Source organism: Xyrauchen texanus, chromosome 30, assembly GCF_025860055.1.
Source record: "Xyrauchen texanus isolate HMW12.3.18 chromosome 30, RBS_HiC_50CHRs, whole genome shotgun sequence".
Classification (NCBI taxonomy): domain Eukaryota; kingdom Metazoa; phylum Chordata; class Actinopteri; order Cypriniformes; family Catostomidae; genus Xyrauchen; species Xyrauchen texanus.
This window is the reverse complement of record NC_068305.1, coordinates 11187125-11331303: the sequence shown is the minus strand read 5'-3', so window position 1 is coordinate 11331303 and position 144179 is coordinate 11187125. Positions and strand designations below refer to the sequence as shown.

The 144179-nt window shown below is 40.0% G+C and overlaps 5 protein-coding genes across 5 annotated transcripts; 3 read left to right on the top strand and 2 right to left on the bottom strand.

Annotated features, from left to right (window-relative positions):
- Nucleotides 1–6279: 6279 nt before the first annotated feature.
- LOC127623576 (actin, alpha cardiac muscle 1) lies at nt 6280–11578 on the top strand. The gene is made up of 8 exons (XM_052097962.1): nt 6280–6407; nt 8406–8550; nt 8661–8900; nt 9025–9109; nt 9201–9362; nt 9455–9646; nt 10538–10719; nt 10866–11578. Exons 2-8 carry the CDS (start codon nt 8422–8424, stop codon nt 11007–11009), a joined length of 1134 nt encoding a protein of 377 aa, XP_051953922.1. The 5' UTR covers nt 6280–6407; nt 8406–8421; the 3' UTR covers nt 11010–11578.
- A 1609-nt stretch (nt 11579–13187) lies between these two features.
- LOC127624349 (gap junction delta-2 protein-like) lies at nt 13188–15776 on the top strand. The gene is made up of 2 exons (XM_052099141.1): nt 13188–13454; nt 13862–15776. Exons 1-2 carry the CDS (start codon nt 13384–13386, stop codon nt 14703–14705), a joined length of 915 nt encoding a protein of 304 aa, XP_051955101.1. The 5' UTR covers nt 13188–13383; the 3' UTR covers nt 14706–15776.
- A 48461-nt stretch (nt 15777–64237) lies between these two features.
- LOC127624302 (syntaxin-binding protein 6-like) lies at nt 64238–84194 on the bottom strand. Its single transcript, XM_052099070.1, has 7 exons — nt 83909–84194; nt 76341–76508; nt 76078–76208; nt 75751–76000; nt 73194–73274; nt 67549–67721; nt 64238–65925 (listed from the first exon to the last, which is right to left on the bottom strand). Exons 2-7 carry the CDS (start codon nt 76495–76497, stop codon nt 65905–65907), a joined length of 813 nt encoding a protein of 270 aa, XP_051955030.1. The 5' UTR covers nt 76498–76508; nt 83909–84194; the 3' UTR covers nt 64238–65904.
- Nucleotides 84195–87457: 3263 nt separating this feature from the next.
- On the bottom strand, nt 87458–105847 carry LOC127624313 (phospholipase DDHD1-like). The gene is made up of 13 exons (XM_052099091.1): nt 104846–105847; nt 102159–102335; nt 101743–101871; nt 98498–98645; nt 98289–98398; nt 98072–98178; nt 95847–96100; nt 93853–93928; nt 92801–92950; nt 92513–92577; nt 90356–90534; nt 89778–90050; nt 87458–87964 (listed from the first exon to the last, which is right to left on the bottom strand). The coding sequence occupies exons 1-13, from the start codon at nt 105627–105629 to the stop codon at nt 87783–87785; spliced, it is 2634 nt and encodes an 877-aa protein (XP_051955051.1). The 5' UTR covers nt 105630–105847; the 3' UTR covers nt 87458–87782.
- Nucleotides 105848–112816: 6969 nt separating this feature from the next.
- On the top strand, nt 112817–116348 carry LOC127624257 (cell growth regulator with RING finger domain protein 1-like). The gene is made up of 6 exons (XM_052098993.1): nt 112817–113027; nt 113134–113270; nt 113357–113534; nt 114463–114610; nt 114729–114836; nt 115030–116348. The coding sequence occupies exons 1-6, from the start codon at nt 112924–112926 to the stop codon at nt 115363–115365; spliced, it is 1011 nt and encodes a 336-aa protein (XP_051954953.1). The 5' UTR covers nt 112817–112923; the 3' UTR covers nt 115366–116348.
- Nucleotides 116349–144179: the final 27831 nt, after the last annotated feature.

Here is a 144179-nt window from a genome sequence, read left to right as displayed (position 1 = left end):
GAATGAAAGACTAGGATCTATTTTAGAAGAAACAACTGTCACTGATGGTCAGTTGGGCCCATTTCTCAGTCTCTTCTATAATTGAAGTCATTAGCTAAATGTGGTAAACCTCATACTTCCTTGCACAAGTCTCTATGAAAAAAAGTCCTTTCATTAAACCCAAGTTGTTGTTCAGCTAAAATCTCTAGAGCTCATTTTCAGTGTTTGCCTTGTGCAGACAGGTTCAACTGCTCTCTGGATCTCCTTTCAAATCCCCCTATCTCCTTTCATTCCAACAATGGCAGCTCAGTGCCAATAAGACTGTTCCAAAATAACCCCAGACAGTGAGCGTAAGGGCTGTAAGTTTGTATTATGAGTCTGTCAAAGATGTCACATGAGTAAACCTCTCAGAGGGACTCTGCCACACTTGGTTAAAGAAGCTGTGAAAATGTCAATTTTCCTGCAGGCGACAGGATTGCAGTGCTTCCATTTTCTTTAAGTAAGCTCAGTCATGTAGATCAGAAGCCATTCGTGAAAACAATAAAACTGCAAATTGCTATTAGATCAATGACTGCCTGGCCATTTAAATTTTCTGAAGAATATGTCAGTGGTGCTTGCCCATGCAAAACTCACCACCACCACCACAGGAGGCTTGCAAAGTTGTTTCTTTCATTGTGCCTTGCTATGCCATTGCTAGGGTGTTCTGGGTGTTTTTAGCTCATTGCTCTGCAGTTGCTAGGGTGTTGTGGCCGTTTTTGTGCATTGCTCTCAGTAGCTAGGGTGTTCTGAGTGTTTTTAGCACATTGCTATGCAGTTGTTAGGGTGTTCTGTGTGATTTAGTGCATTGCTAGAGTGTTCTGGGCATTGTAACGCATTGATATATAGTTGCAAAGGTGTTGTGGGTGTTTTTAGCACATTGATATGCAGTTGCTGGCGTGTTCTGCGTGTTTTTATTACATTGCTAGATAATTGGTAAGGTGTTGTGTGTGTTTTTAGCACATTGCTGTGCAGTTGCTGGGGTGTTCAGGGTGTTTATAACACACTGCTATGCAGTTGCTGGGCTGTTCTGCGTGTTTTTAGCACATTGCTGTGCAGTTGCTGGGGTGTTCAGGGTGTTTATAACACATTGCTATGCAGTTGCTGGGCTGTTCTGCGTGTTTTTAGCACATTGCTGTGCAGTTGCTGGGGTGTTCAGGGTGTTTATAGCACATTGCTATGCAGTTGAGGGGTGTTCTGGTGTTTTTAGCACATTGCTATATAGTTGCTCAGGTGTTCTGGGTGTTTTAGCACATTGCTATGTAATTGCTAAGGTGTTGTAGATGTTTTTAGCACATTGCTATATAGTTGCTCAGGTGTTCTGGGTGTTTTAGCACAATGCTATGTAATTGCTAAGGTGTTGTAGATGTTTTTAGCACATTGCTATTCAGTTGCTAGGTTGTTCTGGGTATTTTAGCACATTGCTATGCTGTTGCTAGAGTGCTCTGGGAGTTTTTAGCCTGTTGCTATGCTGCTAGGTTGTTCTGGGCATTGTAGCAAATTGCTATGCAGTTGCAATGGTGTTGTCTATGATTAAGCATATTGCTAGGTGGTTGCTAGGGTGCTCTTCATGGTTAATTGGAACTTGCTGGTTGCTAGGATGTTGTAGATGGTTGTTAGGAGGTTGCTTACTGGACAAAGTCAAAAGAGCCCACACCCCAGTCTCTTTAATGTTCTTGTCCCTTGATACAGCTTAGGTTCCTTCTTCAATGGGATGTTTTCACCAGATAACAATCTCCAATCCGTAGCAACCACTAATGATGAAGTCTTTACATTTAGAGAAAGAATGTTGAAAATTGTTGCATGTTGCAATCGTTTTAAAGTTGGATTTACACATCTTTATTTGTCAATTCCTGATCCAGTCATTATGAAGCCATCATCATGAAATGAGCGACATGATCCCCAGTTATGTTATAATGCCTGCTTTCTGCAGCCAGCCAAAGAAACTTATCTCCCCTCAGGATTGGCACCATATAAAGGTGCTTCTCCCACTACCTTACTCCACATCCATTGTGACCTTGTCCCTATTCTGAAGACTCTAACCCCCAGCCAAGCCTGGGATGAAGTTACACTCGTAGGCATTCCAGTGGTCTGAAGCCACAAAGGTCTTTCTCAGCCAAAGCCACTTGAGTCCATCTGCTGGCCCTAAGCTGTGTTTGTGTTGGGGGTATTAATAGAAGTTTAAGTGTGTGATGACGAGGGAGCCAATCTTTGGGGCAGGGGTGAGAATGAGCGGCATCTGTGATGGGAGGATATTTTGGCAATGCAAGGCCTGGGTCTTTCACTTGTGCTGAGGGTGTTCTGGTTTCAAGGCCGTCTCCTCAAAGCAAAGATACCCTACACCAATATAATTTACATAATATGACTCAGCTCCTTAACATCACTGAAGACCATAGTGGGTCAGGTATTCAAATCTGGGTGGTCATACATTTGTTTGGATCTGTGAGCTTTGTAACTGTCCGCAGATTGGTTGTTTGTATTATTGTTTTATAATTATCTCAATTATAACTGTAATTAATGGATATCAATTATAAAGGATTTTATAATTAGTGGTGCTTGTCAAGGCAAGGATGACTATTTTATTGCTGTATATAGTTAGGTATTTGAACAAACCCCTAACCCTAATATCCCAAATTCTGTCATAATTCATTCCCTTATGTCGTTCCAAACACATATGACTAAATATTTCAGTCCATCTTTTCAAAACAATGGCAGTTGATAGTGACTAGTGTTAAAATTGTTTCAGAGCTCTTGGGGCTATGAAAACTGGGACGGGTAATGGGCAAGATAGCATTGTGTCAGCTCAATAATTTAGCAAAAATTCCCCCTACATTCAAAATGTGGGGCGAAAAAAGTTACATTGATGCAATATTTGATGAAGTTCATAATATTCCATTAAGGTCCTAGTTATTTATATATGCAACAAAGTAGTAACCATCTAGAACAACCTAGCAACATCCTAGTAACCACCCAGAACACAGTAAAATCATGGCAGTTTTGCAAGGGCAAGCACCACGATTTCATCAGAATATGTAAAAATCTTGTGTATGGTTTTATAATCTTCTGTCATGTGTGAAGGTTGAGGGGATTGTGAATTATAAAGGCTTTCTGCAGTAAAAGCCTTTCATGGGACCATTGTGTGTGTGGTCTAGACACTTCATAGGAAACATTGTCACCATTTTGAGGACCTGTAAACAAACAACAAGTTGGGCACCTCTTAAGTCTTGTAGTTTTACGGTGCATGATACTCTGCTCAAGGCAGACAGGTGTGTGTGTGTGTTAAGATGGAGGCTGGAACTTAATATGAAGGATGCCCTCCTGCCTCTGTCACTCTACAAACACCCCAGCTGCTATTCTTTTAAGTGGCCCACCCCCTAAACACACACGCATAAACCTTGTCAAACTGAAAGCTACAGGAAGCACCATGGAGCTGATGTCTATGGAACATTTGTTCCACATTGTTTTAGGTCCTTTACAGATGATAGCAGTTGAATCAACACCTAGAAAAGGATTTTTGAGCCACAGATGTGCTTTAAAAACAAACCCAGGACCAATGCTCTTGGCCAAGCACTTCTGCTGTTAAAAAGAATAAATAAATACAAAAATAAAGATGAAGAAGAAGCTGAGATGCATGGAGTCTCCTACCCTGATAAAACGAGCAGTGTTGTACTTGTGTATGGAAAATTTGACTTAGCTGATTTAAATGTCATGCTTTGTTCATGTCTGGATGTTTTAATAATCTGCAGTGACACATATATTTGCGTACGTAAAGGAAAAGCTTACATGAAGGAAAAGTGTATCTATTTTTTCCAAGTGAGAGAGAGAGACAACAAGCTGTTTTGGTGCTAAAAGGGATTAAAGTTTACTGTAGGTTCAATTCGAGTTTATTGCAGAGGAAAGCAATTTGGGAATATTTAATTTTCTGATGACTCTCCACTGCCAAATTCTCACAGATTTGAAAAATATCTTTGATGATTACAAACTTTTTGAAGCCCTTTTTTTTTTTTCAGGGAAATCAGTCTAAATATACACTTCCAAACTCTGCCATTTTTTTCCTTTGTGTGTATTGAGCAAATATCAAGGTTATTTTTGTAGTGCTAAAATAACTCTTAACGCAGTTCACATAGAGGAAACCTTAAGCCCCTGCCAGCTGACAGATGCTCAGACAGAGTATGTTGGGGATTATGCAAAAATCAGCACGTTACATCACTCAGTTGGGTCACATAAAATTAACATTGTAAGTGGGAACAGTCATTACTGGGAGACTCTGTACTACAAATGAACACTGTACCGCAAGTGAGCATATGTTCCTCTTTCAACAATCTTTTGACCCCTATAAATCCTGGAACGGTGCACAACACTGATTCAGTATAAGGAAGGCGAATTGAGCAGGATGACAATGCCACATCTTAGCAATTTGGGGTTCAATTTTTTAATACAGTGCACACCAGCTATGGTCAGTTTGACTTCCACAATCCCTATTTAAAGGGACAGTTCAACCAAAAATGTGCTCATCCTTTACTCATCCTCATGCCATCCCAGATGTATGACTTTCTTTCTTCTGCTGAACACAAACTAAGATGTTTAGAATCATATTTCAGCTCTGTAGGTCCTCACAATGCAAGTGAATGGGTGCCCAAAAGCACATAAAGGCAGCATAAAAGTAATCCAAATGACTCGACTGGTTAAATCCATGTCTTCAGAAGCGATATGATAGGTGTGGGTGTGAAACAGATCAATATTTAAGTCTTTTTTTTACAATAAATCTCCACTTTCACTCTCACATTCTTCTTCTTTTGTTTTTAGGGATTCACATTCTTTGTGCATATCGCCACCTACTGGGCAGTGTGGAAACTTTATAGTAAAAAGGGCTTAAATATTGATCTGTTTCTCACCCACACCTACCATCACTTCTGAAGACATGGATGACATTTATCCACTCGAGTTGTATGGATTACTTTTATGGATTACCAACCGGGCCAATGGGGCCCCAGGGGCCCTTGATTACCAGGGGGCCCTTGACTGCCCGGGGGTACCCTGTGCTTTAAGGCTGCGCTGTCTAGTTTGGTGATCCCTCCTGCTTGAAAACCCTTTTGGGCATGAACAACGAACCCACCAGTTTTTCAAAATACTTGGTTTTTCAAGGGAGCTAAAATGGCTCCTTTCCAATCACACTGTCCTATCACAAACAGGACAGCTCCCTATATAATAATGTTCATCCAAATCATTGGGTCTAAAAGAGTGATGAGACTCATATGAGGCCAAATAAAAACGCATTAATAATCTTGATATGCAGTGCCAGTCTGGAGCACGTAATCAAGCAGACAGATAACCCTACATCAGTTTTGCACTCTGCCCTTCATCTCGCTAAAGCTCAAATGTTTCAGCTATGATATAAATGGAGACAAATTCCAGGGAAGTGTCAGATGAAAGGGTGGCAGCAAATGGGGGATGGATGGATGTCCTGTCTTGTCTATTGTGTCTTCGTGAGTACACTCAAATTGAATTGCACAAATGTCCATCCACCCTGATAAGTTGATCTTGTCACTTTATTGACTATGAATTTAAATGTAATTGAAGGATAAAAGTCAACTTGATGACCTTGAGTTAGTTTATACTATAGGCACTGTAAAAAAAAAAAATGGTCAGGTAACCTAAAAATTGTGCTTCGTGTGGTAACATTTAAATTAACTGGTTTAATTAAAGTCCAAATTTAATAAATCTGACTAAATCAACCTGTCCTGAAACATGTTACACCAATTAAAGTATATTTTTTATATGTTAGATTAAGTAGAAATAGATCCTTGAGGTAGCCATTGCAGGATATCACTTGTCATATCACTTGTTATCACTAATCATAATTTTCTGTTGCTTTATCATTCTTTAAAAGTTATTGTTTTCAACAAAAAAAGAAAAAAAAAAAAACAGGCACACACATTAAATAAATAAATAAAAAAAATAAAAAAGCCTTACTGTGGAAATAATGTCTAAAACGACACCATTAAGTAGGCCTACAATTAACGATGTGATTTGTTGTTTAAAGAGAAAAATCTCTTATTGTGGTGTATATTGGAATTTGGTGTGTGACTTTGTGTCAAACATGCACATTTTAGGGATAACTTTAATTTGAACATATTTCAAGGTGATAAGTTGTGACGTACTGACGCGGTCTCTTCCCATACATGGTCGTGGGACCAAATGCCTCGCAGGGGTCTCTCTTCTGCGCACCCTTCCATTCATGGCCACTCCACTGTTAATGGCGCTGGGGAAACCAAATAAGGAGAGGGATGTCCAGCAGGCGCCTGGCCACTTGTGGAGTAGGCTATAAATTGGCGTCGGCTCAAGGCTCTCTCTACCACTCTCCAAGGGAACCAGCTCCTGGTGCTGATCTGGTGAGTACATTTAATAGGATGGATATTCTAAACTAGGTCAAATCTGGTGAAAGGTCAGTGGAATTACAATGTAAAATGAATATAATAGCTAATCAAAAAATGTGGAGACTTTGGAGATTCATAAGATAGTTAAGGATGATTTGATGATTTTTACTATGTTTTTGTAAAAAAAAAAAAAAGTTTTAACGTTCTTTCTTTTGATATTTGACATTCGACAATGAAATGAAAAATCTTTAAAAAGCTATAGATTTTAAGAATAGGCCAATATAATATTCATAGTAATCATAGTAATTAATAATTAAATATTGTGACCATGTTTGTTTCATACTGTAATTTTTTAACAATATTATTGTTATAATAATATTTATTTTTATTATGAAAACACGTGAGTGCACACAACTTAGGATAATCATGAATTTTAAAAAAATATCATTGTTTTTAATACATTTAATTTTTAGTTACAAACATCAAGAATTTTCTTAAGGTTACTACATTTCACATTTCCGATTAATTTTTGTATTAATTGTTTTTACATTGATGAGTAGTGATGTGCCCAAAGCCGAATACCCAATTCGTAAAGGCACGAATAATGTCTTCAAAACGAATAACGGATTCATCCGAATAATATAAAAAATATTTATAGGCATATGACTGATTATCCAAAAAGCACAACGATAAAGCGACATTTTAAATAAACATATCCAAAATTACAACGAATTTATGAATCTGTGCAGCCGATATTTCTAATGTGTAAACCTTATAAATGAAAATGCGCATGTTGTGATTTCAGATCGGATGTTTGCGGTCTCTGTTGATTGTGCGCGTCTGGAGCTTGTCAAGTGTGACATTAACTAAGATATGACATCATATATACTTTCTACTTATTGAAACTGTCTATGTTAATGTATCACACGATTCACACGTGATTCTCATGTATTCATTTATAGCCTAAACCTGAGCGCGATGTTACATTTCTGACCTGAAGAGATGATTTCACGTCGGAGTTTGTCTATCCGTCTCTTAAAGTTGACCACAATTATACACACATCAGCAATTAGGCTATATTAATTATCAGGTTAAGACTTTATTCCTACAAAATGTTATAATGCTCCATTAAGGTTTAAATACTCCATAGAGTATTCATCTATTCGGAATATTCCTGCTTCACCGATCAGCCACAACATTAAACCCCCCTACCTAACATTGTGTAGCTCCCCCACATGCAGCCAAAACAGGGCCAACCTGCATCTAAAAATAGCATTCTGAGATTATATTGTTCTTTCCACAATTGTACAGAGCTGTTATCTGAGTTACCATAGACTTTGTCAGTTTGAACCAGTCTGGCCATTCTCTGTTGTCCTCTCTCATCAACCATCATTTCCATCCACAGAAATGCCACTCAATGGATGCTTTTTGTTTTTGGCACCATTATGAGTGAATTCTAGAGACTGTTGTGCGTGAAAATCCCAGAAGATCAGCAGTTACAGAGATACTCAAATCAGCCTGTCTGGCACCAACAATCCTCCATGCGATTATCTAATCAGCCAATCATGTGGCGGCAGTGCAGTGCATAAAATAATGCAGATATGGGTCAGAAGCTTCAGTTAATGTTCACATCAACCATCAGAATGGGGAAAGAAATGAGATCTTAGTTATTTGGACAGTGGCATGATTCTTGGTGCCAGACGGGCAGGTTTGAGTATTTCTGTAACTGCTGATCTGTCTTTGGACGGTTACACCACTTTAGAATCAAAGTATCAAAGTGATTTTGAAGTGAGTGAAATGAGCATCAGGTCATTGACCCAGTCATGAGGATGAGGAAATTCAAATGTAATTTACTAAAGAGTTTGAATGGACATGCCAGCATCTTAAGAGGTTGATCTCTGGATGAGAACTGAAACTGTGTCTTTAGTAAATGGTCTATTGGTCATAGCAGAGTCATTTAGACAAAACAGCTTGTTTGCAATATGCTCAGACATGAGTTTGATCCTCTCTCAGAACCTCAGCTGACACCATGTGTGATGATGATGAGACCACCGCTCTTGTGTGCGACAATGGCTCAGGCCTGGTAAAGGCTGGCTTTGCCGGAGATGATGCACCTCGCGCTGTCTTCCCCTCCATCGTTGGTCGCCCTCGCCACCAGGTACAATGCCTGATTTGCTGATATTCGAATATAGCATTTCCAAAATTGAGGTATTTGCAGAATTCCACCGATCTGATTATTTTCATTATCTTTTTTTCTGATCTTACTAGGGCGTCATGGTAGGCATGGGACAGAAAGACTCTTACGTGGGTGATGAGGCCCAGAGCAAGAGAGGTATCTTGACCTTGAAATACCCAATTGAGCATGGTATTATAACAAACTGGGATGATATGGAGAAGATCTGGCACCACACTTTCTACAATGAGCTGCGTGTGGCCCCGGAGGAACACCCCACCCTCCTTACTGAGGCTCCACTTAACCCTAAAGCCAACAGAGAGAAGATGACACAGGTAAATGCATCTACACAAAACACGAATATTGCACGTTTACCAATGACGTGTCCACATGCTTAAGCCTTGCTGTTGCATATGCTCTGACAAACAGTAAAAATGCCTGGCATTCTTTTATTTGCAGATCATGTTTGAGACCTTCAACGTCCCCGCTATGTACGTAGCTATCCAGGCTGTGCTATCACTCTATGCCTCTGGCCGTACCACTGGTAAGTCTGGTGCTTACCTTTTGTGAATGTATGTATAGGAATAATTTGTGTAGGTTTCTCCTGTACTTAACAAATGTTTTATTGTGTACAGGTATTGTACTGGACTCCGGTGATGGTGTGACCCACAACGTCCCAATATATGAAGGTTATGCTTTGCCCCATGCCATCATGCGTCTGGATCTGGCCGGTCGTGACCTGACTGACTATCTGATGAAGATCCTGACTGAGCGTGGCTACTCTTTCGTGACCACTGGTATGCCTTTGATGTCCCATTTATTATGAGTTCTAGCACTTTGTAGGCCCATATAGTAATGAGTTGTTAATACTGGTGTGATGTCCATACAGCTGAGCGTGAGATCGTGCGTGACATCAAGGAGAAGCTTTGCTACGTCGCGCTGGACTTTGAGAATGAAATGGCCACTGCTGCCTCCTCCTCTTCTCTGGAGAAGTCCTACGAGTTGCCTGATGGCCAGGTCATCACCATTGGAAATGAGCGTTTCCGCTGTCCCGAGACCCTTTTCCAGCCCTCCTTTATTGGTGCGTAGTTGAGTGATATCATCTTTCATTAGGCCAGTGTCCTCATTTCAACCTGATCTCATGAAGATTATGTGACCGTGGCAACATTTTAGCAAAAGGAAATTACGCACCTCATTACCCATTTCGCTGCAGTTTCCTAGTGAAATGTCCAGCGAGGTGCCAAAAACGAGTGAAATAGTGTCGAAATCAGACAAGGTTTTTAAGGAGAAAATTAGATGGATGTTTAATGAGTATACCTAATCCAAATCCCTAACCTAAACCTAACCAATAGTGACATAAAAGCAAATGAGATGTAAATAAATCAGACATCTTTACCCTAAACCAACACCTAAACCTAACCGATTGTGTCGTAAAAGGAAATGCGAGATGAAAAGCTAATTTTCTGAAGCAACCACGTTAATTCGTTTAGTTCATATATCAGCTTGCATGTATGGCTGAGCTCGAAACATGGTCTTTGGAGTCCAAAGTCCAACACACTATCAGATGAGCTACCACACAAGCTAATTGTGTAGGAATGAGTGTGGAAATTTAATTGGGTCTGTATTACAAGCATTAAAATGTGTTGTTTTTCAAATGATGCGTTTTAGTTAAAGTGTTTCAATATCACAACATCAGTGTGTGAGTGCAAGAGCGAAAACCATAATCAGCCCTCCCAGTCCTATTTTAACTTAACGGAATGTCAGTAAATGTAATCTGACATTAGAATTTAAAATGCAATGTTTTACACTACTTTTTTTTACTTAAAAAAATAGATTACAGGAACTAATACAATTGTAATCAGATTAAACTGTTGATTAGTTGCCACACGACATACACTATTCTTTTAACACCACTTCTCTAATTTTTTACTTTTACTACCTATTTAAATTGGTAACTTTTTTCCCACAAAAGGTATGGAGTCTGCTGGTATCCATGAGACCACCTATAACAGCATAATGAAGTGCGACATTGACATTCGTAAGGACTTGTACGCCAACAATGTCCTATCTGGTGGCACCACCATGTATCCAGGAATTGCTGACCGTATGCAAAAGGAAATCACTGCTCTGGCCCCCAGCACCATGAAGATCAAGGTATATAATATTAATTCATTCATTCAGCTTTACTTTAAACAGTGTTATATTCTTTTACTTAACTACTAAAGTTAAAAGATTTAGGTTCAGTAAAGTATTACAATAGATATTAATCTTGTAACCATCCCATGCCTTCCTTCTCACAGATCATCGCCCCTCCAGAGCGCAAGTACTCCGTCTGGATTGGTGGCTCTATCCTGGCTTCTCTGTCCACCTTCCAGCAAATGTGGATCAGCAAGCAGGAATACGATGAGGCTGGCCCATCCATCGTCCACAGGAAGTGCTTCTAAGTGTCGGGATACACATATACTACACTGTTGTCTATGGATGCAAAGAAACTAAATTCTTAACATTACCTTCACCTGTTACTCATGCAGGCAGATTTCTGCATTACTTTTCCTTGTACAGTATTTTTACACCCAAGTGCAATTTATTTGTAGTTATTGACTGGTTCAGAAATAAATTTGTATGTGGATATTTATTGGTTTTTAAATAAACAAGACAGGGAATAATTTTCCCCTCAAAAGCATGACCATTTTCATTTGTCTCTAATTATGGATCTTCTTTATTACTGCAAAGCACGCAAGCAAATAACACTTTCTTTGTTAAAGGAATACTCCGGATTCAATACAAGTGAATCTCAATCAACAGCATTTGTGATATAATGTTGATTACCACAAACATTAATTCCAACTTGTCCATCCTTTTCTTTAAAAACAAGAGCGAACAAGCACTTACATTGGAAGTGAATAGGGTTTAAAGCCAGAAATGTGATGCTTGTTGTTTTATAAATGCATTTGCATTAATTATTCTATTAAAACTCAATCATTTGAACTGTGACGTTGTTTAAATCATCATTTTACAGTCATTTTGTATTTGTTGACATTGCTTCGTCAAGGCAGCGAAGTTACACAATTGTATATTACTTTACACAGAAATGGCTAGTTAGCTAATTTCTCATACTAAAATCATGTAAACAAGCATATTGTTTATGTTTTGTGGCAATACTTTTGAAACAGTGTGTATTTTAACATTTCCAGACTAGCCCCATTCACTTCCATTGTAAGTGCCTCATTGGAACCCAGATTTGCTTTTTTATTTTAAGAAAAGGAGGCACAAGACAAAATAAATGTATCATGCCACCAAGTATGTCAATTGAGCTTAACTTGTATTGAGCCTGGAATATTCATTTAATACATGAAATAGCATTCCACAAAAGCCATCTGTGAAAGATTTATATTTGCAACTTCAATTAGCACCCAGTGTAAAAATAGCTGCTGCTCTCTAGGAGGCGAAGTGAGATCAGAGCAGAAAGGAGCTCACTGTCAAGATGCCCTCTTCATGCTTATGAGAATATGAGATTTGTATTTTTATCTACACCGATCAGCCACAACATTAAAACCACCTGCATAATATTGAGTAGATCCCCATAGTGTATAATCCATGCGATAATCAGCCAATCGTGTGGCAGCAGTCCATAAAATCATGCATATACAGGTCAGGAACTTCAGTTAAAGTTAGAATTTACTCTCAATTGTGCCAAAAACAAAAAACATCCAGTGAGCTGCAGTTATGTGAATGGAAATGCCTTGTTGATAAGAGAAGTCAACAGAGAATGGCCAGACTGGTTTGAACCGACAAAGTCTACGGTAACTCAGATAACCGCTCTGTACAATTGTGGTGAGAAGAATAACATCTGAGATGCGGGTTGGTGCTGTTTTGGCGGCACGAGGGGGACTTCAGTATTAGGCAGGTGGTTTTAATGTTGTGGCTGATCGGTGTAAATAATGACAAGCATTGATTGCCTAGTTTTTACAGCTTGAACTATTGTTTCTAAGAGGGATGTCCCATGTTATTGTTTTTATCTCTGGAATCTTGTGGGTAGCCCTAAAGAGATTACTCACTGTGCTCCCACTTTAAGTTCAACACAGTTATTACCACAAATAGGCCTACCTCGCCAACACACGAAGGAGTGTGCGAGTGAGGGTTAAGGAAACGATGTGTTCAGTTTAAGCCAATTTAGTCAGCTGTTTACAATCTTTATACATGTGGTACATTTTGCAGAATCACTACAGATTTCTAATGTCTTATTAAAACCGCGGGATAGCTGTAATCACTTTCACTTCACTATAATCGAATGCGCGCGCGCGCTCACACACCGACTCTAAACTCTAATCTCCATGCAGTCACGGTCCCGCATGTGTGTCACCGCGGGGCCAGACATCCCCCAGTGATTTGAGTTTATGACCAATGATTTTATTACGGATTAATCAGTGCGTCTCTGGCATATTCGTAGAATAATGAAACGGAGAAATCCTGCTGTACTGATTTCTCTCCAACAACCTGTCTACGCGTGACGCAAGGGAGGGGGGCAGTCTACTTAAAGCAGGATTAGCACGAGCCAAACATTATACTTCCCTCCGTTTAGGCTCCCGGCGCCCTAGCGTCCTGCTCGCGAGACAGAAAATAGGAGAGCTTTGGACTAATCAGCACTTGAGCCTCGCGCGAGCAAGCGTCAGGGTCGACGAGCGCGCGCTCTGGAGGTCCTGGAGCGACTACTCAGTGCATTCGCCCGACACTACAGGGGCGATAGACACGAAACAGTGGCTCACGTTTGATTTTGCACGGTCCTCTCTGTGTAATATCGTCTCCGAATGAACAGCCATGGGGGAATGGACAATTCTCGAGCGTCTCCTGGAGGCGGCTGTCCAACAGCACTCTACTATGATCGGGAGGTGAGTGGAAAAAGTGTCAAATGCTTATTGATTGCTTGGTAGATTCAAACTAAATGTTGATGTCATTATGCAGTGACCCAACTAAATAGGCGCGAGCGACTTGGCCATTGGAGATTAATATATCCATTCCAAAGAACTAGAGATAATACTTTTGTTGTCATTATTATTGGACAACAAAGCAGTTTGTGCGATTGGTGAGACTGTTGTTCCTTGTTACATCTTGTTTGGGCTACTTTCGAAGAAAAGGTGAGCGCGCGTGTGCCTGTGGTGAGAGTTTCAGCACTGGACAGCTCTCCGCTCGGAGCTTCAATTAAACGTCCAAGTGGCTGTTTTCGTTGACTTTCCTAACTGTTCTGAGACTGGAACACACACTGTACACTAAATAATGTTTGTTTGATTACGTTTAGGATCCTACTGACAGTGGTGGTGATCTTTCGGATTCTAATCGTGGCGATTGTAGGGGAGACCGTGTACGACGACGAGCAGTCCATGTTCGTGTGTAACACCTTGCAGCCGGGCTGTAACCAGGCTTGTTACGACAAAGCGTTCCCGATATCTCACATCAGGTACTGGGTCTTCCAGATCATCATGGTGTGCACCCCGAGTCTTTGCTTCATCACCTACTCGGTGCATCAGTCCGCCAAACAGAAGGAGCGGAGATACTCTACAGTCTACCTCTCCCTAGATAACGATCCCGATTCGATGAAACGAGACGACAGCAAAAAGATCAAAAACACCATCGTGAACGGAGTACTTCAGAACACGGAAAACTCCACCAAAGAGTCCGAGCCCGACTGTTTGGAAGTGAAAGAGATCCCCAGTTCAGCCATGAGAACTACCAAATCTAAAATGAGAAGGCAAGAGGGCATCTCACGCTTTTACATCATTCAGGTGGTTTTCAGGAACGCGCTGGAGATCGGCTTCTTGGTGGGTCAGTACTTCTTGTACGGGTTCAATGTGCCCGCGGTGTACGAGTGCGATCGGTACCCTTGCATCAAAGACGTCGAGTGCTACGTTTCGAGACCCACGGAGAAAACCGTGTTCCTCGTCTTCATGTTCGCGGTCAGTGGGATTTGCGTAGTGCTCAACCTAGCGGAACTCAATCACCTGGGATGGAGGAAAATTAAAACGGCGGTGAGAGGGGTGCAAGCCCGGAGGAAGTCCATATATGAGATCAGAAACAAGGACTTGCCACGGATGAGTATGCCGAGTTTCGGACGCACCCAGTCAAGTGATTCTGCCTACGTCTAACGTGCTTCCTTCGTATAGGCTAGTATAGATTCATTAGATTATATAGAAGAAAAGTTACGATATGAACTCTTCATCTCACCTGCATCATGGTGGGGTAGATTGATTTTATGTGTCTATTATGGACAACCAGAACAAACGGACCAAACGTTTGTTTCTTATCAGAAACAGAAATGGCACTGATGCAACTTTTTTGCGTTGTTTATATTTGTATTGGTCCGGACGAAAAACGAACGATATTTATTTCTTTGTTCACATGATCGGCTAAACCTGAATATGTTTTGCACTAAATATGGATATGAAGAAGCCAAACTAACCCGATTTGTGCTGTGAAGTTATTATTATTATTTTTGTCATAAATATATATACTCATGCTTCAAACAATACTCTGGTTTTAGATAGTAGCACATAAGATAGTTTCAATTTACTCACCGCAAAGAATTAGTGCAGTTGATAAATGTTTATCCAAACTAAGTGAATCATATTTCTCTTTTAGGTTAGATCAAATAGATTGACATCTTTAATGATTTGGTTGCCTTTGCTTGCACCACTGACCTTAACGTAAATTATTGTTCTGTTGCATTTAAGCTGACTTCCAGATCAGTAGCCGGTGAACTGAATAATGCTGCATAATGCATAATAACTGTTTGTCTTTTTAATTTGTTTGTCTGTTTGTTTGTTTATTTATTTTGACACCAAAGCACCCATTGCTTTCATCTGTGGGAAACTGATCTCTTGCTTTTACAGTATGTATTCAAGTGCCATATATGTACATAGACATATAAATATTATAGTAAATTGTAATCCTTAACGTGAGGTATGAATTCCATGAACTCTTTGCGTGGACTGCTGTAAAGGACATCCTATATCCCTTTAATGTGAGATGTTGGGAACAGAAGATTGAACAAACATCCATATATATTTTGCATTCATGAAAAGTATGATATTGCATTTAAAGTACATAAAAGCACAGTTGAGTAAATAAGTGAAAAAAAAGGTTGAGATTAATTTCCCCTGGTGCTTCTATTTCTCCAAAAAAAAAAAAGTGATGTTAGTAGATTATGTGAGATACAATGGGGGAAAACATGATCTGAAAATAAATGATGGAATTCATGATAACCACAGCTGTGTGATTTGCATTGCTTTATGGTGCTTTTGAGTTCAGAAAATTCAAAACCAATTCCTCGTGGGATTGCTCTCCCAATATAATCTTCCTCTATGAATCAACTTCCTGTCAGTTGGGTAAAATGCTTGCATGTAGTTTTTTTAGGAGTTCTTAAAGTTGATCCGTGCGCCACAGTTCTACCTGCCCAGTTTCAGTCGTGCACAATGACAGCAGCTTCCTTGTGTACACCCTCCCTATGCAGCCCTTGATATGCAGAGCCCGGGTCCCTGCAGATGCCACGGTGGCCCCTGTGCCAAGGTCACAGAGAAAGTGCTGAACACTGCAGCCGGTGGCCTCAAACCGGGATTTCTCTCTGCTGACAGACTGGGAGAGGCATGAGACTCACAAGAGTGCCAAGATGACTTTTCAGCTTATTGGGGTATAAACCTATGCACCCTGACAGATCAATTTTGAATTAAGCCGGGACCTGAGATACCTCAAACAGCAGAGGTCCAACCTGACAGGACATCAGAGGAAGCTACAGTGCATCCTGAAAGTATTCACAGCGCTTCACTTTTTCCACATTTTGTTATGTTACAGCCTTATTCCAAAATGGATTAAATTCTTTATTTTACTCAAAATTCTACAAACAATACCCCATAATGATAATGTGAAAGAAGTTTGTTTGAAATCTATTATACATCTAGCAAATGTATTAAAAATAAAAACCCAAAAAAATCACATGTACATAAGTATTCACAGCCTTTGCTCAATACTTTGTTGAAGCACCTTTGGCACCAATTACAGCCTCAAGTCTTTTTGTGTATGATGCTACAAGCTTGGCACACCTTTTTCTGGGCAGTTTCTCCCATTCTTCTTTGCAGGACCTCTCAAGCTCCATCAGGTTGGATGGAGAGCGTCGGTGCACAGCCATTTTCAGATCTCTCCAGAGATGTTCAATCAGGTTCAAGTCTGGGCTCTGGCTGGGCCACTCAAGGACATTCACAGAGTTGTCCCGTAGCCACTCCTTTGTTATTTTGGCTGTGTGCTTATGGTTGTGGTCCTGTTGGAATCTGAACCTTCACCCCAGTCTGAGGTCCAGAGTGCTCTGGAGCAGGTTTTCATTAAGGTCTCTGTACAATTCTGCGTTCATCTTTCCCTCGATCCTGACTAGTCTCCCAGTTCCTGCCGCTGAAAAACATCCCCACAGCATGCTTCTCTGTAGAGATGGTATTGGCCTGGTTTCCTTCAGACATGACGCTTGCCGTTCAGGCCAAAGAGTTCCATTTTTGTTTCATCAGACCATAAAATTATGTTCTCATGGTCTGAGAGTCCTTCAAGTGCCTTTTGGCACACTCCAGGCTGGCTGTCATGTGCCTTTTACTGAGGAGTGGCTTCCGTCTGGCCACTCTACCATACAGGCCTGATTGGTGGAGTGCTGCAGAGATGGTTGTTCTTCTGGAAGGTTCTCCTCTCTCCACAGAGAAATGCTGGAGCTCTGTCAGAGTGAACATCGGGTTATTGGTCACCCCCCTGACTAAGGCCCTTCTCCCCCGATCGCTCAGTTTGGCCGGGCAGCCAGGTGTAGGAAGAGTCCTGGTGGTTCCAAACTTCTTTCATTTACGGATGATGGAGGTCACTGTGCTCATTGGAACCTTCAATGCTGCAGAAATGTTTCTGTACCCTTCCCCAGATCTGTGCCTCGATACAATCCTGTCTCGGAGGTCTACAGACAATTCCTTGGACTTCATGGCTTGGTTTGTGCTCTGACATGCACTGTTAACTGTGGGACCTTATATACACAGGTGTCTGCCTTTCCAAATCATGTCCAATCAACTGAATTTTTCCATAGGTGGACTCCAATCAAGTTGTAGAAACATCTCAAGGATGATCAGTGGAAACAGGATGCACTTGAGCTCAATTTTGAGTGTCATGGCAAAGGCTGTGAATACTTATGTACGTGTGATTTTTTTTTCCGGTTTTCATTGTTAATAAATTTGTAAAGATTTCAAACAAACTTCTTTCACATTGTTATTATGGGGTGTTGTTTGTAGTATTTTCAGGAAAATAATGAATTGAATCCATTTTGGAATAAGGCTGTAACAGAACAAAATGTGGAAAAAGTGAAGTGCTGTGAATACTTTCCAGATGCACTGTATTTCTATGCCCATGTGTCTCTCCAAAAGCCATACTTTCATGTACTTTGTTGCATTTTAAGAAAAATCAGTTCAGTTGTTTGGAAGACAGAGTATTAAAGCATCAAACTTTTTTCATAAATAATATATTAGAATCTATTTTCATGTATTGGCCCAGTATCATATGTAAATACAACAGAAACTTCAAGGGCAGTTTTGAACATCTATATAAAGTCCCAATTAGCGCCCATCAACACTCATCCCACCAAAGTGCTGTCCATATAATTTGGCCCTTAGGGAGCCAAGATCCAACATAAACCATTTTATCTTTTCTCATTACAACCCTGCAACAGTAATGAGAAATTAACTTGGAAAGGTTGCTAGTCAATCATTTTCCAAATTTAAATAGAATAAATCATCAGACACGTTTTCAAGTCTTTGAGTTTGTATATATATATATATATATATTGTTTATAATTTTGCATGATGTTCTCAAAACTCTTTACTCTGTTTTATTATTCCGTATATAATTTTCCCTAAGACAAATAAATCAGCTACATATTAACATTTCAAATGTTGAACATTTAAGCAATTCAAAGGATTGTGTGTTGGTTTATTTTTAGCTCTCATCCTGACTTAGTACTCAGCAATGCTTGGAAAGCATTTTGAATCATTCAAACTCAATATCCTGGCACAAGTTGTAATTCTTTAAAGCAGGTTATCTATGAAGCTTAGTAAAAGATTAAGGCAAGAAAGTGCCAAGTCAAACCATGACAGGGGTGTCCTTGTGCACTAATATCTATCTGATGACCCTGAGACTTATAAAAGCCTGTATGTTATGTGGTTATATGACTAATGATTAGAAATATGATTTACAGTTTAGTCAGCTAGAGTAAATACAGGTAAAGGGTGACACTTAAGCTGATTCGTGTAATTTTTTAATGTTATTTTTTATTTATTTGCTTAATATACAGAGTCTGACTTTAAGTATGCAAGTCGATTTAACCTAAAAGTGTAACACAATTACAATTACATGGACACCAGAAAACTGTTTATAGTGAGAAAGTTTTAAGGCTCTAAATCGGTGTATGCAATTACACAAGCTGTGTTATTGGCATTCTCTTTACTCCCAAATAAATGGGTGTGGCAGGGCGGAGGGTGTGGCCGGGTTGTGATTCTGCACACCTGGCCCCTAATCAGGCTAATTAGCCCTCAAGAGAGATAAAGGCCCACCGAAAATGGCAGTGCGACAGAGAGAGAGAGATACGGACAACTGTCCGACACCTGTGTGGGCGTCTGTCTTTTTGGTTGAGTTTTATATTAAACTATTATTTATATTGTCAAGCCAGTTCTCGCCTACTCCTTTCCATTAATCCCTTTACAAAGGGGGTTCGATAAAAGCAGCTTTTTTCACAACCCGTGACACTTTTGTAAATAAAACACATCAGATCCAGACACACCAGATCCAGACTTCAGTTTTGTATACATTTTTTCGCTTTATTTCCAGATATTCCAGAATGGTTGCTATGTTTGTTTCCCTCATCTTCTATCATGATGTGCAGCGAAATTGCACTGCGATAGTGGGGTTTCCCTCTTTTGTGAAACTCCAGAATTCCCCACTTGCACATATACTCAAATGTGAGGGACAGTCAATATTTTAAATTGGTGTGTATCAATGGGAATACTGGGTCTAAACTCCTGTAGAGAAATAGTCAGTTGTCTTGTAGTAGTTCTTAGTGTGCATGCGCCAATCACGTGTGTATGCACGCACAGTCATATGGAGTATACTTTGACTGGCTCGTGTTCGACTGTAAGCAGACACTGAGCTTTCTCCTCAAAATCAAAGTATACCTTGGGCTTAAGCCGTGATCTCCAGGTGAAACCTAGGTGTATTAAATCACGCACTCTTAATCCCTTAAATTACATTAGGAATATGGCGTTCTAGTTTAAATGAAGTTTCAGAATGCCGCTTTCTTCATTTTTGCAATTACGTTTGGTGATGCTTAAAATATAGTAGAGATCTTAAAAATGATATTGTGTGAGGGGCTAAGCCTTTTGGCATCATGTTTGAAAACAAAGAGAAAAAGGATACTCTCTAATAGTAACTCTAACACGGGCAATGTGCCATGTCAATGTTGAAGCTCACAGAATGTCATCAGTGCATTAGGTCCAAATGAAAGGCATATGCACATAAAGTGCTGCTGCCTGGACAATTAGCCCACTACACACACTACTGCCCATCAGGGTTTCATAAGACACGGAGACCTAAGCCCATGCCAGCACATTGGCATTATGATGACCATAAAAATTGACGGCATCAACAATGGAGTTTAAATAGTGTAATCTCAACGCTTAACACAATCCCAAACCATCAGTGTGGTTGGGGGCATCCAAAAGCTTGTCTGGTCTGAGATGCTGTCATCATCCATCAGTCACAGGGATTTCCGGCAAAGTCATCGGAATCACAAAGTCACAGTCAGCAAGAACATCTGTCAGAGCACAACAGTGAGTATAATACAGACAATTTCAGATTTTTTTGTTTGTACCAGACATCTATCAATGTCCTTATCACAAATGAAATTGCACTGTGACTAAATCTAAAATTAGACATGGTTACTTATTTCTTTCCTGTATGTTAAAAACTCTAGTAGGGGAGGGGTGGGGTGGCTTTGTGGTTAAAGAGCTGGACTCGAAACCCAGATGAGATGAGGCAACTCATACTGTAAGGCCATTGTGTCATTAACCACAGACTGCTCCATGTGAACACTCCCCGTAAAAAAAAATTGTAAATTAGAATCTATTGTTTCATTTCAAAACATTAATCATAGCGAGAAATCGTGGTGAATCATGCGTTTGGTGTGAAAAGGTCTTTAAAGGAACGCTACACCCTAGCCCTAGCCCTAACCCCAACCCTAAACCTAACCATCCGTGGAGTAGAGATTTAATCTTTGAGCAAAAATGCAACCTCCAAATCCCACTCATCATTGTTTATGTGAACAAAATTACTCTCTAAAGGCTGCTCTGCCGGAAAAGGTAAAACACATTTGAATTGATCCAAAAGGTGTGATGGGGGATAGTGCTTGTCAGTAACTCAGCAGAATGGGGTTGATGTCAGGGTACAGGAACATTCAGAAACAACATGTCGACTTACCATATGGTCATGTTGGAAGAGTATTAAAAGTATGAGCAAATAATGATGCCCACCTCAGCAAACTCCACTAATAAGATTCTATATGGTAAAGCCAGGCAGAGGCAGATCACAAAAGCTACTCAAAGTGAGGTGTCATTTTATAAGATCTAAGACAAATGGACAGCTTCATTTGCCTCCTATTACTTAATTACTAAAATGCTCACACCATCTGTTTGAGATCACTTTCTCAGATGCCACAGCTCAAGTGAGTTGCCAACTCCTCCTAGTGAAATCTCTTTAGAATCCCACAAATCTCATTGGAACACAATGACTGGGCCCTTAGTCACCTGCCAAAACACTGGTACAAGCCCAAGGAGATTAAAGTGTCTTTCAGAGACATAAGCCTGTGAGTCTTTTCCAACCCACACCATCCTGCAACACCAGAGCCTTTATTCCGAGTATATCCCTTAAAGGCTCTATGTTTTTACAGTGGGGTAACATAATCTTCCTGTGTAAGATGTAGAGATCAAGGCATTAACTCTTTTAGGAAACTTTGAGATGACATTGAAGATTCAGTCAAGTCCTCTGTTGTGTAGTACATGATTGGTTAGCTGTTGCCAAACCAATCAAAAAGGAAATCCTTGATATTGTTAAACATTGCGCTCACTAGCCAATAAGCACCTGAGCCTCTTAGAATGCAGGATTGAAGAGCGCTTGCAAGGATGAATTTGTAGCAAGGACATAAACAGGTTAAAGAGACCTACGGTGCCACAAAATTGCATAATGTTTGCTTTCGGCGGAAAGTTATGGCTAATCCAGCTGCCCCATTCAGTAAATAACAGAAACACGAAGAGAGTATAGCGCTGCAGTTTTTTAAATGGCCTGAATGAAATATAAAAATGTGTAGGCATTTCTGAATACATTTAAAATAGCTCTATCCTTGCATGTGTTATTTTGGAGTAGTGCAAATGTCTACTGTACTGTCACACTTTAAAAAATGTCTACATTATATGTTTGAAAAACACTGTTTCATCCTCTTTAGCACTTTGCCAGGATAACCAATAAGCTACTTACAGTATGTAATTAATCTGGCAGCTAGTTTAGAAAAACCTAAGGCTGAGTTGCTCTGAGTAAACGAATATTTGTAGGCTATCACACTAATATTAATAAGGTATATAATTCACAGCGTTTCTGGTTCAGATTGGGTGAGTCTGGGTCAGAATTTTGATAACTCAGTCAGCCTATATAAAACTTTCCTAATTATATAGTTTTAATTGATAATTGTACCATACTTTCATGCTTCTTAGGACATTAAATATGAACGCATAAACATGAAAGATGTCGAAGTGTGTGTCTTTTAAAATTGGCCTGCAACAGTCACTGGAGAGATAACACATATGGGAGGAGGTAGAATGAAACCAGTCCTGAGCATGACTGCTGTGTCCCTTTTTGATTTGTAACTAGTAGCCCCTAATAAACATGCAAAACAAAAAAAGAAAGAAAGAAAAATAGGAAAAATTAGAGTTTTCCTAAAAAGGTATGTCCTCATATGGGAAATTTTAAATAATATCAAGCTATAGAAAGTCAGATTTCAAATTGTTTATTATGTTTCCAGCAGTGTTGGTTATTGATGTTGTTGAGGTGTTACAGCTGATTTTCTATAAAGCTGCTTTGGAACAATGTGTATTGGGAAAGGCACAAATAAAAACTATACAATGCATATATATGCTTTTTTCTACTTTGGCAACAAAATCCCAATGTTCTTTCTATGCACTGTCAAACAAACAAGATAGCCAGTGCTGAAGTATTTTACCAATAAGAAATTTGCATAATTAATTCTGATTCAAAGTAATGGCCACCATCATCCAATCACTGCTAACCATGTTAAAATAAAATGAAGCATTATAAATTCTGAATCTAAGCACAGATTACCATTGTCCCATGTTTGCCATCCATGTTGAGAGGTGCAAACATCATCTGCGGCCTGAAACTGAACTTTTGTTTGGACGTCTACACCATCACACAAATTTCCTTCAGAAATGTAAAAATCTAGTGTGATTTATTGTTTCATTATATTATTATTTTTTTTTTATTTTTACTTCTTATTTTGAGACTGTAGTCCTATTTTGTCCTATGTTGCTCCATGTATCCATGTCATTTAAAACAAAACAAAAATATATATATATTTTCCACCCAACAAGCATGCCACATTAATGCAACCAGCAGGACTGCAACATAATTACTCCTCTTGAAGAACTAGTGTATTGTGACAGGCGCATTCATTTTCATAAAAGCTGACATATTTAATCCCCTCAAGTTTCTGCAAGCCCCTCTGTGACAACACTTCTCCTTGGAGGCTTCCTGTTTTTGCTGTAATTACACTGCAGTGTATACAGTAGTTGGAATATCATAGTGACTGGGTGTCTGAACAAATGAACAACTGCACAAATGGGAGCATGGCGCAGCGAGAGCTTCCTTTTGCTCTGTATCTCCCAGCAACTCTAAAGGGAAGCCTGGTGGTGCGGTAGTCATTCAGTCACTGTGTGGCTGTCCAAGCCTGTCTGTTTCCTGTCTAATCCCCTACACATGCCATCATAATGCAGCTGGTCACATGACTTGACTATCTCTCTCACTCACTCTGCCTGCTTTATCTACAATAAATAGGGGATTAAAAAGGACTCATCTGCATTGGTACATCTTTCACTCATTAAAAACCCTGTATCTCAGTCCTCATACTATCAGTAGTTTCATAGCAAGTAAAGAATGTCAGCTTTTACAAATGTGTCTCAAGTCCTCTGCTTTTTTTTCCCATTCTTTGGGCTCCATCTATATGTTTATTTTTTATTTTTAGAGGCCATTCACACAGGTCGCATTCTATTGTTCATCCATGCTATATGATTTTCTGCAGTATGTGAATATGCGCGAATGTTGAATGTCTTTGACTGCTATACTGCTTTTGTAGTGTCTTGTGGAATGAGTGCCATGTTTTAACGAGACTATTTGCCTTGTGAACATACACTAGATGAACACTTTTGAATGTTTCACTGTTTTTTTCTGTTTTAACGTCTCATGAAATTAATGTTGCATTTTAAGATGCTAAATACGCTACAAGGCGCTCATCTTAAAAGAAGTTTAAACACGTCTCCAGACCCTTGCGTATGTTTCATTCTGTTGTGCTCTGTCTACCTGTTTTTGAACGCAAGAATGCATCCTGTGTGAACGGCCCTAAAAGTTGTTTATGGACTTGTCCCTGAGCATGGATAGAGATATATGGCAGGGACTCGCAGATAAAGGTCTGCTTTGGTTTCAGGGGCAGCACTGGTGTCTGATAACTGCACCATGTTCCTGTGTGCTATTGTTATCCTACTTGAGCTTTCTGACCTCCATACTTAAAGATACGAGTGAGGGGTTTTAGAAAAAAAATCCTGGCAGACCGGCTAACTGCATACTGCACAGAAAGCCCTTAAAGGGACAGTTAGCCCCAAAATAAAAAATTAAAAACATAAAAAAAATCTATGATCATTCACACCTCACATGCAATGACATTTTATGTATTTATTTTTTGTATGACTTTCTTCCTTCTGTGGACAACATGTTCCCTTGTGTCCCACAGAAAAAAAGAGTTTCATGGGGGTTTGGAAAAACATGAGGGAGCGTGAATGTTAACAGAATTGTCATTTCCATGTTAACTATCCCTTTAAGAGGCCAACAAAGAGACAGACCATAATGACCACAGCATTGTTGCTGTCATGTTACCCAGAGGTGTTTCCAGCATTGAAGGACATCCGGGGCTTAGCCCAGACAATTTTATTTTCACACTAGCAACCACTTCTCTGTAGTCCAAAGCTGGTGAGAGGGTATTCTTTGAGTTTTGCTCTGGCCGGGCCTGTTTCTACAGTTCCTAAATCTTCCACTCTAGTTCTATCCTCAACATCCTCTCTCCTCCCTGAATCATCTGTGATGCAAAAGAACAGATACAGCACATAACTTATTGCAAATCAGCTTCAAACAACTAATTCATCAAGTGCTACATATGTCAAATTGTAGACCAATACCATTGAAGAAAATGTATTGGGAAGAGCAGATCAGTGGGATTGCCCTAAGATCTATCATGATTCTTGAATTGTCATGTACATTACAATAAAGTCATCACAAAAGAGTTATATTATAGTGAGTAAAGTGAAGTAAAAAATTTCTTTTATATAAATATATATATATATTTTTTTTACATAAATAGTCAAAATGATGTATAAGATCCTAAGTTAAAGAAATACATGAATGACTTTAGTCTAAGTTCATTGACACACCATGGCATCGAATTGTATATAATTCTCCATGTTCATCTGTCAAAATCCTTTCACTAGGATCATTGGGATAAGAAATGTTTCACTTTTAACTTTCTCTAAAGTAAAGTGACTGATTAATTGTTACCAGTTTCCATGCCTGATTCTGGCACATCTTTGCTACCCTCAAAGTGTATATTTACTACAAACTAATATCACAAAACAAGTCACACATACATTTTATGCTAATGCTTATTGGTTATCCTTAGAGAAAATAACACCTGATAAACAAGAAAATTATGCTCCAAAATGGACTCAAACCGCGTTCTCCGGCATTAAAGGCAGAAGCGCTAACCACGAGGCTAGAGGTTACAACATGTGATGTCAGTCAGTAGCAGACGTCTTGAGGTTTAGCCTACTGTGGGTGAAAGCCAGCCAGATGATGATCTTTAGACTTTAAGGACAAAAACAAATGCGAATTCTTTCCCACTGACTTCTTTCGGAAATTTTAGAAGCCTCATTTGCTTCATTTTTGCTGTCTTTCCTGCTAACTGCTGTTAACTCGCCACTAAGTAAAGTAAGTTGATGTCAGCTCCTCCCCTACCTGCTGCATATTCAACAGAGAGGAAGAAACGGAGTCGCCCATAGGCTACCGACAGCAAAGAAACATATTCTATAGGCTAGATTATGCCTATGTCTATTTTTACAGGCTGTATGCAGTATGTGCAAAGCCAAAGCACAATGAAATAAGGCAACTTATGATTTCGGAGGTTTACATAGGCTATTGTCCGGTTTCATATTTGTCAGTCAACTTTTCAAAATACATTCGGGGCTACACTCAAAACATTCGGGGCCGAAGCCCCGGCAAAATCGGCTGCCGCCGCCTCTTAATCATACGGGCCCTCAAGCTCTCTTGTTGTCACAGTCTGTCTCCCTCATGTTCTTCAAGGACTCTTATTTTGAAGTTTTCCTACGGACATCATCTCCCACAGTGCACTGCTCTTATAACTTCCATCTGCTCCTCATCACCTGTATTCCATTCCCTCATTTACCTCCTTGTGTAAATAAACCCTCTAGTTTTTATCATTCAATTATCAGTCCTGAAAGTGTTATGTTGTAAGGTTGATGTGTTACATTTAATGGTTATGTTGTGGCGTTAGCATTATAGTTTGTTCCACTCCAGATTTTGTTCCACTCCTGCATGTATTAATAAAAAATTGAAAGTATCTACTCATGTGTCTCCTCTCTTCCACTCCAAGAACACAGCATTACACTCATGCCCAAGTACACTTTATTATCACTGCGCCACCTAGGGATGATGAACAGATAGTTACTATCTCTGCTGTGCCAAGAAAAGTCTATGCATGGGTTAATCCCAAATGAGCCTCACCACTAAATGGATTATTAATTAAGACTTGATACGTCATGATTCACAACCACTCTCTTCCACATGTTTTCCCTTTTCTTTCTTAAAGTTAGACCAGAGGATGTTTAAGATGAATCCAGATTAACTGTCTGTTGTTTGTGTTGGTTTTCAAAATCATCATAACCCAATAAAAAAATAATTTAAAGCATCTCAAAACAATAGAAAATAACACAACTATCATAATACTTTTAAAAACATAATGGCATAGAATCAAATGACTTAAAAATACCTAGGAATTAAAAAAAAATACCGTAAATAGATGTATCTACTAGAAAACTTTGCAAAGACACCTATACCGTTAACTTCTATACCTATACTAAGTGGCTGTTGAATGCTTGATTCTGATTGGTTGACAGACGTTGTAAGGTGTGGCATAAAACAGATGACAATGACAAACAATTTCTATAATAACCAACATTTATTTTAATATCTGTGGAAAGCATCCTTGTGCTCCCTCTCACTTTTATTATTTTTGTACCAAATGCTATCTTAAATACAGTACACTCCCTAAAATGTAAGAGCAACTGACATTGTTGAATGTATCACCAGACATAGTTGTCGGAGCCACTCCATTTCTGAGGATGGATGGTCAGTTAAAGCAGCCAAGGTGAGAATCAATAAGGTGATGCATTTTTTAGCTGTTTGCGTGGTAGTTTTCTGCTCAAACAAGAGGCAAATTATGATAGCATCACAAACTATTCTCTCTCTTTAACCCTTGGATGGTCTTAATAATCAAGTCCCTACTTTGAACCTGCCAGGTCAAACAAAAAAAAATGTATCTTCAATTTCTAAAGCTTGTAATAAAGGCCCTGTTTGCTTTATTTCCTTACTTATTTAATTCCACTATGTACTGTCTTGCCTGAGACAGTAATAGCTTCTCTTCCGCTATTCAACAGACAACACAAATTGCAACACTAGATGATGTTATCTTAGAGATGGAATCCAGCAAACGTCCGGCTCCCAGCACAACACGACTACTTCACAAGCTCAGAGTAAACCCAAAAAAAAAATAATAATTTATCTACTGAGCGGGAACGTGCTCGTAGTCGAGCGAAAACTGGAGTGAACATCGGCAGGGCATTTGATTCCTGGAGGGAACTTCGTTTGGTTTTGGGGATCAAAACTGACCCTGTATTGGCATTCTTCTTATTGGACAGGTAAGCTTACATAACTGTACAGCATGTGAAATATAGTCACATAAGGATTGATCTGTGTAATTTTAGCTATCTTGATCTTGCCTGCTAACGTTGATGAATTGCAACCTTGCTTCGTAACTTTCAAATAATTTCAACGATATTCTCTTTATACTAAAAGTCAGGTATACAGGATAACTTTAAGCAAATACGCTGGTTTCTTGATCGTACTACAACATATGACATAGAAAAACATGTTCAACAGTAAACTGTCTGGTATAGTTCGGTAGTATGTAGCTGTATGCGTATATCAGTATGCTATGTTAGCTGATAAGTAGTTTTAGTTTAGTCTCAAAGTTTGTAGTTAAACAATCATAACTGTGTAATTTTAATGATGCTACCTCATCTGTCAGCATGATGCCAGTGAATCACGTTCTGTCTCTTTGTACGTTACGTCATTGTTTTGGCTGGAGTGTGTGCACGAGCGCAAGCACGAGCAACAGGTAGTTGGCTGCAGTTCACTTAATGGCTACAGGTGTCATTAATAACAAGGGTTTCTGAATCTTACATACTGCACCTTTAACATTAGTGTTAGCAATTCAAACGGGTCAAATTGACCCATGAGTCCATCCAAGGGTTCAAAGCGGAACAAAGGAAAGTATAAAAATAAGTGGGTTCATTAATGACTAATAAATAATTTCAAATGGATGACTTTCATGTGGCTTTCATGCAACACCTGCCATATAGTGAGTCATATAAAACGTATATGTTATAAATGCTTAATAAACATACTTATTCACACTTCAATCAACAAAATAAAGTGCAATACCTTATGATTTATGTCAAGAGTACAGTATGGAAGATGCCTTTTTATACATGTTGCTATAATGCTTTTGTAAATTAATTATTAGTGCTTAATTAATCCCTTTATAAAACCTTAACAATGAGAACAAGTTAAAAAATGAATACAGAAAATGTCCTTGTTGGACTCTGTTGCAGACATCAGCTAACAGCTGACTTTTAGAGGGTGGCAAGACTGTCATTGCTCTGAATTACAACCTTTTATACAAAGATTTATGTTTGTTCTCAGTGACCAAGTCCTAATGAAAATAAGTAATCAATAAGATAATAGCATCCCAACCAACATACAAGGCAAGAGTTATGGAGGCAAAGTAACTCCTGCTGAGAATCAGCATGACAGCTCACTCCAAATAGAAGTGTGTGAGGCAAATTCAAATTATCAGTATGTATCATTTTCAGCATGTATATCATTCATTTTCATGTGTTGACAATAGCCAGGAACAGAGCAGAAGTACTGTAAAAGACAAAAATCCTTGGAGTAGCAATCATATGTTCTGTATATACTATATATATTAAGTCCATAATCAACTTTATTCTGCTGTAGTAACTAATATTAGGTCCAATTTTTACATTGAGGATCAAATGTAAGAAGTGCAAGTGCCGAATGCACATGTAATTAAAATGAAGCTTCTTCCACTTTCAGTTGTGTGCTGTAGTACCATAATAATATCATAGATCATCATCAAATACATCAACAGATGCCACATAACTTACATTGTTTAAATTCACAGTAAAAAAACATGTGGGGGACACATCCCTCACGTCCACCATGTATTCTACACACGTGCTCCAAACCCCTTTGATTTTCTTTCTTTTGGAACACAACAGGATATATACATTGATGAGCCAAAACATTATGACCACTCACAGGTGAAGCAAATAATGTTGATCATCTTCTAACAAGGTACATGTTAAGGTCTGGGTAGATTAGATGGTAAGTGCACAATCAGTTCTCATAGTCAGCACGTTGAATGCTGGAGAAATGGGCAGGTGTAAAGACCTGAGCGACTTTGACAAGGACCAAATAGCTATGGCCAGACGACTGGAAAGGCTTGTGGGGTGCACACAGTCAGCAGTGGTGAGTACCTACTGACAGTTGTCCGAGGAGGGACAAACCACAAACTGTCAACAGGGTGTTGGCCGCCCAAGGCTCTTTGATGTACGAGGGCAACTAAGGCTATCCCGTCTGGTCCGAACCGACACAAGGTCTACTGTGGCACAAGTCACAGAAAATGTTAATGATGTTAAGGGAAGAATGAGTCACAAAAAATGTGCTGCAAATGGGGCTGCATAGTCGCAGACTGGTCAGAGTGCCCATGATGACACCTGTCCACCATTGAAAGCGCTTACAATGGGTAGGCCTATGCGGGTGTCAGAAGAAGTAGAAGAAGGTCGCCTGGTCTGATGAGTCTCCTTTTGTTTTATATTTGATGGCTGTGTACGTGTGTGCCTTACCTGGGCACACGCCTGGATGTCACCAGGATGCACTGTGAGAAGATGACAAGCCGGTGGAGGGAGTGTAATGCTCTGGGCAATGTTCTGTTGGGAAAGCATGGGTCCGGCCATTTTTGTGGACGTCAATTTGGCACGTTCCACCAACATCGTTGTAGACCAGGGTATTCCCCGATGGCAGTGACCTCTTTCGGCAGGATAATGCACCCTGCCACACTGCACACATTGTTGTGGAATGTTTTAAGGAATATGATGCAGTGTTCAAGGTGTTGCACTGGCCTCCAAATTCCTCAGATCTCAATCCGATTGAGCATCTGTTGGAAGTGCTGAACCATGTGAAACATGTCCAACTCACGGCGTATCCACCTCGCAACTTACAGAACTTGAAGGATCTGCTGCTAATATCTTGTTGCCAGATACCACAAGACACCATCAGGGGTCTTGTAGAGTCCATACCTCAATGGGTTGGTGCTGTTTTGGTGGTACGCATAAGACCAACAGCATATTAGGCAGGTGGTCATAATGTTTTCGCTCATCAGTATATGTATATGTATATATATATATATATATATATATACAGTATATTCAACTCACCTCTCATTTATTTAATTTTTTTAAAAGCAACAATCCTCATTACAGTAATGCAATGACAATGGAAGAGAATAAATACAATAAAATACACTACAATACCATTTTATTTTTATAGCACAATTAAAAACAACTTCAGTTGATCAAAGTTCTTTCCAGAATAATACAATTGAAAGAAAGTAAAAAACTTCCTCCTTAGTCCAAAAAGATAATTTAATGGCACCAAACTGCAAAAATGGCTTGTTCTCTATTTCCGCGACTCCCTACGTTACTTAATTAGTGCATGGCTGCATCCACAGTATAAGACCAATGCCTCCTTACATCATCGCCTCTTTGGTCTAAACACTGATGCAGTCAGAGAGAATGATGAGAGAGCTGGGCAGTTCGGCATATTTCTCTAAGGATTCTTTTGAGCACTATCGTTAATTCAGACTTTGCCTAAAAACTTATAATGAAAGATGCCGCAGTGCCAACTGAATCCCAGATAGCACACGTACATCTCCGAGTTGTCCCGTATTAAATGTATTAATGATTACAGCTAGATACAGATTAATTAAACACGCACATTCTCAGCTTGTACTAGTCTGGACTATTTTCACTGTTCTCAGCTTTATAAAGCATTAGTGTATCACAAAATCTTGTATGTCTTGTAATTGTATTGGGGAGCAACAGTTTGGTGATTTTATATAGTTTTTGATTGTTATTTCAGTCAGAACAAATATAGAAGTTAGATTGTGTGCTTCACATACATTGGGACATATTTCAATATCAGTGTTTGAGTGCTTTCAGGTGATTTTGTAAATCACTTGCATGTTTTCATTCTTCTATTCTTGGGAAGAAAAAAAAAGTTCCAAGAGTGTTGGCGGGGGGTTTGTGCACTTCAAAGATGTTGGCCAGTTGTAACACATTGGCTGTTAATAAGTCTTAAAGGGAACAGCATAGAAAAGAAAGCATTTTAGAGGGCTCCAAACAGGGTGCAAAAAGGTCATTTAATACTATATCATGACTATATATGTTTTTTGTGCAAAACAATGTACTAACATAAGTGAACCTAAAGTAAAATAAAAAAAAAAATTAAAAAAAACATGACTCCTTTAAAATACACAATGTTTCAAAAGCAAATCCACAAGATGTAAACAATATGGTTTAACATGACTTTAGTTTGATAAAATTGCTTACTAACCATTTATGTGTAAAGTTATATATCCAATATTACAACTGCATTAACAAGACGACATTACACCAGTAAACCCTGTCATCTGGTAATATATATATATATATATATATATATATATATATATATTATTTTTGAGTGTCAACCATATGGTACTAAAATATAATTTAATGTTCACTAGTTCATGGTTAATCTTGTTTTACACAACTATCTCAACCCTTGTCTAGATGACTGGCCATATTTGATTTGATGTAGACCATGAATTCACCACATGGATTTGATGGTACTCAAACACCCTAAAGCTACACTCACACAAATCAGTGTTAAAGATGTACAACATGTGTGTGTGTGTGTGTGTGTGTGTGTGTGTGTGTGTGTGTGTGTGTGTGAGTGTGTATTTATCACTTTGTGGGGACCAAATGTCCCCATAAGGATAGTAAAACCCGAAATGTTTGACCTTGTGGGGAAATTTTGTCGGTCCCCATGAGGAAAACAGCTTATAAATCATACTAAATTATGTTTTTTGAAAATGTAAAAATGCAGAATGTTTTCTGTGAGGGTTAGGTTTAGGGGTAGAGTTAGGTTTAGGGGATAGAATATAAAGTTTGTACAGTATAAAAACCATTATGTCTATGGAAAGTCCCCATAAAACATGGAAACACAACTGTGTGTGTGTGTGTGTGTGTGTGTGTGTGTGTGTGTGTGTGTGTGTGTGTGTGTGTGTGTGTGTGTGTGTGTGAATGTTTGCCATGTCCATCTGTGGCCATGTCGATCATTTAATTTGGTGCTGTCATGGACAACTGCTGGAAGAGCTGATGGCAGAAGACTGACACAGTGACAAAAGGACGATGATCATTCATCAGCCACCACATACTTTAAACACACATGCTCACACATGGCACAACCTGCCCCTCTTGTCTGATTGATACCCAGCAGACACAGCAGGGTCACAAGGACCAGCCACTAATGCTGTTGCATGTTCACAAACCTATGGGGGTCAAAACCTTGAGATGTAAACGTGTTAAGATGTGAAATGCAGAGTTCCAAAGACACCTAGAGACATAACAGTGTCAGACTGGCTTACCCCACAATAAGAAACATTATAATGCTCTTCAATGGTATATAGAGGTGATGCTTTGATAAAGTGGAGGGAACTGCTATGAAAAATATATATAACAATGTCGAAATTTTTTAAGGGAAAATATTTCCCCCCTCTAGGGGCATTATATATTTTTTTATATTTTTACCTTCAATGGCCATTACACCCCTGATCGGCCCAAAAGTGCGTCGGCCCAATGGAAAAATTCCCGGTATGCCAGATTACCAGTCCAGCCCTGGTTGTTCTGCATGTTTATTGCCTACATACTGTAGTAAATTCTGCCTCACACTGTAGACTTTAAGCCTGACCACAGGGTTTATCATCGCTGTGTGCCCTGAAACATTATGATCCAGGCTTTGTCCCCATCTTCAGACTACACTGGTCATGCGGTGTGACACATCTCATCATGTCCAGCTGACGTTGGCCTATGGAGGTTGCAGTGTGTAGGGACATGCTGTCACGCCATGAAATATTGGCCCTCATGTCTAACTACAGAGATCTGCTGACAATTGAATGTGCCCAAAACTGTTGCCCAGCGTGCACCGGGAGGGCGATGAGCCTGTCACTGATTGCTGATTGCTATCTATTCAGTCTCTCAATTGTTTGCTTAAAGGCATGGATGTTTTATTCTATTGTGAGGTCTAGGCATTGCAATTTTACATAGATTTCTGTTCCAGTAGAAAGGCTACATTATACTATTTAGTTAATAAATTTGTATTTATTTAATAAATATTGAATAAATATGTCTTATTGTTTAACAAAATCACACATATTTTTATTTAACAATATTTATCTTGAAATATTTTATTTATATATTTGCACACTTTAAATCCAACAAGCACTTTATTTAAATATCACATACTGTATGCTTGGCTTTTTGACTATATACCCAGCAAACAAAATGTGGTTCCCAGAACGTTCCGGGAATGTTAGTTTTTGGTTATAAAATAAACCCCCCAAAATTACCATTATCTTATTTTCTCTATAAGTTCTTATTTGCTTGTTTCACCAAAACCTCTCTGCTATGTTCTGGGACTGTTAATTTATGATTATAATAAATTAACCCTAAAACGTTTGTTCCTAACATTAATAATTGATTATCAAAACAAAAGTTAAACAGGAATCATACGTTAACATTGGGGGAACTTTCTGTGTTTTGAAACACTCATTCTTCATTATAATGTTAGTTTAATTATAATTTTAGAATAATAGTAAAGTTATCAAAACTATGACATTCAGCGGTCAAATATTTCTTAAGACCATTGACCTTGGCAATCTGTGTTTTATATTCGGTCTCTCTTATCACTCTGGACTCTTTACAATTAAGCTAATAAAACAATCTCAATTCAAATTAGTATGTCAATTACTTGTTTGGTAAGTAGAAATGTAATAAGTGGAATAATGTACAGTCAGCTGGTCATTATTGCAAAATAAATCCCTTCCGAATGACACAATATCATATCAGGGTTTATGGATATTATCCCTTACATATAGACAGTATAAACTGTGTTTTAACTGAATTCACCCTAAATAAGCCATTCTGCTACTATAATGCACAATAAATGAAGTACTTATTATAATAGCATTTTTACATGTCAGTCATTGTGTTTCTCATATGCCACAGCATATGAAAATAACTAAAGAGATGTTCATAGACAAATCTGCCAGAGTCTGTCCTTCACTATCCACCCTGAGCTGATTTAGCTCTGCCAAAACCCTTGTTTTAATTTAATTTCTTCTCTGTTTTTTTCCGTCTCTCTGGTGAGCCCATTAGGGGTATTTGGGTTATGATTGTGTATTTAAAGCAGAGTGCATTATTCAGGCTTGTATTTTTTAATCATCCCAGGTTCAGGGTCAGGGTGGATTATGAGATTTGTGGCCTCTTCCCTCTCCCCATTGTCTTCAGGTGAAGTAGGCCATCTCTTACAACAGCCCAACACCTCATATGAACTCAGTTTCCCAGAAGGCTCTGTCTAGATGACGAAGAGGGAAAATATAGCAGGAGTCTGCGTGTGTTTTAAACAGAATGAACGGTACAAAAAAAGCATACCCTTTTTGAGCACAAACCTGAAAATGATATACTCAACATACTGTAAATTCATAAACCTTTATGATTACAGGTATTAGTCTGGTCTCTTTTGAAAGTTGACACTTTATACTGTAGAGTTTTAAAACTTCACTAAGTATTTTTTCAGTTTTAAAAAGTTACTCATAATGAAATTAATACCTGAAAAAGAAAAGATATGATTAAAATTATATAAACTTTTATTAGGTGAATATTAGTCAAATTAGTGACCTATAAAAAGCTGTTTTATTAAACAGTACATGAAGCTGGTCTCCTCATGGGGGCCACCATGTTGAGATCACATGACCAGCCAATACTACTTATTTCATGACCTTGATTTTAATAGGAAAATAATTTTTTGTACCATGGAAGAAAGAATATATTGGTCAAGTCATGTCAAATGTATTTGTATATCTCTTTTCACAACAGGCGTTTCAAAGCAGCTGTACATGTGAAGTAAAATCTGGCTGGCACATGCTGCATTTGGTCAACATCACTCAGCGACATAGTGGGAGTCGGACATCAGGCAGGACCAGAAATGGATCTGGCAGGCTCTGGTAATTGAGGGATAAATTAGGTGTATGCCTTGCTGAATAGATAGTCTTTAGTCTAGATTTAAACTGAGAGAATGTTTCTGAGTTCTGAACACTGCAAGGAAGACTATACCATAGTTTAGGAGCCAAATTTGAAAATGATCTCCCGGAGTTTTTTGATCATAGTGAGTGTGATAGATTATAGCATGATAGAAGGTCGCTTAAATAATTTGGAGCTTGACCATTCAAAGCTTTGTAAGTAATTAACAGAATTTTAAAATTGATATGAATCTCAACAGGTAGCCAATTTAACAATGATAAAATGGGGCTGATATGATCATATTTCTTGGTTCTAATTAGCACTCTAGCTGCTGCATTTTGAACCTACTAAAATGTATTTATTAAACCTGCAGGACATCCACATAGTAATTCATTACAATAATCTAGTCTTGAAGTCATGAACGCATTAATTAGTTTTTCGGCATCAGAAAGAGATAGCATGTGTCATAACTTAGTAATATTTCTGAGGTGGAAGAATGCAGTTCTAATTACTGTAATTTTGTTTTTCATAGGTTATATTGCTATCAAATATAATACCTAAATTTTTTTCTGTAGAGGTTGCCATTACAGCACATCCATCAAGAGTCAGAGTATATTTATTTTGATATAATTTATGCACTCTGTTAATTTGGAAACGTGTGAAATACCTTCTGGTTTCAAAGAAATATAAATCTGGGTATCGTCTGCATAACAGGTGAAAACTAATTCCATGGTTTCTGATCATGTCTTGCAGGGAGAGCATATAAAGGGAGAAAAGCAGAAGCCCTAAAACTGATCCCTGTGGCACTCCATACATAATTTTAATTTGATTTGACAGTTCCTCATTTACACAGACAAAGTGGTAGCGGTCAGAGAGATAGAACCTAAACCAAGCTTATGCCTGTCCACAAATGCCAACATAAGGCTCAAGCCTATACAAGAGAATGTCATGATCTATGGTGTCGAAGGCAGTACTAAGAGCACTAGAAGAGAACTGCAGCCACGATCAGATGATAAGAGCAAGTAATTTGTAACTCTGATAAGTGCAGTCTCTATACTATGATGGGGCCTAAGTCCTGACTGAAATTCTTCATATATACCATTTTGCTGTAAAAATGAACATAGTTGGAAGGACACTAAGTTTTCTAGTATTGTCGACATAAATGGATGATTTGAAATTGGTCTGTAATTAGCTCTCTAAATAATATAAATTCTCCTGGATCAAGCTGTGGTTTCTTGATAAGCAGTTTGATAACTGCCAGTTTAAAATTTCTTGGGACATGCCCTAAGGATATTGAGGAGTTAATAATATTAAGAAGTTGTTCTGAGATTACAGGAAACCTCTTTCAGGAGCTTTGTCCGTATTGGGTCTAACATTCATGTTGTTGATTTTTACGTTTTGATCATTTTTGTTGTTTGTAGAGAATACATTTATTCTGGGGTGTTGTGGCAGATGGATTAGTAGTTTATTATGTGTCTGGTTATTTTGATTTTATCAGTAAAGAAATTCACTAAGAAATTACTACCATGTTGCGATAGAATGGCTAGCTCAATTGAAGGTTTATTCCTAACCAATTTAGCCACAGTACTGAATAAACACCTAGGATAGTTGTGGTTATTTTCTATGAGTTTGCTCAAATACACAGACCTGGTAGTTTTTAGAGCCTGTATGTAGTGCACCACATAATACCTCTAATTTTGATTTCTTCCACTTACACACTTTTTTACAAATTGCTCTCTTAAGAGCATGAGGGTGATCATTGTACAATGGTGAAGGATTTTTCTCTTTAACTTTCTTTAATTGAAGGGGGGTGACAATATCTAGAGTGCTGGAGAAGACTGTATCCATATTTTGACAACAGAAGTTTTTCTGAACTTATCTATATGGGTGTTGAAGTCACCGACAATTAAATCTCTGTCCACAGCTACTTGATCTGACAGAATTGAGAATATGGCCCTGGTGGTCTATATACTGTTGCAAGAACAAAAAATGACAATGTTGTATTTATATCTGACTATGCCACATTAAGCATTATCATTTAAAAATAATTCAATTTATATCCTGACCTTCAAGTAACACTAAAAATATCACTGTACATTTTAGGAACACCTCCTACTCGATCTTTCAGAAGTGGCTCATGTATACAACAATACCCTGAGGGAGTAGACTCTTTTAAAATAATATATTCATCTGTTTTAACCCAAGTTTCAGTCAGAGCGAATCCAAAACTAGTGTCTTTAATAATTTCATTTACAATTAGTGATTTGGATGGAAGTGATCAAATTTTTTGTAGCCCTACATTTATATGATGTTTATCTTCAGTTTATATTTATGTATTTATATTTTTTTTTTTTGGAAGTTTGAATCAGTCAAAAAATTTTCAAATGACTTAATGTTTTAGCGTTTGTTGTTTAATGTTTTGTGTTTGGCAGTTCAGGGGACAGACACAGACTCTATATGATATATAGGTGATAATTCTCTATGTGTTGCAATTTATGTGACCTGTGTGACATGTCAAGGCAGCTAACAGACGTTTGGATTAGCCAGTTTGTCTGCTTCCTTACTTGGGCCCCAGTTAGTCAAATAGCATCACTATTAAGACTATGAGCCATATTATTAGAGAGGAGAGCAGTACCATCCCTAGAGGGATGGAGTCTGTTTCTCTTTAGCATGTCAGGTCTTCCAATTGTCTATGAATCCAATGCTATTCTCTGGACACCAATCAGACATCCGGCCATTCAGTGATGCTAATCTATTATAAACCTCATCACCAAGATGAGCAGGGAGGCGGTCAGAGCATATTACAGTGTCTGACATTGTATTTGCAAGTTCACTCACTTCTTTAACATTATCTTAGGTGATCTTTAACTGGCAAAGCCGGACATCGTTAGTGCCGACGTGAATAACAATCTTAGAAAATCTACATTTAGCATTAGTAAATTTTATCTGATGTCAGACGCTCTGGCACCGGAAATGCATTTAACAATTGTGGCTGGAGTCTAGTAAAGCCCATGTAGATCAGCTGGATTCAGTTGTTGGTGTAGGAGAGACAGCGTCGCCTCACCAAGGGCCTATGCCTATACTACTATGCCTCTGGAGAAGGTGAACCAAGCGACCATCCCGGGGAGGTTGGAGAAGCACAATCCTCACATTTGCTGGGCAGGTGGCTCAATGTTTTTCTTGTAGTTCCTCCTGCCTTGTCTGGGTTCAGCACCATCTCCTGTCTTACCGTCTCCTATTTTTCAGGTTTTCTGGAGTCCCAGAGATGTACCAAAAGTGTTCACTGACCCTATGACTGTGCCATAGATCTGTTGAAAGGTACCTCTCCACCATGGGCTGTATTCCATTTTAGATCCTGAGTGGTAGGCTTCAACAAGGATTCTCTGTCAGTGGGGCTCGTCCATCCCTCCTCCTCAGCAGGGGGCACAGGGTTATTCTTCGTGGATAACGATGGTTCGCTGTGTCCCTGCATCGACTATTGGGGCTGAAAGACTTTAACATCAAGAACAGGTATCCTGTCTTCAGCCTTTCATTTCTTACAGGGGGCGACCGTCTTTACAAAGTTGGACCTGCGCAAGCCTTTCACTACACGTGTGAGGGAGGAGAATGAGTCTAAGATAGCTTTTAACACTCCCACAGGGCATTTGAATACTTGGTTATTCCCTTTGGGCTCACCAATGCCTTGGCTTTCTTCCAGGCCCTGGTGAATGATGTGCTGAGGGATATGGTTAATCTTCTAATCTGCTGAGTCCTCCCTAGGCTTTGTAGTCTCTGCAGAGGGGATCCAAGTGGACCCTGGCAAGGTGAGGGCTGCATTCGGTTGGCCTTTCCCTGATTATTGCAAGTCCCTGCAGAGATTCTTTGCATTTTCCAACTTTAACAGCTGTTTCATTAAGAACTACTGCCAAATTGCTGCACCTCTGAAAGTCTCACCTCCACCAAGACCTAGTTTTTTGTGGTTGCCACAATCTCAAGTGGCATTTGACTTATGTTTTTGTTCCCTACGGTGCCCATTCTTATTATTCCAGATTCTATACAGCATTTTGGATATGGATGCATCAGAGGTGGGTTTTGAAGCAGTCTTTTCCAACAATCCCTTTATAATGGTGTAACTTACCCCTGTGCCTTTTTATCCCACTGTCTCTTTCAGGTGGAGAAAAACTACAACATCGTCACCAGGAATTGTTGTTGATCAAGCTGGTCTTGGATGATTGACGTCACTGGTTTGAGGAGAACAAGGATCACGTTTGTGGTCTGAAAAGAGGATTCTACTCCAGGTGAGGAACCACGCAAAGTCTCAAGCCAATTTGCGCTGCTCTGTTCCACTGGTCTACATCTTGGGCCAGAAGGTCTGGCTATTTACTAAAGACCTTCCTCTCAAGACCCCAGCCCTCAAACTCTACCCTCGGTTTGTCGGGCCATTTGTTATTTCCAAGGCCTTGACACCAGTGGTGGTGTAGCTCAAACTTCTTCCCTCCCTGAGTAGAATCCACGCCATCTTTCACATGTCCCATATTAAGCCATTTGTCAGTTCCTCCATCAACCCCTCTTCCTCCTCCCTCTTCTGTCCCTTCCCTTCTGGTCGACAGGGTACCAGTGTACACACTCTGGTGATTGCTGGATGTTAGGTGGAGCAGCTGTGTCTTTCCGTACCTGGTTGACTGGGAGCGTTATGGACAGGAAGAGAGATGATGGGTCCCAGCCCGGGACATTCTGGATCACCAAATTGATGATTTCCACAATCGTCACAGGTCGGTCCGCCTAATGGTAAGCTGGTAATGTTCATGAGACCAGGCTGCAAAAATTCTTCAAGCACAACTTGAGTTTGGGTTTTTCTCAAGAAATAGAATAAACTTACTGTGTGTTTGAAATGCTGGGCCACCGTTGGTTTTTTATATACTTAAATTCCCTCTTATTTACATAGACATTTGAAATAAGAGACATCAAATGAGAATCTCTTTAGATGTCTATCATTGCATATTTTATACTTTGTGATAAAGAGACATGTTTATTACCTGTTCTTTTGGGTGTTATATTTGAGGATCAGTATCCTTTTTGGATATGTTTTTTGTCATATTTTGTCTCTGAAATAGTTGCTGACGTTGCTAAAACCACTGCTGAGAGGGAGACACTGGAAGCAAGTAATCTGTTCTGGGCAGGAGTTCTTTCTCATTGCCTGATGAGAAAGAACTCCTGCCCAGAATCAAGGCTGCAGATTGCTGCTGGTTGCCATGGACATCTCTGTTGAATTGAGTTGAGTTTGAGAAGCAGCGCTACATTTTTCCACATTCATGTGAACATTGACTTTAATTCTGCTTGTGTTTGAGATCCATTTTGTTCACCAAATACAGTCAACAGGATTTTCCTATAACATTTTCAATAAATTGTTAAAACTGCATTATAAAATGTTTTCATTTTCTTTTGCATGAGCACTTATAATATAAGAGTACGATCAAATAATTTGTGTATTTTCAGTTAATGTCCCTCCCTATAACATTCAAACATCTTTTTTTACATAAATCAGTTATGAATATCAAATGATCTTTTCAATGAATAGTTGATACATTATCAAGGCTCATTAACTACAGACTGTAGAAGGACGATAAAGATGACTATTTGTCTTAGTCACTGCATCAAGGAATAATTTAGTGTTATGTAAGAGTGTAAGAGGTTTGTGCATGTTTGTGGGTTGCGCGAGTAGTTGTTTTCATTTATGGATTCAGATAAAGTTAAGCAGGTCAATATAGTAATTTCCAGGAAGAATATTTCTTTATATTTCACAATGCGCTCTGGGTCACTCCTCAATGACCTGTCAAACATGAGCTGTCTAAATTAATGGCAGTGCACACAAAACAACACCCTGAAGTGCCATAGTGCACCTGTGACTTTCAAAAAGTATTTTATCCTTGTGCGATCCTGCTTACTTCTGCATGGACTGTGTGTTTTGGCTTCACTAAACGGCATACATAATTTACTTTAATTTAAACCAAATGATCTCAGTTCAGGACACTCTGTGCTGTCAGTAAAGAGTTAAACTTTTGACGCACTGAGTCATGTGACAAAAAACATGGCGCCGATCTAAGTGGAGAGAAACACCAACAAAACTACATCTGGTACGAAAGTTTTTACATTGAAACTTGTTTGAGTCAAATGAATAGTCTCTAGTTTCATCTGATATGCGATTTATCGCAAAACGTCACGCTGTTAAACGTAATAACCATTGACATGGACTTGTCCCTTAGAATTCCTATATTTACTGTGCATTATCACATTGAGAATCAATGGGTTCATCCAAAAATGGAAAAATATTGCTTTCAGAGGCTTTATTTGGAGTTAGTAAGAAAATAAGGTGCATTTCCAACTGTTTTGAGACCATTGCAGACAGACATTACACTGAAGGTTAAGTCATTCTCTAAATAAGGAGCAAGGGAGCATCCTATAAATTTGTAGCTTAGTGCATTCACTCCTAACATCCGACCAAAAGTGCAGTTTCAGGCTTCTGATGATGTTTGCATCATTCAATGTGGTTGGCAGACATGGGGCAATAGTAATCATACATAGATTCAGAGTTTATAATGCTAAATTTTCTCTTAACTTGATTGGCAGTGATTGGATGATACTGGCCATAAATGTCAATAGGAATTAATAATGCTTATTTTTTATTGGTAAAATGCTTCAGCACTGACTATCACTTGTTTGTTGGACCGTGCAAAGAAAGAACATTGAGATTTTGTTGCCAAAGTAGAAAATAAAACATTGTAACAAAAGTAAAATCAAGTCAAATCATTTTTATTTATATATTATTTTATTTGTGCTTTTCCCAATGCAAATTGTTCCAAAGCAGCTTTAAAAAAAAATCAGCTTCAATGTCTGTAAAATCTCAAAAACGTGAAAAACCAACACTCCTGGAAACATAAATAATTTGATAGAAAGTAATCTGACTTCCTATAGCTTGGTATTATCTAAATTTTCACAATTTTGTCCTGATCTCCCCATATGAAGACAAACATTTTTAGGAAAACAATTTGCTCTTCAAAATTATTATTATTTTCTGTAAAATTGTTTTTTTTTGTGTTTTTTTTTTTTGCATGTTTATTAGGTAAAGTAAAAATTAAGTAAAACATCAAAAAGAGAAATTGTAGAAATCTATATTTTTGTAGCATTTTTTTTTTTGTAGGACTTGTATTGTAAGTCCAGGTTTCTTGCACCAGATATAATTTTGTATTATATGAGCATTTTACAGTCACTCTCTCCGACCATTAGAATTACAAGGGTAGTTTATACCTTTCTGCCATTTCCATCTACAGCAAAATACTTCCTTAAAAATTCTAATATGATCACTTATTATTTCATTGAGAAGTAATCACTTCACCAATACTTTTAAGTTACCTTCTAAAATGTTTTTGACACAAATTATTTTAAATATGCAATTTGCAGAAAAGATCAATGAGCGAATCAGCGATCTAAATCAAAATGATGAATCAAAATTGCCACCACTATTTGGAAACCCTCAAACACTGACAAGCAGAGCAAAACAAATAGTGACGTGTCACAGTGCTGTTATACTAAAGATATCAGCACTCTTGGAACACTGCTCGGCCAATCAAATTCGAGGACTGGACCAAACTGTTATATTGTAAAACTAACTGGAGTTTTCAACCTAGATCAGGCAGGGAAACTTACCATCTTCATGTAAAATCCAAGTTTAATCTATGTTAGACTTGGAAACCAGCATACCTCAAACTTTTTCAGTTTCATTAAAGTAGAGATTTACTGAGGCATAACTGCAATAAGATTTGAGGCAGGGCATGAAGAGCTAAATAATAGCAAAAACCCTCTTAAGGTGAAATGAAAGTCACACAGACGGGATTACAGAAGCATCCGGTAAGCACAATGCATCTCCTACAGCTGGCCTAAACATGCACAGACACACACAAAGTCCACCGTACTGCTGACTTGCTGCTAGCTGATACCTCTGCCGGTCATGTGATCAACAATGCCAGAGTATCTGAACTGTGCATTTGACTGTTCCTCACAGTCAAACAATGGTTAATTTCCAACATAAATATTCATGCAAGGGAGTTATTTAAGATTGACCAGTTCTACCAAGATTAGGGTAGCATCCACATGAATAAAGGTATCCATATATTCACTTTCATTACTCTTATTTAAACCAATTTTGTGGATGGAATATATGTAGACTTTAAAGCCCAGTTAAAGCAGTTGTGATGCATATAATCTGATACAAATGGTCAATGAAAACACAACCCTGCGGCACAGAGTTAGGCATGAGATTTAGACTAATGTGTACTGATTACTGGTTATTAAAAATAGACAGTGAAGAAGTGCAAAACACTGAGATATGATGAAGTGCTGTGTGTATGTTTTATGCTTGCACTGTGGAGGTCCATTGTTGTCCAGATGTTTGCTTGCAGATATTCAAGAGTTGCTTTATATGACAAGCAATGACAGCAGGACCAGTAACTATATTCATTACAAAGCCATTACATTCAGTAACATATACTAATCCAAACTTCAAAATGTGAGCCTCCTGTTCCCAATTAATAAATACAGACTAGTTAAGTACAGAGTGGAGTATATCGAGGAATCATACTTTCAGTAGGTGGAGTAATCCTGATTGACTCCAACAGTATCATTTAGTAGTTCTAAAAAAGATTTGTGCACACTTGTTTAAATGGATGCATGATCCCAAGATTGAATGCTTATGTTTAACATTAAAATCATAATATGTGGAAGTGGTATGCCCTTTTTATTAATTAGAGATAACCGAAAATGCTAGGGAGCATGGGAATATGTTGTGAGCCAGATTTTAACTTACATCACCTGCATGAGCACCATGGCTCAACGTTTGTCCTGGAACTACATTCCTAACAGTTAATCAGAATTAGGGATAGACATATCTCTATAGGAAACATATCTCTGGAAAGGAGACACTGCCCTTCTCTTCCGGGAGAGAGGAGGGAGGTAGGGGGAGAGAGAAAGAGCAAATGGGAGAATATGAGAGAGAGAGAGAGAGAAGAAACGCTCTTCTTCGGCTCCCGCGGGCATGCCACCCACCCGATCCTCAGCTGCTCCTCTGTCCCCTGGTGATGACAATGGCTCCTCCACTTCCTGGCAGGCTGCAGTAGCTCCTCCTGCGCTTCCCGGCGGACGGTAGCAGCGAGTTCTTCCGGACAGCGTGCCCTTCCACCTTTCTCAGGTTTCAGGACAAGTGTAACAGTTCGGGAAAGGAGGATGCGGGAACCGGAGTAACAAACATCAAAACTTTAATCAAACAGAACATAAACACACACACAGCAGCTGCTTGTTTTATGATTGGAATGTTGTTCCAGGACCAAAAAAACATGTTATTTTTACTTAATGAAAAACCATGGTGACAGCAATGCTGCTTTGCCTTAAACTGAATGTTAGCTTCAGTAATATTAGACTAAATATCTGTCACTGTAGGTGGATTTGACAAATCTATCTCACAACCAACATGATCAATGCAGATGTGTTGCTCAGACCAAGAAGGAAGAGAAGGATGGGCTGACCGGCAGGAAATGTAAAAGAATTATTACAACCACAATCTTCTCTACTGTATGACAAACTACACTGAACTCTGTTAACCTCTGCTGACCAATCGAACACTTTACGCTGTCCTTGTGGAGGAACCATTGTCACGACGATAAGGTCGAGCAGCAGCGCTCCACTCATCTGACGTAAGTGCCTCTTTATGTCGACCTTGTGCAGATGGTCACTGTGAGATGTCAGCACTGTTCTGGGGTCAGTGGGGATGGGCAATGACGTTAATGCAGATGAGCTCTCTCATTGCATACGCCATTGCGTGTGCTGGATGCCATCAATCTTTATAAACCATCAGCCGTTCTGCTATGGCTGAAGCCTTCAGTAGATGACGCGGATAATAAAGAGCAACATGTATTTGCCATGCCCACGCCGGGCTCTCCTTCTCCGAATATACTCCGATCTCTCTCTCCAGATTTCTAATCATGACACCTGTACACAATACCATCGTTAAATAAAGGACGCTTCAAATACTCACATCTCACAATCATTCTCTGTCAAGTCTCTCAAAGGACTAGTGCTGACTGTGCTGCTTCCGCGCACTATTCATAGCTTCCATTTCACCATAGTGAATCATAGTGTGGATTAATATTCAACTTTGTTGCTATTTGAACTTCCTCCATCACTCCTCATGAGAGGTATTTACTCCCTCATTACTCACCATTGTGCTTCACCATATGTTATTGTTCTTCCAGAGCCCTCTTCATCCATCTCTGTGGTTATTATTATTCGTCTGTCATAACCAACTGTATCTCAATAAAGATCCCCGCTCCTGGGTTCATCATTATCCTCAGTTTGTTGGTTCACTTCATGACAATATTGATAATTTTTAGATATACTGAATGAAGGCTTTAAAATTAATGGTTTGCTGTAACAGGGGTGTGAATTAAGACATCCCCCCTTGGTTGTTTCGCTTATTCTGGCCAACAACCACCATCTATTTACTTGATTGTGCAAACACAGTTACTTCCTGGTTTCATTGCGGTATCTGAACCCTGGACTCCTCCATTGCTGACATGTCAGTGTCAGGAAAAGTAAACACCTTGGAGCCAGTGCAAAAAAAAAAAGTGTGGTAGATTGTGCTTGTGTCAGAGAGTGAGACAAAGAGACCCAAGAGCAGATGAACAGTTCAAAGGATTTATTAACAATAAATATTCCCTTCAACTGTGCTGGTGAAGACTGAGGATCCCGGCACCGGCTGCAGTAGTGGAGAGAATCTGTGGATGCGTGCGCTCCTTGGCCTCAAAATGGGCAAATCCGTGTATAGTGTGTTCGCAGGGGAGTGTGTGCGTTGTGGAAGTCAGGAGCAGATTTGTAAGAACTCTTCATTGAAGCATACTGAGGTACAGAGAACAGCGTCCAGCAGACTATAAGGCAATCACTCTCCTGACATGCGGGTAGAGCTAATTAGTGGCATGATTAGCTTTCCCATGGGAACACTGATAATGCATGCCAGCAGCGGCTGCGAAACATGAGGGAGAGAAATAACAAAATGAACAGAAGAAACTGACAAACTCACAGGAGCCATGACACCCCAGAAGAATTATTTTGCCAGAAGTGGAAATGGTCTATGAGGGCATGGTCCAGGATGTCCCAAGCCGGGACACCCAACATCTCTCCTCAGGTCCATAATCCTCAGTCAACCAGGTACTGTAACTGCCCCTCCATCTGACGTCAATCAGACTCCTGACCGTGTATGCCAGACAGCCCTCAACAAGACACAGAGGAGGTGGGACGAGTGGGTGTAAATTAGATGGTAAAATAAGCATAATTTTGGGTCAGGAACGCTGAAAAATTCTGCTTAATTTTAAAAAACAGGGTGAATGAGTTTGAGGTGAGGAGGTAGTTAAAGATGGGCCGCCACCAGACTAATGACCTTGGCGATGGGAAACGGGCCGATAAACTCACCCAGCTTATGTGAGGGGAGTTGGAGCGGAATGTCCTTAGAGGATGACCAAACCTTCTGCCTGCAACCGTAAACTATTAGATTAGACCGGTAAATGTCTGATGACCTCTTAACATGGGCTGCAGTCCGTATGAGGGCTTCTCTGGTGGCTTTCTAGGTGCGCCGGCACCTCTGAATAAAAGCATGGGTGGACGGGACCTGAACGTCGGGTTCTTGTGCAGGGAACAGATGGGGCTGATAACAGAGGCTGCTCTGGAAGGGTGATAACCTCATAGACAATGACTGCAATGAGTTGTGGGCGTATTCAAATAGTAGGACAAAGCCTGGTGTTACGAGTGGACAAAATTAAAACCTGTGAAAAACAGTGCCAAGTGAGCCTGTCTAGAGTTAAGGTGTTTGGCGCTATGGATGAACTCTAGGTTCTTATGATCAGTCCAGACCACGAAAGGTACCCCCGAACCCTCTAACCAATTACATCACTTGCCCAAAGCCAACCGGACAGCCAGCGATTCTTGGTTACCGACGTTGTAGTTCCATTCTGCTAGTGTTATGCGGTGCGAAAAAAGCACATGGATGCATCTTTCTGTCTGAGGAAGAGCGCTGCAACAGGACCGGTCCAACACCAACATCAAATGCATCCAACTCCACCATGAACTGATATGCAGGGTCAGAAGTAACAAGAATGTGTCTGGTAGAAAACCACTCCTGTAATTTAGAGAACGACTGGGGCCAACAAAATTCTGTCAGAGGTGCAGCAAGTACAGAAACCTCTGCAATGCCTTGCTAGAATCTGGGTTTGGCCAATCGGAAACAGCTATGACCTTAACAGGGTTCATGTGAACTCCCGATGATTAAATGATGAACATCAGGAACAGAACAGACTGTGCATGAAAAGGGCACTTCCTTGACTTGACGAACAGTCAATTTTCTAGCAGTTGCTAAAGCACCAGCCTGACGTGCTGAATATGGTCCTGGATATTCTGGGAGAAGTTCAAAATATCATCTACATAGACAAACACAAAACTATCAACCAATCAATATTTGGTGTGACCAACTTAGCACCAATTCTCATAGGTACACCTGTATACAGTTTTTCTTGTTTGTTGGCAGTTTGTTGAAACAGGGCTGAATGCAATGCCAACCATCTGCCCAGAGCTCCAGCCATTCCAGCAACGGATTCATGACCAGACAAACACATGACACCAGCAACATCAAAGTGTTTGTGGTGCTGCCAGCCCTCTGCTCTGATTTTACTGCCGATCGTATCTCTGTGTTGGCGCTCAGCGATGGCAGAAATCCCCTGCACACACTCCAATTTGTGATTAGGGGCACTATGTCCCTCAAGATCCCCTTAAGATAGTAACACTCATGAGATGATCAACCTAATGATGCAGTCTGACTTGGTAGCACTTCATAAATGGAAAAGGAAACATTATGTGGGTTGTTCAACCAATGGGAAACCGTTTCATTATTTGTAATGCTTAGATCTTTATCAATGCTCTGGTGTCTTTGATACTATTCCTGTAGCTCAAACGGTAGAGCATTGATCTAGCAACACTAAGATCAAGGGTTTGATTCTTTATGAATGCACTTACTAATATATACCTTGACTGCACTGTAAGTAGCTGTGAACATTGCAAAAATAATTTGTGTTAATTTCCAGTAATAAATATCTAAACATCCTTTAAATATGATTGAGATGCAAACTGTGTAAGATAATAAGACTTGTTTTCTGAGAACATATATTGAACAAAGTGTGTTATTTTCCATTTAGTCAAATTTGTGCTTCAAACAAGCAAAAACCATTTTGCCAGTGGGATAAGAAATGTAACTTAATTTTACACATATTTTTATTGGAGCTTTCACTTTAAAACATAGATTCAGTGAAAATTATAATAAAATAAGGAATATTCCAACCATCTGAGCAATTCAAGCTTGAAGTACCACCTTCAAGATTTTACGAGACCAGTCAACAGGGGGCAGTAAACACAACTCTAGCTGTACAGACAAACCTCTCTAACCGGCAGCAGACAGTACAAGATGAGTGTGTGTTCTTGAGTTGTGTACATAGATTTGTACTTAGAAAAGCCCTTAAAATAAGTCTGTCTCTGACAAATTGACAAATTAATTTACAAAATAGATTGCAGTAGACCATAGGTCATATAAGCTTATGTTCAAGGATATGGAAATAAATAATTAATTGACTTCTAAAGCCACCTTTTTATTGTATAATCAACGCTTTACTCGATTAAAAATGTTATCGACTGACAGCCCTCATTTTTATATATCGGAAAACAGGTCTTAATATATTTTGCTTCAATAAGGTTTTTTGTTTTAAGCATGGATTTCTGCAGTGATATCATTAGAGCTAAAAATCCATAAGTATACCTCTTGTAATTTGGTTGAAACAAAGAAATAAGCCAGACTTCGTCGCGTTCAACCGAACAAATCTATGAGGGTCAGCGGTGCTTTTGATGAAAACACTGCCAAGCTTGCAAAAATGTGTCTACATCTTAATATATGTGCTACGTCCTGTCCATCCATGAACCTATTCATACACACACACACACACACACACACACACACACACACACACACACAACTATCCCTTCATAAATTACTAGCAGAGTGATTAATGATGTGATCTTCAAAGGAGCTTAGAACTGCCTGTTATTTACCTAAACTGTCCTCTGCCTGGATCGGTTTCTGGACATTTTACACATGTATTCATGCACTAAAGTGTTTTTAAACCAGTGGTTCTGAACTGGTGGGTCGCAAACAAAAAATGGGCCTGTTCTGATATACGGATTCAGACAGTGGGGAAACAATACTAAATGCAAACAATTCAATCTTACTAACCATATATTCTTGCATAGAAAGGATAACAAAATAAATAGGCTTCTACTGCAAAATGCTTCTTTTATTTTGTTAAAGGGCACCCGTCCCACAAAACTATTGCATCAATGGCATTTTGGTGCAAATTAATTTGTCACTTGGTAGAAACTAGTCAAATTAGGCAGATGCCAACATGGACAGGTTGTATACAGTGTTAAATAATTACTCTTGAAATGTAATCTGGTACTGATTACAAATTACACAGGTAACATTTTTTAAATAATATAATCTTTCAGAGAACACTTTTATTATTATTCTAATCTGATTACATATGGATTACTTAATGCATGTTTTGATGAGAATCTAATTGTATGTGTATTAAGTACCAGACTCTTTCCATTTAACATTAGTAAACATTCAAACAAACAATAATTACCGGTAGCTATTTGTCAGTTCCTGAGGACTGTCACCAATGCAGTTCAACCAGTTGCAGCAATACATGAGAATCACTGGTTTAAATCAAACAGGAACATGATTTCAAAACCAGACCAAGTTGTGACACAAAGTATACATGAAAAGTTCAGACTGACAGGAGTGGGACAGAGTAAGTATATATTTAAAAACACAAACGTAGATGACGGGTACATGACTCCACCGGAGATTTCCCTTTGTTCAGTGGTGGGTAAGAGAGACGTGTAAACCAGACAGTGAACTCTCAGAGGATGAGACTTTGGCAGCACTTGAATTCTAAAGGTTACCAGAGGTTTGGCTGAGAGTGAAGGTGAAGAGTGCCATATGGCCCTACTGTGAGACATAATGCAGAATCACTGGCGAAAGGCCAGTGAAAATCTACTGATATGCACAGAACATAACCTGCTTTGTCAGCCGTCCTAGTACTACACTCTCTCCATGACCCTACAAGGGTCCAAAATGGCTTTTCTCTACAGGGGTGTAAAGTAACAAATTACAAATACTCACGTTACTGTAATTAACTACTTTTTCCCAAGAATTGTACTTTTTTTAGTAGTTTAAAATGTTTATACTTTTACTTGAGTATATTTAAGTGCTGTAACTGTACTATTTCTGCGCAACTTCCCTGTCCTGATTTTTATCTATCAACATGATTGGCTAGGGAGAGTCTCGTGACTCCCGTCAAATCAAAACACACGTAAAAAAACTTGAACAGCAGCTGCAGATTTGTCGCCATCTGTTATGGATGCCTCAAGCACAGTTCAACACCTGGAAGGGCTTTCGCAGTGAAAAAGGCCAATTGCTTGATCGTGTCATGTGAGTTTATCTTGCTCAAGCCAGATATCAGCATTATTCCTGCCTCTAATTTGAAGAAATATATAGAGGTAAATTTCATATTTCTGGTTACTAGATTCTGTGTGTCTATAACGTAGCATGTAATTTAAATATCTATCACTGAGATTATTGGGGTGCTGTGAGAGATTAATGTAATGTTATCAATAGGGCTGGGCAATAGAATTATCTAGATGTTTATTGGGAAAAAGAGTGTAACTTTTGAGTAGTTTTCAATATTTAGCCTACGTTTTCAATCTAGAACAGGGGTGCTCATTAAATCAATCGCAATAGCAAGAGCACCACTGGTTAGTCGATGTAGATGAAATATAAAACATTAACGTTTTACTTCCTGACGTCTGTATTTGCGTGTTGTTTGATTGACAGGCGGCTAATGTTTGTGCACTAATGCAGGTACGTGCCAAAATGATCAAAAATACTTTATAATTCTGCCAATGCCCATCTTGGTGAGGATTTAATGTTAATGCAGTCGTTTATGTCTAAAGTGAATTTAGACAGTGGGACTTGAAGTGATGGACTTGAAGTGTACATGTAACCGAATTGAGGACTGTCTAGTAGGCTATGTCATAATAATTTTACTCTACTCACACTACATTTTTTGGGAAGTAATAGCACTTCTACTTGAGTATGATTTTTCAGTACTCTTTCCACTCCTGTTTCTCTATCACACACAAATATTAATGAGAAATCACTTGTGTTGGTGTAATCCCCCAAAAAAAAAATCTTTTTTTTTATCAATTTACTCAATGAACTGATATATTTATATACTTGGAAGTCCTCCAAACAATTTAAACAAATTAATTACTTTGCTGTTCCTTTTCGATACAGAGTTGACATATGGAAACAATTCATATTTTCTTATGTAAAAGTGTTCATCTAAGTTGATCTATGGATGACAAAATCTATTTACTTTTTATAAAAAATTTATAGAAATTAATTCAGTCGATTTAACATGTTAAATTAGTGTGATTAATTATACAAAAAATAAAAATGTTAAACATCAACCTGACTGTATGTCATTTCCACAGTAAGGATGTTTTTTTTGTTGTTTTTTTTAAGACAACAGACCATAACATGTTTTTGCGGCTTGCAGTCTGTAGGTGGCAATAAGCGCACCTCCAGCTGTACAGGCAACACTGCAACAGCTGGTCAAATTCAGCTGGACAGAGAAGAACGCATGGGTCCCGAGATGCATTTTTAAAAGTTTCAAAGTACATTTAACTTGACACAGCATCCTAAAAATGTGATGTTTAAAAATAGAGATGCTGAAAATCAGTGAAACATACGATGGAAATACAGTGAGACACTCAAAAATATGTCCATGTGTTACACGCTAATTAACACATTAAATTAAAATAATGTAATTATTTATTAATTCATTTTTAATAGAAATGTTTAATAGTGCAAATTCTGGAGCACTTTAGCAAGTGTCATACCTCTTTAGGTTAAAGAAAGAGGGTTATTCTAGCCTGCCATTGAGAGAGAAATTTATTTGCCCTTTAATTTCAAAGAATGCATTATGTTAAAGATTTGTCTAAAAAAAAAAAAAAAAAAAGGCAACTTTTATTCATTTGCGAGCACCATTAGTTCATTCAGCCTTGCACTTTAAATTAATGATATGGAGTTTGAACAAGTATTCCTTTAGTATAATATTACATTTCTTTAATATGGTAAATTTATTACAGATTATCACCAAAGTAGCACACAGTAATGTACTTATCATATCGGTTACCTAACGTAACCTCGGTTCTCTCTAGATGAGGGAACGAGTATTGCGTAAGCTAGCTTACGCTACGGGAAAGATTCATCTTTTCTGAGATATTGAAGCCAAAAAATTATCCTTAATTTTTGTATCCATTGTCAACGCAGTGCGGCAGCTGCAGACCTTGAGCGGGCTATCTAGCGAGCTCATAGGTTGCTCTGCGGCAACTGCTGCAGCCTATAGAGGAGCTTGGGCGAACTCGCATCCAATGAGAGGCGTCCAGCGCTCACTGCATCAAAGCCCGCCAAAATGGGCGTGACTAGAGTGCATATAAGCGTAGTTCGTAGGCTGGAACCCTGGTTTTCATTGACTGAAGCGAAAAGTCGCCGTGGCGCGAAGCACGGCCGGCTACGCAATACTCGTTCCCTCATCTAGAGAGAACCGAGGTTACATTAGGTAACCGATACGTTCTCTTCACGAGAGGTTCTCTCGTATTGCGTAAGCTAGCTTACGCTCACGGGAACCCATTGTCAACGCTGTCGCGCCAAGCATCCACTGTATGAGCCCCAGGGAATTAAGGGGGACCCGGGGATCCCTTATGAGTGGGGAAATAATATTTGACCGGCAAGAATGCGGATCATTGATTGTGTAATACATAAGCACATAGTGGGAAGGGAACGACAGAGCGGCGGTGCCGGTCTGTGTGGAATGTGACCCATCAGTGCAGCTCACCAGGGAGCTGTAGCGTATTAAACCGCTAGTAGTTTTGCCTGCAGAGCGGGCACTTCCATATTGTAAAATCTGACAAAGGTGGAGGGGAAGTCCATCCCGCTGCCACACATATGTCGTGAATGGAAATCCCGCTGGACCATGCCCACGAGGATGCCATGCCTCTAGTGGAGTGAGCCCTAATGCCCAACGGGCATGGCAGGTCTTTTGACGCGTATGCAGCAGCAATAGCGTCCACTATCCATCTAGATAGTGTCTGTTTCGAGGCGGCGAGACCTTTGGTGCGCCCTCGAACTAAACAAAAAGCTGCTCAGAGCGTCTGAAAGCGGCGGAGCGCGCAGTATACAATCTCAATGCTCTGACCGGGCAAAGGAGATTGGCGTCGCGTTCAAGCTATCGGTGCTGGCAGCGCCGATAGGAAATTACCTGTGCTCTAAAAGGAGTACCGATCACCTTGGGAACATAGCCGTGTCTAGGCTTTAAAATGACCTTGGAGTCACTTGGTCCAAACTCAAGACACGCAGCGCTGACAGACAGCGCGTGAAGGTCTCCCACACGTTTGACTGATGACAGGGCAGTCAGAAAACGGTTTTGAGTGAAAGGTATTTCAAATCCACGGATTGAAGTGGTTCGAAAGGGGGCTTTCATAGTTTCGAGAACTATAGAAAGATCCCAGATAGGAACTCGATGGGGGCGCGGGGGTTCATCCTTCTAGCTCCCCTGAGGAAGCGGATGACCAGCTCGTTTTTACCCCATGACTGACCGTGCAGGGGTTCAGCTGAACGCCGCAACGGCCGCCACATACACTCTGAGCGTGGATGGGGATCTGCCCTTATCCAGCAGCTCTTGTAGGAATACTGAGCAGCGGCGACACCCCACATGTCCGCGGGTCCAGGTCTCTGTCGGTGCACCATTTTGAGAACACAGACCATTTTGACGCATAGAGTCTTCTCGTGGAAGGGGCTCTAGCGTGTATGATGGTGTTTATTACTCCTTCTGGCAGAGCGACGGGTAGTCGTTGATCACCCACGCATGCAGCGCCCAGCGCTCTGGGTGGGGATGCCAGATTGTGCCGCGAGCTTGAGAGAGGAGATCTGCTCTCACTGGGATGGGCCACGGCGCTGTCAGTGACAGCTGCGTAAGCTCCGGGAACCATGTCTGATTCTCCCAACGCGGGGCTATGAGGAGCACCTCATGACCCTGTCCGGGCCATCGTTCAGGTGGCCTGGCACGTGCGTCGCCCTCAGCGAGCGCAGGTGGCACTGGGACCAACTCAGTATGCGTTTCGTCAGATGGAAGAGGTTCCTGGATCTGACACCGCCCTGGCGGTTTAGGTAGGATACCACAGATCTGTTGTCCGAGCGGACCAGGGCGTGGTGACCCTGAATGACCGGGAGAAAGCGCCGCGGCGTACTCGACCGCTATCATTTCCAGATAATTTATGTGAAGGAGCTTTTCCTGAACTGACCATAGGCCGAAACCGGAGAGCCCTCGCGAGACCGCGCCCCAACCCGTGTTGGACGCGTCTGTCGAGATGACTTTTCGGCGAGATACAGCTCCCATTGTCACTCCCGCTGATACCATTCGGCCACTGTCCAGGGCTGCAGAGCTGATATACAGGTCTGAGTCACCTTGATGGGCTGGCGGCCTGTGGCCCAAGCCCGGCGAGACGCGCGGTGTTTAGCCAATGCTGAAGCGAGCGATGTGCAGTAAACCCAGCTGAAGTACTGCTGCGGCTGAGGCCATGTAACCTAGCACTCTCTGGAATTTCTTCAGAGGCGTGAGGCTGTTCATCTGAAAAGATGCGGCTAGTCGCTGAACACGGCACGCGGCTGTGTAGATAAGCGAGCCGTCATTGCCACGGAGTCTAGTTCTATTCAAGGAAGGAAATTGTCTGACTGGGCTGTAGTGAGCTCTTGGTCCAATTGACTGCAAGACCCAAACTGTTCAGATGGCTGAGGAGAACTGCTCTGTGAGACAGAAGCTCCATATGTGACTGTGCCATAATCAGCCAGTCGTCCAAATAGTTCAAAATTCGCAAACCCTGACTCCACAGGGGTGCGGCGCCGCATCCATGCACTTCGTGAAAGTACGAGGTGCTAAGGACAGGCCGAGCGGGAGGACGGTGTATTGATAAACCTGGCCGTCGAGGCGAATCTCAAGAATGGCCTGTGACGGGGATTTATCTGAATCTGAAAGTATGCATCTTTCAGATCGAGAGAAATAAACCAGTCCCTCTGGCGCACATGCGCGAGGAGTTTCCTGATTGTAAGCATTTTGAGCGGTCTTTTAGCAAGCACCTTGTTCAAAACCCTGAGATCTAATATGGGTCTGAGGCCGCCGTCTTTCTTGGGAACAAGAAAATAACGGCTGTAAAGCCCGACTTCGCTCAGAGAGGGTGGCACTTTCTCTATGGCCCTTTTGCACAGAAGGCTTGCTATTTCTGAACGAAGCATGCACGCTGCTTCCGTGTTCACAGTGGTTTCGAGCCGCGCTCTGAAGCGAGGAGGGCGGCGATCGAACTGTAGCAAATAGCCCTGTTGTATTGTGCTTAACACCCACTTGGATATCCCTGGAATAGCTTCCCACGCTTTGAAGCGTAACGCTAGAGGGTGAATGGCCAATTCGCTCTGATTGCCGCACACAGAGCTGAACAAAATGCGTGGCGTTTAGTGTGTTCATGCATGATTGCTCGCAGACAGCATGAACAGGCTGTTTTGTGAGTGACTTCCCGATTGGAATGAATGGGGAAAGAGTCACATCTGTTACGTGATCGCTAAGCATAGTCATGGGCACGGGACTTACACACAGAGGAATGTTTGCTGGCCGTGTAACAGAGCGGGCAGAGAATGGGCGCGCGCACGTATTCGTGGGCGCATTTATTGACTCTAGCGCTCGAGCGGTTTGTAACCGCTTTATGTGAGAGTGCTCTGGTGGGGACACGAGACATGCAGTGCTTGTGTGCAGAAGTGAACACTGGATTGTGGGCACATTTTCTACACATAGGGCTGGTCGTGTGACAGAGCGGCCAGAGAATGGGCGCGCGCACGCATTTGTGGGCGCCTTCATTGACTCTGACGCTCGAGCGGTTCGTAACCGCTTTATGAGCGCGTGCTCTGATAGGGGCACGGGATGTGTTATGCTTGTGTGTAGGGGCGAACACTGGGTTGTGGGCACATTTTCTACACATAAGACATGTTTGCTCTTTACAAGATTTATTTGGGTCGCCGTGAAAATGGCGTTTGAGTGCAGGCAAGCGGGCAGTGTCACCAGCTTGTTGGCTGCTAAATTCACCACTGTAGTAGCCTGAGAGAAGGGGACTGACAGGGGGCAAAGCTTTGACGGTGGTCCGGCCGCGGCGGGACTGAGCCGTCGTTTGTTCAACAAAGTTAGGAAGACTTCGGTTGCTCTGGTTTCAGCGTTACCTGAAATCGAGGCCCGCGGGGGGGCGGCGGTCTGCGGCGGCTGTCTGAGCGCTGATCGAGGCGGCCGCCCTGTCGACGCTGAGAAGTCTGAGACTGTTGAGCTGGGCGCTGTGAAGAGGCTCGTGCAGGAGGCTGATCACGTGAGCGGCCTGCAGAGGAGCTAGCGCGACGAGGCAGAAAGAGATTCATGGCTTGTGTGGCTTTTTGGACCTCTGAAAACCGGTCAATGATACCACTCACCGCGGAGCCGAAGAGACCGGATGGAGAGGCGGTGCGTTGAGGAACGTAGAGCGCTCTGCTTCTCCCATGTCGGCTAGCGTTAACCACAGATGTCTCTCGGTCACAGTCAGCGCGCCATGCACTTCCCTATAGCTTGGGCTGCAGCTTTGGTAGCGCGGAGGGTGAGGTCCGTAGCACTCCGTATGTCTGCAACCGCCTCTGGATGCCTACTTTCCTCATCCCACTCCCGCAGAAGGTCCGCTTGGAGGATCTGTAGGACGGCCATAGAGTGCAGAGCAGATGCAGCTTGGCCGGCGGCGGAATAGGCGCGGCCAACACAGGCGGAAGTTGTTCTGCAGGCCTTAGACGGGAGCACTGGTTTAGACCGCCATCTCGCGGAGGGCGGGCAAAGGTGTGCTGCTACCGCATCCTCGACCGGAGGGATGGAAGCGTAGCCCTTCTCAGTGGCGCCGTCCACCGAAGCAAGAGAGGTGGAGATGTGGGATCGGACCCTGGCCGAGAAAGGCGCGTTCCATAATTTGGAAAGCTCGGCGTGGAGTTCCGGCAGGAAGGGAGCGGCCGGGTAGCGAGTGCTGCTGGCGGCGGCTCTGTAGAAAGCAGCCGTCAAGTCTGTTGGGTGCCTGCTCAAGGGGCGGTGACCACGCGAACCCGAGGCGGTCGACGGCCTGTGTGAGGAGGCGTGTTAGTTCCCCTTCGACTCCGGCGCGGGTCCTGCTGGATTCCTGGGCCGAGGAGGAGGCGTGTGAGCCTGACCACTCCTCGCTGTCCGAAGCCATGATGGAACAGCCCTTATCCTCCGCTTCTTCATCCGAGATGGCAGCAGAGCAGCCGCTCGGCGGCAACTGCGCGTCCCGGGTGGGTGGGGAGGGTGAAGGCGATGCTCGAGGGATGGGCTCCGGCGAGGCAATCGCTTCTACCATTGTTTCCGGCAGCCTTTGAAAGCGGCGCTTTTACTGCGCGGCTGAACGGAAGGCGCGCGGCGGCTTCGGTCCTGAGCGCTCGAGTCGAGCCCGCAGGGTCGACATCGGCAGCTCCTCGCAGAGATCGCATCCGCCTTCGGCGAGGGCGAGCTCTGCATGCCCCAGTCCCAGGCAGAGAGCGCAGATGATGTGGCGGTCTCCGGTGCTGAGAGGAGCGCGGCATGAGGCGCAAGTGGAGCGAGGCATCTTAAAAAAGATGCTCGTACTCTTTTGTGAAGTTCTTAAGAACTAGCTTGCTTTTAAAAAGGATACGTCGCCGGATGGCGTAGCTCGCAGGACGGCTGAAGGTGGCGAAGACGGCCGGCTTCTTCGAGCGCTGTCCACGCTTGCTTGATCCCCTCGAACGGCGACGCGGCTTCCTGTTCAATGATGCGAAGAGCTTCGCTGAAGAGATGAAAATCAGTGTTCCAGCCTACGAACTACGCTTATATGCACTCTAGTCACGCCCATTTTGGCGGGCTTTGATGCAGTGATCGCGCGGACGCCTCTCATTGGATGCGAGTTCACCCAAGCTCGTCTATAGGCTGCAGCAGTTGCTGCAGAGCAACCTATGAGCTCGCTAGATAGCCCGCTCAAGGTCTGCAGCTGCCGCACTGCGTTGACAATGGATACAAAAATTAAGGATAATTTTTTGGCTTCAATATCTCAGAAAAGATTAATCTTTCCCGTAGCGTAAGCTAGCTTACGCAATACGAGAGAACCTCTCGTAAGAGAACTACAGTGTTTTATATTGAATGTAGATTGTAGAATCTACCGTGTACTCACAAATAAGATTCAGTATTGTAGATTAAGATCAAATTGACCTGACCACAACAGATGCCTGTAAAAGTCCCCTCTTGTCTCACTGCTATGTCTGTCCTGACCGAGACTGCATGGGTCGGACAGCCCCTCTGTGGGGTTAAAAATTCATCTGATCCCATGATAGGACCTGATGGGCTTCTGACACAGATAGAGACAGACAGACAGAGAGAGAGAGAGAGAGAGAATAAAAAAACACTCCTGTCCCACTTCTACTGTTAACCAACACCTGGCCTAAATATCTCTCTCTCCCGCTCTTATTGTTTTCTTCTGAGCAACAAAGTGGATTTTCTCTTAAAAAGAGAACTCTGGGTAAGAATGATGATGTTTGTGTGCACTTTATGTTCTCAATATCCACTAATCGCTTTTTCTAGGTCTTTGTTTTCAAACAGTGACAAAAACTATTTTCATCAGAAGGCATAATTATGCTCACATGGACAGTTTATCATGTTAAAAGTATATTTAAAGCCAAGGTGATATGTGTACTATTTTTAAGTTAAAATTTCTTCTATCCTAGCTTATTTTGCTGAGGCAATTATAAGTCATTCAGAAGTTGGAAAAAGTTAATGTTTTCTTACGGAATAGGGCACACGGATGATCACCTTTGAATGGTAAACACCTACACAGTATGTAATATTTATGTTGAAGGGCAACAAAAGCAGTGCAAACAGTCGCTTTATCCACCCAAAGAGATGCGGTAAAGTGCAGTAACCCACACCAACATGATAAAGTGTTCTGGAAACCTGTTTAAATACAGTGATTACAGTGATCAATTCTGTTTGGTGTTGCTAGTGGTACAGAAATTACACGTTTCACCTTTAAATATTTTTATACTGTATATGTTGCAAGCCAAGATGACAATGTGAACAGGGTTCTTATTCGGAACCGGTTCTATTTTTTTTAAAAATTCCACAACCATGATTTTACCAGTATAGTGTGGCTCATTTAAGCAGATTTTTTTAATCAAGTGCGAAACACACAACATAACCACCGTAGTCCAATTTCTAAATGAATGATTCTCATGAGCCGGATCATTTAAATCTACAGTGCGAAACACAGAATGACCAGTGTAGTTCGATTCCCGAACAAATAACATTTATGAGCGAGGTCTTTTGAATCTACAGCGTAAAACACAGTGTGACCAGTGGAGTCTGATTCTAGAACGAATGACTCTTATTAGCCGGTTCTTAGTAGTAATGTGGTTCCTTAATGAATGACTAACACTTAACAATAAGGTTTCATTAGATAATACATTTGGTATCATGAACAAACAATTAACAATATGTTTTTTACAGCATTTATTAATATTTGTTCACATTAGTTAATAAAAATATAATCGTTCATTGTTAATTCATGTTAGTTAATAGTGCATTAACTAATGCTAACAAATAAAATGTTTGATTTGAAAATGTATTAGTTTATGTTGTAAATAACATTAAGGTTAATAAATGCTGTATATTAAAGCTCATGCTAACACATGGAACTTTATTGTAAAGTGTTAACAATGCCTCTTTAATGAATGAAGCGGTTCCTTTTAGTGAAGAAATTAAACCAAGTACTGTTACAGAGTTGTCATGTTGTGTGGAAGGCTCCTAACACTTAACTTGGGCAGTGCAGTTTCTGAATGGTTGTATATGACTATGTGCAGTTAAAGATAGTCATAAACATTACAAGTTTTGTTTTATAAAAAAGTAATTTCATTTAACAAATATAAATAATAAATGTAAATACATTTGTTTGTTTATAATTTTTATTCAATAAAAAGTTCCAATAGTTCCAGGTCTAGTGCCTCTAAACATCTGTGTAAACAAGCCTTTTCTTCGAACTTGATTACATTTATATCGGAGTTATACCTGATCTGTTGAAATCTGAAATTCTCTCATAATTTGGCAACAGATGCGGAGGGCAAACACATTTCTTATTTCCAAATATTTCTTCCTGAAAAATAAGATCATTTTAATGGAACCATTAACTCTTTAATGCATACCGCAGGTCTTTAGTTACCCATGGCCTTCTATACCCCTCCCCCACCACCACCACCACCACCTCTTTAGTATTCCTCTTCTGAATAGTATAAACAAAAGAAAAGTTTTTTTTAATTTGTCAATTTATTCTTAAATAACAGCTTGATTACCAAAAGTGTATAGGATCGTTAAAGACCCGAGGTATGTTATTTAACATAATAGTGTGGCTTTTATTTTTCATAAATAATATTTATGATATTAATATTTTCATATTTATATCACATGATATATAGTTCTTTATTACAAGACAAATTAGTACTTGAATCATACTAATGACTTATGTTGATTTTCTGTGTGACGATGGCAAATTTGCAGTATTCCATATGCTTGTGTACACATATTATACATGCTATTTCTTACTCAAGGTGGCGCTGTTGTTTCAGTGATTGGCTTTACATTTTCTGGTTTACATTTAACATTGCTATTTGATGAAGCAGCAGCATGGAAATTAACTATAGCAAGTGTAACACATTAACAGTAGGATATGCCTATTGTAATTTGTGTGTACGACTGAAATTATTCAAGTTATGCATATGGACACAATTTGTGCCTGAGAAAATACAAATGTTAACTTATGCGTTATGTGTAACTCGGTACGTTTCTCTTGTGAAATTTCAGTGTGGAAATAATGAGTCCTGTTCTATATCTGTGGCATCATCACCTCAAAAATAAAATCAAATGTATCAGAATAACTTCTATTATTTATTGTCCTGCAGTGAAATATCTAGTTCTTCATCATATCTTTTAAGAACATAATTAATGAAAATAAGAGAATGTTCATTTAAGACGTTATTCACTTTTTCATGGATTCTCTAAGGTCAATGACCATTCAAATCCTTTAAAGGTCATTCAGTGTTCATGTGAAGCTCCCGAGCAACATTAAATCTCAAGGGGGAAGATCCTGGGTGAGTCAATATACAATTGATGTTTACTAAATGCTGTCTCATCATCAGAAAGTCACGACCTGCACCTCAGCGCTCTTCACGCTTCTGGAAATATATCTTCCAGGTCAATATCACACTCGCACCTCAAGAATGCTAAATCATTTGGATCGATTGCCATAATTCTTTTCTGAGGGCCAGATTATGATATAATCTATAGCACATCAGATTATGAAATCACAGCGAATTAATCCATGCAGTGTCAAGCACAGCTCTTACAAGTCATCAATCCTGGAGTCATATAATGAGTCTTGACCTTTGTTTGGTCACAGTACAGGCACATAATCCTGCAGGATGCTGCATACAGGAGATGCTGATCCAGCAGTGTGGTGCATCATCTCTGCAGGTCACTGGCTGCATCCTGTCTCTGCCCACTCATCATGTTCTGTGTGACAACACTTGGCAAAATGTAAAAATACTCAAAGTATAAAGTGGCTCCAAAAAGTATTTGAGTACACTAATGTATGAATGGGTACAACTAAATATCAAACAAAGTGTCCTCCGCAAACAACTTATGTTAGACTTTGACTTTTCTGAGCCATTTTGGAATTAATTTTAACCATCTGGTCTCAAGGTGATTTTACTACATGTATGAAATCAAGGCGTCCTAGCAGAGTTACAACAGGTGCAGTTTGTCACATTAAAGATGCACTCAATGCTTTTTTTTGTGTGCCAATTTTTAAAGTTATAAACAGATAGAAATAGTAGAAAATTGTTTTAGAAAAATATACTTTAAATGATGTACAGTACACTGACATGAAATTACTATTCTACAACACATTGTGCTGGGTGGGCATCATTTATGAGAATGAAAATACTGCATTTCTACAACGGCATATGTAATTGAGAACTGCATCATAAACACGAATGTTACTGAACGCACATTTAAAGAATTATTCTGTGTTCAAAACAAGTTACGTTCAATGGACAGTATTTTTGACAATGTTTTCACCACAACCATTTACACTCATTCATCCTTTTAAAAAAGCAAAAATCAATGTTACAGTGAGGCACTTACAGTGGAAGTGAATGGGGCCATTTTTTGGAGGGTTTAAAATAAATGCAAAGGTTATAATTTTATAAAAAGCTCTTACATTAATTCTGTGGGTTGTCGGGTGTCCCCCTTGGTATTTCACCATGCGAATGAGGGGCACAAAAAATGTTAGGGGGCAATGCACCCCCCATGGCCCGACCATGCTTTACAGTGTCACAATGATTGTCGTTTGACAGCGCCTCACCTGTCAAAGTTTAAGAAGTGGGTAGATTACGTGAAGTGATGGCCCAAGGTTAACTACATTGATTTATAATGGCAGCCAAAAGCTGCTCAAGTTTAGCCTGAACTAACTGACCCTTAAAATGGTTGTTGTTCTCCATCTGGATCACTCGTGTTGCTAGTTTTTAAATTGTGTCTCATGGAGACTGACAACAGATCAGTCCGGTGGCAATCAGAATCATCATAGCGCACAGCGGTTTGTCAGGAAAACTGTGGATCTACTGTATACAGTAATACAAAGACATTCATTTTTAAGTGTGCCTTAAGTGTCCAAATACTTTTGTGGCCACTGTATGTAAATCTCACAAAACTGTTAACATGGTCATGTTTACGGTCATTTGATTAGTGATCTAATAGTGCAGAATCTTAAATATGTGTTATTCATTTTACATCATACATTCAAATTCCTAAAAAGTGTATATAAATAAAACAAACACCCAGATTTTCAATGTGGTCTCTGTCTTTAGGCCCCCACTGTATGTGTACAGTATACAGCCAGACATTACATTGGAATATAATACTGAGAGAAACTGATCTAAAGTGCTCTGGGTCAAAATAAAATTCACATGCATTAAATGTAATATGTATTGAATAAATGAATGCAAATTACAATTGTAATAGTTTTCAGTTTAAATCAAGATGTGATTTACTGCAGAATGTTGAAATGGTTGTATGAGAGCGCCGTCTAGTGGAGAGAGAATGCATGCACAACCACCACACATGTCAGGCCAAACAACAATTTGGGTCCCATTTCATTTATTGATTAAATGAGAGGCATTTATGTATTTAACATAGTTTTCTAAAAGTATCACAAGACAAGAGCACATGTATGAACAAGGACAGGTAAAATTCTCAGTTAGATACACACATGCAGTATTAGGGAATAGGCTATAAATTAAAGCAACAGAACATCATAAGGCAGGTTGCATTAAACATGTCAAACACCAATCAGGGTATTCAAATCAATGTGGAAACACCCCCTGGCCTTTTTAAATGACATGTTCATACTCCTACTACATAGGACGTTCACAAACACCATCCAAAATTGGGACAGACTTGAGACAAATAGACATTGAATAGACAGACAGAAATGTTATTCACATATGTATCACACCTAAAGAGAATACATTTAACATGCATAAACACTTCACAATGAGCCTTCAGCATTCATCAGCATCTCTAATGAATGAATGTAATAAATAACAGAGATCATTCTAAAAAAAGCACACGCAGCCTCCTTGTGGAATCCAACAGCCATTACGGAGTACACTCTTATGTGTGAGTGTTCATACATCAAATTTCTCAAGTGACTTATTTGTGTTAAATTTGCTGCTGATACAATACTTAGAATTTTCATTATCAAATGACAATTCTAATATGATCCCTGAATGCTGATCTCATCAAGACATTAAACGTTATTAGACAACTACAACAGCAATTATATAAAAACAAATTTAGTCTACCTTTTGCCACCTCTCAAACTGACCCCAAGGAGGGACCAAGCTAAAGTTAATACAAAAACAAATAAACCTCGAAACCCCTGTTGTATGAAACAATTATAATATACTTTAGTACTGAAAGAGATTTAAATCCAAAGTTGTTAATGGTTCAGTGCTATCCTAGCTAAAGTGCAACCCTTTTGTTATAGTGTTGTGGAATGTGTGAGATTAGTGCATATTACATAAGTGATTTACTTGTTAAATTGCTCACCCTCATAAAATGTGTCTAAAAAACAATTTACACTGTGTAGATATAGAAGGTATAGAGGGGATTAAAAAAATCCATAGAAATAAATCACTTCAGTAGTTAATGCACAGCACGCAATCTGAGACAATAATATTATGGCATACAGTGCACAAATTCACCTTGAATGCAGCTTAAACCACAAAAATATTATTAAAAGATAATTAGTCCACAATACAACACTCGTTATCAATTCAGTGATGTGTACTCATTTAAAATTTGTTTCACTTTGTTGCTTAATGAAACAAGCTAAAGGAAAGGAGGGATTAAGGCTTTTTTCTACTCCTAAACTAACTTCATTTTAATCACAGCATCATGTACCTTAACAGGGGAGGATCAACCACCTGCTGGCTTCGTTATCCCATGCATAGCATATTAAATGCAAAAAACAATCAGGTTTATATCATCATCATCTTATTCAAAAGACAGACAGACCACCATGCCACCTCTCAACAATGGTTTGATTTGACCATCCAGTGGTTTGCAAAAATAAAGAAATACTTAAGCTACCTCACGAACCTTCAACAACAACTAATGCAACAAAATGACTAAGATGCATCCTAAGAATTCACTGTGGACAATTAGACAAATAAAAAGGTATATATAAATACAAGATAATTAAAAGCTCCTTTTCAAAAAAAAAAATGGTTATTGGCAGGACGTCCAGAGAACCTTTAAATCTGCTTCAGAGCCAGCTGGAAGAATAAAGGAATACGAGAGAAGTCACAAATCACACTTTTTAAAATTTAAATAATTAAAATAGATACAAGAGTATAAACATTCGGTTTCTCACTATAAACCATTATGAAGCCACAATGCCTGCCCACTTTTGTATTCACACCGATTCCGGAAGTATTTTTCCCATTCCTTTTACCAGATGGCTTAAAAAAATAAATAATTCCAAGCCATGAACCAATCCGACCAGCTCCAAGGTTAGTCACTATATATATATATATATATATATATATATATATATATATATATATATATATATATATATATATATATATATATATATATATATATATATATATACACACACACACACATACATACATACATACATACATACATACATACATACACATATATATATATATATATATATATATACACACATACACACACTTACATAAACACATACATACACACACTTACATACATGCACAACAGTTAGTTCCGGTCCTCGAATATGATTGGACGAGAGATGTTCCATGAGCACTGATGGTCAGACACCATCAGCACTCGGACACTTCACTGTGTATAAATGTTCGTCATCCTAAACTTAAGAGTAAGAGCAGTGCATACGTGTTAAGAGTTAATGTAAACACATTTTTACATCTATTTTTTTTTTTTTACATTACATATTTTAGCCAGCAAGTGGTGGCAAAAGATAATTTGTCTTTGTAATATGAGCCAGTTGGTGACAAAGTGAATACATTAGTCATTGTTTACATAGAACAGTGCTCCGTGACAGCACCATTACTACTATATTGCTAAATCTAGGAAATAGCTTTAAACTAACAACTTCAGCATTAAGGCTCATCACAGCTGAGAGATACAGACTGATTAATTACACAACTATGTTTCCACATTGGAGGGCATTGCATTTTCTATAGGCAATGACTCTTGCGCACCGGCTACTGCCAAATAGAGAGAAATAACCCCATGATTGCAAATGCGCGCGTGCCCTCACACACACAAACACCCTTGTTTATCCAATAACTTGTTAGAAACAGCACAAGCTGTGATACTATTTCTGAAGTGACATTTTTGAATTACTAATAAAGGCTTGAACGCATCATTTGTTTTGAACCAGCAATGGCGGATTCTGATCCGCCACGTAAGAAAGTAGTTCCATGCAAAAATGGAACCTCACTTCAGGATTATGGGTAGTGTAGTTCTTCACAAGAAATTCCACTATTGAACACGATTATTTAAAAATGAAGTTGAAATAATTCAGACTGATGGCTTCAACAGAAGCATATACCATCAATTAACAACCTTGGAGCTCACGGTAGATTTGTCTTTAAAGGTTTAGAAGTTATTGTTAATAATCAATTTGTCTATGGAAAAATTGAATGGGATTTTTACTTCTGGACCCAGACTGTTGCACTCAATAAATATGTTATTGGTAATAAAACTTTGAGATGAGTAATTCTTATGTCTTAATTGGTCAGATTAATACACCCCTCTATCATAGATGACATGGCGTTTGAACAAAAACTGTGATGGCTTAAAATCTTCAGGGAGAAAATAAAATTATTTCAGAAAGATGCAACACAAAGTTGTGGGTGTAGGTCTTTTGATTAACTCACTTTCTGAGCAGCTTCTGCAAACTGCTTGGCTCCATGCAAAAAGTGGCTGGTCTTCTCATCAGCCTTCATTAGACGCTCCCCACGCTCACTCAGAACCTGACTGGACCTCATCGTTGTATTTCCCATCTTCTTCACCACCGGAAGGGAGGGGCTGGCCTTGGATAGTTCTGGTGCTGTAGGAGGGGGAACACAAATGAATAAGGATTAATAAGTCCCTTGCCAGACAGATATCCTGGAATTTGGTGTCCTTATAACTGCCCTAGACTTGCAAGCAGATTCTTTGTTTAGCCACTCTGATAATTTTGAGGTGCTTTCTGCCTGTCAATAATTCTGTGTGTTCACAGGGCAGATCATATATGGGAAGCAGAAATGTGAGAGAGGTACTGTAGTTAACGCAGATCATTCAAGTTTAAAGGTGCATCCGGAATGTTTTTGTTTATGTTGTGTTGGCTGATACGGTAGTATTCTTGGACTTATACTGATACCTAGTGCCATGGATGCAGCATCATGCAAAAGCAATGCCCAGCACCATGTATAACATTTATAAAAAAAAAAAATACACATTTATAATAATAAAATAAATACTAGATTACTGATATGACTGGAGTCTTAGTATCATGTGAGTTTGTATGATTTTAAGCACATTTTAAAACAGGGCTGTCAAATGAATTAATCAAATTAATTACTTGATATTGCATTAATCACAATTAATTGCATATAACAAATATTTACTGAGAGAGGCCCACAAATAAAATTAATTCAATATATAATTATTAAATAATTATATAAATATTAATGTTGTTTAAATAATTATGAATAATATCTATTATACATTTAATAATTCAGATAACTCAAATTAATTGCATTATTGTGGTAGAGTAAATCATTGATAACACGTTAAAAAAAGTGGGCTTAGAAAGCAATATATTGTTTATTTCATTGGCCTGAAGCAATCCATTTTGTAATTTATTTTGTCAATCTGTCCGAGATTTCCTAAGAATGCGTTTGAACAATGGATCACGGTCATCTTGTGCTGTCGCTAGTGTCAAGCATGCCTGACTGTGGTTTGTTGTCTGTTCAGCTGCACGTTGCCAAGCAGCTGGAGTTTTGCTTACTGCCCCCTGCTGAAAACAGGTGGTACTTTAATCTTGTTTTAGTGGGCTCTTACTCATTCCATCGGTCTCAGTAGTGGTTTTAGACTCAATACTGACACACATCGTCCTGATACCGCAAGTTTGTTTACACCAAGTGCTGCCGCATTACATCAAATATGTTTGTCTATCTTCTGTTTTGTTACTTTTAGTCTGTTTATCTCCATCTCATACTACACACATTCTTGGGTTTAATCCAAATTAATTTATGCGTTTTTGCGAGCTGGGGCCCGTTCTTTGTACATTGATTAGGGAGACGTCTGGATTTCATTGTTGACGATTTGATCCGATCCTGGATTGTTACATTCCTCAAAGAACATCTTGGAGTTGCTATCATGGCAACAGGTCTGTAAGCTCAAACTTGCTTGGGAGTAGGCTTATTTAACGTAAACGAGCTGCGATACTGGAAGTCTGTCACAGCCTTTGTATTAATCTTACGAGAGCACCCTTTTGAAGCAGAGGCGATAATAAATTGTGTAATTTAATTATTATTATTTATTTTTAGTCATTTCAAATTTTATAAAATAATATTGTAGATAATAATAGGTACAGATAATTTTGCTCATTTCAAGGTATTTTTTTTTCTTGTGCTGAAAATCAATACAAATCAGGCATCAAATTTTTGCTAGCCTCCTATCCAACACTTCATTTTAAAAAAGGAAGCGTCTGTGAACAAAGCTGGTTTCTCATTCCAGAATTAGTGATGTACCATGACTGATGTATTTCAATAGCCTATAATACACTAACCTAGTCTTGTTCTAAACCCTGATGTTTTCTTTTTTTGTGATACATAAAACGTATTTTTCTATTAAAATCATGTTTAGGTTAAGGGTTTGGGTAAAGGGTTAGCCTTTATCATTAGGTTTAGGTTACAGGTTAAACTTAAAAAAATCTCTTAATATCACCATTCATTGGTTCACAATTTGTTCTTTATGGAAGTAAAAGGTGTACGTTTTTGTACAAACCAACTTCATCATTGCACAATTATGACTTCACATGAGACCTAACGCTCCAGCTCTATCTCTGATTACAACAGTCTTGACAATATCTGTGTAGGGCAGGGTTTTGGAAAGAGGAGGCGTGTCCAAGTCTAGCAGAAGTTTCAGAACAGCTAACGATGCTTACTGTACCTTTAAATATGTCCTTAAAATATTCAGAAACGCATGTGAACACAAATTCCTGTACTCTAGATTAGACTTGTGTTGAAGCTGTATTTTTTTGTTATGTTAAAATTATTTTTGGATCCCAGCAATTAAGATGCAGACTCAACTACATGAGAGCCATTTGTAGGTTATTTAACATGAAAAAAATAAAAAAGGTGTAACATTTGTGGCACCAATCAAACATTTCTCTGTTTGAGCCACCAGTCCAGTTTGACACAGGAACATTAGTTTGGGCCAGGATTATCTGTTTTTACAACCAATCAGGGTATTTCCTGGCTCAAAATGAGGTAGAGGTGGTACCATACTGATAAAAAAAAAAAAGTGATGTTAAGAACACGTAAACGTTGGCTTTGCATTAATACACTCCTAATGGCCTGCAACTGAATAATAGTGTTAATTTTGTCATCTGTTTTTTATTTAGTCTTAGTCCTGTCAAATCCTTTTTCGATTTGATCATATTTAGTCAACCTTATCCTATTTTTATCGACTCCCGCTCAATTGGGTCTATTCTGCGAATGGTTGAAGTGGCTCTGACCACACAGAGAATGACAGTTTTTGAGTTTGTGTTTATTTACATGGCATACTCCCATATTATTTTAACTTCAAGTATGAAATAAAGATATATTACAAAACTGTGATGGTTGTTTCCATCAGACACTCGAGCTGCAGCTCTCCTCTTGTCTTGCATGTCATCATTATAGATTTATATGATCTCAAGTTACGTTAAATGACATCAAGTGACTATTCGACAACGGAAATGTTTTTTATTATTATTGCCGAAATTTTCAGTTACAAATGACAATCCACCAAGTGCAATGCTTTCCATGAAGACAGAGTTTTGTGGACAGCCGGAAGCGGCACGAAATTTGACGGAGGCGGCAGCCTAGTAATTCTCTATGCAGGAAAAACCCTGCCAATGGTAAATAGAGGAGTTTTCTGAAATCTGTTTGAAAACCAGTATTTATTCTCACAATTCCATTTGGTGAGACTAGTGGCAAAAAAATTACACACTTCAGCTTTAAGAAACATATACACTTGAAAATGCTAATAGAATTCAAAACACACTGCCACAAGCTAAACTCATCATTTAAAAATAATAGAAATCATAGTATATTTAGAACAGAAGGGCTCTACACTGCATTTTCTCCTCCTAGAGCTACTTGGCACCTCTCCCATTCATTACATCCCAATGATCCGTGATCCACTGTGAAGCCTGGTGCCAATTCACTCTCTGCTCCTCACCCCCTCCTCCTCAACGCCTGTCTTTGTGTCCCTGCGCATGCCTTCATCACAACAATGTGGCCTCTGAACTAATCAGGCCCTCTTTGCAATGGAACCATTCTCCACCACTGCAAAGAGATCAATCAGAACAAACAACTGCCCAAAAACAGGGCCGACAAAGCTCCCTCTCTTCCTGCCTTCACCCTGACTGATGTGATCCACACAACTAGACATACAGGACAGGATGGAAATGAACAGAATTGCCTGAAAGCAGTAGCAGACCTTAAATATTACACATGGGGCAAGATTTGACCCTGGATTCGATTTAATAGGGGAATTTTTTATTTTTTTTCTACCGTTTGAAACAAACCGTGTGTCATTTGTTTATGCCGAAAACATCAATTCATTAACACAAATTCTCAAGCTTGAGAATGTATTACCCTTGTACCCCAAGAATTAAAATCAAAATAAACTAACATTTTATACCATAATATGTATATCTAGGACATTTTTGCCCCGTGCCCTCATAATTTCTGACCCTGCCTCAAAGTAAAATATATCTATAATACATAAGCTTTATTTACACTGGCACAAAAATATATTAAGAAAATTAAGCCACACAAATGTTTAAATGTCAATGCATTATATTAAATCAATATAACACGAGCAAGAGTGCTGTATAACCTCACATCAGCACGGCTGTGATTCAGCCACAAGAACGAGTCTGATTTAGGGCCATCCAGCACAAATGAGAGTTCAACGAGCAAGTAAATAATATAAAATCTGAAAAAACTAAAAGGACAGTCACAAGAAAAAAATTCTCACACCACAAATCAGGGGGCATTAGTTAACAACTTTAGTTAACAAACTAATAATGAACAATACTTACAGCATTTATTAATCTTAGTTGTTAATTTCAACATATCAATACATTTTTAAAATCAAAAGCTGTATATGTTACATTAAAGAGATAGCTCACCCAAAAATATCAATTCTCTCATTATTTACTCACCCTCCTGGCATCCCAGATGTGTATGACTTTCTTCTGCTGAACATAAATGGAGAGATTTAGAAGAATATTTCAGCTCTGTAAGTCCATTCAATGCAAGTGAAAGGGTGTCAAAATTTGGAGGCTCCAAAACCCACATAAAGGGATTATGAAACTACTCAACAAACCTCCAGTGGTTAAATCCATGTGTACAGACACAATATGATAAGTGTGGGTGAGAGACATATTTGAAGTTAAAATACTTAAATTCTCCTCCCTGCCCAGTAGGAGGTGATATGCATGTAGAATTAGAATCACCAAAAACAGGAGAAAGTCAAAGTGAAGGAAAAAGCAAATATTAAATATTGAACTTTTTCTCACTCACACCCATCATATACTTTCAGAAGATATGGATTTAACCACCACAGTCATTTGGAATCCTTTTATGTTGCACTTGTGGATTTTGGAGCTTCAAAATTTTGCCACCCATTCACATGCATTGAATAGACCTTCAGAGCTGACATATTCTTCTAAAAGTCTTCAGCTGAAGAAAGAAAGTTATACACATCTGGGATGGCATCAGGGTGAATAAATGATGAGAATTTAAATTTTTGGGTGAACTATCCCTTTAATGCTCTATCATGAGCTAACAATGCACACTTGTATTTTAATTTACTAACATTAACAAAGATTAATATATGCTGTAAAAATATATATTGTTCATTGTTTGTTCAGGAATGCCTAATGCATTAACTAATGTTAACAAATGGAATCTTATTGAAAAGTTTTACCAGGGTATGTCTGCTACGACATGGTATACAAACTTGAGGGGAACTGACTTCACACATCCAATAAAATTTACCTTGAGATAATTTCTTAAAAAATAAAAAAGGCAAAGACAAGTGAAGTTAATTTTTTATAAAAGCTTGTATCATTTCTTTGCAGATGCCACTTGGTTTGCGATTTTGTATCTAATGCAATGACAAAGCGTAACTTAAATGCCCCAATACTTTTGTGGCTGATGTGTGCCTCAGTCACATTTAATGGGTGTAATATTTTTTGGGAATGCAAAATACAATTAATTCAGCACAAAAAACTGCTTACCTTTACCCTGAAACTCACCTTGGTTTGAAATCATACTGTTCTTCATTCTGTTCAAAAATATCTTGCAGCGGTAGATGACCATATTAACAGAACATGCATCTAAAATAAAGAAAACCAACTCAAGGCAATTGTTTTGCTTCAAGGAACATTACAGATTCAGAACAAGTGAAGATCAATGAACAGCATCTGTAGCCTCATTTGTCCCTTGTTTATTAAATAAGTGGTACTTGTGAGGCACTTACAATGGAAGTGAATGGGGCCAGTAATTAAATGCTAAAATAAACACCGTTTCAGTATCTGTGTAAAGTTACATCCAAACCAGGATTACATGGCTTCACTGTCATGAAAATAAAAGTTATAGCCAATTTATTAACTTCACACAAATAAGGTAGCAAGCAATTTTACCACACTACTTTTGAAACAGTGTATATTTTAACGTTTGTTCACAATTCACAATTCGCCATCCTTAGGACATGTCCAAAGAAACTTTAGACTGCACTTATCAGAGTTACAAATGACTTGCTCTTATCATCTGATCGTGGCTGCATTTCTCTTCTAGTACCTTTAGATCTTAGTGCTGCATTCACCAATATAAATCACGACATTCTCTTGAATGGGCTAGAGAATTATGTTGGCATTTGTGGAGTTGCATTAGCATGGCTTGGGTCCTATATAGCAGGCCGCTTCCACTTTGTCTATGTTAATGAGGAACTGTCAAACCAAACAAAAGTACGGAGTGCCACAGGGATCAGATTTAGGGCCTCTGCTTTTCTCCTTGTATATGCTTCCCCTGTGAGATATTATCAGGAATCGTGGAATAAGTTCCACTGTTATGCAGACAATACCATACTTTATATTTCTTCAAAACCTGATGAGATTTCTCAATTCTCCAAACTAGTGGAGTGGATCAATAAAATAAAAGATCAGATGGCCAGAAATTCCCTTCTACTCAATTCAGACAAAACAGAGGTACTAATTATTGGATCAAAAACCTCTAAAAATAAGCCGCTAAAATATAATTTGACTCTCGATGGATGTACAGTTACATCATCTTCTACAGCAAAGAATGTAGGTGTTATATTTGATACCAATCTGTCCTTTGAAAATAAAGTTACCAATGTTTGTAGAACTGCATTCTTCCACCTAATAAATATTGCTAAATTACGACACATGCACTCCGTTTCTGATGCCGACAAACGAATTCATGCATTCATGACCTCAAGACTAGATTATAGTAATGCATTACTGGGAGGATGTCCAGCAAGATCAATAAATAAACTTCAATTGGTTCAAAATGCAGCAGCCAGAGTGTTAACGAGAATCAAGAAATATGATCGTTATTTTATCATCATTACATTGGCTACCTGTTAAATTCCGTATTAATTTTAAAATTCTGTTAACTACGTACAAAGCTTTGGATGGTCAAGCTCCGCAGTCCTTAAGTGACCTTCTACCACGCTATATTCCATCATGTTCATAACGATCGCAAAATCCTGGCCTGTTAATAGTTCCTAATATATTTAAATCCACAAAAAGAGGTAGATCCTTTTCATATTTGGCTTCTGAACTATGGAATAGTCTCCCTAACACTGTTGGAGATGCAGACACACTCCCTCAGTTTAAGTCTAGACTAAAGACTCATCTATTTAGCCAGGCATACACCAAATAAATCCTTCAACTCACAATTAGGCTTCTTTAGTTAGGTCTGTCAGAACCAGAAACATTGATCGTGATCTATAACTCTGCAATAAATTGAATGGCATCTATGCTAATATTATTTTATATGTTTCCCTGTCTCAACCTAGCGACTCGGGTTATTTTTCTCTTATAGAGTATCGCTATATATCTTATAGAGTTTTGTGTTCCTTGCCACGGTCGCATTCGGCTTGCTCACTGGGGTTATAAATACAATTATTATTTAATGACTTATTAAACACAATTCACAATCTACATAAAAACTACACAATGATGACCAAGACATTATAGATATTACGGTTTTATCATCTCTTAATACCTGATCTTCTGTAAACCTGCTTTGAAATTGTGTGTTGTGAAAGGCGCTATACAAATAAAATGACTTGAATTTATTTTGTAAGTGCCTTACTGTAACCACATGAGGTATGACACAAAATGTTTTTTTTGTGTTCATTTACATTATTCCACAAATACTGTTAATTAAGCTTAACTTAAACTGATCCTGGATTTTTTTCTTTAAAGATCTCAGCTACTCCATCCATATAAATTCTGACATGAAGCCAATTGACCTTATTCAAGGTAGCGCCATCTTTGATTTTTAATGGGAATGAAAACACAGCTGTGAGGGATAGACTTACCATCTCTTCAATGGCACACATGGTATAAAGCTGTAAAAAGCTCCTTGATCACATCTGATTTTCCACAACTCATGTTGTCAGGAGTTGTTTGATACACTAAATGTTCTTAGAAAGATATTTCTTCAATGTTTTGTCTGTGATCCAAAAACACTTTAAACTGCAGTACAGTCCATTGAAGAGACTATGAAAAATTAAAAGATGCCACTTCTGTGAATAAGGTCTACTTCCTGAAGCCATCTCACCTCCCATAAGCTTTGGCTGACAGTTGACAAAGTCAGTTTGGCATGGGGCACCATGGCTCTTCTTGATCTCTATAGCTCCAGGTATCTTCGGTTCTCCAGGGGTCACCGGGTTTTCTTGGCTGAGCTTTGCCTCCCAGTAGTTCTGACAAGCATGATACAGAACTTGCACAAACATGCACTTCTCCGCTGCTGAGCTAGCCTCCCATTGATCAGAAACACGATCAAACACTAGATCAAACTCGGGAGAGTCCTAAAAAATATTTAGAGCAGTCAAATAAATACAAGAAAATATAAACTGTATTTAGAAGGAAAATGAAAGGTAGTCACCTTATTTGGGTGGATGCCATTGACTTGACGAAGGTGCTCTATAGACCACTGCGATCTTTTAGAGAACTGTCGCGAACCTGGATACTTTTTAACTTTAGTGATGAAGATTTGAGCTGGTCTTGTGTTAGTGACTACATGGAGAGGAAACTTGAGTCAGCGATGCAAGTCCATCTTACATCAAACTTCTCAAGAGCATCTTATACCTCAACAAACTAATACACATAATTATTGTTTTTTTTCTTACTGATAATATGGAGACATACCTGACAAGCAGAGGAAAGTTAAGTAGTTCCTCTTGCGGCCTGCACTGAGGAAGGAAAGACTCTTCCTCTTCAACCTTCTCCTCACCTCTATGGCTACCAGTAACTTTTCATCTCTTGGGACAAAGATCTCATACCTGATGGCTGCCTGAATGTTCATCTTTAAAGTGCCTTGAAAATGTTTCAAGTATTGACAATAAATCAGTTTGAAAATGTGTGAAAGTGACAATTTCACAAAAAAGTGTGAACATTTGTAATGTTAGCCAATTAAACATAGCAAATTAAGCATATTACTCATCAAAATGTTAAACACTTTAATAATCACTATTTTATCCAAAGCGACTTACAAATGAGGACCATTGCAAGCACTTAATAAAAAAATTTAAAAAAGTAGCTGGAGTAGTATTGAAACTGGTACAGGAGACATGCAAAGAAAGTTATTATTTTTTTTTAATTATTATTATGTGAAAAATAAATACAGTATATACTGTGTATATATATATATATACACTGGTGGACACATTTTGGAATAATGTATAGATTTTGCTATTATGGAAAGAAATAGGTGCTTTTATTCACCAAAGTGGCATTCAACTGATCACAATGTATAGTCACGACATTAATAATGTGAAACATTACTATTAAAATAATATTCAGAACTTCTTAAACTACTTCAAAGAGTTCTCATAAAAAAATCCTCCACATGCAGCAATAGCCTAGTTTCCATCCACTTTTCACTGCATTTTGTTATCGACAAAGTGAAAATCCGTAAAAAAAACAAAATGTGCGAAATTTGCCGTCTTCTGACTGTTTCCATTCAAATGGCCTTTTTGCGATAAAAATGGAGTGCGTGATGACGACATGCCTAAAAAAAAAACTGTCACATAAATTTTGGTTTATCGCAAAAGAAATGTGCCCTTAAGCTGTTTCCATACAGAAATTAGTTTACCTAATTCGCCCAGATGGCCCTCATTTTTCTTCCTCCAAAGTTTTGGTAAAATGGGGAGAGTATTGAGACAATTCATTGAAATTAGACAGTTTACGGTCATTTTAATTTCACAAACAAAAGCAGTCAGATGACAAAGAATTGCATCAAAAGGGAACAGTTGTCCTTCTGATAGGACCGTATTATTGGTCCTGATTTTGCACCTATCACAGGTTCACGAGGTAAAGAGGATTAGATTTATAATCTTTAAACATTTTAAAATGTTCAAAAGCTCATTTTCTGAAAGTGAACTCCGCATTGGAGTAGTATAGTTCTGATAGGTTAGTCTTGAAAGTGTAGAACATTCTGATAATGTAATTCAGCCGACTTTTTTCATCTACAGAACTGGGTAAAAATGTATTTATTTTTAATTTAAAACATCTTTGTGCATAGAAATATGTTTTTTTGAATTGTGGGCTAATTCTATGTCTGTCGTCTATTATTTTGAATGGTGTGGAAAATAAACTTTAATACATAAACGGATGGCTCCTGCAATTAAATTAATCACAAATAGTGGCCATTCATTTGTTCTCTGTGCACTTGTCGATGTGCATGATACAAGATATTTGTTATGCGTTTAGATCAATCTATAATCACGAACAATAAAATGGCTTCAAGGATGTATACTGTAGTCATTAATGCAGGCTAACGATTGGGATAAATTCTGTCGCGTGACACTACACTAGTAGTGGATGCCGCCATCCACTACTCCGGAACTATTAGACACTAGTTCCGGATGCCGCCATTCAGCTAGACGGGCTCGCCTCGTTTCGTGCCGACAGAAATACAGCTCTCTGCGGTAAGACTCGCGGTGGTGGCTTGTGTGTTTACATCAACACGGAATGGTGCAAGAACTCTATGTTAGTCTCTAGTTACTGTTCATCGCTGTTGGAGCTTGTGACTGTTAGATGCAGACCTTTTATCTACCACGGGAATTCACCACTGTTTGCATAACCGAGTTTACATTCCCCAGCGCTAAAGCTAAGGAAGCGCTCTGTGAACTGTATGGGGCTATGAGCGAACTGCAGAACGCTCACCCCGACGGACTGTTTATTGTCGCCGGAGATTTCAACCATGCAAATCTCAAGACAGTGCTCCCTAAATTCCATCAGTATGTGGACTTTGCAACGAGAGGGGCTAACGGCTTGATCTTGTTTACACAAACATCCCAGGCGCGTACGGGCGGAGCCCCGCCCCACCTCGGCTACTCAGACCACATCTCTGTTATGTTAATTCCAGCATACAGACCGCTCGTCAGACACACAAAACCGCTTCAGAAGCAGGTGAAAACCTGGCCAGCAGGAGCCATCTCTGCTCTTCAGGACTGTTTTGAGTGTACTGACTGGCACATGTTCAGGGAGGCTGCAACATATGGCGATTCTACCAACTTGGAGGAATACACAGCATCAGTGACCAGCTACATCAGCAAGTGCATTGATGATGTCACTTTCTCCAAGACCATCACCACACGCTCCAACCAGAAGCCGTGGATGACTGCGGAGGTGCGCACGCTGCTGAGGTCCCGAGACTCCGCCTTCAGAGCACGCGATAAGGCAGCCCTAAGAACAGCTAGGGCCAAACTGTCACGGGCAATCAGAGAGGCAAAGCGCCGACACGCCCAGAGAATCCACAGTCACTTCCAGGACAGCGGTGACACGCGGCGCATGTGGCAGGGCATCCAGGCCATCACCAACTACAGGACAACATCAGTTGCCTGTGACAAAGATGCCTCCCTTCCATATGCGCTGAACGACTTCTACGCCGGTTTGAAGTGCAGAACGACGTGATGGCGAGGAAGTCCACCCCTCCTCCCAACGACCAGGTGCTCTGTCTTACCACGGCAGATGTGAGGAAAACTCTACGTAGAGTCAACCCACGGAAGGCTGCTGGACCAGACAACATTCCTGGCAGAGTGCTCAGAGGATGTGCAGACCAGCTAGCAGATGTTCTTACCGACATCTTCAACATCTCTCTGAGCAGCGCCGTTGTTCCAACGTGCTTCAAGGCCACCACCATCATCCCCATGCCAAAGAAGTCTTCAGTGTCCTGCCTCAACGACTACCGTCCCGTCGCGACTTACACCCATCATCATGAAGTGCTTCGAGAGGCTCGTCATGAGGCAGATTAAGACCCAGCTGCCCCCCTCACTAGACCCACTGCAGTTTGCGTGATCGTTCAAACCGTTCAACGGACGATGCCATCACCACAACCCTCCATCTGGCCCTCACCCACCTAGACAATAAGGACTCATACGTTCGAATGCTGTTCATAGATTTCAGCTCAGCATTCAACACAATCATTCCCCAGCACCTGATTGGAAAGCTGAACCTGCTGGGCCTGGACACCTCCCTCTGCAACTGGATCCTGGACTTCCTGACTGGGAGACCTCAGTCAGTCCGGATCGGGAACAGCATCTCCACCACCACCACACTGAGCACTGGGGCCCCCAGGGCTGTGTGCTCAGTCCACTGCTGTTCACTCTGCTGACTCACGACTGTGCAGCAATGCACAGCTCGAATCACATCATCAAGTTCGCCGATGACACGACCGTGGTGGGTCTCATCAGCAAGAACAACGAGTCAGCATACAGAGAGGAGGTGCAGCGGCTGACGAACTGGTGTAGAGCCAACAACCTGTCCCTGAATGTCGACAAAACAAAAGAGATGGTTGTTGACTTTAGGAGAGCACAAGGTGAACACACTCCGCTGAACATCGACGGCTCCTCTGTGGAGATTGTCAAGAGCACCAAATTTCTTGGTGTTCACCTGGCGGAGAACCTCACCTGGTCCCTCAACACCAGCTCTATCACCAAGAAAGCCCAGCAGCGTCTCTACTTTCTTCGAAGTCTGAGGAAAGCACATCTCCCAACCCCCATCCTCACTACATTCTATAGAGGGATTATTGAGAGCATCCTGAGCAGCTGCATCACTGCCTGGTTTGGGACTTGCACCGTTTCGGACCGCAAAGCCCTGCAGAGGATAGTGAGGACAGCTGAGAAGATCATTGGGGTCTCTCTTCCCTCCATCAAAGACATTTACAAAAAACACTGTATCCATAAAGCAACCAGCATTGTGGACGACCCCACACACCCCTCACACAAACTCTTTACCCTCCTCCCGTCTGGCAAGAGGTACCGAAGCATTCGGGCCCTCACGGCCAGACTGTGTAACAGCTTCTTCCCCAAGCCATCAGACTCCTCAATACTCAGAGACTGGTTTGACACACACGTGTCCTGAGTTGCACTTTAATTACTGTCACTTTATAACTGTCTGCTACCTCAATAACTGCTATGTGCATAGAATATTATCTCATAGTATGTTATGTTTACATTTTTAGAAACTGTCATCTTTTTGCACTACTGAGTACTGGTCGGCGCTGCACTGTCTATTGTCCTGTTCATTGTCAGTAATTTGTTGTACTGTCCCGTACTTTTTGCACATGTTTGCACGTGCACTTTATATAGGTAGTTTATATAGGTATTTTATTTCGTTGTGTAGTCTCATGTGGTCCTATGTTGGTCCTTTGTTGTTTTTATGTAGCACCATGGTCCTGGAGGAACGTTGTCTCGTTTTGCTGTGTACTGTACTAACTGTATATGGTTGAAACGACAATAAAAACCACTTGACTTGACTTGACTTGACATTTACGTTTCCAAACCAGTTTTTCGCGACATCTGAAGTATCGACATAGTTTATCAGCGAGAGTTAAACAGAAAAATATAATGTCAACACGTGAAATTTTAGAGAAAATTAAAATATCATATTTTAGCATCCCATTTCTCTGGATCATCTTTGAGATGTTTCTACACTTTGATTAAATTGATTGGACATGATTTGGAAAGGCACACACATCTAGTCTCACAGCTGAAAATGCATATCAGAGCAAAAACCAAGCCATGAAGTCAAAGGAACTGCATGCAGAGCTCAGAGACAGGGTTGTGTCGAGGCACAGATCTGGTGAAGGCTAAAAACAATTTAGCTGCATTGAAGATTCTCAAGAGCACATTGGCCTCCATGGTTCTTCAATGGAAGTTATGAACAACCAGGAAACTTCTTAGAGCTGGCCACCCAGCCATACTGAGCAATAAGGTGAGGGCGGCCTTGGTTAGACCAAGAACCCAATGGTCACTCTGGTTGAGCTCCAGACATCTTCACTGCAACACTCCACCGATCTGGACTTTATGGTAGAGTGGCTAGACAGAAGCCACTCCTCAGTGCAAGACACATAATGCACCTAAAGGAGTCTCAGAACGCAAGAAACAAGATTCTCTGGTCTGATGAAACGAAGATTGAACTGTTTGACCTATATTCCAAGCGTTATGTCTGGAGGAAACAGGCACCACTCATCACCTGCGTAATACCATCCCAACGGTGAAGCATGGCTGTGGTAGCATCATGCTGCGGGGGTGTCATTCAGTAGCAGGAACTGAGGGACTGGTCAGGGTAGAAGGCAGCAAAATACAGGGATATACTTATTGAAATACAGATTGAAAAATCTGTTTTTTGCATTGTCAATATAGGGTATGGCATATAGATTGATGTGGGGGTATTTTAGCTTAAAGGGTAACTAAACCCTAAACCAACTTTTTTTAGTTAATGATCTGTAAGCATGGGGCTTTATTAGTACTGGTCATTGATTCAAGTCATTTTTTTGACATTTGTGTATAAAGTGTTTTAATTCTACAATATATGGTGTAAAAACATCTGAGTGCTGCCCTCTTCAGGTTGAACGGTGGCTACTGCAGTTGAATTTTCCTATTGGCTGTTTGTGGTACTTTGTGACGTAAGCGGTGACAGCTGACGTAAGCAGGTTCCAGCTCACCACGCCCTTGGTACGAGCTACCACGCTCATGGCAGTATAAAAACCATCTTGTTTCATCAAAACCACTGTAGCGAGTCAGGAGTTGGAATTGCGAGTATTGAAAACGATCAGGATAGAGTATTTTAGCATCTATTTAGCATAGCATTTATATAGTTATTTAGATTATTTCGTGTAGCCTAGGTAGTTAATTAGCATATTTGTTAGTGTAGTATTGTTAGAAGCATAGTTAGTTAGTAGCATAGTATTGCGTCAGTTAGGATAGCTTCAAGTTAGCGTAGATTATCTGTATTTAGTACAGTGGTCAGGATGGTACGTAGGTGTAATGTTGCTGGTTGACTGTATTGCTTTCCATATAGACTTGGAAATTAGGCGCCAGGAGTTGCACGTCCTTGTTCTGGAAGACCGCGAGTTCCCGCCTAGAGCTGTAGGAGTGTGCAAACTGCATTTTACGCGGGATTGCTTTTCCAATGCAATGGAGGTGGAAATGGGCTTCTCCAAACAGCTCGCGCTGAAAAGCGACGCAGTGCCAAACGCTGCTCCTCCTGCATGGACTCCACCACCTCAGCGGCGTCTTGAGGTGAGTGATCATATTTGAATCACAATTTATGGTTAGGCTAAAGTTAATCCTCTGGGGTCGACAAACGCGTGTTCGCGATGCGGGAGTGTTAAACGTATTGCACCCTTATACATTGTGTTACAGTATTGACTACCTGTATAGTTTTACTTGGAGGTATATGGTTTTGTACATGATGATGTTACGCTTTACGTCACATTCTTCTAAGTTGAGAGAACAGCTAACTGATGTTATGTTCAAGTGAAGCTTGCTAAATAAAAATCCTGCTAAAAGGATAAACATCACTGAACAGCGTTTCGTTTGTTTTTCCTGCACGCGAGTGAAGGTGAATGCGCACTCGGATGCTCAGCAGGGAGTTAAAACCGCAGTTTGAGTCAGTGGCTCGAATTGATATGGCTCCGGCCCTGTGTCCAAAGACAATTCACCCTCCTTCACTTCAGGTGAAGGTGGGGGAGAAAGGTCCTCGACTTCAAAAGACCGCTCCGTGGCAAAGCTACTTGCGTCACACTCCATTTAAGAGTCTGACAGCAGCTGTCAATTGGGTCTCAGGTGCACGCCCCCCCCCGCTCATCCCCGCCCTCGGTTCGTCCCCTCTATCCCCGCTGGGGTCTGCCCACTTTTCGAGCATTTTTCAAATATTGCTAGTGGGTGGAGTCAGACTCTGAGCAGGGGTTTAGTTACCCTTTAAGGCTGCAACATCATAAGGGGTATGAATACTTTCTGAATGCACTGTGTGTGCATGTATATCATATATATTAATTTAAATTTGATTTCAAAATCATTAGATTTTTTTTCTTCTTCCAAAAGGCTTAAAAGTAAAAAAGTGGTTCTTTTGTCTTCCAAATTGAAGTCAGATTGTGTAACCAACATGCAGGCAGGCATTCGGTTATTTAAAACGAATTACAAAAATGTGTGTGTGTGTGTGTGTTTATATATATATGTATTTATGTATATAATCATTTTTATATCATTTTATTTTTATTCTTTTCGTTTATTTCATTAAGAGCGTCTGGAACGTTCAACTCTCTGAATTGAATTAGGTCGACGACATTTTTTTAGTTTATGACCACGAAATCCAAGATCGAAATAGTGTAAACTACCTGTTTCTTTAAAGTCATGAAACACCAGAACAACTTCAACATTCACAAATCCACAGAACTACTTTATAAATGAACACATCCTCTGATTTACCTTTCTCTCTCTCACTCTTTCCTCAGCAAACCCTGAAGAGCGGTCAAAAGCTTTTAGTAACCCGGTTTGTATCTGCGTCGTCAAACCATCTTCATCCCGCGTGTACACTAATGGGAAACAGGAAAGTCAAGCGCGCGCGCGCGTGTGTGTGTGGTGCGTTCTGGAGAACATAAACTGTGTCCCAATCCCTGGTGAGTTTACTAAACTGCCTAAATATACAGCTGTTTGGGCATCAAAAATGAGTCAGAACCGAATGTGCTGAGCTTACACGGGAACGCCTTCGCTAAAAAGTAGGCAGCGCACACACACACACACACACTCTCTCTCCTTTGTCTTAGGGAAATCAATGACAGTGATGACGTGCAATCTCGCCCGTAAATGGAAATTAATAATCTAATAAAAAATATATATTCTTTTATTTTGGTTTGTTATGCACGACAGCAAAATAGTATTTAAATTGAAATGCATTCTTTAGATTAAACCAAGCACATCATATAAACAATATTTTACATTGCAGTTCATATAAATGTATAGTTTGATCATTTATAATTTTACATAATTAGTCATATAATATTTTTTACGATATAATACAATTTATACAGATCACAAATTCTTATTAGTTTATAAAAGATTAAAATGATTTTTTTTTTAACCAAGCCGAAGAATGTGTGTGTGTGTGTGTGTGTATATATATATATATATACACACACACACTGGTGGCCAAAAGTTTGGAATAATGTATATAGATTTTGCTCTTATGGAAAGACATTGGTGCTTTTATTCACCAAAGTGGCATTCAACTGATCACAATTTATAGTCAGGACATTAATAACATGAAAAATTACTATTACAACTTGATTTTTTTTTAAACTACTTCAAATTCTCATCAAAAATCCTCCACATGCAGCAATGACAGCTTTGCAGATCCCAAGAGATCAACAGTTACAGAAATACTCAAACCAGCCCATCTAGCACCAACAGACTTCGATGTGGTTATCTAATCAGCCAATCGTGTGGAAGCAGTGCAGTGCATAAATGCAGATATGGGTCAGAAGCTTCAGTTAATGTTCACATCAACCATCAGAATGGGGAAAAATGTGATCTCAGCGATTTGGACCGTGGCATGATTGTTGTAATTCTGTAACTGCTGATCTCCTGGGATTTTTACACATAACAGGCTAGAGTTTACTCCGAATGGTGCCAAAAACAAAAAACATCCAGTGAGCTGCAGTTCTGTGGATGGAAATGCTTTGTTGATGAGAGAGGACAACAGAGAATGGCCAGATTGGTTCGAACTGACAAAGTCTACAGTAACTCAGATAACCGCTCTGTACAATTGTGTTGAGAAGAATAACATCTGAGATGCAGGTTGGTGCTGTTTTGGCGGCACGAGGGGGACCTACATAATATTAGGCAGGTTGGTTAAATGTTGTGGCTGATTGGTGTATATACTGTGTGGTTACCTGTACCCCAGTGTTTGACTCTGACTTACTGTATACATGCAAAACTCATTTCCCCAACATGGATTAATACAATTGTTTTGTATTGTTTTCCATTTACTTCGTGCTGACCAGAAGGCAACATCTAAAAGTAGATTATTATGGGGATCTATTAGTATATCTATTAGTATATATCCCCATAATAACTACACAGTTGGGATTTAAAATAAACAGAGACTCAGAGCAGGCGGTCAATATCAGTTTTAATGAAAAACATGAGGTTCATAAAAGTGGAACATCTCGGTATTCACTGAAGCTAAACAGTAAAGACTGGAGTCCAGTTCTGATATATGCACATAATGCAGACAGTTCCCTCTGACTACAGGCCTGATCATTAAGATCTAGCTCACTATTCAGTTTACTGGCACATTCAAGGGATGTCTTACACAAGGTGAGGTAAGGAGTTAAGTTATTTTTTCTTCTCATTGTAAAGGCAAGAGTGTGTTCTTCAGGATTACTGTAAACAAATCATACAAAATAAATCCATAAAACATGGAAGTAACACAAAACAATGGTTATTTCAAAATGGCAATGTCTTTCCGAAAGTGGTTCTTTAGTGTTGTTTTGTGCACCAAAGTAATGTAACAAGTAACATGTTGGATAGACCATGATATGCACATCATTGACAAGAAAGATAATGTCACAAAGCATTTTGATTGAGAAAAACTTCTCTATCATGGATGTTAAAGCATAACATAAACTTTAATTTAGTGGTTGTCATACCAAAGAGTGCATTCAATTATGCAGTAGATTTCTGTGTCTATCATGCAAGTGAAGAGAACAGACTAATGCCTCAATGTGTCTATGAGAAATAGAGGAAGGAGCATCTGAAGCAGGACTGAACATTTCTTTAAGCAGGTTTCACTGATGTTTCACCTCTTCAAACTATCTCTTAGAATTATTCCATCAGGTCTATGTGCACTTCTCCCATCCAATAAACAACTACATTTTTGGCCACTTTTAGAAATGATACAGATCTAAATAATGTAAACATGTAATAGTAATGCCTAAACTACAAATTTTTGGCAAGGAAACAGATCACATCAAATATATATTTTTAAAAAAACTTTTGATTGTGAACCTTTAATACATCAGATTTTTGTCAGCCACACATACACAAAATTAAATTTAAAGGGATAGTTCACCCAAAAATCGAAATTCTTTCATTTACTCACCCTCATGTTGTTCCACACCCATATGACTTTCTTTTTTCCATGGAACAGAACAAAAAGAGATGTTTGGCAGATGTTCAGCCTCTGTCACCATTCACTTTCATGTGATTTTTTCCATTGAAAGTAAGTGAATAGTGACTGAAGCTGTCAGTATGTAACATTCCACAATATAAAGAAAGTCATACTGGTATGGAACGTGTTGAGGGTGAATAAAGTGATAGTTCAGCAAAAATGAAACTTCTGTCATCATTTAAGTTCACACACATCAGTCAAAATGTAGAGTCAGCTGCTTGTGATTTTCCAAGCAAAAAAGCGATAGTTAAAGCGATAGATCACCCAAAAATGAAAACTGACTCATAATTTACTCACCCTCATGCCATCCCAGATGTGTATGGCTTTCTTTCTTCAGCAGAACAAAAATGAAAATGTTTAGAAGATTATCTCAGCTCTGTAGGTCCATACAATGCATGTGAATGGTGACCAAAACTTTGGGACTCAAAAAAGCACATAAAGGCAGCATAAAAGTAATCCATAAGACTCCAGTGATTAAATCCATATCTTCAAAAGCAATCCAATCCAATCGGTTTCGGGTGAGAACAGACCTGTGTAAAAAAAATTTTTACTGCACATCTTGCCATTGCCAGGAAGTGTAATCAAGCTTGAAATCATGATCGGCAAGGAAACTGCTTATATCTAGATTTATAGTGAAAAGGGAGTTACATTTTGGTCTGTTCTTATCCAAAACTGATCGGATCGCTTAAGAAGACATTGATTAAATCACTTGAGTCATATGGATTACTTTTATGCTGCATTTATGTGATTTTTTGAGTCCCAAAGATTTGGTCACCATTCACTTGCATTGTATGGACCTACAGAGCAGATATATTCTTAAAAAATCTTAGTTTGTATTCTGCAGAAGAAACAAAGTCATACACATCCGGAATGGGATGTGAGTGACTACATAATGAGAGAATTTATATTTTTGGGCGAACTATCTCTTTTAGCTCAAATATAGTTTAAGTATATTGGACAGTAAGTCTCCTCCATGGGTTTGCTTCTAGATAAAGGTGTTAAAGGAGAAACATGGCAAAGACAGGATCCCTGATGCACAGTGAATAAGGTCTGCTAAACTAAACAGGTTTACAAATCATTGTAATTAAGGGTGGTACTGTTACAGAGTTTATAGGTGTATGTGGGTGTGTGTTATGATTCAGGGTTATCCTCTGCCATATCAATCGCTTCATTTGGCCTGTACATAAATGTTAGTAGAAATAGAGCAACATCAGGGGAGCACCAATAGGCTGTGTGCGACGTCACCGCTGACCAATATCGGCTTTCCACCAGGCCCTCCCTCAGCTCAAAGTCGATACGTTTCTCAAGTTCCACTGAAAAACAGTATAACATTGGAGGTATTGGAGGTCTGAAGTTGCCAATTTTTTTTTATTGGCAAAAGCAAAGTAAAAAAAGAATAAAGCTAGATATAAAAACACAAATTGTGGGAAGGGAAAGCTTTTCAGGTTTTAATGTACTATGGTATATGGATGGGAATTTGAACTGAATTTCACTGTTCCGAATTCTCATAATGATTTCGCCATAATGGATTTACTGCCCTAAACAGTCTACAAGAACAGTTACTAAACAATGAGATAATTTCATATTTTATCAGAAAAGATTCTTGAAAATTGTGTTTAAACAGACTTTTTAATAATTTTATTTATTCAGTCGTTTTTATAAAATACCACCAGTTCTAATAAAGCTCATAATGTGCATCTTTAACTCCACATTGACATATCAACAAACATCCAGTACTTTTTTATTAACTAAAAAGAATGGGCCATTTAAAGTAATTAGTTCTGTACGGATCAATGTTTTGCCGTGTAAATTTAGAGTAATTCGTTCAGGAATCTGGCTTCACTGGTCGCACTATATGTTTCGTGCTGAAGATTCAAATTAACTGGTTCATAAGAGTCATCTGTTTTAGATTCAAATGAACAAGCTCTTAAGTCATTTGTTCAAGAATCAGACTACACTGGTCGCACTATATGTGACATGCTGTAGATTCAAATGAACTGGCTCATAAGACTAATTTGTTCAGGAATCTGACTATACTGCTCACGCTGTATGTTTTGTACTGTAGATTCAAATGAACTGGCTCATAAGAGTCACACATTGAGGAATCAAACTACAATGGCCATGCTGTATGCTCCATGCTGTAGAGTGAAATTAACTGGCTCATAGAGTCATTCGTACAGGAATCAGACTACACTGGTCATGCTGTATGTTTCCTGCTGATGATTCAAATTAACCAGTTCATAAGAGTCATTTGTTGTAGATTCAAATGAACCTGCTTATAAGAGTAATTCGTTCAGGAATCAGACTACACTGGTCATGCTGTATGTGTCCTGCTGTAGATTCAAATTAACCAGTTCCTAAGAGTCATTTGTTGTAGATTCAAATGAACTGTCTCATAAGAGTCATTCGTTCAGGAATCAGACTACACTGGTCATGCTGTATGTTTCCTGCTGTAGATTCAAATTAACCAGTTCCTAAGAGTCATTTGTTGTAGATTCAAATGAACTGTCTCATAAGAGTCATTCGTTCAGGAATCAGACTACACTGTAGTGCCACTTAGTGATAGCAGCATACATTGACTGAGTATTTCAGTAAGTTATCCGGGTGTTCCACACTTCAACTTTAACAATGAAAGTATGAATACTAAAAAAAAATAGCTTGAAAGAGTATATAAACCAAAGACTGTTTAGCCCGTGAAGGACCACTTGTATTAAAATGAATGGAAGGAATTGGTACGGTCAATATTTCGGATGTACAAAAGGAAGTACCACCTTACAAGTTAAAGAGCCAATTACCTTTTAGATACAGACATCGCCTGTAAGTCAACTCAAGAACGTGCATTTGCTTTAGCTAGACCAGCCTGAAAAATAAAGTTTTTAGCGTGATCTGAGTTAAAGAAGCACAATGTATCATACCATTGTTGTCAAATTTTACTGCTGATTTCAAATGTTATTTGATCGTAACCTTGGCCAACCGTTTCAGAGATTTCGATCTTTCCTCATTCAAGTAGATAGAAGCTGTACTTTTATGTCACTTGCATCCATAGAAAATAGCTGTCTGGGAGCTACCCGTAGATGGCCACCAAGTGGATTGACATGCCCTGAAAGGGACTTTGATAATACTTACAGGAAGAGTTATCCATAATGACAGATGCTGATTGTGACATGCAGGTGTCTGCTGCCTCCTCTCGCTTCTCTTCCATTTTCTCCTCTGTCTTCTCCTCTGTCTTCTCGTCTGACTCCATAGACATACCTTCTTCACCTGTTACTCCACCCCCTTTCTCACATGCCCCACAATCAGAGTCAGATGGCTCCTCCTCCACACTGCCCACCTGCCCACTAGAGCGTGAGAATCGTGAGAAGAGCATTCCGCCAATACCTTTACCTATACTTGCCGCTCCTGTTGAAAACACATACACATAGTTACTGCTACAACCTTAATTTAATGATAAGGGCATTTCCAAATCTCCAGTTGTGTCTGTGACAACTCTTTATTGCTCTCTATTGATCCGTTGACTTGCTGAGCTGTTGCTGTTTTTCGCTTTTCGCACTCAAATCAATAACTAGAAACTGTGAATTTGCAGTAATTGATAGGATGATAGCCATTATCTTAATATATAGGGAAACGAAATATTTATTTGCAAATATTCCCCTGTCCAGGTTAAAGCGAGACAACTTTAATGATTTCTCTCTCTTTTCTCTTACCCATGATGCTGGCTTTGCCCAGGCTGGTGATAGACTCGCCGTAGTGTCTGTGGGGCTGTGGAGGGGAGGTACATGGGCTTGGGAGGCTCTCTGTATCAGATACTGAAGCACTTTCCTTTGACGGGTTCAGTAGTGTGGGACGGATCTGGTCGTAAGGTGTGGGGCTAGAGGTGTTGTACCTAAAAACCAAAGTACCTAGGTTATTATCATTATCAAAAACTGTTACAATGTTGAAAACTGGCTGTGAAAAATATATTTGACAAAAAAATTTAAATGCAAGTTTAATCAGTAAATTGACTAGTTTTTTTAGTGTTAGGTCTGATTTCAATGATCTCCCAAGACAGACTTGTTGCATTCTGTCAAACATAACCACAACACTAAAGTACAACAGTCTGGATCTGTTCAAAGAGAGCAATACCATGAGTATGTTAATCGATGGTATATGCTTCTGATGAAGCCATCGGTCCATGTTATGTCAACTTTTCATAAAAAACGAATTCTGTTTAAAGTCCCTAAGAAGTGCCTTTGGCCTGTTGACATATTTCCTACTGAAACAAGTTGGGTCAGGACTTGTTGAATGGCTTGTGCCTTTTTTTAATATAGCCAATAGGCTTTAGTTTACATGGCAGCACCCAGCAAAGCAACACAGCCGGGGAAAAAAGAATCGATCTCAATGCAGATTCCGGCCGCTTTTCCTCTGACTTGAAAGCCAAACAACAATCTAACTGACCACGTTAGTATATAACAGCAGATTTTGGTCTTTGTATTTGATTGGACAATGTTTCTCAACCTCTATGTGACATCATGGTTGTGCCTGGGTCTGTCTAGCTGGAAGAGAGGGACTGCCGATTTTAAATGCTCATATCTTCTGAAAACTAATTTTGTTAATGTTTAAAAGTACACTTGTATATAGATTACCTTAAAGCTTAGGTTATTTCGAACATTTTGACATTTCGTTCAGTTATTTTTCACAACTATTCTGGATTACTGTAATGCTCTAATATATATATATATATATATATATATATATATATATATATACAGTATATTCTTGTAATCTGTCTTGGATACTGCTATTCTGAAGCTAGTGAAACTTTGTAATGCAGCACTTTTCATACCATTGTCTCCTTAAGATGAATTACTTGTAATGTATTATTCCTCTTTTGTAAGTCGCTTTGGTTAAATTGTCTGCCAAATAAATAAATGTAAATGTCTAATAGGCATGGACTAAAATCAGAAAAAATTTAATTTTGATTATGCAGAATAACACTACACTACCCATAATCCTAAAGAGAGATCCACCAATCAGACCACAAAGCGCACCAATGTAGCACTGCAGTGACTGCCCACTTCAATAATGCATTGTGAATGATGTAATCAGTCTCCCTATACTCTCAAACTACTTAGGTATTTACATATATCTGCATATTTTTCACAAAAATTACAATATATTGCTTCTATCCTTATAATCAAAAACTTTAAATCAAATTTGATATTTTCCTAGAGTTTTTTTATTCAATTTCACCATTTGCAATGCTTCATGGGATTGTAGATCATGCTGAAAGTACACAGTCTTGTAACATCTTTTTGTCTGATTTTCAAATACTTTCTTGTTAAATCAAGGTCTGTAATGGTGTGATTCACCTCTTAGCTTGTTAATATGGTTCATGGCTTAGAATTCTTTTATAAAGGATTTTATGAAATCTCTATGGAAATGTTTTTATTGAAACAATTCCGGGCACTGTTGTGCTTAAGCAGCAGCCATCTGATCTGACGTGAAAAACAGCCAATTACAGTTCACTTGTTGCATTTTCTGTTAAAGTGCCATCATAGGAAGATGGAATTATTTGTGATGCTATGTTGTAAGGAATGAAAATGACAACTAAAACTGAAGAAAAAAAAAACTAAAACTAAAACTAATCATTTTCCAAAGGTACAAAGGATATAAAAACAATTCATGAATGAATAAATCAAAATGCAAAACAAACAAATAAAAAAGTTGAATTTCACATTATGTGCAGCTCATAGTGCTCAGTATATAGGAAGCTGTCTATTACAGCGGCTTACAATTTATGTAAACAAAACTGTCTTTGGGTAGATGGATTTTTTTTTTTAATTGAGAAATTTACTTGTAGGATAGAGCATTATTTTTCTCACCAGTGGATCTGGACAGGCGCTATATTACTGTAATGCTTTAGAACGAGGGGCTCCAGTCTGTATGCCTGCAGAAAACCATTTCATTATATAGTTAATCTGTTGACAACATTCTCAGCCTGCTTCTCTAATTACACTTAAAAAAAGGACCATGATTTATGGACATGCTTATTAAATTACAATGGCATTATACATTATTACCTTGGTATGAAATGTATGGGCCAGTAAAAAAAAAAAAAAAAAGATATCTGATTCTGTGCTATATTTAGACTTCAATCTAATCAAACACACCACAGGATCAGTGGGATGGAAGATGTTGAAAAGCCGCTGACAGAAGCATTTGGGCAGGATGTGGTCCTGCGTTCCGTCGGTTCCAGGACGGACACCTCGTAAAGCCAAGAACACAGCCAGTGGAGAGCCCATGCAGAAGAAGTTCTCCACCTACAACACCAAGTCAAAGCCCACAGAGGTTATTATATCAAAAGTAGTAAGTAGTAGTAAGAGTAAGACGAGAAGGACATTCTAGGGTGTCTGCACAATAAGAAAAGCTCAGAAGGTGCATTTGATGGGCAAGACTATGTAAGCTCTGTTTGGAGGGTGTGGAAAGAGCAGTTTCAGTTTGTTATCAAAAATAGAGTGAATTTGTTTCATTTATTTTTTTATCCCCTTTTCTCCTCAAATTGGAATGCCCAATTCCCACTACTTAGTAAGACCTCGTGGTGGCGCGGTTACTCACCTCAATCTAGGTGGCGGAGGACAAGTCTCAGTTGCCTCCGCTTGTGAGACAGTCAATCCATGCATTTTACCGCGTGGCTCATTGTGCATGACACCGAGGAGACTCCCAGCATGTGGAGGCTCATGCTACTCTCCGCAATCCACGCACAATTTACCATGCGCCCCATTGAGAGCGAGAACCACTAATCACGACCAAGAGGAGGTTACTCCATGTGACTCTACCCTCCCTAGCAACCGGACCAATTTGGTTGCTTAGGAGACCTGGCTGGAGTCACTCAGCATACCCTGGATTCGAACTCACGACTCCAGGGGTGGCAGTCAGCGTCAATTCTCGCTGAGCTAGCCAGGCCCAAAATACAGTGAATTGACTTTCCAAAAGCACAACTAGGCCCACCTCTCTGAGATTCTCAATGGCCAACGGATGCCTATGTCAGCGTGCATTACAGCAGAAGTTGAAATGGTCTACATTTTTGGTCGGATGACGGAGCCCTTGTGTTCCCCTACGTCCTTCCAAAGTGTCATCCCCATTGAAATATACATGTTTGCAGCATTCTCTAACGCAGTGTAAACTCTTGTACTGTTTGTACTAGGCACTCTTGTCAACATACCTTAAATTTTAGGGCTGGAGCGGATCTTGACGATGAGGTTTCAAAATGCAGAAGCTGATTTTCCAAATCCCGCAAACTGCAAATTGAGAATGAATTGTTTTTGTAGTGGTCCATTACAGTTGACATTGAGGAGTAGTGTGCATTCAAAACTAAAAACCTTTGAATAATACATGACTCTTAGAAGGCTTTGGAAAAAAAAAAGAGAGCACTAAAAATCAATACCATTTTAAAAGCTCATTCCACACAATAGAGCTCTTAAGTCGTTACGCCAATTTGCAGGTAATTTCGCATAGGTTCCCTCTGGAGTTCCCTATGTGTTATTTTAATGACAGTTTTGGATTTATATGTTCAATAAGATTTGTGGTTAAAATTACTTGAAGAGTCTTTCATGTTTTGTTTTACAACATACATTAAGTAAATGTGAATTTTAAAAAAGCTGTGTTTTAAGTGTGTTGCTAAAAAGTTGCTAGATAAGGACACCATTTCATTGCATACATGTGGTAGTTGTAGTCCTTATTTAGCAACCTGCTAGCAACATAACATTTTAAATAATACAGTACGACTTATGCTCTAGAACAAAACGTTAAATTTTTATTTATTTTTTTTAATTAAGAAAGTAATTTTCACCACAGATCTTACCCATTGTATATTCCTGAGGAAAGACCTTCCGAGTTCACAATCAAACTGACGTCACGGCTGAACAGCTCTATTGACAACCAAATAAATGGAATATGAATTAACAACTAATAAAGAATGATCAGACAAGTTGCTCTTTCAACAGATATTGCAGCATATATCAGAAAGCTCAGACAGTAAAAATAAAAACTAGAGTCTAAGTTTTTACATTTTCTCAACACATTGTAAGAGGTGCTTGCCCATGAAAAACTCACTTCCACCATGCTAGAGTATTGTGGGTGTTGCCAGGGCATTGCTATACCATTAATAAGGATATTCTGGGTGGTTACTAGGGTGTTACTATGTGGTTTCTAGGAAGTTTTGGTAGGTTACTTACTAAAAATCTTAAGTAAAATCAGCCCACCACCAAGTATATATTATATCCTGGTTCTTAGACATAGTGGCATGATTTCATACCAATCATGTCCATAAAACAAACAGTGCATGGATGAGTTACTGTACATGCCAAAGTTTAATACTAAGGCCTCTGGTTTTGTGACATTGCAATTTCCGTGAAAACGGTAATTCTAAGCACAATTTTTGTGTCAGCGCAAGTGGGTGAGGGTGGAAGTGCTTGCGCTATCTGTGGGTGTATGCGCACAAACTGTGGATGTATTGTATGTTAATGATGTGGCGCAAAGCGAAATTAGCTATTTTCCTGATAAATATGTAATTGCGCTAATACATCTGAGAACCATGATAATTCTCAGCACAAAGTCTAAACTGCAATTCCTGCATCTGAAATTTAGGGATTCCACCAGCAGATGGTATTAAAGAGCTATCAATCCTTTTTAATACTGGCCATGATTTGTGTGTCAGTAGATCAATTAGATTAAAACTACTACAACTAATAACATGTTTATTTTGTGTAGCGCCTTTCGAAAACACAAGTATAAATGGGCTGTCCTCATTTAAGTCGACGTTGCTTGACACAGAATGGAATGTATAAAAGGACACAAATGGTGCAATAACCGGAGAAGAACCTCTTGCACTCGACTCAGCCCATTAGAGATTTGTGCGTGCAAATTCACAACCCACTTGCGCCTAGCCTTAGCGCATGTATGCTTTCACGAAAATATGAAAACATCATGGCCATGCCAACTGACTTTGTGCATTAGGGGTAAAGGGTTAGGGCTCGGGTTAGTTTAGGGTTTAAGAATAACGCTAACACTAAGAATAAGCAATAGAAATATTGATTGTATTGATTGAGAGTAAGATTGATGTTTGCCTCAGCATGCACCACTAATTAGGCCAAAACGTTAAGACATACTTGACTTAATTTAATGGGAGTGTAGAGTATAACTATAATTAGAATAAACCTTAAGCGTGTATTGCGAAGTTCCTCCAGTAGATGACACTCATAGCCATGTCTGCTTACATCAGCCTCCGTGGAATCGGGCACCTCTTCATGAACAAAGCGTACGGGGTCCCACCCCGTCATGATGTCAAAGGTGATGACACAGCCAAGCGAGTGAGAGACAATGGACACTTTCCCCTTCTCCGCAAACTCTGGGTTGCGCTTGCAGAAGAGCGTGTAGAGTCGGTTCATCTCTATGGTTAGACCTCGGGTGATCTGAGGATACAAGTGCAGTGATCGTGAAACAAACAAGTCTGACACTTTATTTGTGTAAATAGAAGAGGGAGAGAGAGAATGGGAAAGTGGGCATTCAGTCAAATTAAACATGAGAGAGACTAATGCCCTGTCTACACCTGGTATTAGAATGTGTTTTGGGTGATCCAATCACAGAAGGACAGATGAGACACATTGCTGTTAACACTGGGTATTAAAACTGTGTTTAAGGAATGGGTCTCGGATTTCATGACTACAAAAATCACTTGGTTGCAAGTTTATAAAGCATGAAAAAAGCAGAACGCTTGTTATTTTAATCCATAACCTCCATTAACTGTACTTGGTGTCATTGCTTGTTGATGTCAGGCAAACTGGAGATGTTCTGTGAAATCTTGTGCATGTTTGGGCTTTTCCAAATTGTTTGATTAGATGACTTTTTTAAAGACACAACATAACCAGCTAAATTTAAAACCTTTGTTTTAGTGCAATGGATGATTGAAAGGTGAATAAGAGGTCAATCACTCGCTTTGTCAGGACAGGAGCTCAATTTGGAAATGTGCTTCATGAGATCCTTGCATTCTGTTCCATTCTGTTCTGCTCTGTCTATTTGAACGCTCCTAGGCTTATAGTCATAGCCGCTTCACCACCGAAATCAGATGAATAGCACTGCTATTACCTTACATACAATGGTTATAAATGAAAAACACTGTGTTATCGGCATTATTATTACACTTGAGTCTGGAGTAGTACCACTAACATCATGTTAACATAGAACTGTCTATTGAAGCGTTTTAAGATTTAAGAATGTAAACCAACTAAAACTCTTCATTTTAATTTTATTATCTGCATGTTAGTTTAAAATGTAATGCTTTTTTTTAATAGCCAAGAATGTTTTTGCAATAGTTTAACATGGTGCTGTATGCTTAATATGTATTTATTATGCTGTCTTTTGGACTAAAGAAACAATGTAAATTTAAGACTTCTGAAAAAAGGTTAAAAATATATATATATAATTTTATACATCTGTCATATAAAGAGGAAAATGCGAATTTTGTTCGCCATGTGACTCCATGTGACTCTACCCTCCCAAGCAACCGGGCCAATTTGGTTGCTTAGGAGATCTGGCTGGAGTCACTCAGCACACCATGGATTCAAACTCTCAACTCCAGGGGTGGTAGTCAGCATCAATAATCACCGAGCTACCCAGGCCCCCAAAATGTCCCTATTTCTAACAGTTTTGACCCATTTATTCCATAAACACAAGCAGCATGTGCTGAAGTTTTAAAAGTAACTTTGATAATTTTTTACCATATAAAGTGTATCTCGTGATGTATATCATTATTGACCAAAAATTAAGAATATCACAATATAAATTTTTGTTTATATCACCCACCCTATGTCACATGCGTTTCAACTTACCTTTGAATGTGGTTTGAGGGATCCAATCACAAAATGTTTTGAACCCCATTTCTATCTTTAAAGCTTTTGTAGCTTTTTCTGTGTTAAAATACTTTCCCCTATCCAAGCTTAATATGCAGAGACAACTATTAATAAGACATTCATACGTTAATTTTCTCGAAAACTGTAAGAACTGTTCTTCTTTGGCACTTTGGAAAATGTATGTTTGTTTAGAGTGACCCGCTTAGACCATGAGTTGGGGCGGGACTGTCTCTTTGTTTGTCCAGTGGCAGATGGGATTTATATTCTGAAAGCTGTTTTGAAAATAACGTTTATATTTACAATTCCATTTGTTGGCACTAGTGTCGCAGAAATTACATACTTCAGATTTAAGTGCTTAATTATGCTGCCTCCATTTTGAAACACCCTTCAGTGGCCAGGAGTGCCACTATAATGCCTTCAAATGCTGTCTACGGCATACTAGGTTTTGAAAAACAGCTGTTTGTGTTAGAAAGCTAAGAAAGGAAAGGAATAAGACAATGCATGAAAGAGTGGAGGGTCATGACTCTATCTCACCTCATCCCTGTATAAAGGGCTTGTGTAGTACATAATGTCCATTGCACTGCTATTCAGCATGTCTCTCAAACCTCTGACTTTATCTGGAGTGATGGAGTCCACAGTGTCTGAAAGAATTGTCAGTACTGTCATACTGTCCAGCACTAATAATAATGTCCAAACATGATGTTCTTTGTGTTTTTTTTTTTTCACGTTTATAATCGTCTATAGACAATACCTCCATCGAGCGCCAGTTTAGATCTCCATTCCACAGGAAGGAACTCAACGTGTTCATTTGTTCGGTCAGAAAAGTGCTTCTCCTCCATCTTACGGGCAGCATCACGGATCCTAACCATCAATTCCACACATTATTCATCAACACACATCATTCAGTCCTGATATCTAAAGGATCTGTTTAATGCCGAGTTGTGTGATTGGTGGACTCACATGCTTGTATTTCTAATAATCCGCCCCTGATCCATCTTCTGGCCAATCCCATGCACCACAAAGACTATATGTGTTGTCTCAGGGGGTGTGTCCTCTGGAGCCGCCTCCTCCACGTACCCTCGGTGGAGACGGGTCCCACTGCTAGAGGCTAACCAGACACAACGCACAGTTACTGCCAATCCCAAAATATTATTTTTAGTTTTCAGAGTTACTGAAACGTTATCTACATGTTATATACAGAGTGTAATCTAACGAAACCTTTAAAGAACTTGTCCGTGTCATATTTCAGTACAAAATCAAATGGAAGAAATAAACAACTATATTTTCCATAAAGAAAATGAAGCCTATTTTTAGAGCCATAAAGATGCTTTGCATTGTGACATTATGTTTTCATGACTTTTCATGGCAATTATTCACATTAAAAAAATAATATATTTTAAAATAGTAAACTAGAGTTGCATGATATGAAGGAAAAGTGCAATATGCGACAAGTTGTTGGATAATGCGAAATTCGATATGCGATACGGTAATCCTATGATGGTGTCATTGGTGTGTGTGTGTAACATCGGAACCCCCACCGCTCAAATAAATTTAAAGGGATAGTTCACCCAAAAATGTTAATTATCTCATTATTTAATCACCCTCATCATATTCCAGGTGTGTGAGACTTTCTTTCTTCAGCAGAACACATTTGAAGAAAAATAGAAAAAGATCTCTGCTCTATAGGTCCTTAAAACAAGTGAATGGAGATTTCTCTTTTGATGCTTCACAAATCACAGACAGTAAGCATAAATGACATCCATACGACACCAGCTGTTAAATTAATGTCTTCTAAAGTGACATGATCACTTTTGGTGCAAAAAAGATACTTTTTTAAGTACTTTAACTTTAAATCATGCTTCTGTTCTGCAGCTGTATGCGTATGTATGACGTATTAACGTTGGCATTTCAAACACGTGAGAACTGACACACGTGCATCACAGTCGGAAGAGCAGCGCTGTTTACAAGTGAGAACGAGAAACGCTGTTCAGAATCATTTGTGTGGTCATCCTGGATTTCTCAACTGAGTGGGGAAGGTGAGATTACGTCAGTATCATGACAACGGTATAGATCACACAAGAGACCGCTTGGACTCCACACTGTCATGAAGCTTACCAGAAGCGATGGTTTATATGTACTTAGATATTGATGTTTTATCGCACCAAAGTTGATCGTATCGCTTTAGAAGACATAATTTAACATCTGGAGTCTTATGGATGGCGTTTATGCTGACTGTCTGTGATTTTTGGAGTTTTAAAAGATAAATCTCCCTTCACTTTCATCTTACTGAGCTAAGATATTTTGTAATTTTTCTTCAAATGTGTTCTGGTGAAGAAATAAAGTCAAACACACCTGGGATATCATGAGGGTGAGTAAATAATGAGAGAATTAAACATTTTGGGTAAACTATTCAATAGTTTTAATATAGATTTTTTTTTATCCCCTATCTCCCCAATTTGGAATGCCCAATTCCCACTACTTAGTAGGTCCTCGTGGTGGGCGCGGTTGCTCACCTCAATCCAGGTGGCGGAAGACAAGTCTCAAGTTGCCTCCACTTCTGAGACTGTCAATCCGTGAATCTTATCACGTGGCTCGTTGTGCATGACTGGAGGTTCATGCTACACTCGGTGATCCACGCACAATTTACCATGCACCCCATTGAGAGCGAGAACCACTAATCGCAACCACGAGGAGATTTCCCCATGTGACTCCACCCTCCCTATCAACCAGGCCTATTTGGTTGCTTAGGAGACCTGACTGGAGTCAGCGTCAATCCTCACTGAGCTACCCAGGCCCCTATTCCTTTAAGTTTATTGAAATAAAAAAACAAATAAACATCTATACCAGTGATCACAAATATAGTTTCCTTTTATCCAAATTGCACATTGACTGCATATAATATACAGTATACCGTTTTACCATTATTTATGTAGCAGATATTAAAAACAATTGTAAAAAGCCTCTACATGCAATGTTAATTTCACCATATCCTAAAATAGCCTGTGCTGTGAAATATTTTTTTTAGACTAATTCATGCTCATATTTATTTCATAGTTTATTCAGTATAGGACTATTTTGAGAAATGCTTGAATAAGACATTTGCTTTAGTTTAAAGGGATAGTTCACCCAAAAATAAAAATTCTCTCATAATTCTCACACTCATGTCATCGCAGATGTGTATCTCTTACTTTCTTCTGCAGAACATAAATCAAGATTTTAGTGGAATATCTCTGCTCTGTAGGTCCATACAATGCAAGTGAATGGGTGCCAAAATGTTGACGCTCCAAAAAGCACATAAAGCCATCATAAAAGTAATCCATATGACTTGAGTGTTTTAATCCATTTCTTAAGAAGTGATTTGATAGATGTGAGAGAGAAATAGATCAATATTTAAGTCATTAATATTTAAGAAATTATTCACCCTGCCCAGTAGGGGGCGATATGCATGAAGAAAGTGAATCACCAAAACCACAAGAAGAAGAATGTGAAAGTGATAGTTAAATTGGAGATTGACTGAGCAGGGAGGAGAATTTATAGTAAAAAAAGGACCTTAATATTGATCAGTTTCTCACCCACACCTATCAAATCACTTTTGAAGATTTAACCACTGGAGCTTCAAAATGTTGGCACCCATTCACTTGCATTGTAAGGACCAAAAGAGCAGAGAAACTATACTTAAAAAATGTATTTGAGTTCAACAGATCAAGGATAAGGGTGAGTAAATGATTAGAGAATTAACATTTTTGGGTGAACTATTCTTTTAATGTACCTGTTCTCAGTCCGCACTAAACCTGAGATTGAGAGAGGAATGATTCACGAGATAATCAATTAATTGAAAACCATCCTTTGATAGATATCCACAGCGGCAAGTAAACAATCCAAGTTTGAGTTTGTATACTGGCATTTGGTCTAATTTTTATTTGTAAAAATGTTGTTTTGATGCTCTTTAATGCTGTGTGTGATAGACTGCTTTAGCTGCCCATTCAAACAGAGCAGGGGAGCGTGCACACTCTCTCTCTCTCTAACCTATAGCACGAAAAAGGAACATGAATGAATGAGGCTATGTTGAAAGCTACAATACAACTTATTGAAATGTGTCTTCTCTGCACATATCCACATTTCATGCACACAAAAATGTTCTCCCAACTGCATGGAAATTTTGCAAAATAATGAGAATGTAATCACTAATCAAAGGTGTTCCAAACCTTTTGAGAATCCCAGTTTCTGAGTGACAGTTCGTGCTATCTTTGAGGTGGTTGCGTCGCTGTAAAGGTATACTTCATCCACACTGTGCCAGTCCACATGGCTCCGGCTCAGTTTTAGACTGTGAATGGCTGAGTGAATTCAGGGTAGAAGTCAATCAGGGCTGTTTCACATTACCTGAGTGTTAAATAATCTTCATGTCTAACCACATCAGATCATTTCAATTCAGAACCAATACACTATGTAATACTCTTTACTACAATAACCTTTCTAAATCATGCTGTATGTGTCAGTGTTTGACCTGGTTTAGAAAGAAAAAAACAGGATGTCTGAGTTGGGTCATGATTAATTCACCTAACTAAGCATTTTACCCCTACCATGCTCCCCTATTCAAGCCATGCCCCCACCCGTCTATTACCATCCTCGCTGTCCACTGTAGTGGTCACTGCTTCAGTGTCAAACGTATCTTTCTTCTGCTGGCCTCGGTAATGGGCCAGGTGCTCCAGTTCAATGAGGTCACTGTCCTCCTCCTCCAGGGGTAACCAGGTGCCGTCTGTAAACCACTGGCCACGCATGACCGGGATATGGTCTTGTTCTGTTAAAGCAAACACTGATGCAATATTTCACCAGACCTTAAAGAAATAGTTTATCTACAAAATGAAATTTCTATCAGCATTTCTCCCCTCGCTTTTGTTCCATATGAATGTCCTTATTTCATGGAGCATGAAAGGAGATGTTTTTCAGAATGTTCACATGATCATTGCCATACAGTAAAAGCTTATGGTGACCAGGGTCTGAATAGTTCTAAAAAGCATCCTATAAGTAGACCATGCGTTTTGTGTTTATTTTGCAAGTCTTCTGAAGCCATACAATAGCTTTGTGTGAGGAACAGGCTGAAATTTCAGTTGTTATGTCTTCTTAAGTCTTCCCCACCACCATAGCTCTGAAACTGAATTTTTGTTTACAGATATGCGTTGTACATTTATAAAAACAAGCCGAGCCATTTAAGCTTGAAGTACATCTGTTTTTTTACAAAATTGAATTGGCCCTCAATCTAGGCTCAAGCTCCACTCTTCAACATGATGGTAACGCCCAAAACGACAATTTAACAGAAATTATTCTTAATCAAAACATAAATAAAAGCATTAAACACTAACAAGTCTTCCTCTTTATATTCATCTTGCATAAATGTAAAATAAAATAACACTTCATTTTGACATTTACTTTCCCTGTAGAGTCCCATTTGAAGAATGCTGGGAATGAGAAATCTTCTGCCCAGTTTTAGTTAACTAAACAAAAAAATATATTCATTTAAGTTCCCTTGGTTACATTCTTCTTCTTATTATTATTGAGAATTATGAACATGGGAGGACTGAGTAAAACTGACGATAGTGAAAGTTTTAGATTTAAGAGCTACAGCAGAGGGGAACATTTTCAGCAAATAATCACAAACTTTTGGTCTTAAAGACGATATATATATATATATATATATATATCGATTAAAATCAATCGATTAAAATGTTTAATCAAATTAATTACATGATGTCCCGATTAATTAATCGTGATTAATCGTATTTAATCGCATATACAAATATTTGGGTTACTACCATATTATTGATCATAAGTAAGCAAATTTGTCAATCAGTTGGAGATTTATTATGAGGACTTGTTTAAGGGCCCGTCAATTTCAACAATCATCAGACATGCTTGTGTAGTGTCTCGGGTGCTTTGTGTCATAAACATAAAATTTTTAGGTCAATGTATCAAGTTAAATATAGTTTAATACTTAGAACACATCTTGAGATCTCTTAGTTCGAATTTGCGCTCCATCAAATGTTTTGAACGCAAGAACGTAACGCATGTTTGTGTTGGTGCATCAAGGTGTCTTGCTTTATTGTGTAAGCTTAACCCTTATCCTGCTTAATGAAAATTACCCCATAGTACCACCTAGTGTTCAACCAGCGCTAATACTGGTGTTCATCATATTTCTGTGTTGGTTTTTCTGCGACCAACCGACTAATCAAAACTTGGTTGACCAAAACCCTCATCAACTAAGGTTCCAAAGGTCGACTTTAAGAGGGCAGCCCTAGTTTACACCTGGTATTAAGATGCGCTTCAGGTAATCAAATCACATGTGGTCAGCACTTAATACAGTTCTAAACCGGATCTAAAAGATTTTGTGATCGGATCACAAAAACCACATACAAATGTGCTTAAAAAATGTATGTGATCGCATCACATTTGAGGTGTAAACACAAATTCGTACTGAATGCCTTACGGAGAGCATTGAAAAACCACCCCTCACCTGTCAATCAACCTCTACGCTAAAACAGGAGTTTAAACTTTGCCGGTTAGGAGCAGCTTTAAAAAGAAATAATCATCCGATCAGAAAATGTAAAAATGCAGATACATAAACAAACATGAGAACTTCATGGATCTTCTACAGTGTGACTTATATTAACACTGATAAGAAGCATGAACATCTGAAGCTCCTTTAATACAAGTAATACAAAATAATACCATATTCTGCTTGAAATGTTGTGTTTGTTTAGATAACATTTCAGAAACAGTGTACTGTTTTTTCCCAGATTTTTTTAGTTTTTTTATGAATTTGTTGCACTTTAATGTCATGCATTAACACAGTGACATAGTGATTGATGTATGTCATCATGAAATCAGAGACCCTCCCCTTCAAATCCGATCACAAGGGGTCACAGGAGACGCATTTAAGCGACCAGGTGTAAACGGTTAAATTCTCACGCAAAGCTTTGGTATGGCTTCAGAAGACTTGGAATGTAGTACACCGATCATTTAAACAACTGTTTTGACACTCATATGTATGAATGAGGGGGGATTAAGAGACAACAACTTGCCGAATCTTATTAAGCCCTGCTTTTATGGTGCTTTTATGTCCATAACTTGATGGCATTTGGTAACCATGTGACTTTTGTTGTATGGAAAAGAGTGGCATGAACATTTTATTTTGTGTTCCAAGGAAAACATCACATCATATGACTTTTTAATGACACGAGGGTGAGTACATGATGACAGAATTGTCCTTTTTGGTTGAACTACATTAGATTGGAGCTTGAAATAAATACTTACGATTCCAGTATACAGGGTAACAGTCTTTCTCTTTGATGTCCACCTCATAGAGCCCCCCACGTACGCAAACAGCATCCACATGAATGCATTCGGCATCCAGATCCGTCTCGTCTGTCGAGCATCTAGCAACCCCAGCATCCACGGGTACCGGCTGCGCTGCCACCGCCGCCACACGCATCCTGACCACCGGCGCTTCACATCCCGATGCCGACTCGAATAAATCCTCTGCTTCCTCACTGCCGACATCTCTGCGTTTGACCTCGTTCGGGTTCAGCTCGCAGAATGTGCGATAAGCCAACTCGATTTTCAGAGAATCGTGTCCCACAAACGGCTTCCAGGTCCTCTTGTCCTCTTTGTAGAACCAGCGCACCTCCTCGGGTCCGAGCTCCGTGACAACTTCACCGCGGTGCCGCGAGCTGTTGGAGCGGTTGCGCTTCTTCGTGGCGACGATCTCATCTCTTTCGCTGTAGTTCGGAGCGCCGGGGATGTCGAGATAATCAGACTCCGGTTCAGAACCGAGACGTCCGTGATAGCTGGCGTAAACCTCTTCCACCAGGCCTAACATCATACCGTCCTGGGACAGCCCGCGTTGGCCTCGGGGCAGCTGCAGATGTCCATCTATGCCGGGCTGCACCGCATCCATCCCGCAGTGGATCGCATCGCAAGTGGGATCATCATTAAAGCAGGATATGCACGTATCGTCCACCCTTCCCCATTCAGCTCCGCTGACATTTCCCCTGCTTTCCGAACAACTCACATATGTGTTGTCCTGACAACCGCTCATCACTGTCACCGCTTTCTAGAACACGGCAAACAGGGCGAATTCAGCAGTGGTCAGCTGAATATAATAACAACAAATCTGACGATGCCAAAACCTCTCCTTCCCCCGGCCCCACCGAAGCGGTCAACATTAGTACGGATGCGTCAATCACACGTGCTTGACATTAAACTCCATTACTGGCACAGTCCTCAATTTACAGCAACACAAGCCAACCTGTTCAATGTCCATTCATATGCTGACTCTATAGCTCCCCGTGAAACCCTCTGCCCCGCTCCCCTACTGCTCTACCAAGGTGGAGCCTATGAGGTTAAGCAAAACAAAGCATATGTACACTGACGAGGAGACCAGAAGACGTTGTTTTTGAATGTGTATATATATCACATTCATATATATATATATATATATATATATGAGGAAACAACTCATAGCGATGTGAATTTACCGCCTGTCCGCTAATCTTCAACATGTTTTATAAAAGTTTTATAAAAAAAAAACATTTTGTATTTAACTATGTGTGAAGTTTTTACGATAAAATTGCTGTTTTTAAAGAGAAGTCATAGTCGATTTTGCGACAGGTAGGTGTTAGTTTACGGCTCATTTTAATGGTATACGCAAACGGAGATTTACTGTCGTAACACTCTAAACGCTTCTTCTTCTTCTTTTATTTTTTATTAAAAGAAAAAAAATTGAAAGAGCGCAAGTTCACTTACAATATAACAGAAAAAAACACTGCCCTGTAATAATTGCAGCCAGGGTTAAAGAAAAAGAAAAACAAAAGACGAAAAAAATAAATAAATATCAATGGGGAATCTTAAAATAAGCACAACATGATAGTGTTTTTTGTCAGATATCTTTAGTTATCTGACACAGAAAGTGTGACAAGATATTGTCTAAATTCGCTGAGAAATACCTTAAAATTTGGTTTGTGATTGGAGAATTTGCATTTATGTATTTTAAATTTGGCCAAAAGATTTATAAGATAAAACTATTTTTCAGTTTCCTTGTCTGTATTAAACAACAACAACAACACATATTTCCAGAATAAAGACAATTGAGAGTAAAAACATAAACAGTCACAAAGGTACAAAAGCTTTCCCAAAATATTTTTGTGAAATGACAGAGCTAAAATAGATGTATAACAGTCTCTTCTTGCCTATTACAGAAGTTACATGTTATTGTCAGATTTACATTTCTTTAAGTAACTATTAGCTGGGTAAAATCTGTGAATTAATTTGAAAGAAACTTCTCTAACTTTGTGCACAATAAGGTATTTTATGTAGCAAGAGCCAAAAGTTTTTTCCAATTTAGCTCATTTGTGAAATTACTCCAGGGAATTGCATATGGTGTAGGTACCACATCTCTCTGAAAAAAGCACGAATCATCTTTTTGCTGGAGTGTGGAACAAGACAAGCCTTCCACAGCTGTTTGTATTGGATGACAAAGAGGTGGTTGGAATTCAAGCTTCTTTCAAGACCTTTAAATAAAGTAATAACTGCTGAGGGAACAGCATCAAAAACAGTGGCAAATTCTTTGGGTGTAACAGGAAAATTTAATTCCTGAAAGATTATTTAAGCAAGAAACCATCTTCATTAAAAAGATCACACGCTGAAATTATATTTTTATCATACCAGTTCTGGAAAAATAAGGACATGTTTTTATAGAGTATATTCTGATTCTTCCAAAATAATTATGTTTGTGGATAAGAGACCAAGCAAGAAGCATTTGCTTGTGGAATGCAGAGAGCTTTACAGGTAGCTTTTCAATGTTTTAACATAACAAAAGAGCATTCAAAACACCAAGCTGAGAGAATGCAGAATTCGGGATGTAGTTCCATATAGATGAGGGGCATTTTATAATCCAATCAACATTTAAAGTGTAATTCAAGGTATTCAAATTGAAAACAAATTCTCCACTCTCATATGTGTTTACAGCAGTTCTCTTAATATAATTGGTACGATTCCTCCAAAAAGTTGAAAAGCAGTTGGTCTATCATTTTACAAGTCTTATTGTTCAGATGTAATGCCAAAGCTGCATATGCCAATCAGACCTTCTGCTTTAGTGAGCAATACCCTACCTTTTAAGAAGTACTACTTTGAAGCCACTGATAAAAATAAATTCAGTGCTTTTTCAATAATAGGGATAAAATTAACATTACAGCTTGTAGATTGATTCTTACATATAATGATTCCTAAGTAAGTTACTTTTACTGGGACATTAGAGATAGAAGGAGCAGCGCCATCTGTAATAGACAATAATTCACATTTAGAAATATTCAGGTGTAAACCGGACACTTTAGAAAATACCTCTATTATCCCTAGCTACTGCAATTTGGTCCCTATTTTTTTTTTTTTTAAAGAGGGTTGTGTCATCAGCCAGCAGACTGATGATCACTTCCCTCAATGCAAGGCAGAAATACCTGTAAGATTTCTTTGCTTAACATGGTCTGCTTAAACTTGTGCAGCCAATAAAAATAGATAAGGAGAAATAGGTCAGCCTTGACATATACCTCTTTTAGCATCAAATCAAGTTGAAGTTCCAAATTTCAATTTAATTGAGCTGTTGGCATTACAATATGTTTTATTTGCATTGCAAAAATCTTTCGAGACTAAGGAAGATACATTTGTGCTCAAGAGTATCAAATGCTTTGTAAAAGTCCAAAAAAAGGATAAATCTTTGTTCTGAGATCAAATGAGAATAATCAAGAATAACCAAAACTAGTCTGATATTATTTGAAATGTGTCTGTTCTTCATGAAGTCAGATCTAGTACTGCTTTAATTCTTTTGGCAAAAATTGTAGCAAGTATTTTATAATCATTATTTAGTAGACAGATTAGCCACCAATTTTCAATAAATAATAAAGCCTTCTATTTTGGGATTAGAGTAATAAGACCTTGATTCATGCTTGAAGGAAGCTGACCATTTGAGATGCTTTCAATAAATACACACAATAATAATGGCGCCTTTTGCTGGCAAAAGATTTGTAAAATTCAGCGGTTAGCCCATCTGTTCCAGTGGATACATTGTTTTTATAGACATTCAATGGAGTCCATTATTTCTTCTGCATTAATGGGTCCGTCACAAAAATCCTTATCCTCTGTCTTAATATGACTGGTTTCTTTCAAAGATGCAAAAAAGGAGGATGCTGATTGTTTCCAAATAATCTGAAGTGTACAATTTACTGTAAAATAAATCTCGTCTAATTTATTCTGACTCTAAACTCTTCTCAATGTGTATTCTTTTGTATTATTACATTCTCGTGGACTCGTTCTATGTCATCATCCACTGCCGAAGATTGATTCCAATCCTCAAGAATGCAAGTATACCGAGAATGCAGGAAATTACCTGGAGGTGTCTTTGAAATCGAGGATGCATTGGATGGTGACTTGTGGGCAAGTATGTGGTACTATGGTGGCAGAAGGACATTTATCATTTTGTTAATTTTTTTCCTCAAGTATTTCCTGCTGTAAGCTCCCAAAAGTCTGACGGCTTATTTTTTTGCCCATAATTTTAATACAGTAATAAACGTGGACAAAACAAGTGTTTACAGACTTTATTCTTTTAATGTAAAACCTCACTGGTGTGATAATATTAATGCTGTCACTGGTGTGATAATGCCTGTAGTGCTCTCACTGGATTCAAATGTGCTGTGATGGTTTATTGCACAACAGGAAGATCACAGCACATCCCAAACTTACAATAGATGCATTCTACGTCCTCCTGTCCTTCAGAGTTCGTTCTTCCAAGGTAGCTTGGAAAGACTGGTCTTCATAAGAACACAAATCTGTTCTCTGCATTCTTAGAATTGAGAAACACATGCTGTTCATTGACTTTGGGCCATTATATGATTGGCTTAGAATACTCATGTGATCCAAAATCCCCATTATGCTCTCTCCCTTTCAAACCTTGTTCACACCACCAGTGACATTGTACAAGACAGCGACACCATCCCATTCATTTTCAGAAAGCACAGCAACTTCCAGCAACAAGAGCTGTCGCGACCATTGACGACAGAGATTGCCGTGGGGAGCGACAAGACAAGTTGAGAAAATGTCAACTTTATGCAAATGATGAGCGAAGGCAGAGGAGCTTACGTCATCCGTCTCCTGGCAGGTGAGTGGGAGATACTGGAGTCGACTCGAGTCTCTGCAGGCAAGATGGAAGAGAAGTTGAAAGTTTCTGTGAACGATTTCACTGTTCTATATCATTTGTTTTTAATCACATACATAGATATGGCCAAATGAAACAATGCATGGAAAACCATGTCGGCATTGTCATGAGTTTTATTTATATATTGATATAACGTTCACCCTGTTTAAAGATATGATGCATTAAGCACTGCCGCAGGTTAAATACCACCTGAGCCACAGGGGCGGCTCAGGAGCCACAGGGGCGGCCTCGGCTACTCAGACCACATCTCTGTTATGTTAATTCCAGCATACAGACCGCTCGTCAGACGCACAAAACCGCTTCAGAAGCAGGTGAAAACCTGGCCAGCAGGAGCCATCTCTGCTCTTCAGGACTGTTTTTAGTGTACTGACTGGCACATGTTCAGGGAGGCTGCAACATATGGCGATTCTACCAACTTGGAGGAATACACAGCATCAGTGACCAGCTACATCAGCAAGTGCATTGATGATGTCACTTTCTCCAAGACCATCACCACACGCTCCAACCAGAAGCCGTGGATGACTGCGGAGGTGTGCACGCTGCTGAGGTCCCGAGACTCGCCTTCAGAGCAGGCGATAAGGCAGCCCTAAGAACAGCTAGGGCCAAACTGTCATGGGCAATCAGAGAGGCAAAACGCGCGACGCTCCAGAGAATCCACAGTCACTTCCAGGACAGCGGTGACACGCGGCGCATGTGGCAGGGCATCCAGGCCATCACCAACTACAGGACAACATCAGTTGCCTGTGACAAAGATGCCTCCCTTCCAGATGCGCTGAACGACTTCTACGCTCGGTTTGAAGTGCAGAACGACGTGATGGCGAGGAAGTCCACCCCTCCTCCCAACAAACAGGTGCTCTGTCTTACCACGGCAGATGTGAGGAAAACTCTACGTAGAGTCAACCCACGGAAGGCTGCTGGACCAGACAACATTCCTGGCAGAGTGCTCAGAGGATGTGCAGACCAGCTAGCAGATGTTCTTACCGACATCTTCAACATCTCTCTGAGCAGCGCCGTTGTTCCAACGTACTTCAAGGCCACCACCATCATCCCCATGCCAAAGAAGTCTTCAGTGTCCTGCCTCAACAAATACTGTCCCGTCGCACTTACACCCATCATCATGAAGTGCTTCGAGAGGCTCGTCATGAGGCAGATTAAGACCCAGCTGCCCCCTCACTAGACCCACTGCAGTTTGCGTGATCGCTCAAACCGCTCAACGGACGATGCCATCACCACAACCCTCCATCTGGCCCTCACCCACCTAGACAATAAGGACTCATACGGTCGAATGCTGTTCATAGATTTCAGCTCAGCATTCAACACAATCATTCCCCAGCACCTGATTGGAAAGCTGAACCTGCTGGGCCTGGACACCTCCCTCTGCAACTGGATCCTGGACTTCCTGACTGGGAGACCTCAGTCAGTCCAGATAGGGAACAGCATCTCCACCACCACCACACTGAGCACTGGGGCCCCCCAGGGCTGTGTGCTCAGTCCACTGCTGTTCACTCTGCTGACTCACGACTGTGCAGCAATGCACAGCTCGAATCACATCATCAAGTTCGCCGATGACACGACCGTGGTGGGTCTCATCAGCAAGAACAACGAGTCAGCATACAGAGAGGAGGTGCAGCGGCTGACGAACTGGTGTAGAGCCAACAACCTGTCCCTGAATGTCGACAAAACAAAAGAGATGGTTGTTGACTTTAGGAGAGCACAAGGTGAACACACTCCGCTGAACATCGACGGCTCCTCTGTGGAGATCGTCAAAAGCACCAAATTCCTTGGTGTTCACTTGGCGGAGAACCTCACCTGGTCCCTCAACACCAGCTCTATCACCAAGAAAGCCCAGCAGCGTCTCTACTTTCTTCGAAGGCTGAGGAAAGCACATCTCCCAACCCCCATCCTCACTACATTCTATAGAGGGACGATTGAGAGCATCCTGAGCAGCTGCATCACTGCCTGGTTTGGGACTTGCACCGTTTCGGACCGCAAAGCCCTGCAGAGGATAGTGAGGACAGCTGAGAAGATCATTGGGGTCTCTCTTCCCTCCATCAAAGACATTTACAAAAAACACTGTATCCATAAAGCAACCAGCATTGTGGTCGACCCCACACACCCCTCACACAAACTCTTTACCCTCCTCCCGTCTGGCAAGAGGTACCGAAGCATTCGGGCCCTCACGGCCAGACTGTGTAACAGCTTCTTCCCCAAGCCATCAGACTTCTCAATACTCAGAGACTGGTTTGACACACACGTGTCCTGAGTTGCACTTTAATTACTGTCACTTTATAACTGTCTGCTACCTCAATAACTGCTATGTGCATAGAACATTATCTCATAGTATGTTATGTTTACATTTTTAGAAACTGTCATCTTTTTGCACTACTGAGTACTGGTCGGCGCTGCACTGTCTATTGTCCTGTTCATTGTCAGTAATTTGTTGTACTGTCCTGTACTTTTTGCACATGTTTGCACGTGCACTTTATATAGGTATATATAGGTATTTTATACAGGTATTTTATTTCGTTGTTTAGTCTCATGTGGTCCTATGTTGGTCCTTTGTTGTTTTTATGTAGCACCATGGTCCTGGAGGAACGTTGTCTCGTTTTGCTGTGTACTGTACTAACTGTATATGGTTGAAACGACAATAAAAACCACTTGACTTGACTTGATGTATTACTGTAAATAAACTTTTTTCATTGAAAAAAATGAATTTAATTTTTCAGTAATTTAATTACAGTTACTTCTGATGTAATTGTGTTAAATACTGTATAGACCAGAGTCATTAGTAGTTAATTGATTTTTTAGAGTAACTTACTAAACACTGTCAGCGACACAGATCGCAAAGTCTAGCAACATGCCGCCCGCGGTGTGAACAGGGTTTAATGCTCTTTCCCATTAAGCTGTGAACGCGCCTACCTTTGCGTGACGGTATGTGTCATTTCCAAGGTTTAGCCCCTCGGCCACCGTAGCTGCTGTCGCAACCGGAAGTTTACGTTTATTAGCCCTACGGAGTGAAAGAAGGATGCGAGATTAATTTTAACAGCCTCACTTTTTTTGTTTTTTTAAGTAGTTATTTTATCATATGCGCCTACATTCGTGCGCATTGTATTAATGTTACCTTTCGAGCATGGCTGCAGAGTTTTTAGTAATGTTGTATGAGTATTCTCCTCTCTTTTACATTACTGTCATATCTGTATGTTTCATCATCACTGTGGCTGTAGTACTGGGCTGGTAAGTTCATAATGATTAGGATAAATAACAGTTTTTGTCCACTTGTAGATGGTTTGGATTCTGTAGGGTCTGTATAAAGCGACGGGCAATGTCTTTCTTTGTCAAGGTTTGGATTCGATGTACCGGTCCTTTTGCGTAGCTCTGATGAGACCGAGTCTTTCACACCTGTTCCTGAGAGGAAGATGGTGCAGGTGACCAATCCCTTCACTTTGGATATGGGCTCTACGGCAGGGACAGTCATTGGTGAGGATCAGCTAATAGTAATGGTAGATTGATCTTAAATGAGTGAGATGTGATCAATAAGTTGATGTGCTCTCTAATCATATCAGATGGTGTGAACTTGCGGCCGTATTGCCTTGAAGACTGCGTCCTCAGCTGTTTCTGGGGTTGTGGGGTTCAGGCTCTCCAGGCGACCCTTCAGAGTCACCAGCGAGGCCCCAGACTCAGCACCCCAGAGCTGTTTCAAGCTGCTATGGATTTCAAATACCACCACTGCCAAAGCTTCAAGTATCCTTTCAACAGGGTTTTCGCAGTCATGGAAAAAAGACATATCTGCTAGTTATAGCTCCTGTGAATACCTTGTGTAGAGTAAAACCTTCTTACAAGCCAGCAATGTCTGATATGTGAGCGAATTATTCTCACAAATGTGTTCTTATCAATCGATTGTTCAAATAGGTTCACAAATCAGTATGAATGATTCATTAGTGAATCAGTCTGAATCAAAATGTTTCTTTCTTATCTAGAGGGCTAAGAAATTAAAGGAATATTCTGGGTTCAATACAAGTTGAGCTCAATCGACAGCATTTGTGGTATATTTCATATTTTTTGCATATCATAATTTTAACTTGCAACTCCTTTTCTTTAAAAAAAAAATAAAAAAATTGGAGGTTACACAAAGGCACTTACAATGGAAGTCTTTAAACGTTAAAATACTCACTTTTCAAAAGTATAACCATAAGATGTAAACATTATGTTGGTTGGGCTTAGCTTGTAGTGAATGTGGAATATTCCTTTAATACCTAAATATACGTTTTATTTCTGAGTTGATTTTGACTGTATTTTATGGGTAAGAGGTAATACATTTCCAATTTATTTATTTTTATTGAGAAGTTATTTCAAAATTAAGTATCTGACATAAAAGGATGACACAAAACAATAGTTTGGGGGAAAAAAGTGTCTCATAAGGATATAAAATGCCCCTGAAAATCAAATACTGTGGGCAATATGGGCCCTAATGTAAAAGTTAATTTCCCTTATCTAGTAATCACCAATAACTGGGAAGGTAATAGAAATTAATTGGTCAAAAAGTACCTGTTCCTATCTCTTAAAGAAATACCAATTAAAAACATCTCATCTCACCTCACCCTTATTCGTTTTCAAATTGCATGTAGGTAACTGTTAATAACAAAATGCTTTGTCCATAACATAATGTCAGAATACAGAAAGAGGAAAGAGAGGAATGCTTCACTCAGATGCCTTCAGATCTCGGGGTGAGCGATTTTGGGTTGCTGCCCCGGGATCGATACCCCATAGTGGCTGTGTTGACACTGGCCAATCCGGAAACAAGGGACAGCTACAATATTGTAAGCTGCAGAGACTTCGTTCATCACCTTTGCTTTATTAGTAAGGGATTAAGTTCATTGCATGGGTAAATAAATCCTTAAAGATGAAGAAGTTTCAAGCTGTCTTTTCATTTTATAGGTGGCTAGTGTGACTGTGCTCCATGTACCTGACGATAAATACAGACTCTCTGCGAGAACCTTGTTCCAGTATCTTCTCACAGCACATGGAAACCTTTATGATTTAAAGGTATGAAAACATATTCTCAACATTTTATTTTATACTATGCTTATATCAGATGCAGTCGGCTTTGTATGCTAATTTTGATCGCACTTTGCTTTCATCACCTAAAGTGTAATTAGGGACAGTGTTTAATTATAAACCATTAATTAAGTGTCTTGAGAGGGTTTGTGTACTAATGAGCTCTGTTCTTTTCTCACAGCCTCTTTTCATGTCAGCTGACAACAGCAATGTGTCTGGAACCACAGAGCCTTTAACCAGCACACAAGGGGCGGGGCCACAAACTGAGGGTCTAAATGAAAATAGGGAGGAGTCCGAATCAGAAAGGGAGTGCCCAGATACTCAAGGCAGGGACTGTGTGGTGTGTCAAAATGCACCAATAAACAGGGTTCTGTTGCCATGCCGACATGCATGTGTATGCGATGGCTGCATGCACCGCTTTCAGCACTGTCCGATCTGCCGAGCTTATGTACTTGAATCTTTTGCTCTGTCTAACAGAGCATCTCACAATGAAGAAGAGGACTTAATGGAGGATTAAATCTGTCTGAACCAAGTATTATGAGCAATTCCTTGCTGGACTAAACACAAAAGAGACAGTGCATCTATTAGGTTGAGACGCAAGCCGCTTCCCTTCAACTATTTATGGACATTTGTTATTGTTGTATTAAGAAGTAATTTTAGGTTTTTGAAATTGAGTGAGCTTGTGAAATGTGTTTAAGATTTTATATGTTTATTGAATAGAATAATAATTTTTTCAATATACTGGTAAAACTAACAAATACAAGTTTCAAAATGGGTTCATTGTGGAATTCTCACATAAGGTCTAAAAGAAGGGATATCGCCATCAGGGCCGGTACTAGGATTGCTTGTTTCTTTGACAGATGGGGGTAGGGGGCCCCCCTCGATCGTTTAGCCATCTATCTAGAACTGAGAGGGCACAAGGAAAATCCAGCTTGGACTCCAGCTTTTTTTGAATCTGCCACCTTCCTCACAGCCTTCACGAAATCCTCCGGAGTCACATACTCATGATCGGCACGGATGGCAAACATACCTGTCAGATCAAATGGAAAAGATGGTCATACACTGGCTAAACTCCTTAGTAGGGGTTGAAAGATATATCGGTTTTAACCGTTAATCGGTGCCGATAGTTTCTTTTTTTTTTATTCCTTACATTTCCCTTGTGGCTAAAACCCTTCATCTGATGACTATATAAGTTAAATGTTATGAATATTGACATATAGAGGTTTTTAATAGAGTCAAGACTCCATCACCATCATGGTTTATGGACCGAATCGCATATATTAATACAAAATGTTTTTTTTTTTAGAAAAAGACACATATGAAGCATAGACATTATTGAATGTTTATTTATTGTTAAGTTCAGGTTGATTTTGGCTGACTATAGCTATTTTCCATTCATGTAGCAAATTGAATTGACTTAATATCACAAAAACTGTGTGTGAATAAAGAAGAAAATCCAGACAATTTGTAGCAACAGTGACTCGTTTATTAATGAAATACTGGCGGTTTAGAGCACGCAGACAAAATGCTGTTAAATACTCCGTCTCATGTCTGGGATCGACAGCACGTCACACAGTTCTGGGAGTGCCATGTGTGTACGTTCATCCATCCTTATGACTTTACTGTGTGGATCTTTAAGATCTTTTTTTAAAAGTGTCAATAAGCCCACTCTTCGATACAATTAAAGTTTGTCTTTTACTTATTTCCTCTGCAAACTGTAAGCAGGCTTTGGACTTTCATGACACCGTTATTTCATGCTGAACGGAGCAACATTTCAGATGTAATTATTGGTCCGCTGGTTAGTCCAGTTTGACAAACAGTTTTTCAGTCACATTACTTTTTTGATGCGAAACTTGAATTCAATAGGAGTTTATTCACTAAACGTATTTCCATTAAAGTGTGAGCATTTCTTCTTCTTGATAATACAAAATGTCTCCACCTCAAGCAAGTGTATGTTTTTTTCTGCACATTTTGGAGATTTTATTCACATCTTGGTGTTTCCATCCAGCAGTTTTTATGCAATATCCAGAAATGCGCAAATAAATACGCAGCTGGAAACCCAGCTAGTGTTGCTAGAGAAAAGGATAAAAGTATTTTATAATACCAGAAAATTGACAAGCGATCACTGTTGAACTACATGTATGCTGATCTACTGTTGATGAACTACTGCACAAATATTATTTATTAGCCCATATGACAGTATTTACTTTATCATATTTCTATTGCAATCCATTATAGATGATCATAAGAGTGCATGTTTAGTTTAGAAGCACAGTCATTTCAAAATAAGAGTTCCAGGAGATTTTGGGATTGTTTATAGTTAAAAGTCCCACATTATGCATCAAATCTTACATTTATTTTTGGTCATTATTGGGATTTTGGTTGCACAAACATGCATCAGGGAAATTACTTATTTTGGACTCTTGTAGCCTTTATGTCTGTTGCCGTCACAGTTAGGAAAGACTAAGAAAATGTATTGATATTCAATAATTCAATTGTAAAAACTACTGGCCAAATAATCAGTTATCTGAATTTTCCACCACCTTAATAATCGGTCGACCTCTACTCCTTAGTACAGACTTTGTGGCTATGTTTGCAATCAAATACTAGCTTACTGCATAATATTTTTCATAGTGTAAATCCATATAATTATACAACAATTAAAACAATGTACAAAACAAAGCTCACATTACACATCTTATTCAGTTAGTAGAGTCTAGTTATTACGGAATACAGTTATTTTGCATTTTTAGTGTTTATCTAACATTGTGTAAAATAGCTTAACTGTTGGCATGCTAATCAAATAATGAGTCAAGAAACTAGTCACACTGCATTGTGGTGGAGAATGTTACATTTTGAGAATGTGCAATATACAACAACGGAAGACATTTTATTTAAAGGGTAAGTTCACCCAAAAATGAAAATTATCCCAATATTTACTCACCCTCAAGCCATCTTAGGTGTTAGACTTTATTCTTTCAGCCAAACACAATCAGAGTTATATTCAAAAATATCCTGGCTCTTCCAAGCTTTATAATGGGAGTGAATGGTAACTTAGATTTTGAAGGCCAAAAAAAACATCCATCCATCAAAAAAGTAATCCATACGGCTACAGGGAGTTAATAAAGGCCTTCTGAAGTGAAGCGATGCGTTTAAGAAAAATATCAATATTTATAACTTTATAAACTATAAATCACTGGCTTCCAGTAACGGCCGGCCGCACATTCATAAAAGAGTCGAGTTCTGGAAGCAAAGGAAAACTACGAAAATAAGTGAGTTGTTTTAGCTATATTGTAGATTTGTATTTGTCTTAAAATGGTGCCGCTGCTGCAGCCTCCTCCATTTCCCGAAGTTCCTGGTTGGTGTACTCTGGTTCAAACAAATAGGGCTGGGCAAAAACTCAATCTCCTCTTCTCTTATATCGAAATCCTCCTACATTTTCTTTAAAAATCCTCATTGTTGTCTTCCAATTAGTGACCGGCGTGTTGTTTTGCTCGATCCTCTTCGCTTCTGCGTTCATCACTTCTCACCGGATCTTAAACTATGCCTCCATCATACGCCGGAACTCGACTCTCTCGTGAACGCACGATTATAGTTTATAAAGATATATACATGGATATTGTGCTCACAAAAATGCATCGCTTCACTTAAAAAGGCATTTATTAAAGCCCTGGAGCCGTACAGATTACTTTTTTGATGGATGGATGCACTTTTTTTGGGCTTCAAAATCTAAGGTACCATACACTCCCATTATAAAGGTTGGAAGAGCCAGGATATTTTTTAACTCTGTGGTTGGCTGAAAGAAGAAAGTCAAATACACCTAGGATGGCTTGAGGGTCAATTATGGGATAATTATCATTTTGGGGTAAACTAACCCTTTAATGCAAGGAAAACCCAGATTATCTACTGTGAACAGCACACCTATTACTGCAAAGTACACTAAGATGTATTACCAGTCTCAGTGTACACACAATCTTAAAATCAGCTCCATTGAAACCGTCAGAGAGCTTGACGATGGCTTCATAATCTGAGGAGCCAGGGCGAAATGTGATTAGAGAAGAAAAGGAAGCATGCCAGGAAAACAATTCACATTTAACCAAGTAGCAAATTCCTGTATTCATGCAGACGTACCTATATCACCATGTTTGGTGATGGGCCCAGAGTGGATCTTCAGAATGTCGAGCCCGTTCATTGGGTAACCCGATGTCTGTGCATGCAGAGTGTCAAATACATCCATCTGATTTAGCAGCTGATGAGCACAGAGAAAATAGTGAAGACACAAAAATGAATAAAAACATTAGCTATGAGTAAATGTCACATTGTTGCCCCTGCTAAATCCTATTCAAATAAAACCAGAGATCGATCTTTTTTCTTACTAGGAGGACTAACTTGACCATGAAACTTGAGGTCGACCGATGGGGGATTTTGACGATAAACATTAATGGAAAAATGTGAAAAATGCTGATAACTGATTAATCCGATTAGTCTTTCCTTACTGTAACGGGCACAGACATAGAGACTACAAAATTAATCAAATCCCAAATGCACTTTACCCTCTGGAAAAGCTCAGGATTGGTCAGAGGTAGCTCAAAACTTTCATACAGTAAAGTGTCTCCAAAAAAGGATGACAATGATATGCCGTTTAAATGTGTCCGAGTTTGAGAATTGCTAAACAACCTCTCTCAGCTCATGGATCTGCTCAGGCAATCCACCAATCTCAGAGTAAGAAACACTGCCAGAATCTTCATGGGACATGTTGTACACCAGAGGCCCACTTCACGAGGCAAATACCTTGAATAACAGTGAACAAGAAAACACTTATTTTATAATGAACAGGGCTGGGTATCGATACAGATGTCCCGATTCGATTCAGATTCACAAGCTTTCGATTCAATATTGATTCATACGGGTATATTTCAATTATAATGTCCCTTTTGCTTACATATGAAATGAATTCTCTATCAGCTAATGCTGTAAATTATTCAGGGGACCTTCTAAGTTGATACAGTATGAAAATATAAATTTTACCAATTATATTTAGTTTTTATCATATTGGTAACATTTTAGGTTCACTGCTGAATACTCCACCACTATACTACACAATTAACAGACGCCAAATATATACATTTTAGTCGCATGGCACACAATTTGGTTGCAAATGCAAGTGATTTACTCTAAGTGTAGTGGAGGGTTTCACATAGAGTAAAGGACTAAGTTTGGGATTTAACAATCAATATAGAGATTGTTCAAATGACAATTGCGATGCATCGCGAGAGAAGTACAGTCTTTTTTTCTCCCCAGTTTGGAATACCCAATTCAGTCTAAGTCCTCGTGGTGATTTGCCTCAATCCGGGTGGCGGAGGACGAATCTCAGTTCTTCTGAGAATCTTATCATGTGGCTAGCTGAGCACGTTACTGTGGAGACATAGCCTTTGTGGAGGCCCACGCTATTCTCCATGGCATCCACGCATAACTCCCCACGGAGAGAGAGAACCACACATTACAGCGACTATAAGGAGGTTACCAGACATGGGGACTTGTGACTTGGTGACTTGGACTCGAGTCGACTCGAGTCGCTATTTTTATGACTTGTGACTTGACTTGACTTGACAAAAAATAAAATACTTGAGACTTGACTCGGACTTGGAAGTTAAAGACTCGGGACTTGACTTGACTTGAGACACGAAGACTTGAATGACTTGAGTGTTAATCACATCATGTTTTCAGTTTGAATATAAAATATATAAATTATTTAATAAAAAAAAAAGTTGATCCAGCTGGAGCGCAGGCTGAGAATAGTTTTGTCATGACTGGATCACGTACACTATAGGCTATCATCAGCCATGCCCTCTCGTACCTTACGCACACCACGCCCACTTAGATCAGATAACACATCAACATGTCAGCCGGAGGGGTAACGTTACCGAGGGTCATCGCTTCGGCTTCAAAAATTATTATCAAGGTGGCAAAAGACGAACAGCCTTTGCAAGACATGCAACGTTAAGATCGCGGACAGCCAGACGACAACCTCCAATTTCGTCCGCCATTTGAAGAGCCATTCTGCCCAGTAAGTGCTTGTCAATTTGTTAATTTTATCTGGTTAGTTGGTAGTTAGCTAATGTAATAATAGCAGGGTTCCCACGGGTCCTTGAAATCCTTGAAAGTTTGTGAATCTGAAAAATAAAATTCAAGGCCCTGGAAAGTTCTTGAAAATAAACATACATAGATACAGGTCCTTGAAAGTGCTTGAATTTATTTTGTGCAAGAAGTTTTCTGAAAAAAAAAAATCTGTCCATTAATTTTTTATTTCGCCAACACTTCGTGGCTTATGCTGCATACTAGCCTGCTTGATTTACGTTAGTTACGCGCATTTACGTTAAGTGTTTCCCGCGCGAGGTACTTTGTTTTGTACGTTGCCATGACATTCACGCGCGCTGGTACCTCAACGTTTCCCGCTAACAGACATTGCAAAAATAGGCTTATGGATATACTCTGTGTGAGTGAGTGTGGGTGCAGGAGTGTGAGAGCGCGAGAGTGAGTCAGTGAGTGTGTGTGTGTGTGTGAGCGCGAGAGTGAGTGAGTGAGTGTGGGTGTGGGAGTGTGAGAGCGCGAGAGTGAGTGTGTGTGTGTGAGCGCGAGAGTGAGTGAGTGAGTGTGGGTGTGGGAGTGTGTGAGAGAGTGTGTGTGTGTGAGAGAGTGTGTGTGTGAGAGAGAGTGTGTGTGTGAGAGAGAGTGTGTGAGAGAGAGAGTGTGTGTGAGAGAGAGAGGAGAAATGTAACAAAGTTTAATGTATGTAACTGTGTTTGAGAGAGAGAGAGAGAGAGAGAGAGAGAGAGAGAGAGAGAGAGGGAGGTGTTCAGAGAGGAGTCTGTTGGATGTTAAGCTGTTATTTGTTTTATGGACTCAATGTTGAAAATTTAAAACATTTCAAACACTGTTGGCAGAAGTGAAAAATAAATAATTTTATGAAGTTACAATTTTGTTTGATTCCATGATGAATTTTACTGAACATGAGTATTGTAATTTACTGACAGTTACATATATCTTGTCTTTTCACTTTATTATGATCAGATTCTGCAGGTAAAATTACAATAATAAGGTGACTTGACTTGGACTTGACTTGACATAGCCTGTGACTTGACTTGGACTTGACTTGACATAGCCTGTGACCCACACTCTGTAGAGCTTCTCAAACTGTTTGGTGAGCTCATTCAGCATAACAAAACGACTTCTACAAAACAATCTACAGCGGGGGAATATGTCAAATACAGTCTGCCATGACTGTAGAGGAACAGAAAGATATCATACTTACACTCTTTGAGGCGCCCGTCAATCTCATTGATCTACAATAGTTTCTTTCGGTAGTCATGTAAACCTTTCACCCAGTTATCCGCCATGTTTTCTGCCGCGCCGCTCTCTTCTTCGTGCTGTTAATTATCAATCTGATGGCACTTTACCGCCGTGTACAGGACAAACTGCGCACTCGACCAATTTAACTTCAGCAGTATCAGCCCCTACTGGTAGATGACGTAAGTGCACCCTGAAAAAAAAAAAACTTTCTCTGTTGATGGCCATTCAAAAGTACGGAGCCCGGGAAGTCACCTGTTGGAAAAAAAAAAACAATCCGTGGTGACGGTTTTGCAATCCGTCCACTCAGTTTATAAACTGTACTCACGAATTCTCAAACTGTTCCCTCGGTTTAACAAATCGTGTTCACGGATTAATAAACCGTACCCACGAGTTCCTAATCCGCGCTCTCAGATTTGTAAACCGTGCCTTCAGTTTTTGCAATCTGTACCCACAAATTCATAAACCATGCCCACGCTTTCGCAATCCGTTCCCACGGGTTTGTAAACTGTACTCACGGATTGGTGGCTCCTCCCCCAGTCTGTGTCGGCAGATTCAACCAGGCCAGAGCCATATAGAGTGAGAGTTGTGACAACTCCATTGACTCCAATGGAACTTTTTTTTACAGCAATGGCGGCTCGTGGAGCCTCTCAATAGTTCCCGGAAGTAGCAGCAAACACATGCCGCGCCGTAGAGATGAAGCAGAACAAACCGCTTATGACGCGACTTTTAAAAGGTGAGACGTTTAAAGAATAATATTATCTTATTCTGTATATTATCAGTACATCTAAATAAAAATAACTTGTAAATTAAAACCTTATAGTTGAGTATTACTCATTAAATTAGGAGATAAGGGATGTTATCGGATAACTAACAGATTAGGCAAGGATTGGAGCTGGATAAATGTAAGAAATATAAATGTTATTTCTACATCTCAGCTCTGTCCAAGAGAGATGCTGATTTGCTGCATTCCATTCTGTATACATTATCAAACATCTGTTTCATATTGAGATGGAGCTGTGGAGGCCCCCTCCTCACTCTGTCTGAGCATACATCGACTGTTTGTGTACATTGTATTTAGTGTGTATGGCAAAGGGTCCGACAGGCTCACAAGCTACTTTTGCCATATGGAATTGTTATCTATGAGGTAATGTGTGCTCTGATTGGTTAGAATTGTGAACTCCCTTCACTATTGTAGTATATCTGTGTATGCCACACATAGGAAGAGTTGAGCTGCATATTTGTTCGCTCCCCAACGTTGGATGCTTTGTACTGATTCATTCACGACTCAATAAAAGACGGAGAGAAAAGGCACTGCTATCGTTTAGAGGACTTTTATTTCTAACAATTGGGGGCTCGTCCGGGATATCTCCAAACGGTAAGAATCTAATTTTCAGGGTTGATTCTTACTGTTTGCTGAGAAATCATTTTAAAGTATATGATTCTAATGTTATGATAGTGCCGTATTGCGTTATTGAAAGACCGTATGATACCTCGTGTTTTAATTAATGCGGGAAGGGCGATAAAGGACATGATCAAGTTTATTTATCGTTAGTAGTGTACAGTCTCCTCGTATTTTTTGATAAATGCGGGTAGGTTTTCCTCGTGTTTCTAATGAAATGCGGGAAGAACAAAGAAAGAGAAATGGATCCCCTCTTTTTTGTTATGTGAGTACCCCGTAAGTTTTTGATAAACTACGGGACGAACGTAAAGAAAACGTGATCAATTTTCTTCATTGTGTGATTTCCTTACTTTTGTAAGAAGGATTGTTGCGAGATATTTCATAAAAAATCTTCGTCTTTTTTTGGGGTTTGTGAGTGAATCAATGCACAGTTTATTTTGATTTTTTTGAATGTTTTTTTTTCCTCTTTCTCTATTCTACTTCTTTCTTTGCTTCCTTGACTAAAATGCTTTACTAACAATTGACACTGCAGATTTTTCTTCTTTGTTTTTCTATTTGATTATTTGAATTTTGTTTATTTGGTTTAGAGGAGAACATTTTTGTGTGGTTTTCAAAAATGGGAAACAAAATAAGTCCACCTTTATTTAATGAATCTCCGAAATATTTTATGGACAGAAATAATCAAGCCTTTTTTACGGAACCTTATCTATCAAATTTAGCTGGCTGGTCAGAGGACAAAATACAATTAGATGCATTTCCCCGTCAAGGATCGTTTAAAGATGCAGACATGACTGCAGCGAAAGACATGGTTTTCGGAAATTGGGGTGATCCAGAATGGGACTTTGATTATATGAAACAATCCTATAAAACTTGGGAAATGATGAAAAAGTACTGGGATCGCGGACCTGAGATAGACAAAGTGGCTGGAAAAAATAAAAAAGATCGTAAATTTTCTACCCTGCGGGCTGATCTCAGTGCACAGTCAGTCTCACAGCCTGAGGAGAAAGACAAAGCTTTCTCTCACACCGGCCCCCTCCGAGCTATGAACATCTTCAGTCACCTTTAGCGTGTGCGCCCGTGAAAAATAAACTGTATCCTGATTTGAAGGCTGCGACTGCATTTCCGTTCGTGGAAACTGCAGAAGGATTTATGGTTCATCCGATGCCTCTTGCTGATGTTATAGCTATTGCTAAAGAGCTTCCTGAACCGTCTAAAATACCTCATCAGTATGTTTCGGTTTTGAAGCGATTGACAGCTTATAGTCAATTGACAGGGCGTGATTATTGTTTCATACTAACTAAAACACTCCCTCCTGAAATTACGGAGGACAAATTAATTGAAGAAATTGATTTGTTAAGCCCGACATATGATACACCATCACCTCGTAACGTTTTGACAATACATGCAGAAGAGTCTGGTGATTTGTCCGGAACTTTCTGTGGCGTTAGGATTGTGGATGATCATGATGACGATGATGTCGATTGGGTTTGGGCCAATTGGGGTAAGCTTAAACTTTTCTTCAAACAATTAACGGCATTTTTGCTGAAGTTGTCATCTGCTAAACAAGACATCTCACATGCGGCTAATGCAAAACAAAGAGCTGGCGAGAGTCCAGTTGCTTTTTTCAACAGATTTAAACGTGCATGGATTGAAGAATCGCCGATTCCGGTTGATGATGATAATTGTCAGTTGTTTGTGAACACGTTTCTGAATAACATGCATGAGGAGACTGCACAATTGATTCGTATCACCACGAATAATTTTTTAACGATGTCGATTGATGACCTTGGCAAGCGTTTACGTGAGCTTTCCTCTGCTGGAGCCTTTGCTTCCTCCACAGGAAAAACTCCGATAATGTTACAAGTTGATGCTGCGGCTCAAAAACGTCCGTTCTTTCACACAAAAAAGCCTGTTAAATGCTATTGCTGTGGTCGCTCCGGACATCTTGCAAAGTCTTGCAGACAAAGAACTGAGCAACAGCCTAATAGAAACCAGATGCGTAAGCGCTTGGATGGCTATGAGACAAGATCCCCTCCTTCGTTTTCTCCTAATCAGAGACAGAGTGTAACTGATTCAGGGAGATATCCAACTGAATGGAACCGCGCCTGACGGTGCGAGAGCAAAGAGTCTGAATTGTCACAACTTTCGATGCATTATCCAAATAAATCAAATGTTTTGCCATTCCTTGAATTAAATGTGGACCATAAACCATACATGTTTTTAATTGATAGCGGCGCTTCGATGTCCTCGTTATCTTCCGATGTGTACTCAGGCTCTGTCACGGGAAAGAAAATTAGTTCTATAGGGATTAATAATGTTCCTGTGAAATGCGAATTGATGCCCGCCTTACCAATTACTTCTAAGGATGTACCGACATTGTTTAAAATGCATGTTTTGCAATCATACCGAATTCTCCATTCTGCCTGTTAGGTAGAGACTTGATGCATAAACTTGGTATGAAATTGAATTTTGATTCTAACTCTTTGACACTTCTGTTTCCTTCAGTTTTTTCCATTACAACCGACACAGGAAGTGCTCTTGTTCAAGATTCGTCTGCAACTGTGCTGCTACCAGAAATTTCGGGAGTCAACCCTCAATTGTGGGCGGAACACAAGGATGACGTAGGGTTAATAGATATCCAGCCCTACAGGGTGAATTTGATAAATACTAAGCCTGTGTTTCAGAAACAATACCCGCTTTCGAAGGACAAAGAGGAGGGGCTTAAACCTCTCATTGCTCGATTTTTGGAACAAGGCATTCTGGTTCCAACTCCTTCACCTTATAATACACCAATCAATCCAATTAAGAAAGCTAATGGTACTTGGCGTTTAATGCAAGACCTGAGAAAAATTAATGATTTGATCAAACCACTTGCTCCTATTGTACCAGAAGTTCAGGCTATAATTAATTCTATTCCTTCAGAACATACATTTTATTCTGTTATTGATTTAAGCTCCGCATTTTTCAGTATTCCTGTTCATCGTGATACTCAGCCACTATTTGCATTTTGCTTTCAGAAATGTCAATACAGTTGGACACGTCTCCCTCAAGGGTTCAGAGATTCTCCGGCTGTTTTCTCCGCTGTAGTGCACGATACACTGAAAGATGTCAAACTTCCTCCAGACACCTGTCTACTCCAATATGCTGACGACATTCTTGTCACTGGTGCCTCTGAGGACATGTGTGCTGCTGCCTCAAAGATTGTTTGCAATGTTATTGCTGAGGCTGGTTTCAAGGCATCTAAAGACAAACTTCAATGGGTGCAGAGAAAAGTCAATTACCTTGGACATGAACTGTCACAAGGCCAAGTTCGTCTGTCTGCGGACAGGATCAAAGCCATCGCTACATTTAAGCATCCATCCACACGGAAGCAAATGCAAAGATTCCTGGGACTGGTCATTTACTGCCGCCTGTGGGTGCCTAATTGCTCCATGTATGACAAAGTCCTGCGAGAAGCTACGCTGGGTGACAAAGAAGATATTACATGGACAAGTGAGATGAATCAAGCATTCAAACATTTGCAATCATCACTCTTAAGGCCGCCCGCCCTTGGCCTACCCTGTTACACACAAGACTTTCATCTATACGTGTACGAAAGTGATGGCACAGCCGCAGCAATCCTGGCCCAAGACCATGGGGGCACTTTCCGTCCAATAGCTTATTTATCTAAGACCCTTGATTCGGTCGCTAAGGGACTTCCGGCTTGTTTGCGTGCAGTGGCTGCTACAGCAATCATGATACAGGATGCTGAAAAGGTTGTTTTGTCACATCCTCTCATTGTACATTTTTCTCATCAGCCATTATGCATAATATTTCGACTCAACACATGACTGCCCAACGCCGTTCCGGCTATGAGGCTATATTCCCAGATAGCAAAAAATATCCGCACGGCTTCTTTTTGCCACCGTCCCTAAGCTGTCGGCTATAGGTGCATCCCACTGGTGGGGATGAAACGTTTGCCGGCGAATTCGTCACTCCCATTTCTTGCGATATGCCGCCGGCGGTCAGACGGCAAGCCGCTTTGAAATACAAGGATTTCTACTCTCAAAATCGACCAGCCATGTTGGCTATTATTATTTTTTGCTCCAAAGCCATTAGGATTTATAACAGAGTCTTGACTCTTGATTCCATGATAAGGTAAGGTTTAGGAAATGACATTTAAATTACTTTGAAATTCTGAAGCGATTATACAGTAATATATGTAAAATATATTGAATTATTTTATGCACTTGAAAATTGTTTACATTTCTTTGATTGCTGCGCATTTGAGACATGCACCAATAAACCAAAAATAATTCCTTTTGTAAAACTTACTTGGCAATAAATATCTTTATGATTCTGATTAGGTTTTAAAATAGATATTTAATTCATGGTATGAACAATTTAGCAGAATAAATTGATGAAGTTAGACTTTTCACGAATGCCTGACTATCAGTGAACAGTGAAAGACATCTGCAACATGGCCAAAATCTCGGGTATACTTTTTTTTTTTATTAATTAGCAACCATGGTGATATCTGTCATAAACATGAAAATCCCTGTTTTGACGTGAAGGATAAACTCGATGAAAAAGCGAAATTATCCTCTGGTTTCACAGTTGCGCAGAAATTTCGTTTATGTCTAAATTTTTTCCAACCTCGATTTTTTTTTGTTATTTTACCTTTTACAGGTTTTGCAATTATGACCTGTACAAATGTTTAAGAAAGTGTTAAAGTCCCTGTAAAGGCAATAAAAAAAAAAATCTAAACGCATTATAAATGTTAATTAAGTATTGCTAAAACACATTACAAAGACTGAACTGTGAAGTTCCGCTGTCACCATATCTGTTTTTCCGGTTTACTTGCGCGTCGCCCAAAATGTCTGTTTTTACTCGATGTCTCCAGAATCTTCCGAAAATACGCATCAGCGATGTTCATCGCATTGTTGATGCCTGGTCCCCTGCTCCGACAAGCAAGAGGGACAAGGGCTTTAAACTCTACATATCGAGTTATCTGCACAACTACAAGGGTAAGTATTTTAATCTAATGTGGTGTGTCGGCAGATAGCGGCTAAGCTAGTTTGCCACGTGTTCATTTTTTATGTAAGGTTAGTATAGAAGCTTGTTTTTTCTTAGTTTTAAAGCAGACTGTTTGTTAAATTTTGTGATAATTGTAATATAAATTATATTAACTTGCTCTCCTCTCAGTTTCTAATAAAGATCAGGGCACAGGTGAAGTCATTGTGCTACAGGTCCACGAGGAAAACAGATAAACCTCACAGTCTGAGTGTATGGTGAAGCTAGAATTGATAAGACCGCAGTTACAGGCTTGTTACTTTAATAGCCCGGTGTTCCTGGGGACTCGGCTAAGGTTATTCATGTTTAATGTAACTCAAATCAAATGAAAACAGTTATTGTAGGCAGGTAAGTTTCCCTAACTGGTCCCCTCTGTGTAAAATGCGTTCTTATTCAAGTTTTCAACTCAGTCATTTGTTTAAGATGCAATCTTGTGTTATAAGTATTAGGCTATCATGATTATACAGTGAGCAAGCTATATAAATAAGTATTTAATATAATAAAAGTGTAGAGCAACAACCGAGGGTGTAAGGTAAAGGCTGAATATTGTAGAGTTATTACAATATGTTGCATGTTTGAATTAAAATACCTGTGGATATGCAGGAGCACACATTCTACAAAGGCCTGACTGGAGATTTGCCTGATCTATCCGTCCTTCAGGTGAGTAGGGATACAACAATAGCAAATTTCACTGTACAGTATGATATATCAACCAAAATCTGTATACCAATATTTCATTATTTTCTTTTTCCTCCCTTTTACAAACAAATATTCTGCTTCAAAGAAAAAAAATGAAATTGATGTTATCATAAGGGTTCTTCATTATGAACTTGTATGCCATGCATAACATACTGTGGATAGAAATTACAGGGAAAGTTACTGGTATGATAATTGTGGTTATATTATATTACTATTATATTTAGTGTATTGCTAATCAATATATTGTTACTTCCCAGGTGACAGCGGCTCACTTCAAGAGCAGGTGAAGCAAGTTGGGACAATGTTGAAGACGTTTGCTCGCACTGGGCAATCAGGTACAACTTGCAAACAACACCTGTGGTTGTTGGTTTAATTCCCACTGGGGCCACCTGTACATGTAGTAGACCTAGATATAAATGTCATAGTTTAGTAGTTGAAGGACCAGGACTGACTACTTTATTCTTTTATTCTGGGAACCCCTGTAGGTGCAGATCAAACCCTAATGTTGCGACGTCTTGGGAGTTTGGCGATGTTGTGCGTAGCATGGACAACAAAATGCTATGCTGCAACATTTCAGTGCCAATGTGTCTGTTGGAGAGTTATCCCTGCCAGGGGATCTGTTACTCCCCCCTAGACACCCAGGAAGATTTGGCGTTGCTTGACAACAGTTTGAGGCAGGATAAAGAGCTCCAGCAACGATTTGTAAGTGTGCCGATTTCGTTTATAATGCCATAGGGTAATCTAAAAAGTAAAATTAAGATCGTACACTGCATATTCTACAGTCTGAATCCACAGCCTGTCACATTTTAAATTTATGAGAAGCTTCAGAGAAATGTAATTTGTAACATGTTTTTTTGTATTTTCAGCTTCGGTTTTGGCAATCAAATGTGGGAGGGACCTAAAGACAACCGTGTGGCGAATGCTTCAGAGTATCTTCTCTAATCACCTTTCCATCAATACAACCTGGACTGGTGTAAGGGATAAAGCATGTTTTAGAGACATGTTCCTGAAGACCATTGTTCAAAGTAAGTTGGATATTTTTTTTAAGTAGATGTGTATGACCTTATGCCATTCAAATGGAATGACAGATCTTTATTTTCTACAGGAGCCATCCAGAAGAACCCGGCAACCCAGGATGCCACTGATGAGGCGATCCAGGTTAACGTTACGCGTTACCTGAAAGGAGCATCTGAACGTGAAGGTGGAAAAAGGCGCCGCACAGCCGAGAGGGACCCACAGCCGACCCCTTAAACCTAGGCTGACTACTGACACCCCAGCATCACTGACAACTGGAACCCTTTCTTTATCCTGCAGTCAGTAACATCAAGACCCCTAAAAAGCCTGCTAAAAGTGTCAGACTACACTCACCCAATCCACACTGTTCACTGTGGAAATTGCTTTTTTTTTTTTTTTTTCTCTCGTGACCCTGCTTTGAGGGCAGCTCCTTGGATGAATATGGGATGGTTTGTCCTTTTATACAGGCGCACGAGGAATCACTGAAGATATGCCAATTTGCACTGCCTCATTCTGGAGGTCGGGGAAAACCAGTGATTCTTAGCCAAATACGCCACGCAGTCCCCAACCTCTCCAGACATTCTGATTGGCTGTGTTCTCTACAGCCAGATTTTCTGCTGTTAATTATATTTATTCCCACTTGTTGTCATGTGTAAGTTGAATGTCAAAATGTATATTATACCTGTTATCCTGCACATTCCTTGATACCAAAGATCTCAATTATTTCATATACAATTTGCTGCTTATTTCATTGTTACAGTGCTTAACTATTCTATTTTTAAATATCGCTTGTAAATCCTAGATTATACATCTAATACTTGATATTTGCACATTATCTGGTATCAAATATTCTACTTACTGTGACTTTAGTATTGCTTATTTCATTCCGTCAGTGCTTAACGATTCTATTATAGTTTGTAAATCCTATTTCATACCTCTGATACTTGATATTGCACATTAACTAGTACCAAAAATTCTACTTTCATTCAGTCACAGTGCTTAACTGTTATTCTATTGTTAAATATAGCTTGTAAATCCTTGTGCCACAGGTCAGCATTGCAGTTATAATGGTATATTCTACTCCAGAGCTTTACTCTAAATTATTACCACTTAACCTATTGTTAGAAATGACTTGTAAATATGATGTTATACCTCAATTTATTTGGTATCCTGCACTTTATTTGGTACCAAATATCCTCATTGCTTATGTTTACTGGTAATTCTTTTTATCCCAGAGCTGACCTCTTTATATTATTAACAATTATTGTAAGTGTTACAATAGTGTTTTTTAAAAAAATATATATTTTTTTTTACCAAAATTGAATTGGAAACCTGCATGTTCTTTAGTGTGTGTGTGTGTGTGTGTGTGTGTGTGTGTGTGTGTATAATGTTTGTATTTTTCTGTTATTTATATTTCAGTGATCTGACATCTTGTTTCAATGACAGTTACTGTACTTTGAAGTGTGGAATTAAAACGCCAAATGGAAATTTGCCTGGTTTGATCAGTCATTATTCTTGATAAACTGCATGCTATAAATATATATATATATATATATACATATATATACAATAAGCGGCGGCAGATCGCTCGAAAAAAGCATTTGCCTCCGACGGGCCGCCTTCAATATAACGGCGGCGGAACGGCGGATAGCCAGCGGGCCGGCCGCGGAACGAAGGCGGTAGGAAGGTGGCTGGCGCTTTTAAAAAGCGGCTGCTGCCGGTGGTGCGCCGTCAAACGTGTTTGCGATATCGCCATTCTGCCGCTTCTACTGCCGCCGGAGCACCGCCAGCGGCCCGCCGACTTATTGCTATCTGGGTTGTTAGCTACTGCTAATGTAACGTTGAAAGTAACTTCTGTTATTCATGGCCCTACTGTACATTTGCATAGGTTGCTGACACAAGGTGAATTTGAGAGCGACGACCACGACTGCCTGAACAGGATCCAAATTTCGACTGCTTGCAGGCCAGACGTTTCTACGTCTGTCCTGGAGGAGGGAATCCATTGGTATATTGATGGATCCTGCTTTAAGCCAAACGACAGTACATATTTGTGTGCTTATGCTATTGTTGAATTGCCTGATAAAGTAATTGAAGCGTATTCACTGCCACATAAATCAGCACAAGTCGCTGAACTGATTGCTTTAACAAGAGCTTGTCAATTGGCAAAAGGTCAGTGTATCAACATATATACTGACTCCAAATATGCGTATGGCATAGTCCATGATTTTGCTAAATTGTGGGAGGAAAGAAATTTCAAAACCTCCGAAGGAAAACCAATTTCGCATCACAACATTGTGGCCGAGCTGATAAGTGCAGCACAACAACCATTGAAGCTTGCTGTAATTAAAGTAGCTGGTCATAAAATAGGTGAATCTGAATTTTCCAAAGGAAACAAGATTTGCAGATGAAGTAGCGAAATGGGCAGCAAAAGAAGCAATACGTAGTCCGCATGTAAATGAACAAAACAATGAAGTACCGATGATGAATTCATCGTTGATTAATGATTTGGATGTTAAACTCTTACAAGCGAATCCTACTCAAGATGATTTGACTCATTGGGCAGCCAATGAAGTAAAACCAGATCAAGTTGGTATTTGTGGCAGCGGGGGCGTGGTCAAGCGCCCGTCCGGGAGAGAAAAGCGGTAAGGGCGCTCACACCTGAGCTAAATGATGACTAACACCTGTGTCTGATTGCAGTAACATGAGGAGAGCGGCATAAAAAGGGCAGGAGCGACGGAGCAAGGGGGAGAAAAAAGAAGAAAAGACTGTCTCTGGATACCCTGAAAAGAAAAGATTAAACCCTTTAAGTTGACACTGAAAAGAAAAGATTAAAAGACTTACCCTTTAAGTTGACACCGCTTTCCTTGTATTGTTCTACATTGGTGCAGAAACCCGGGACCATTTTTTTTTTTGTGATGGAACAAGGTCGCCCCATAGAGTCCTCCCAGCTGGCGGAAATCCTCCAGTCCCTCGCTAATCTCCATCAAGGCCACCAACAATCCCTGCTTGAGCTCCGGCAGGATCAAGATCGGCGGTTCTTCGAGATCATGCGGGCTCAGGCAGAGGACCGACTCGCTATCCGGAGCCTCCTCAGCCAGGAGGCTGCGTCAGCCCCAGCCGCGACCCCGGACACTCACGCTACGCTGCCCCGCCCATGTTACAGAAGATGGGGGTGGCAGACGATCCTGAGGCCTTCCTCGACCTATTTGAGAGGACGGCTGAAATCTGGGGCTGGCCGTCCGAACAGTGGGCAGCCCGTCTAATTCCTCTCCTGTCCGGGAAGCACAGCTCGCGGCACAACAACTGCCAGCGACGAACCTCCTGGCTTACTCTGACCTGAAGAGGGCCATTCTGCAGCGGGTTGGTCAGAGCCCGGAAGAGAATCGCCAGCTCTTCCGAGCATGAAGCTGGAGAAGTCCGACCGCCCGTTTGCGTTTGTTCAACGGCTCCGGGACGCTTGTCGGCGGTGGCTGCTCATGGGGGACCGCGACGTCGAGGGAGTCATCGATCAGGTGGTATTGGAGCAATTTACGCAAAGACTGCCCAGGAGAACGGCGGAATGGGTCCAGTGCCACCGCCCGGCGTCGCTGGAGGCAGCTGTTCAGCTCGCGGAGGACCACCTGGCGGCGATGCCGAGGGCAGATGAGCCCTCCCCTCTCTCTCTCTCCCTTCCCCTGTGTCTTCCCCTGTTTTTACCCCCTGTTCCCTCTCGCTCTGCTCTCTCCCCAGGGCCCGTTCCTGCCCCCGCAGGCGTGGAGGATACATCAGACCAACTTCCCGGCTGTGGGAGAACCCGCCTAACCCTTCCCCGTCCTTCAGCCGCTCTCCTCCTCAGGTGGTGGCGCCCGCCAGCACGGGTGCGGCCGTGGCGCCTGGGCCGGTCTGTTGGAGATGCGGAGACCGGACCACTTCCGGGATCAGTGTCCGCTGATGGAGGTGGGGACGGTGGTGCGGGTCTCCGATGTCCCGCAGGCTGCCCCGGTCGGGCTGGAGCGTACCGGGTCCCGGTAAGGATCCAGGGGGTACATACCAAGCATTGATGGATACCGGCTGTAATCAGACCACCATCCACCAACGCTTGGTTCAACCCGAGGCTTTGGGCACAGCTAAGCGGGTGAGGGTGAGGTGTGTGCATGGGGATATTCACAAGTACCCCATGGTGACTTTAGCAATCAAATTCGGGGAGAAAAACATAGTGTGGAGGCAGCGGTTAGTTCCGCCTCACCCATCCGCTAATCTTGGGTACTGATTGGCCGAATTTTAGAAATGTATTAGAGGGAGTTTGTGCGGATGGGTCCTGCATGAAAGTGAAGAGGTGTGTGATGTGCGATGCTTTGGCAGGGGAGGCGGAGCCGGGGCCGTCCTCAGCTGCTCCGAGTGACGAGGGAAGGGGCGAGGGGGTCACCCCTCCTCTCAGGGAGTTCCCTGAGGGGGACTTCCCCTTGGAGCAGTCGTGGGATGAAACCCTTAAGCACGCCTTTGACCAAGTGAGAGTAATCGATGGTCAATAACTCCGGCCGGGTGTCGCCATTTCATATCCGTATTTTTCGCTTATTAAAGATCGGTTATATAGAGTGACGCAGGACGCTCAAACAAAGGAGGAGGTGACACAATTGTTGATCCCACGGAGCCGCCGGAAATGGTTTTCCAGGCGGCTCACTATAATCCTATGGCCGGTCACCTAAGGGAGCGGAAAACACTTTTCCGTCTAATAGCCCGTTTCTATTGGCCGGGCATTGGCGGCGACGTCCGCAGGTGGTGTCGCGGCGTGCCGCGAATGTCAGCTGGTAAACCCACCGGCCACCCCAAAAGCGCCTTTGCGCCCCTTCCATTGATCGAGGTTCCTTCGAGAGAATTGGAATGGACCTCGTCGGGCCATTAGAACGGACGTCACGCGGACATCGCTTTGTGTTAGTCCTGGTGGATTACGCAACGCGATATCCGGAAGCAGTGCCTCTGAGCAACATCTCAGCACGCAGTGTTGCCGGGCACTCTTCAAGATAATCTCCGGGTGGGGGTTCCGAAAGAAATCCTCACCGACCAAGGCACTACGTTTATGTCACGAACACTTCGCGAACTTTATGAATTATTGAGCGTTAAGTCGATTCAAGCACTAGCGTGTACCATCCGCAGACGGATGGGCTGGTGGAACGATTTAATAAAACACTCAAAAATATGATTCAGTAAATTCGTGCACGAAGACGCTAGGATAAGTGGCTGGACCCCTGTTATTCGCGAGTACAAGAGGTCCCGCAAGCCTCCACGGGATTTTCCCCATTTGAGCTGCTGTACGGACGACGCCCACGCGGGGTCCTCGACGTCATCCGTGAAACTTGGGAGGAGGGACCTTCTAGTGCCAAAATGAAATTCAATACGTTCTTGATCTTCGAGCAAAACTCCACACACTGGGGCAATTAACACAGGAGAATTTGCTCCAGGCTCAAGAACGCTAACGCCGGCTGTATGACAGGGGTGCTCAGCTACGGAATTTGCACCGGAGATAAAGTGCTTGTATTACTCCCAACATCGAGGCTCAAAATTACTCGCCAAGTGGCAAGGACCCTTTGAGGTCACACGACGCAGTAGGGAACCTCGATTATGAAGTTAAACGTACCGATAGAGGCGGCGCGTCAAATATATCACCTCAACCTCCTGAAATTGTGGAGGGAAGAGGCGGCCTCTGTGACGTTGGCAACGGTAGTTCCGAGAGGGCGGAGCTCGGACCGGAGGTAAACAAAGCCTGCGACCCTAACACCCGGTTCCTTGTGGAGACCACCTCTCACCACGCCAACTCGCAGAGGTTTCCGAACTACAAAAGGAGTTTGCAGGCGTGTTCTCTCCTCTACCGGGCCGTACAGACATCATACAACACCATATCGAGACCGAGCCGGGCGTAGTGGTACGTTGCCGCCCTTATCGCTTGCCCGAGCATAAAAAGAAAATAGTTCGGGAAGAATTGGACGCGATGATGGACATGGGAGTAATAGAAGAATCTCACAGCGATTGGTCCAGCCCGGTCGTCCTTGTTCCCAAGAGCGACGGGTCTGTACGTTTCTGTGTGGATTATAGAAAAGTCAATGCGGTGTCTAAATTTGACGCATACCCAATGCCCCGTGTTGATGAACTGCTCGATCGGTTAGGTTCTGCTCGGTTTTATTCGACCTTGGATCTAACGAAGGGTTATTGGCAGATCCCCTTGACACCAATATCCCGTGAAAAAACGGCCTTCACCACGCCGTTCGGATTACACCAATTCGTGACGCTTCCGTTCGGTTTGTTCGGGGCACCAGCCACGTTTCAGCGCCTCATGGATAGGATCCTCAGACCACATACTGCTTACGCCGCTGCTTATCTAGATGATATCATCATTTATAGCAATGATTGGCAGCGGCACTTGCAACATCTGAGGGCCGTCCTGAGATCGCTGCGTGCGGCGAGGCTCACGGCAAACCCGAAAAAGTGCTTGCGGTTGGGCGTGTGGAGGTACGGTATCTGGGGTTCCACTTGGGTCATGGCCAGGTGCGACCCCAAATTGACAAGACCGCGGCGATTGCGACTTGCCCTAGACCCAAGACCAAAAAGGGGGTGAGGCAGTTCCTGGGGCTGGCTGGCTATTACAGACGGTTTGTACCTAATTATTCGGATGTCACCAGCCCGCTGACTGACCTTACTAAAAAGGGGCTCCAGATCAGGTCCAGTGGTCAGAGCAGTGCCAACAGGCGTTTACAGAGATTAAAGCTGCACTTTGTGGGGGCCGCTTTTGCATGCACCTGACTTCTCTCTCCTTTTGTTTTGCAGACGGACGCTTCAGACAGAGGGTTGGGCGCGTGCTCTCGCAGTTGGTGGAGGGAGAGGAACGCCCGGTGCTGTACATTAGCCGGAAGCTCTCCTTGAGGGAGACTAAGTACAGCACCGTAGAGAAGGAGTGTTTGGCCATCAAGTGGGCGGTCCTCACCCTCCGATACTACCTGCTGGGGCGAGCCTTCACCCTCTGCTCGGATCACGCCCCACTGCAGTGGCTCCACCGCATGAAAGATACTGAACGCCCGGATCACCTGTTGGTATCTGGCCCTCCAGCCTTTTAAGTTCAAGGTGGTCCACAGACCGGGGTGCAGATGGCTGCCGCTGACTTCCTCTCCAGAAATGGGGGAGTGGTAGGCAGGCCGGATGACCCCCGGCCTGAGTCGGGCGGTGGGGGTATGTGGCAGCGGGGGCGTGGTCAAGCGCCCGTCCGGGAGAGAAAAGCGGTAAGGGCGCTCACACCTGAGCTAAATGATGACTAACACCTGTGTCTGATTGCAGTAACATGAGGAGAGCGGCATAAAAGGGCAGGAGCGACAGAGCAAGGGGGAGAAAAAAGAAGAAAAGACTGTCTCTGGATACCCTGAAAAGAAAAGATTAAACCCTTTAAGTTGACACTGAAAAGAAAAGATTAAAAGACTTGCCCTTTAAGTTGACACCGCTTTCCTTGTATTGTTCTACAGTATTTTAAGAGATAAACAAGGTAGAATCGCGCTACCAGCATCTACTGTTGTAATGCTGTGTAGGCATTATCATGGTGTATCACATGTGTCAAAAGAAAAAGTGATACAAAATTTGAATCAATCATACTGCATTGCGAACCTTCGAAGAAATACTTTGTTGATATTGGATGCTTGCCTGGTGTGTGCGCAAACAAACAGGCACAAGGCAATCAGCCATGATGCTTTACCGCATCCTGAACTTCCTTTCCAATATTTACAGATCGATTTTACACACATGCCTCCATGTGGAAATCACAAGTATTTGCTTGTGATTATTGACCGATTTACTAAGTGGCCTGAGGCTTTTCCGTGTGGAAAAGAAGACGCAAAGACAGTAGTGAAGGTTCTTGCCAAAGAAATTATACCGCGTTTCGGTATTCCAACTGTTATAGCAAGCGACAATGGAACTCCATTTGCTTCTAAAGTAACACAATTATTAGCTAAAGAACTTAGTATTAATTGGCATTTTCATATCCCGTATCATCCTCAGTCTTCATCAAACGTGGAACGTTTGAACAAAACGATAAAAGAACGTCTTAATAAAGCGTGTCTAGATATGGGCAGAAATTGGGTTGATTTATTGCCTGCCGTACTGACGGAAATGCAAATGTCTCCGTCAGCCACTACAAAAATGTCTCCCTTTGAAATTCTCATGGGTAGACCTTTCCCGACCCCTTGGGTCAGAGGTCGCGCTGGCAATCTTTCCACAGGTGACACGGAGGTGATCATCGCGGAATATGTGGATTCCCTCATTAAAATATTTAAACGACATAAATGATGATATCTCTCTCCCTCTGCCTGCATAAAGTTCTACTCATTTGTTCCGAATCAGCAGGTTCTGTTGAAGTATCTGAAACCAACAAAGTTAGGTGAACCAAAGTGGGCCCAACTACTGTACTGCCGGTGACCCGAACGGAGGTGCTACCTAATCTTCAACCACAGTGGATCCACGCAAGCCGCGTGAAGCTTGCTCCAGAGGAGGGCCTTACTGATTCAAGGTGAACGGTGAAAGCACTGGAGGAGCTGAACACGCAGCGCCAGAGCCCAACCGGAATCTTTGAATTAGGAGGACCTGAGGAGGGACCTGGAACAGTCAACATGAAAACATTCCTACTGACTCTCTGCATATGGCAGGTGTTCGTGCTTGCCTATGCCCGTTCAGTATCAACACAACAGCAAGGAGTCACAAGTGTAATTCCAATTCCTAGAAATAATGTATGATGGTTTATGTTTTATGGTAATGTTAAAGGAAGATGTCTTTGTTATGAAGGTATGGGTAAACACCCAGAAACGAAGGTACATAGAATGTGATGCCTCAAGTGACCCTGAAGTATATCTAGACAGTGTTGGACAGTCAAGAGGTATTGAATGTTTGGATTAATTCTTGGCTAAAGGAGGAGGAATATGTAAAATATTTGGTGACAAATGCCGATACATACATCCTGGGTCACATTGATGATGATGATGGTGAATTCATGAAGGTATGAAAGGAAATGGAGAAGTTGAATAAAGAATTAGCTGATAACGTCAGGGAATATGGGGACATTTTTCAATGTGTTTGGGTGGTTCGCACCCTGGATGTCTTCCATTATATCGATTGCTGTATGCATTCTACTTATGTTATTATTTGGCCCATGTTTGTTACAATTACTAATGCAAAAGAGTGACTGTTATGTTTGTACATATATACCAGAAAATGATGAAGATGGTCATATCATAGCTGATGGTATAAATAATATGACAAAAATTGTTGATGAATTATAGTGAAGGAAATGTTTGATTGAAATATGTTTCATGTATTATTCTGTAATAATGGACATGCTGAGAATAATGTAATGTGATAATTATGTTATAGTATAACTGTCATTATCAAAGGGGGCACTGTAAGAAATAGAAATGTTATTTCTACATCTCAGCTCTGTCCAAGAGAGATGCTGAGTTGCTGCATTCCATTCTGTATACATTATCAAACATCTGTTTCATATTGAGATGGAGCTGTGGAGGCCCCCTCCTCACTCTGTCTGAGCATACATCGACTGTTTGTGTACATTGTATTTAGTGTGTATGGCAAAGGGTCCGACAGGCTCACAAGCTACTTTTGCCATATGGAATTGTTATCTATGAGGTAATGTGTGCTGTGATTGGTTAGAATTGTGAACTCCCTTCACTATTGTAGTATATCTGTGTATGCCACACATAGGAAGAGTTGAGCTGCATATTTGTTCGCTCCCCAACGTTGGATGCTTTGTACTGATTCATTCACGACTCAATAAAAGACGGAGAGAAAAGGCACTGCTATCGTTTAGAAGACTTTTATTTCTAACAATAAAGTTAGTAACGAACACCCTATTAATTGTAAAATCTGTTCTCTTGATTCAGTTTCATCCATCGTTTTTGGAATTAGAGAAACGGAGTCTAAACATATATGTTTTGCAGGGTGAGGGAAGTTGCATATTAGTTCAATATAACGTTTTTTCTCCTCTCCATGTCAGTGGGAAGCCATACATTCGCACACCTTTCTCTGAGCGATTGGAGCATCCCCATGCAGCACAGCAAACCATGGTGAAGACTATGCAACGACAACATGAAAGAAAGGACATACAAAATGCTTGGCATGCTATTTAATTTATTAGAAATGTATTCATGAATTGCTGTAAATAGTTATTGCATTTATTTGAATAAAAATACACAAAAAAAGTAATATCGTAATATATTATTACAATTTAAAATAACTGTTTTCTATTTTAATGTATTTTAAAATGTAATTTACTCCTGTGATGTCAAGCTGAATTTTCAGCCTCATTACTTTTGAACGGCAGTTTATATACGAGTATGCTTAAGTTGTTTTAAAGCTGAATATATTGTGTATATGAATAAGTATTGTAAGAAGTATACATTAGATATATAATATTTATAATACATAAATAATTATATTACTATATATAGAATTGTAAACAATAAGCTTAATTTCACTAAATTTTACATTTACGTAACTGCTGCTAATAGTTAATAGTTCATTGACCCATTGTGCGGTGCGAGCTGGAAATCACCTGTCACCAGCCTGTCTCTGTACTATCTGAAAAGTCATAAATATGACATTAGTTACCATGTGTAACGTATGACCTTGTCTTGTTTTACTGTTTCCCTGTTTGTTTTCCATTTGTGTCACTTTTGTTACTCCATAGTCTTCACTTTTGACCCGTCTGTAACTCCACAGTCTTGTTAGCCCTCGTGTTCATTGTTCATTGTTTACACCTGTCCTCGTTAAGTTTCCCATTGGTTTCTGTTCATCACCTTATCATGTTATTTTGAGTTCTGTTTGTTCATTGGTCCTTTCTTGTATTTATACCCTGCCTGTTTGTTCAGTCACTGTCGATCGTTGTTTGTTATGGAAAGTTTGTTTAAAGCCTGCTCTGTGTTCACTTCCCGAGTTCCTTGTTTATGTTTCTTTCCCCATCGTGGGTTTTCCTTTGTGTTTGTTTATTTAATAAAGTTACTGCTTATGGATCCTCAGCCTTTGTCTTCCTCGTTGTCCTACTGCTATTCGTGACACCATGAGATTAGTGAAAACAATGAACATGAGGTAACATAAAAAGGCAACAGAAACCCTAGCCTGAAATAAGTTGAGGCAAATAACGGTAAGCGAACACTAATCCTCAAATATTAGCTGATTTGATCTTTAAAAAACAACATCGCTGTAACAACATACTCATGCTACATACATATGTCGGTGTGTTACATAAATATATAAAATAAATGCATTGATAAAATATATAATTTATCAATGCTTTATTTTTATAGGCTATAACCTAACCTTTTACGGGTTTGGATAAAATAGGCCTACATTTATTTTTGCTTAAAAATAAAGCATTCATAAATTATTTTATGATAAACATATTACTGTCTTAAGTGAACTCATTTATAGTTTATGAATTTAGGATTTATCCATTTAAAAAATATCTAGTTTATATACACCGTACTATGTATCCCGCACCGTAACAGATGGCCTGGTTGAATCTGCCGGCACAGACTGGGGGAGGAGCCACAAATTCGTGAGTACAGTTTACAAACCCGTGGGAACGGATTGCGAAAGCGTGGGCACGGTTTATGAATTTGTGGGTACAGACTGCAAAAACTGAAGGCACGGTTTACAAATCTGAGAGCGCGGATTAGGAACTCGTGGGTACGGTTTATTAATCCGTGAGCACGATTTGTTAAACCGAGGGAACAGTTTGAGAATTTGTGAGTACAGTTTATAAACTGAGCGGACGGATTGCAAAACCGTCGCCACGGATTGTTTTTTTTTTTCCAACAGGTGACTTCCCGGGCTCCGTACAAAAGCAACCTGTCTTTGACGGATTTTTTTTTTTTTTGCAAACAACATATACAGCGCAAATATTTAGTTATATTACGTACACACTTCCAGGTTCTTCTAACACCCCTTCTAACACATAGCTCCAATACCATCATTAAGTTTGCTGACGATACGATGGTGGTAGGTCTGATCACTGACAATGATGAAAGAGCCTACAGAGAGGAGGTGCACACTCTGACACGCTGGTGTCAGGAGCACAACCTCTCCCTCAACGTCAGTAAAACCAAGGAGCTTGTAGTGGACTTCAGGAGAAAAGACAGAGTACACAGCCCCATCACCATCAATGGAGTACCGGTAGAGAGAGTCAGCAGTTTCAAGTTCCTCTGTGTCCACATTACTGAGGAACTCACATGGTCCATCCACACTGAGGCCGTTGTGAAGAAGGCTCACCAGCGCCTCTTCTTCCTGAGAGGGCTGAGGAAGTTTGGAATGAACCAACACATCCTAACACGGTTCTACACCAGTACTGTAGAGAGCATCCTGACTGGCTGCATCACCGCCTGGTACGGCAATAGCACCGCCCACAACTGCAAAGCCCTTCAAAGGGTGGTGCGAACTGCCAGAAACATCATCGGAGGTGAGCTTCCCTCCCTCCAGGACATATACACAAGGCGGTGTGTGAAAAAAGCTCGGAGGATCATCAGAGACTCCAGCCACCCGAATCATGGTCTGTTCTCACTGCTACCATCAGGCAGGCGGTATCGCAGCATCAGGACCCGCACCAGCCGACTACATGACAGCTTCTTCCCCCAAGCAGTCAGACCGTTGAACACTTGATCTATCAGGATCAATAATTAGCACTGCACTTTATTAATCTATAATCTCACACTGGACTGTCAACATATTCTCCTCAATTCAACTACTTATATATATGTCATATACTCCCACTTATGGTATATTCTGTATTCTATATTGTGTGTATTGTTTACTGTGCATTATATATAATTATTGTGTTGTGTAAGTATGTGTACATTTGATATGTAAATTGTTGTTGTATAAGTATGTTGTTTATTGTAATTGTCTCGTCACTGTCATGACTGCTATGTTGCTCGGAACTGCACACAAGAATTTCACCTACTGTTGCACTTGTGTACATGGTAGTGTGACAATAAAGTGATTTAATTTGATTTGATTTGATTATACAAGTGCTATTTTCTTAAGGTTAAGCTTTTCCACAAACATTAATTTCTGCTCATACCTCCTTTTCTTACAGTTTTTCTCAGTCGCTTTGGTACATTTTTCGAATCATCCTCGACATTTGCGAAACAGTAAGTGCATTTCTCAAAACAATTCGTACAAATAGCAAAACACCATGGATTACCTGCAAAAGCCAGTCTCTTACTCAAAATCCTTAGTTCATCTCTCAAAGGTAAATATCTGTGTCAATGAACATGTCAGTGCCATCAGAATGACAAGTCCTTGTGTCATTGTGTACGGATAAGACAGTCAAATTGCTTAGTCATGTTGTCAATATAACAGTGTACTCTGGAGGGATGTTCTGATGTAAACAATGGCTAAAGTTCTGATGACAATTATTGTAAATTGTAGGTTACACCTTAGTGTATGTGGGAGTTTGATTGCAAGAGACTGGACAAGATTCACATTTACTCTTTTACTGTTTGCACTTTAATTTGTTGACAGACCATGTCATTGCGATACAGAGAACTGCAGAGCACTGCAAAGGAATAACAAATAGAAATGTGAACATAGGACAATCTCCTTAAGGAAAACTGTACATGCGGTGCTGTAGGAATTACAGTGCAGTCTTCGTACACCTCCTGACGTTCCTGTCTGTTAGGCCACAAATTTTCATCCACATCACAATTAATATCTTCTCCTGTGATGCAGCATCGAAATAATCTTTTAGAGTGTCTTATCTAGCCTCTGCAGGCATCTGCTGTGATGTCATCACACGCTGC

Excerpts from the sequence above, each read along its gene's own strand:
- LOC127624313 (XM_052099091.1), bottom strand. The coding sequence starts at position 105,629 with ATGAGCGGTTGTCAGGACAACACATATGTGAGTTGTTCGGAAAGCAGG. Across the intron at positions 98,399-98,497 it reads ATTATTAGAAATACAAGCAT|GATCCGTGATGCTGCCCGTA; the intron begins GTGAGTCCACCA and ends ATTGATGGTTAG. Across the intron at positions 92,951-93,852 it reads CTCCAGCCCTAAAATTTAAG|GTGGAGAACTTCTTCTGCAT; the intron begins GTATGTTGACAA and ends TTGGTGTTGTAG.
- LOC127624302 (XM_052099070.1), bottom strand. The coding sequence starts at position 76,497 with ATGAACATTCAGGCAGCCATCAGGTATGAGATCTTTGTCCCAAGAGAT. Across the intron at positions 76,001-76,077 it reads ATGGCATCCACCCAAATAAG|GACTCTCCCGAGTTTGATCT; the intron begins GTGACTACCTTT and ends AATATTTTTTAG. Across the intron at positions 67,722-73,193 it reads CAGTATGATTTCAAACCAAG|CACCAGAACTATCCAAGGCC; the intron begins GTGAGTTTCAGG and ends CCCCTCCTACAG.
- LOC127624257 (XM_052098993.1), top strand. The coding sequence starts at position 112,924 with ATGGCTGCAGAGTTTTTAGTAATGTTGTATGAGTATTCTCCTCTCTTT. Across the intron at positions 113,028-113,133 it reads GTGGCTGTAGTACTGGGCTG|GTTTGGATTCGATGTACCGG; the intron begins GTAAGTTCATAA and ends TTCTTTGTCAAG. Across the intron at positions 114,611-114,728 it reads CAAGGGACAGCTACAATATT|GTGGCTAGTGTGACTGTGCT; the intron begins GTAAGCTGCAGA and ends TTCATTTTATAG.
- LOC127624349 (XM_052099141.1), top strand. The coding sequence starts at position 13,384 with ATGGGGGAATGGACAATTCTCGAGCGTCTCCTGGAGGCGGCTGTCCAA. Across the intron at positions 13,455-13,861 it reads CACTCTACTATGATCGGGAG|GATCCTACTGACAGTGGTGG; the intron begins GTGAGTGGAAAA and ends GATTACGTTTAG.
- LOC127623576 (XM_052097962.1), top strand. The coding sequence starts at position 8,422 with ATGTGTGATGATGATGAGACCACCGCTCTTGTGTGCGACAATGGCTCA. Across the intron at positions 8,901-9,024 it reads ACAGAGAGAAGATGACACAG|ATCATGTTTGAGACCTTCAA; the intron begins GTAAATGCATCT and ends TTTTATTTGCAG. Across the intron at positions 10,720-10,865 it reads CCAGCACCATGAAGATCAAG|ATCATCGCCCCTCCAGAGCG; the intron begins GTATATAATATT and ends TCCTTCTCACAG.